General features: G+C 41.2%; 2 protein-coding genes and 1 long non-coding RNA gene across 3 annotated transcripts; all 3 read right to left on the minus strand.

Moving 5' to 3' along the window:
- Positions 1-7,097: 7,097 nt before the first annotated feature.
- LOC126109529 (uncharacterized) lies at positions 7,098-80,796 on the minus strand. Its single transcript, XM_049914548.1, has 4 exons — positions 79,726-80,796; positions 20,401-20,474; positions 7,781-7,890; positions 7,098-7,671 (listed from the first exon to the last, which is right to left on the minus strand). Exons 1-4 carry the CDS (start codon positions 80,561-80,563, stop codon positions 7,098-7,100), a joined length of 1,596 nt encoding a protein of 531 aa, XP_049770505.1. The 5' UTR covers positions 80,564-80,796.
- Positions 35,878-40,121, minus strand: LOC126109728 (uncharacterized). The gene is made up of 3 exons (XR_007523719.1): positions 39,866-40,121; positions 36,092-36,236; positions 35,878-35,983 (listed from the first exon to the last, which is right to left on the minus strand). It is a non-coding gene; the product is annotated as an uncharacterized LOC126109728 (long non-coding RNA).
- On the minus strand, positions 71,515-73,080 carry LOC126109727 (E3 SUMO-protein ligase ZBED1-like). Its single transcript, XM_049914779.1, has 2 exons — positions 72,292-73,080; positions 71,515-72,181 (listed from the first exon to the last, which is right to left on the minus strand). The coding sequence occupies exons 1-2, from the start codon at positions 72,538-72,540 to the stop codon at positions 71,993-71,995; spliced, it is 438 nt and encodes a 145-aa protein (XP_049770736.1). The 5' UTR covers positions 72,541-73,080; the 3' UTR covers positions 71,515-71,992.
- Positions 80,797-144,179: the final 63,383 nt, after the last annotated feature.

Below are 144,179 nucleotides of genomic sequence, written 5' to 3' on the forward strand. Positions count from 1 at the left end.
GGCCCGCACGCGGGAGATCAGACAGTCTTGCTTGACCTTGCGGCGATGATGACACACGCTTTGCCCAACGACTCACCGTGCTTTTGTCCACTGCCAGATCACCGTAGACATTCTGCAAGCGCCTATGAATATCTGAGATGCCCTGGTTTTCCGCCAAAAGAAACTCGATCACTGCCCATTGTTTGCAATGCACATCAGTTACAGACGCCATTTTAACAGCTCCGTACAGCGCTGCCACCTGTCTGAAGTCAATGAAACTATACGAGACGAAGCGGGAATGTTCGAAAATATTCCACAAGAAATTTCCGGTTTTTTCAACCAAAATTGGCCGAGAAAAAAAATGTGTTGCATTACTTATTGAACTGCCCTCGTAGTTATTGAGAAGCCACATCAGCCACTGTAATTTACGACAAGTTAGATAAGTAATTAAAGATAATTGAGGGTGACTGTAGACCATTTTGATAGTTTTCTCTCTTGTGAAACTTAATTCAAACCTAGATTATAGATGTGATATGCCATAGGTCATCCTTCGATCCATTGTAGAACTTGGAAACCCACTCAGGGAATATTCGTTGACATTTCTGTTGAACGCAGTTGGTTTTTATCATCCTGTATTAAAACATTTCCTTTTATCAATAGTGCAATTTATAAACAATGTTTTGTGCGTAGAATAAAATTTCCAGTGGTAAACTTAATAGCTTTTTCGGCGTTATTATACCAGCTAACAAAAATAGGAAAGCCTTGAACCCCTTACACTAAATTTAGTTTGTATTAAGATTCTTTTACAGGGAGTGCAGTGGAGCTGACGCTGAAATCATTAAGTATTTGGTTATATCATTGCTAGTCTCACTGAACTCTTCTGAAATCTACATGTCATGTGTGGTCTGGCGTCTCCTTACCAGCAACAGGTCCCAGGTTCAAACTATTCAATTCTCTAAAAAACACGCTCAGAGCGTCGTTGCGCGAAAGTGGTAGGGAGACACGATATAGAACAGACAGACACCACGCAGAATGTTAGAACGCAGTTGCAGTTATATATGTGCTGTCTGTTCTTTCGGACTTGTTCGAAAGAAGAAACGCATTTCGGTCCCGCAGCCATAATGAACAAAGACTTAAATGAATTGGTGTCATCCAGACACAGCGGTCATGGCAGCTGCACGGAGTATCCTAGCGCGCCTCCCACCAAGCCCAAATTCTCAGCTTATCCACGCACTACCGAGGTAGCGCCCCTCGCCCATTATCCTCATCACTCGCGGCATTTTGCTGATTCCAGCCTGGTGAGCAGCTCCACTGAAGTGATCGACTGTTCATCTCATCTTAAATTCATATGTGATGTCTGTTCTTTCGGACATTTCTGTTACCGTCTCTCTTTGACTGCTTGGTATTTCATACCGGTTCTGAGTGATCAGTGCTGCATTTCTGGTACGTATACAATACTGAACCAAATGAGTGACAGGTAATTTGAACACTCTCTGAAAAGATACGCAAACTCTAACAAAACAGTCGCTAAAATCTTCTCCCCTTCAGCTGTCAAATGTTCTGTCTACCGCCAAATTTTGTTCTTTAGTTCGTTATTAATTTCGTCTTCTTGATGTAATTTTTCAGTACGATTACAAAAATCTGTTTTTGTAATTGGGACATTTGAAACTCCATTTGGTATCTGTATGACATCACTACAGCAACATTTGTTCCTAGTGGCAATACATCATCATCTTTGCTCACGTCTTTCATTTTTATTGGGTTTCTAGCCACGTACTCTCTCACCTTTGCAGCCACACATACATCTCGGGCGCCAAGACAAGGAATTTTGCCCAGGAACTCACATTTATCCGACCATTCGGTCAATAACAGGGTTCCGTCTCTTCATCATGGTGACTTGACTTCGACTTATATTGTTTTCCTGCTCCCTGAGGAATTTTCTGAGATGGTTTGAACTGATGCATCGGTCAACGTAATCAATCCCACGACGTCAGTGTTGCTGCTACTTTGTGTACGAACTGACGAACTATTTCTTAGGTCGTAGTTTCTACGACATAGTCTGATCTTTCTTTCGTTGACAAATATCTCTGTCCCATTAGTGGACACCGTAATAGGCATTTTATTGTTTCAAACTACTTGCACTCTCGCGTGTATTTTTCTTGGCTAAACATAATTGCTTGTCAACATCCACGTGGTGACATAACTTCCTGCCATTTAACCCACAAGCCTTTATCTGTGGCGGTGTTAACTTAACCCTTTCGTCAATGTGACACCACAGTAGTGGGGTCAGTAATTCTGTGTCAATAAGAAGCTTGATTTGTCGTCCACGATATACAGCACCTATTGCGAAGTTATTGTCGATAATATTTTCAGGGGAGCGAACTGGAATCATTGTCTTGGGCAGGGGGCAAATGATATGGTGGCACATATATCCCCATACTCGTTTAATGATCTAAGTTGTCTGTTGCTCGCGTTACATTCTCTTTTATTGCCACTAACTCTCAATATGTGACACTGTATCCCACAATTGTAGCAAATTCGTTTCTCCTTACAGTCTTTACGTTTGTGGCCAGGCTTCTTACATCAGTAACATTCCACATTTGTGATAAACACGCCACACACTGTTTTTCGCCTATCATTCGGCCGTCTTAACCCTTCTACGAAGCCAACAGTTGCTTCTACTTATTCCTTACATCGCGTCAGTACTGTTTTGCTTACGTCCTCGTCATAAAACTCGTGGATGAATGTGTCTCAAGCTCTCTTACAGCTTCAAATAGCTACTGCGACTTTCATTTTCGTCTTCTACCACACTGAGCATCAATGTTCTGAAATCTGTAGTCAAACAGCTAAGTAGATTCGTTCCATAGCATTCGCACTCAATGAAGTTACTCTATGCAGAAAGTGATATTTTTGCGTTTAAATCTCTGAACGACCGTCGCTTTGAATCCGTTCTAGTCTCTTGATTTCATACAAATGAGCTCCGCGCTAATGAAATTTTGTGCGGCTCCCAGAATTCTTAATTTAGCAACTACTAATCTGTCTGAATCAGTCTACGAACCCAACAAGGTAACCCTTTCGAGTTTCCGAAAGAATATTTGTATGTCTTCCTCAGGTTTCCCGCAAAACACTGGTACTGATGGGAATGACGAGAAATTTTTTATAAGGCCAACACTGCACGTCATGTGGAAGGCTGCGCTCACTTCATTCTGTTTTTAAACGATGAATCTCGTTTCACAAATCGTTTAGATTAGATTCTGATTTATGTACGCCAGTAAAATCACGCTAGTATAGAAACACTTTTATAAATCCATCACTGCCTTTCACTCTGTAGCCATATTTGAGTAGACTAACGTGAATTCCAGCGTTGAGTGACGCCGTACTGCTGCTGCTAGTTTGCTGTGGAGATACGGCAGGAATTCGAAAGTTCTCAGATGTCCAGACTCCGCCTCGCCTCCTCAGCACTGTAGGATTTCCAAAATTGATCGCACTTTTGACACTACATCTGTGAGGTGGTTACCGGTTTTGTGTCCTCGACTGAGGGCCTCCCTTGATATTTGTCAGGATGTCGAGCGACTGTACGTGGTGCGAGAGAACCACGCCGATGCCGTGCAAAGACGCATCGACAGCCAAAACCACAGACCGTGAGGGATCAAAAGGAACCAAACATCGATCACTGATCAACGCAGATTAGAGCTGGCGGAAAACAGCGTCACAATCCGTAGACCACACAAAAGGCACATTTTTACGCCGGAGGCGATGCAAAGGCGCTGCTGTCTGAGCGGCGTTAGGAATGAAGCGAATATAATAAGTAATTTTTTCCAACACAGATTGGAGTTCCTTCAAGTTCGTAGCCGCCGGCAAGTCTCTGATCGCACGGAGATGCGACGGGGTGGCCACTATAGTTGAATTCTTTTATCTTGGCGCATGCCCGCCCAGACGCGAGAGATTGCTGCGTTGCCAGTTGCACGCACCAAGAGAAGCAGCGCCATAGTATAGTATAGTTCGCAAACTTACGGTTAGGAGGGAGCGCGCAGTTCATGAAGTAAAGCCACCACGGCTGCATTAACCCTTTCGCTGCTAAAGAGACGTGCTCCCCGCTTTCCGTGCTTGGCCCAAAAATTTGATTTTTACACATCTTCTTGACTGATACCTTCCCTCCATAAATGACTTAATTTTGTTTCGATGTTCAACGCAGTTATCGTGCAGCATTAAATGTAGTAAGCCATTGCACGAAATTTTGAAGAGTTTGCAGAGGTAAAAGTCCGTAGCGTATACTTTCCGTATGGTCGATTTTAGTTGCCACTAGAAATTTCAAATAATTACATTCAAACGAATAAAATTCATGAAGACACTTCGATATTGTTTTTAAATAAAGAAAATATTAAACACCACACAAGGTTTGAACTCAGAACCTTTTGCTTAGCAGCCAAGCACCTTCACCATTACGCTAAAGCAGCTTGTCATTCAACGTAATTCCTGGAGGATTTTAAAGCATCACGCAAAATACCGACAAACAGGAACCACGTGACCGCTATGGTCACAGGTTCGAATCCTGCCTCGGGCATGGATGTGTGTGATGTCCTTAGGTTAGTTCGGTTTAAGTATTTCTAAGTTCTAGGAGACTGATGACCTCAGAAGTTAAGACCCAATGTGCTCAGAGCCATTTGAACCATTTTGAACAATAGAAAATAAACAATTACCGCTGTTCTTTATTGCGAAAAAGCGGTTAGTGAGAATGAATTTCCTTGCTATTGACTGAATTAGGAGGCTTATTGCTTGTTTGGTTTAATTAATTAATAGAATATGAAGCAATTGGTATAAAGAATGCTTTTTCCAAAGTTTCTTTTATAGAAAGTCTGCTATCAAGACATTGCTTCTGTTCAATTACTTCATTTATGACCAAACGTTTCTAAAACTGAACACACTCGTCCGTGCTCTGCACTGCAGTCGAACTCTGGCAACGTCGTTCTCTGTTCGTTGGCTGACTGTGTTTTTTGATGTCAGATGCGCAGAACGAACCTAAACTCGGCCGCCGTCTTTAATGACGTGCACTTTAGTCCTTGCATCGCTGCGAGCAACTGTGTCATCTACTGCGTCTGAAATTGTGAAAGCTCGGGCAGCGAAGGTTGTTTTCTTTGCGAAGCCATGGTGCAACAAACAGGAAGCAAGCAAATCCGTGAAGCGGGTAGCGACTACCGTACCGCAGACGGGGGCAAACCAGAAAAGTGAGCAAGCAAGTGACCGCAGGGCGAAAGCACGTCGCCAACCTAGGCGAAACTAAGTGGACAAACACGGAAGCAAAGAACCAGAATTGCAGCTTTAGGGAACTCGGAAATAAGGGACCAGACTCGTCGCCATTTTATTTATTGTCTCTCACTGTTTAGAGGCACAAAACGCGTGGGTGTTTTCAGCTCGTTACTAAATGCAAATAAGTAGGAGGCCGAGTTGATAGGAGCTGAAGGAATCCAGGTTGCAATAACATGCGGTACAGCACACTGTTAGGATTATAATTCAAGAAACACATAGTACAATGAAATTACTTATCTTCAGCAGAGTGTAGGATTGCAGCTGCGGCTATGAACTGACAGTCTCGTAACATGGAATACCATGGACTAATACAACATATTCGCAGGGACTAAGCCTGATGGGCCCTCCTCAGAGAATCAATGGAAACATTACACAACTGGCTGAGGGCCGATTATGAAGGTGCGTCTGCCTAGGTTGAAATCTAGGTAAGAAGTGAAAGAGGAACACCCCAGTTCCGTCGAGCTGCACAGCCCACTAGAGTCCGCTGTGCTTGACAAATGACGGGCTGCCAACCTTGTGTTGGCGCAGCGTTGTAGTAGTATCTGTGGCAATGATATTACAGAGAAGGGCGATGACATTAAGACTATCCTGCCTCATTATAGAACGAAGATACGTTTTCACCCTCTGCTGACAAGAAAACGATCGCTCAGCGGTGCAGGACGTTACCGGAATCGTCAGCACTACACGTATGAATTTGACTAGTTCAGGCAGTAGGTCAAACAGGTGGTCTTCCTGTTTTAGGTATTTCACTGTGTCATCCAATGAACTAATATTCGCAGAATCACTACTTTGGATAATCTTTGGTGGAGAAGCAAGCACTCTTTGTCTATATCTGATTTGTAGAAAGATAAAATATCGAATGAATGTTTGTTATCACCAAGAAGAAATTGTTCAGTTTGATTCACAAACATGAATGACTGAGTTTTGAACCGTGATTCCAAGAAGCTGGTGGATGTATCCATTGTTTCATAATACAATCTTCTGTATTTGTCACATACTTTAGTGAATGTTTCTACAGATGAATTCATGGAGTCATCGTATTTCTCAGGGACATTTCTTCTACGGCATAATTTTGGGGAATCAACATCCACATCTTGACATTTTGAAGTTACTTCACCCCAGAATGATTCAAAAGTGTTTCTCATAAATTTAATGGAAGTTACAATAGTGGAAATCATCTTATTGGCCTACTCTAAGTGTAGGGATTTCCTCTGTAGTGCTATGTTTACAATATCAATGAGACCAAACAGTTTTACCAAAAGTGATAACATGAAAAAGAAATCATATGTCTGCATATTAATCAAAAAGCCGTTTGCTTTGGCCCCAGTGTCTGAATTGTCATTTCTTGAAACATTTAGAAAAAATTCCTGAAGTTCTGTATAGTTGGACAAAACTGAAGACATTGCCAAGTATCTTACGGCCCACATTGTAGGACGGAGTGGTTTCAAATTTGTAGAGGCATCTGCCTTCAGCTGAGCAAAAAGATCTAATCTTTTAGGTGAATCTCTCACAAAGTGTATTAAGTCCTTCATAACATTCAATGCATTTCGACATTCTGGAACTGCTTTCACAGTGTCTTGTAGCGTTAGATTTAAACAGTGTGCAAGGCAGTGCACAAACATAGCTCTCTTCTTCATTTCCATAAACTTTGCCTGGACAGCATTATATAATTTGGCCATGTTAGCTGAACCGTCAAAGCATTGGCCCCTACAATTAGATGTAGGCAAATCAAATTGTCTTAAAATGTCGATAATAATAACAGACAGAGCATTAGCTGTGGTACTTTGTATTGAGTATAGCCCTAAAAATTATTATTCCATCTCTAGCGAAGCATCAACAAATCTTATACAGATACTAAATTGCTCTTTGGTGGCTATGTCTGTTGTTTCGTCTGCTATTATTGCAAAATACTCTGCAATCTTGATGTCCTCCAATAATTGTCTAAGATGTGTATGACTTAAAATGGCCAAAATTTCGTTTTGCACATCATGGGATGTCCATTTGTAAGTTCTGCGCTGTAGCCATATTAGAAGTAGCTGGTTATCTTCACATCGAAAGCGTAATAAATTGTCGAAGTTACTTGCTTCATCAATATGCCCACGCATTGCAAGCCCCTGCACTGTTAAATAACGGAGGGAAGATATGATTTTTAGTAAACAAACTCGGTTTTCTTTCATTTGTGTCAGTTTATTGTTGTAAATCTGGCTAAATACATTGACATTCGATTTTAAGGATTTTGATTTCAGTACAGCTTCTCTGTGGCAGCCCGATGCTTCATGCGCTTTCAACTTTTCTACCCCTTTCTTCCAGTTCGAAAAACCAGTTTCCATGACAGGTTTTTCCATTTTGCACGAAAACTGAAAACGTTTTTCTTCAAACATTTGTCTGCAAATTTTGCAAAAAATAACATATTTTACCTTATTGTAACGCAAAATGCTGTTTCCAAGAGGGCTGATAACAGCGTTGTTTTTTTCTGAAAGCAGTGTTTTCTGACACCGTCACTATCTGTGTCACAGCACCACTAACACTAGGTCTAGCTTCACCATCGCCAACACTTTCCACATTGTCAAATTTCTTCCTAATTATAAACTTGTCCATTTTTAACTAGACAGTAAGGGACAAAAGATTAATAATTGAACCGAGTCACAGTAAGACTAACTGACCACTGGCGATGCCTAGCTCCGGAATGCTTACGTTCGCTGCCAACATCATCTGCGGCCTGCGTAACAGTACTGTGCGCCTAACAAGAAGTAGCCATGTAACAATAGTGTTGATTATTGTCAGGGCCGGCTCTAGGGCGGGGCAAACCGTGCCATCGCCCAGGGCGGCAGTTTTTTGGGGTCGGCATATCCATCTTGCGTAAATGAAGGAATGTGAGACTAAATTGGAAATACAAAATATTCATAAAATCAAGGGTCTTATTGAAAATTATCTATGGTACAGAAACACTGTGCTCCGATTCACGAAAGAAACGTTCCCTCCAACAAAAATGTCTTAAAATGTATTGCACTGTAAACGTATCACTGACTGCTGCTTTGATCTTAAACGGCATATTCACAACAAAGAGACGAATGAGTGTCATATGTGAAAATAAGGCGTCATGTATGAAATATGTTGTGAGAAAACTTGACTATTCCAAAAAGGGGGTGGGGGGGACGCTTGACATGTTCGCGTGGAGCGGCAAAATACCTGGAGCCGGTGCTGATTTGTGTGATGTTGTACCTAGTGCTTGTCAATAGAATTTACAAAAATGTATGAAGGGTCTTTAACGTTACCTAGTCCTTCTAGCGATCGCCATCAAATTCGGTGTCACTATTGCTCATTTGTTTCTTTTACAAGCTGCCAGCAGGCAGTTGTGGGAGGAAGTGGAGCTCGTCGTAGCAGCCAAAGTGCTGCGAGCTCCAGGTGAGCTTTCGTGCCCCGCATACCTCCGTACAGTAAAAGTCTGCGAATAGTAAAGATGCACGGGACAAACGCTGTCACGACAGTTCGTCATATGCAGAGGTTCAAGGACTAGCAGAAAGGAATACGCAATAGCTCGTAAAATCGGTATTTTTTTCCTGCATAATCATTACATACTATTATGCAAAAATGTATGTGCAAGTTTTAACAAATTTCCCAGTAAAGGATGAGGAAGGGGGGGAGAGAGGGGTGAGAAATGAATGTTTGGTTATTGGGGGGGGGGGGGGGTGAGGCCCCTACTTTTAACTATAGAGGAGGGGGGGCACAAAGTACATTGCCCCACCTAAGTCGGCGCCACTGTCCAAGCCACAAGTGTGCTTCAAAAACTCCGTGAGAGAAGGTACACTGAAGGCCGTGATGTGCATACTGAGCCAGCTGTTGCAAGTATCACTGAGCTTAGCTTATTGTATACAGTGTTTATCTGTTCCAGTGTAGCTCAGTGTTTATTGTCACACTTGAAACTTAAATGAAGCTACTTCTTCCAGTTCTTTCTCACATGAATAACTTTCATGTATTGCTTATTGTTGAAAACCATGCACTTAGTGTTTTTCAGATTAATTAGTAACTCATTTTCCACGAATCATTGGCTGAGTTATTGACTAATGTGAAAGTTTTTTTCTCAAATGCTTCAAAATCGTTGGAAATATTTAGCACAGTGATAACATTAAACATACAAAATCTTATTTTCATTTTCATATGTTTGTTCATCATTCGCAAATAAATTGATGAGGATCAGTCCCCTTACACATCCTTGAGGTACTCCGTAATTAATGCTTCTAATTTCTGATCCGTGTAGCTTCTTGACCTCTGTATATTGCTGAGATATCATGTTATCCAGTCTGCAACTTATCCACAATTACCAGTATTCTCTAGTTTCCTCACTAGGACTGCAAGAGTAATTGTGTCGAACGCCCTGGATAAGTAAAGAAAAACTCGAGACACTGTCGTTACGTTGTCCACGGCGTGTACTATAAATTACGTTAATGTTTCTTTTGCTGCTTCCATTGATTTTCCTTCCTGGAATCTGTGCAGGAGTTACCATATTATGCTTCTCCAATTAAGGAGTTAACCTGTTGAGCATAATCACTTCTAATGTTTTGGACAAGCCTGATCCTGAGAATACTGTCTGTAATTGTCAGGATCATCATCGTTTCTCTCACTGTATACAGGTAGCATTTTAATTACTTTAAGTTGACCAGAAAATACTCCTTGGAATGAGCAGTTGTAATTATTTCTGCTATCACCTACTTGAATAGGTAGCTTGACACTTCATCATGTCCAGCAGATATTCTTACCTTGAACCTTTTTATAGCGTTAGTGACATTCTCGGTAGTTACTGGTCTCAGGAACATGAAGTGGCTTCGTTTATCTGTCACATAGTCTGCTGACTCCCTTAGTTATTACTGTACATGCACTCTTTAGCTTCCTACTATGTATATATAGTTATTGCTCGGGATGTTGGCAACTCCTGTTTTATCTGTAATGATTTTTACTCATTCTCATTTGTTTCAGTGCGTAACTTTTGTTGCTCCTCTGAGTTAATTATATCCTAGCTGTATCCATTTTATTTGTCACTCACTGTACTCGTAGTGCCTTGTTTTCTTGTGTTCACGGTATTATGAGGATTTTATCCTGCTCTTAAGCCCGATCCACACGCAACGATCTGTCTGCGCAGACATCGACGCGGATGTCTTTACATGCAAAAGATCGCTGCAAATGTGGTGTGTTCACACGACCCAAATACCAATCTGCTACTCGCCCGCCATCTGTCGGTGTAGAAAAGAAATATCAGTGGCAAGCGACTACGCTCCCCGTAAATGTCAAAATTTTAATTCAGTTATTTTGAAATACAGAAATGGAGGAAGTTCTGTTGTGGTCTGTGTTCGCAACTTGTGTTGCAAAAAACATTCAGACCAACCGCAGGAAACAGAGAAAATGGTCAAAATGGCGTAGACAGTGGCTGCTAAAGCGAAAGCAGTTTTCTCACGTAAATGTACTGCGAGAGTTGCAGGGCGAACCTAACGACTGGCGAAATTATTTGCGGATGGATGTCGAAACCTATAATTATCTCTTAATGCTTGTAACCCCTCATATTATGAGAAAAAATACTTGTATGAGAAGGGCAATTTCTCCTCATGAACGGCTGGTGGTAAAATTAAGATTCCTAGCAACAGGAAGGAGCTACAAGGATTTGGAATTTTCAACTGCAATATCGAAACAAGCGTTGTGTGAAATAATACCCAACACATGTGAAGCTATTTACATTGTCCTGAAGGATGAGTTCTTTTTATAACAGCATTTAATTTTCTATTATGTTTGCACACAAATATGTTCTTTTGAATAAACTTTTGATAAACATATGTGAAATAAATTGTTTTACATTACCACGTGTTCTCTTTCCTCGCACATTGAAATTCCAATTTCATCTTCAATTGTACTCCTGCTTGGTCTTGGCGTTACTTGATCACTAAGAAAGCCAAGCAGATCAAAATACCATAACGTTGGCTGGTATCTTGATCTATTCACGCAACGAAGTGTCTGCGCAGAGATTTGCGCAGACAGATCGTTGCGTGTGGACGAGCCTTTAGAGGGCGAAACATTCCAGCATCAACATTTTGCGAGGGGCGATACTTTCGAGTTTCAGCAACGTGGTGTTAAATATTCTTTGCTTTGCAGGCAGCGATAGTTCGAATGCGTGCATTTTCCTTTCTTCGGTTCTCTCCAGTTATGCTGAGTTACTGACATATCTGTTCCATTAGATGAACTGTGAAACATCTTTATGCTAATATGATATCAAAAGTTTCTCATATAATTAGTTATCTCTTTACAAGTTGTGTAATTTAGTTTGGCCCTTCGACCATAGATTTTATCTATGGTCGAAGGTTTGGTCACAGTTTGGCGCCGTCGGTTTTCTTCTGTTTACGATGTTCACGTGTTTCACCTCACTGGTTTGACCGCCCTTCTAGCAGCGGTCACGTGGTGGGAACATGAGTATTGTGGTGGTGTGCCCGTCCATTTTGAACTACTTGATTCTGGGCTTTCAGGCACGCTTTCTCCTGGGTAAGTTTAGTAACTATTCTTCATGCTGTTAGGCTTATCCTGATATCACGCTCATTTTATTTTCAGGTTAGTGATTTCTTTACCTTCAGCTGCACTTGAAGGATGCTTTTGTTATGCCATTATGGTAGTGTGCTGTAACCAAATAGCTACAGTTTAATGCTTTATGCCGATTAAATTAAAAATTCCCCGATGTAAGAAGTTACCAGAAGGAACTAGGAGCCGCAATCTTTTTACACACATTCTATCCGGGAGATACCTCAGATTCCGAGGGAGATGGGCCATCCCGTAAATGCAATCATTATTAGCATGTATTCTTGACCAGTCATTTATTGCGTTAATATGCACATGGAAAGGTAATACGAATTTGTCTGTAACATTATTTTCGTGGGACTGAAACGTGTTCGCATGAGACTTGGTTGAATTAAAATGGTCTACTCTAAATTTGCGAGTAAGACTTCACTTACGGCGTCGGCGCTATTTTCGGGAGCTGTAGATGTTGGTGCATATAGTTATTTGCAATACTAGGCTACATTCGAAGTCGTAATGTTTGTCTACCTTGGGGAAACCGTTTATATGTAAATCAGTTGTTTCAACTATATTCGCTGAAATTGCCACGTAGCGTATATTAGTGAATTTTGATTTGCCCAGCAAATATGCCGGCAATTTCTTAATCATAGTTTTTCATGTATTAAAGCTGGAATAGAATGGAATCGTAATATTCGAAGACAAGGGAATGTTTGAGGCCGATATGAAGATGTGAAGCAGTAGATATAGAAAATGATGAATCTAAAGGCACTGCTTTGTGTAAATGAGCTTGCCTTAGACGTAAATCTTGTACAGCTCTAACCTGAGTCTTGTATGCATAATAAGTTAAATTTTGAAAGAAAAGTTATGTTATTGTTAATGTAACCTTTCTTAAAAAGAAATATTGGAAGTAGTTTGTTAGGTGTGTATAAGCTTCACCTCCACAAACTGATGCTAGTGATTACATTAAACACTTGTTGTTCAGACTCATAGTGAGTAGTTCCTTGAGGATGTGGGGGATGACATAATTTTGAAATGTGTAGGAGAGCCCTTACTTTGTCACTGCTAATTTGTCATCCTACTTTCCTCTTCATTTCTGCTGTTTTGACTTTTTCTTTCAGTATTTATTTTTATTTATCTTTATTCGTTCAAGGTTTGTCAGTTATGATTTGTCAAGGTAGTAAATTACAAATCACTAGGCCAAAATATACAACACAGTATGCATAACACGCATTATGGACATAGGACAGATAGTCTATGCAGGTAATAAAGACAATAGATTTTGACCTTAAGGAAGGAAGACTTCTGTGTTCAAATATGACTGTTTCATTGAGGAATGTGTAGTTCTTGTGCAGTGTAAAAACTCGCAGCCGTGTCAATTAGTTGGTTGCTGCTATAAAGATATTGGGTTGTAATAAATTTTATTGCTATGGTTATCTGAATAGATTCAGTTTTTTTGAGTGGATCTAATTTCTCCGTGAAAACCAAAATTGTACATATTTAGTTGCACATAGACACAAGCCAAATGGTTAATAACATAATGTAGCTAGCAATAGATGTAAACAGACCAACAACATTAAGGAGGTGGACTTCATCTACCCCCTTCTTAAGCATAGCCAAGAAATGTAAATTATGTTATCCCCCACCCCATTCAAACTTTCCTTTCTGCGGTTTGGTAGATGATAGTACTGAAAGCACATCTACATTCACATCTTTTTAAATGTTTAAGCTCAAAAGTGTTTGTTACTGGTAGTATTAGATTTCGAAGTTACAAATGTGAAAAAGTTTACTTCTCCTATTTTTATTCACTGTCTTAGGGCATTGTAATAATTTGGGGTAATCGGTGATCGGGGAACAGAAGTGTGTACTGCATATAACGTGTGGTGTCCGCTGTAAAAAATCCTGTTGACAGCTAGTTAAAGATTAGGCATACTAATTAGTCTTAGTTCTTTTATTCATTAATGAAATTTATCAGCAGCTGATCAGTTTTGGAAAGAGGAGTAACATTGACAAATATAACACTAGAAGGAAGTATTTACTCTGTTCAGCACTTGACGCTAGTGTAGCACAATGGAGTGAGGTATCGTGCCCTGCCTGGCCTTGAGTACCACTTGTTTATTATTATCTTTGTTTGCTATCAATGTTGGCAGATTGTTGTTGTGAAACCTTTGTGTGTGTTGTTTTTCTATGTGTTTTCGTCTTTGTGATACGTATGCAACGTTTTTATATCCGCCATATTGGAATTGTCGTTTATGGTCGTTTCTGCCATATTTGTGACGTCATGGGTCAAAGCCGACGGGTTGGATCGGACGCTTCCGTATTTCCCACAATGCATTCAGTTTCACGAAGTTGAGCTTTTTGTCCTTCGAAAACTTACTTTGGATTTTAGAAGCATAGTGGTGACTTACGAGTTTTTGTAAGTTATCAATTAAAGAATTGAAGTACTCTTCTTGAGATGTAACCACTGGTATCATTTCTGCCCTGTCAGTTGTGACTCACTGTTTGAAGGTAATGCTGTCTGGCATTTCCTCATCATATATGTGGAACAACTCAATAATGGTTTCCTTAATGGGGCATTTATTACACAAACTCATTATGCAGTCACAACTGTTAGTGTCACATACCATTAAATCTAGTAACTCTTTGTTGTTAAGATAACTGAGCTTTGCATCCGCTTTTAGATGTCTCTTAACATTTAATTTTTAATTTCTATATTGAGCTCAAATACTCAGTGTCAGATGATGCTGGTTGTAGGTTTTCTTTACAAATAATGTTGGTATCTGTATTATTAAAGCATGATTCCAAGTCTTTCGTAATTTTGTATGAAATTTGTTGTACCTTTTTCAATAGCTGCTTTTATTTTTTGGCTACTTAATTTTGTTATTTTCCAAGTAGGAGATACGTCTAACTTAGAACAAGCAAAATCCAATATGCTAACAGCTTCCTCATTAGGAATATAAATGTCATTAACAAGTTTACATGATTTTGTTTCTAGATTCACAATAAATATTTTTGAGTAACAATTTGAGCACAGGGAATATCCAGGAATCACATTACAGGGTTATTACAAATGATTGAAGCGATTTCACAGCTCTACAATAACTTTATTATTTGAGATATTTTCACAATGCTTTGCACACACATACAAAAACTCAAAGTTTTTTTAGGCATTCACAAATGTTCGATATGTGCCCCTTTAGTGATTCGGCAGACATAAAGCCGATAATAAAGTTCCTCCCACACTTGGCGCAGCATGTCCCCATCAATGAGTTCAAAAGCATCGTTGATGCGAGCTCGCAGTTCTGGCACGTTTCTTGGTAGAGGAGGTTTAAACACTGAATCTTTCACATAACCCCACAGAAAGAAATCGCATGGGGTTAAGTCGAGAGAGCGTGGAGGCCATGGCATGAATTGCTGATCATGATCTCCACCATGACCGATCCATCGGTTTTCCAATCTCCTGTTTAAGAAATGCGGAACATCATGATGGAAGTGTGGTGGAGCACCATCCTGTTGAAAGATGGAGTCGGCGCTGTCGGTCTCCAGTTGTGGCATGAGCCAATTTTCCAGCATGTCCAGATACACGTGTTCAACCGTTTCTTCGCTCACTGCAGGCCGACCCATTGATTTCCCCTTACAGAGGCATCCAGAAGCTTTAAACTGCGCATACAATCGCCGAATGGAGTTAGCAGTTGGTGGATTTTTGTTGAACTTCGTCCTGAAGTGTCATTGCACTGTTATGACTGACCGATGTGAGTGCATTTCAAGCACGACATACGCTTTCTCGGCTCCTGTCGCCATTTTCTCACTGCGCTCTGGTGGCAGAAACCTGAAGTGTGGCTTCAGCCGAACAAAACTAAATGAGTTTTTCTACGTATCTGTAGTGTGTCGTGACCATATGTCAATGAATGGAGCTGCAGTGAATTTATGAAATCGCTTCAATCATTTGTAATAGCCCTGTACGTTTCACTTGGGAAGCTGTTTCACTCAGATCACAAAGACATGTGTTTAGGTTTTATTTCCCTCAAACCCTTAGTAATAGGCATTTTATGAACTGTAAGTGGATCACAGCACTTTCTTCCTAAAATGTAGCTGTAGTTCAGAAAATATTTCTTCTCGTGATACTCAAAACACTCATGTTACAGAACTTACTGGAAATTTAAACAAAGTTTGTCTAACTTCATCAAAGTCAGACATTTTTCAAATTTTTTGAAACTGAACTGTAAACTGTTTTGTGACACGCTTCACTTACTATATATTCAACAGACACTGTTCATCCATGTTACTGGATTCGAATTAGTCTCTCAAAAATACAAATTACACACAGGACAAAGCACCTAACACATTCTACACTCAGTGAAGTATGTACATCCACTCTTAACAGACTCTTCAGAACAGACTGATCACAACAATGCTACACATAGCAATTTTATTGCTGTAGAACAAAAGTGAAATCTATTGTTTAATGTTGCATTATCAAACAAATAAACTAAATGAATATTGGGTGACAGTGTTTACTAAATGTCACAGGTAAATTTTATTGCAGTGAAACAATAAACCATTTAAATAGGCAACAGCCACAAGATCTGTTGTAGAGTAATGTGAATTATCTCCTCATTTTCAAAAAATTCATATCTTTGTTCAGTCGTATCAATGTTGAAATTTTTATGGTACTTTGCTATCATATAGGTGTACAAACTGTGCAAAAATCATATTTTTATATTCAGTCCTACCTGAGAACTAACCACAAACTTTACAAAAAATGAAAATTTTCATATTTCAAAAATTTTTAAAAAATACGGAAACATTTGTAAGTTTTCTTGCTCTATAGGAGTCTAGTAGGCTAGTGTATATATCAAACTATAGGAAAAAATACTCACATAAATCACTTCTTGTTATTTTTGGACCCGAAAAGCAATTTTTTGAATATTTGGATACCAAACTTTGGAAGTCATTTTGACTAGTTATTTTTGAATTCAGGGTAGCTTGTGTAATAGACAATGTTGTAGAGGACACTTTTCTAAAAACGATCATGTCATATGCAATGTTGTAACTTAACCCAGTGCAGAGATATTAAAGTTTGGCTAATGTCTCCAGACTGAAAAATGTTGCTCTGCTGCAAATAAAATGGCATCCATCCAGTAAAGGTGCAAGATAAATTATTTTGAAAAACTGTTTTGAACTTCTCAAATATCGGGCAATCATATATAAAAAATGAAAATATTTAGAAATGGTCAAGCAACCATCACTGAACCACTTAATACAGATTGACCCCTAAGAGCATTGGGACACGTATGGGAATATGTGGGTTTCAGACCAGGTGTCCTTATTAATGCTTCAAGCAATTGGGAGCTTCAAAATTCCAGGCCTGTGGTGAAAAATTTGATTTCATCCCCCCTCCATCGTACTTTCCCCTCAACATTGCAAGATGTGATTTCCTCAGAGCGGCTGGTTCTTTCTGCCTAGTATCTCAGTTTGACGAAGGAAATAGCAGTTCAGTAGCTAATAAGTTTTTTGTTCATGTATCAGTAGTATTTCAAATTATGCTTCCTTAAGGTGAGTAGTGGCAAGTCATTATGTCAGTTTATAATTAAATGTGAGGGGCATTCAGTGGGTAATGTAACATTACCCTTCTTTCTTGGCCAGTTTGTTTAATAAATGTGGAATTAGTTGTGGGACAGCATGGAATATTCCTACCTCAGCCCCTATAGTTTCATGAAGTTCTAATATACATAGCCTTCAAAATAATTTATGTAACAGAGATGCATACCAAGCAGAGAGCTGCCATTGAATTTGTTTTGCTGGAAAACCAGTGTCACTGGTATTTGTAAGAAATTGCAGAATGTTCTTGAGATCTGGCAGTGAACAATACCATGGTGCCTCGGCGGTCGAAGTGTCTGTCATCATTGCAGTGAGGCTGTGCCGGCCAGTCAAACGCACCTGTGACTGCTGCAGATTTCGAATGTCGAGACACTCATTTGAGGTGATCAGTGTATCACCATGACATTGCAAGGTGTGACAAAGTATGTGCACCCAACAGGTGGTCACAAAAGTTCATTGGACTATTCATCCTCATCCACCTTATAGCCCTGGAGTTGCAACTGAACAACGTAGCCCAGAGGTTAGCACACTGGACTTGCATTCTGGAGGATGACTGTTCAAACTTGCAACCGGATATTGTCATTCGGTTTTCCGTGATTTTTCCGAAATCGTTCCAGGCAAATGCTGTGATGGTTCCTTTGAAAAGGCATGGATAATTTTGTTCCCCATCCTTGACACAATCAGAGCTTGCTGTACCTTGGCTAGAGGGAAAAGGTCTCATACAGGGTGTACATGCAATGGGAAATCCAGCAAAACTGGGGTAATTTCTTCACCTACAAAAACTTGGATTTTTCAAAATTCCATGGATTTGTAATTGTTTCAGTTGTTTAAATTTGGCTGGAAAGAACTGATTCTCTTACACAGAATTTTATTTTTGCCCACTTTTACAGTATAGTACTGCAGCAGTAAAATATAAATGCAAGACTATCAAAATTGCCATTTTGTTGTAAATGGCACATTCTCACTGCAACTTAACACAAAGCAGAAGAGTGTCTGCTGACAGCAAAACGTTTTAGTCTTCAGGGCAGAGACTATGCAATATGATACTTCATAAGGAGACTGCTTTCAGTGAGGATGTTTTCACAACTATTTATATTTGTAACAAGTCAAGGGAAAAATGCGAATGGTGGTGTGACAAGTGTTACTTTCGAAGTAATTTTCCTTTATGCGATGTGATTTAGGCTATCTTACATGTGAGAAAGTGCAATGCTTTTCTTAAATCATTGTGCATTTCACTCTGTCATGACATCTGGAAGATCAGGCACTTAGAAAAATTTCAGGACCAGACAACCAACCATTTATGCCATTACTTAAAATTTGACCAGCACATTTGTTTGGTATGTGTTAAGGGTAACACATGCTAATAAAGACCACACTTAAATGTTAATCACATTTATTCTAGTCCTTTCATTGATTACAAACTGTGAAATAATGATGGCAAAAAGTATAATTATTCTTTTAAAAAGTGAGAGGTGAGTTGTTGAGGAATTCACATGCAACTGGCTTTTTTTGTGGAAAAGTCAAACTGCTTGATGGAACTTGTGTTCAGCCAGGTGACTCTCAAAATATTTAGTGCACAGCTGTGAAAATTACAATCATGCTTCTCAGAAATATTGAGCAGCTGCAATTTAAGCAATGTTTTAAGGATCCTGCCTAACCACAGCCTGGTTAAAAAAAGGTAAATAAATATACATTTATTTTTGACAACTAATATTCTATATGAAAGCTTAACTTTTCTTGCAGTTATAGTATGTGTGTATTAATTTAAGCCTGAAGTGCCAAGAAGTTCTATACCAGTGTATAAAACTGTTACAATCAAAAGGACTGAGTTTTACAGCTCTGAGGTCAAGTTTACTGTCACTTTACAAGGGGGAAAATTTAGTTTGACTCGTTCTGTAATGTATCTTCAACTGGGGAAAAATATTTTTTCACTCAGGAAAAAGTGTATTTTTAAAAGAGAAATCTGGGATTTTTTCTTGTCAGCATATAGGCCTATATCCTGTTAAGATTACATTTCTTTAGTTGGCTGAAAGGCCATTTACATCTTTTTTTATCTGAGCTTATTAGCCACTTGGTCATGGTTGTGCTTCTGTGTTACCTGATGAGGGTATTAAGATTTATCAATTTTATGTAATTTGCCTTCATGAAACTTGTTATGCACTGTGTGTTGCAGGTGGGCAACTATTTCTCTGAGCAAGTGATGTCCAGGATTGTGTCTTTGCTGTGATACGCAAACCTCCTTCCCAGCCTGAGCATCACCTGTGCGATGAGGTATTTTTCTGCTTGGACACATGTCAGGTACTGTACACAGAACATGAGTGGCTGCCAGACACCTGCCTATCCACTGCAATTGTGAGTAAACCCTTCAGTTCATAACCCATGTAATCAGTATGTCATCTGTTACCAGCAAATGGAAATCAACCAAACTGCAAAAAAACTATATTTTGTTGAGAGGGACAACAGAGCACAACTTTAAAGGAGTGGTAATTGTTTAACACTCTCTGTACCAGGCCTATTTTATGCACCCGTCCCTAGAAACCGGGCAATTTTACCAATATTAAAAAAATTACTGCATCAAATCTACTGTTTGGATTGTGGCAAATTTGGTACCATCTTGAAGCTGCACATTTCTACTTTAATTCTGAGTGAAAGAAACTACTTTACAATGCACAGCTTTAAGGTACAGTTATAGAAATCACTTAGATGTTTTAAGAATTTAGAAAAAGTCATACGAATAAGGGAATACAATTGTGATTTATTTTTAACCAAAATTGTGGCACTACATTACATGTTTCTGATAGTATACAGTATTACATATAAATTTCACACAGAATCATATTGTTTTTTAGTGTGGAAAATTTTAAAGCAAGGTTCCAGGCAGAGTGCAACGCCACACTGTTCACATTCGTATCGTGTCTCTTTGCGAGAAGCCTTGCCACTCTGTTTCTTGCTCCTGGAACTGCACACGTGACACACACGAGCAGCATACTTCTTAGTAGTTGCAGGTATGTGCTGCAAAAAATGTCTCTTTGTTAGCCGACCTACAGTTCCTTCATTTCTTGGAATGAATTCAAGTGTGTCGTCTTCAACAAGCTGAACTGCAAGCACTGTTATAAAGTCTGTTATTGTAATTTTCTTCCTGTGCACTGCATTGTACAGCCAAAATGCATTTGATACTCCCATAAGCAGCAAATGGAAATATAATTTTCGCCACCATTTCACAGTTCTGTGCTGGAACGGATTGTACTGCAGGCGTTGGTCTCCAATATCCACTCCAATTTTATTGAGGTTGTAATCAAGTACCTGAAGTGGTTTCAATACTACAGACCCATTTCTCTTAGTATGCGTACCAAATGTTGCTTGATGCCTTGTAGACAATGTATACACATCTCTCTTATCTTTCCACTTCATTGCCAATACATTATCTTTACGCCGAAAAGACATTTCGCCCTTTTTCAGCTTAGCAGATACTAAATCTTTAGGCAATCCTTTCCTGGATTTGTTCACAGTACCAACAGCTCCAGTGCCTTTCTCTGCCAGTTGCTGAAATAGCTCTGGACTGGAATAAAATCGATCTAAATACACAGTGTGGCCTTTGTTCAGCAAGCTGCTGTCAGACAACAATCGCAAAATAACCGCAGACGAAGAATTGTCAACAATATGCTTACCAGCATAAACTTCAAAATTTACAACATAGCCACTACTGGCTTCAGCAACAGCATATACTTTCAGTCCATACTTATGAGGCTTATTTTGCATGTAAACACGGAAACTCACACGACCTCGAAATGGGCAAATTCCTTCATCAATTGTCACTTTTTCTGAGGGACGATATGCCTGGATACATCGCTCCTTCAAATTATTATAATATGGCAAAACTTTGTAAAGTGGATGAAATCCATCTTCGCCTGGTTTTTTCTGATTTGAATTGTCAACAAGATGCAAGCATGACAGTATCTGAGTGAAACGCAAACGGCTCATGACATGGGGACAAAAGTTACAACTAAGAACAGGATTAGTGCTCCAATGGTCCGCAATTTTGGGCTTTTTCGAAACACACATGTGGAAAATAATACCCAAGAAACGCCTCATCTCACTTATAGTCACTGGCTTCCACGAACTCAAAACTGAATGGGGCTTCAGATTATTTCCTCTTCTTTTCTTCTGTATTGTCTGTGATGCATACAAATTTGTCTGTCTCTTGAGTTCATTTACGTCACTGTCAGTAAGGAACACTTTACTGCAATCCAGTACAGAACTCGACTCATCAATATCCACTAGTATCTGCCTGGGTGTCGTGTTGACAGGCAGAGGTCGGTAGGTGTCAACTGCAGTCCACTCACTGTCTTTCGGATACGGCACAGCTGCTGGATTTGAAGCAACACCTTCAACATCATTCTCGTCTTCATCTGAAGACAAACTGTCATCAATCTCGTCTTCTAAAAAGAATATCACATTATGTGTAACTACATACATCGTTTACACATGTTCAACAGATATGTGCGTACTGCACAATTACGTGGAAAATTCGGAAATACGTACCTTCAAACACACCATTGCATTCAGAATCGTCTGAATCACTCTCTACATTATCCAGAGTGTCGCTATGATTGATCAAATCCGCAATTTCTGCGTCTGATAAACCGCGCCGAAACATGATGACAAACAACTGAATGATATACAGACTGAGAACGCAAAGATAAGTTTTAACATGAATTACAGCGCTGCCGTGACATCTATGGACGCATTTTGTTAATAAACATCTGAAAAACGTATAGCGCTGGCCAAACCCGTAGAAATAACGTTGCAGTGTTTTGAATGAAATTAAATGTAGCGGCCCGTAAATTTTACGGGCTTGGTGATTTTCGCGCGATCCCAGGCCCGTAAATTTTACGGGCTTGGCGCTTAGAGTGTTAAGTGATAACTATCAACCGGTAAATGTAGCATCTATCTTTGGGAATGATTATATGTAGAAAATTATCTAATTACTCGCATTTTACATCGTGAAGTTGGTAACTGTTGCATTTAAACAATGTAGTTGAGGAATGAAAGGTACCTGCTATTTCACAACAGAAGTATGGAGAGCTGCAGCAAAGCAGTCTTTGGACGGCATACCAGAACAACTCAAAACAAAGTAAACATTTCTGTAGTACTTTCTTTATGGTCACACCTATCAGTTTTAAATGTCTAGCCTGTCCCTTTATAAACAGCATATTCTCTTTCAAAATTGAACATTGCCAGATACTGTAAAATAGAAGTACCCAAAAATATTTTGTATGGATAATAAAGCTACCTGGCCCTGTCACTGATAGTTCATCTGGGTACAGTTCACTTCATAATTGTATTTATTAAATAATTTTGCATTTTCATATTTTGAGCCAGATTCCATCCCTAAATTCCTATTTATTGGTAGTTTTATTTTTTCCAGTCCCTAGAAACAGTAAATAGTAATAAGGCTGTCGGAAGTCCATAACACTCCAGGAGCTTCTAACACCTATTCTGCTATGACAAGGAAGAAGAGGAGGATTGATGCAAATTCAGTACTAAGTACACTGCTGGAGAACTTAAATTCTCAACTCCATCACCACATGTTGGGCTGGGACGTTTCATTCTGTTATGCCAAAAAGTGGGAAAAAGAGGAGTGATGCAAATTCAGTACTATGCAGACTGCTGGAGAGCTTAAATTCCTAGCTCCATCACTACATGGACTGGGACACTTCATTGTCTGAGGATTAGGATAAGATAAAAAAAAATATAGCAGTAAGAGAAGAGATTTTTTCATCACAATATGTATAATTTTATTTTTCACACTACTGGTTTTGGACATTGTCCTTCCTCAAGCATGCCTGGAAACATAGCAGTATGGCACAGCAAAAAAATCATATAATTAGTTGTAATTAGTCAGACATAGCGTTACACAAAGGTAATATTTACCTCTAGTAACATGCGGCTACATTGTCATTACTTTAAAAATCTTGGGAGGGATGGGAAAGATAGTTGGCAGGACATTTCTCTTTTCAGGGCATGACGAGAAGTAGAAGAAACCCTGGTGGAGAATGTAATTCACTTGCTAAAGTCCTGGGTAGTACTGAGTTAAGAGGGAATGCTCCTCTGTGGCTGGACAGTGGGACTTTCGGAAGTGGTGGGAGACTGGCTTGTGTGTAACTTCTGTGTTTTTTTTCTCACAGTAAATGTGTTGTTTTTCCGTATCCAGGGTGTAATTACAAAGCTAATAAAATGTTTTCTTGCCTTTGAATAATATTTTTCATCAATTTACTACTAAATATCCACATAGAAAAATGTGATAAGTTACAATATATTGTAGCACACGGGAGATTTTTGTTCAGTGTTGGGAGGATAATTACAGCCTGTGTAGGCTTTGGTGGGGGTCTACAAATAGAAATGGAATTTTGTGCTCTTCTGAAATAGGCTTTCTGTTAATTTCCATGTAGATCGGTCTCTTGGGTCGAGCTATGCAACTTCGTTTGCCTACTCCTGATACCTGTGGGCTTTAACTTGGGCTTTTATCTGTCTTTGCAGCCCGTTAACCAATTTTTGTGGCTGGTAATCATCTGTAATCTGTGGTTCCTAGTGATAGTGGCTGATTTGGCCATTTGCGGCACAAGTGAGAGATTGATAAGTGCTTGTCCCCAGAGTTTGAGCACTTTTCCCCCTCAGTGTGGCATTGTTGGGCCAAGTGGTGTCACACATTTGCTGCATTTTAGTTAATTGTTGCAATTGTCTGTGGGGTGGTCAGATTCATGATGGCGAGTGCATTGGGTGGGCTGCACTGCTCTCGGTCTTGATGGTTCCACTGTATGTATGTATGTAGTAATTAAATGTGAAGTGGTGTAGGAGCAGGTAGTTATGGATGTACAGATTGTGTGAACACACGGTTCTTACTCGATGGCTTGTTGTCGCTACGACCAATGACTGGTCACTTTGATAACTAAATATCTGTGGAGTTTTACTTCTTCAGATACCTCAGCACGTGTAACATCATCTTCGATGTTTTTGATGACAATAGTTATTATTGCAGACATTGGTTCCATATGTGACCTTGGCAGTTTGAGTCTTTGTGGTAGCAGCAGCCCTATGTGGCTCCCTGGAAAGCTATTTATGATGAAAGTCTCACCAAGGTATTCATTAAGGTGAGCACGGCTGCTTTTTTATAATTGCATCGCCCTTTCGTTTGGTGATGACATGGGAAGCCTAACATACACGTCATAATGGTCCAGAACCACTCGGAAGTGACCTCAAAATGATGTATACGCAAACGTGCTGCACACTTGGTCAAATCAAGTTGGTGTGGCTTTTGGCATCTTTCTTCTCCATTCTTTGAAAGTTGATAGCTCTGCCAATGAGACCACTAACTTCAGGAGTGGTTAATTGCAAATCTTGCACACAGTTGCTGAGTGATCCAAGTACTTTGTCAGTCTTTCACTGTTGCTGTAGTTGTATGTGAGATTATAAATGTGGTTACACAGCTCCCTAGCTACAAACTGCTGCAAAGGAGTATTCTGGGTTTGAACGAGATAATCTCTTTGCTGCCTCGACGGCCTCCTCAGCTGCTTTCACTGCTATTGCCTTCATATGAAATTACTTAAGAGCCACTTCTGAAGCCAACCCCATACATTTCATCAAGACAGATTAATGGGCTAGTCTTAAAACTTTCTGGCATTTTATCAAAACTCCACTGTGGGTAAAAAATAAAGACTGCACAGAAATGTTTGCATGGGTATTAATATCTCCGAAAATCTTCACATGTGCAATCTGGTATATCAAAGTTTACAACATAACTACTGTTTTTGGACTTTGCACTCTCCACACAAAATGAACCATCTGATCTCCTATTCACTGATCTTGCAGTTAACTCTAAATTTGCTGATGCATATCGCTGCATGACATGTTTCACAAACATTTTTTTATGCAGAAACAGTGGAACATCTTTGTTACACAGTTCGATGGCAGAATTCTACAAATGGTACTTTCTAATTATGCATGGAAGAAGCTGGTTTATTAAAACCTTAGTAACCCCTGTTAGTCTTGTCTGCATTGTGTTTAAGGAAAAATGTTTTACAACCTTGCTCATGGCTTCAACTCCATTTCTAGTGTCAATGGTTGCAAATCTGCCCTTGTCCTCAAACGCTTTCACCCATCTTTCACATACCATTAGCTATTGCTGTTTAAAGTATGGCCATGCACGCTTGTTTCTCCAAGAAGCCTCATGCGTTTGCAACTCTTCTACGTGATCTCTAAATTCTCTCTGTTGGTGATTCTGAAATTTCTTGCCACATATCCAGAAATGTCTTCATGTCATTTGGTACACGCAGATATTTTTTTTCCCCAACCAGCTTCGCCATGCCTGTTTCAGATGGAAAAGGCACAAGTAAACTTTTGTCTGAGGGAATGCTTGCTCAATTGCCTTTATCTCCAACTCTGAGAAATCAGTAACCCAATAGAGGGGATTCCAATCCTTGTTCCAGTCCTTGAAAATGTTTAGTGCTTCATGAATGGATCTTGCATATTCAACGTGAAAGAAAAAAAAAAACAACCAAATAGCCGACATTACTCTTCACAGCTATAAAAAATGAAGGAATATCGTATGTTATTTTGTATGTTGCATCTAACAAACAACTATCTCCATACTTCTTCAAAAGATCTCTCCCCCAACAGCTCTGATAGCAAAAAAGTAATGGTTTCACTTCTCCATTGGCTCTTGTACAATGTCTGTAATAAATCATGCGAGTGCTCGCGTCTTTGTGCCACTCATCAACCTGATTCCGCAATCTAGTATCGTCAAACAACACTTTATTTGTACCATACAGGGTCCGATAAACGCGACTGTAAATAGTTATCTCCATGGGGTAAAAGGTAGACTATCTAACACAGCATGATATTACCAAGTGCTCAGGTACACCAGATTCTTTATAATACGAGGGTTATCCACAAAGTACATTACGTTTTGGACTTAAAAATAAAGTATTGGAAATTTTTTTATTATATACAGATGAAAGCCACACCTAAATACTGCTTTTCTACATAGTTGCCATTTAAATTAAGGCACTTATCGTAGCGATGGACGAGCTTGGAAATTCCTTCGTCGTAAAATACGGCCGCCTGCGCCTTCAACTACGTGGTTACCTTTTCTTGAAGCTGTGCGTCGTCATCAAAACGCTGCATAGCCAACCACTTCTTCATTGCTGGGAATAAGTGGAAGTTGCTCGGTGCCAGGTCGGGACTGTACGGCGGATGAGGAAACAACTCCCACTTAAGATTCGAGAACTTCACGAGTGGCATTTGCAGTGTGGGCCCAGGTGTTGTCGTGAATCAGAAAGATATTTGAGCCCAACTTTCCCCTGCGCTTGTTTTGTATTGCTCTTCTGAGGTTGTGCAGAGTTTGGCAATACCTTTGAGAGTTTATTGTAGTGCCTCTTTCCAGGAAATCCACAAAAATCACACCCTTTCTGTCCCAAAAGAGGTAACGACGTGGTTGAAGGTGCAGGCGGCCGAATTTTAAGAGGAAGGAATTTCCAAGCTCGTCCATTGCTACGATAAGTGCCTTAATTTAAATAGCAACTATGTAGAAAAGTAGTATTTAAGTGTGGCTTTCATCTGTATATAATAAAAAAATTTCCAATATTTTATTTATTGCTAATTCCAAAACGTAATGTACTTTGTGGATAGCCCTATGTTGGCCCCAAAACACAGTGCCTCGACCACACACTCTCAACTGCAAATGCAGAACCAAATAAGAGTATAGGGACATGTCCCTGCGTTTGCTTAAAGAAATGCTTCGTTTTACATCGAACTGTTAATGACCTATTTCTTACAGACATACACACATTGTTATTGTTAAATAATTGACATATGTTATTGTTAATTAGCTTAATACAATGTGAGAAAACATTTCATTCATTTCACAGGTATTATCAAAGTTCTGAACTGATGGAAGCAGATTGTCTATATGTTACATAGTGCAGCAGCAAAATTTTACTGGATGTCACACCTATTGTATCTAACAAAGAAATGGAACTGTCTGTCGTGTGCAATGAGGGCAATGAGAATACCATACTGCTTTCGGGCGTAAATGTGGATTTGCAAAAAATAAATTTAAGTAGGAAGGCAATGAAGCTAAAGGTGCCTGTCAATAGGTTCAATAAGCTGACTACTGTTCTACACATCAACACCACAATCATCAAAAACTGTAGAAACTGTTTAAACGTGAACACAGCTGTAGAGCTTCCTTAAAATCACTTGTTAGTTGGCATCTGTCACCTGTTGCTACAGTGTTCGCTCACCGGCTGCTGCTGTATCATAGGCAACAAACAAAGCAGGTCACTCAGCAAGTGCTGTTCAATATAATTTTCATGTTAAAAAAGTAGGTTTAGCTCTGTAGAGGCAGAGCACAGGTTGGGATTATGAAAGGATGGGAGACGTAACACTGTGCAGTGTCAAGTGGCCATTATGAAATGACACGAATGACATGCTCTGCCGACAACTGGTTTTGGGGTGACCAATGGCATAACTGTTGCAGATATGACATTTTATAGCCCTGAATTTAAACTCATTTGATAAATTAGCCACAACATGATGTGCAGTATATCCTAGAAATGGCTGTCAGAATTCTACAGAACTGTTCACAACAATTAATACATTTAATGCCATGTGACCACAGGCAGTCGCAGTAGTCTCACACCTAATGCTGTTCCCTGACCTGGCTTGGCTTGATGGTGATACCAATATCCGAACACTAATGTGGACATTGATTTTAAGAATGCAAGTGGATCAAAGCCGAACGTTAAGATTTAATGTCCGAAAACAAGAAGTGCAGCTGCAGACTGTATTTTAATTTGCGAATTGTAACACACTCATTACTTAAAAGAGGGATTTAAAAGAAAGTGTAATTCGTTAAAACCGAATTTCAGGACCACTGTTTTTATGGTGTTATTGCCGGGACCAACAAAAGTATTCCTTAAAAACGGGTTTGTTAACATGGGGTTTTACTGTAGCTTCAAAAATTGGTATGTCTTCACCTACCTTCGTCTTTCACATAATACAGTACAATTTGTCTTTTAGAAGTAAGTAGCATGCCTCTTTAGTTATACAGCCTTGCCCTTTAATGTTTAGAAATATTGTCTCTTGCATTGTCATCTACAGCTTAACAGTTCAATCACGAATATCAAGTGTAACATATTTTTACCTCTGCGGTGTCATTCGAAAATATATACAGAACTTCTGTATGTCCTTTTCCCTCAATCCCGTGTGAGGGTGACACTACTTTTCACCTCTACTACGGAGTGGGCATATCCAGAATCTGTGCTGGGATTTGTCACTGTGGTATGCTTCCAGTGCTTTGCACAGAATGTAGATGCACCACACTGTTTCATTCTTCTTGTATTTTGCGTGGTAACAGCAGATGAAAGGTCAGTCACAGCTGTTGTAAATGACACACGTGAGGCACGGGCCACAGTATTGTTGTGCACACCATACTGCATATTGTGGTACTCTCACATCAAACCATTCCTGACATTCCTTTTTGTTCCTCTTTCAAACAATTTGAGTTTGGTTAATCATTTTGGAAGGGGTTTATTTCAATAAATGAGGGATCCGAGGTGGGTCCGCCAAATGTCAGGGGTTTTAACAAGAATTCTTTTATTTGTTCACTTTCCCTAATGGATTGGGTTGTTGGCTCTGGCTGAAGGCCTGTTATGAGACCCAACCTGTTAATTAAAACACCCCCTCTACTAATTTTGATTAATATTTAATAACTAAATAGTGATCAGGGAACTGATCACTACTAAACAAACAAGGCTAGTATTGAACACATTTATTGAACAGTAATCTTCCTAACACAAACTGAACAATGACATACATTTATAAGTGATAAAATCAAGCTAGTGATGGCAATGGCCCTTAAATTCCAAAACTAACTCTTAAGGTCGGATAATGCATCTGTACGTGTTATTTTCTACTCTCTCCCCCCTTGTCAGACGGCATAAAATAGGTCTCACAAACCTACTTCAGTTACAAATTCCCAATAAGGGCGTGGCTGGAAAACTGGGCTCTGGTAATCACAGGCGTGCGAAATATCAGATTAAATGCCGAAGCTGAGCATAATGTTACCAAATGCAGCGTCGTGGACAGGTCAGCAAGCTGCCGATGGCGTTTGCGTTGTCCAAGAGCCTCAGTTGTAACAAAAATGAATTTTTCGCGAACAGGCTTCCTGTTTGTAAACTCCCATTCAAAAGCTAATTCTGCTTTCGCACTCGTTAAGACAGGACTCACCAGCCCAAAGGCGGAATCCAGTAACGTCTTTAATAAAGTTTGCCTCAAGGAAATTGCTCTGCTCCTGTCTGCTTTCTGAGACAGTATTCCCAACTGTAATTGGTGGAATCAGCCTGTCTCTTAACAGTAAAAGATGAGTTCCCCTAACTGAATACTAATTTCTGTTGCAGCTGGCAGACTTATTCAAAGGCCTGCACAGCACACTGAAAAGAATTTACTCTCCTACAGCAGAGCCGAAAGCATGAAGTCTGCTCGCTACAGGAGCTAAGACACTTCTCCCTGATAACAGCTCCAAACAGCTGCAAAAATCAGCACCCCCACGCTATTTTTAGAGCTGGCCAATCCTGTGACTAGACCAGCACAGTTCGCTCCCACTATTATTTCCTGGCTTCTTCCAGCCAATCAAAACATTCCGCACCTTACTGCGCCTAGAATGTTCTGGAACAAACTGAAACTCCGTTCAAAATTGAACCTGTAATTCTTGCGTCGCTGTTCGCCCTTGCGTGGGAAAAGGTCACTGCACTAGCTTAACCGCATTTCTTAGAAAGCCCCAGAAAACGTTAAGACTCAAGTGAAGGCTGCCTTAGGCGCCAGTTCGTCTCGACAGTGGCGTCGGCGTAACGCCCAGCGCTAACGAGGCGCTGTCACTTGAAGGCCTGCCTCTGTTGTCCACACAATTGGTGCCTACCTGCTTCGGCTGCGCGTCTCCCCCAGTGGGACGCTTTTGCATGTTGACTCGTAATAGTCGGTTGTAAACTTCCGCACCCCTCTGCCCTGCCTTTGAGCAGTGCCACTTGTCCGCTCCAGCCAAACTCTGTGAAAATATCACCTGAACCCGACTTCATGCAACATTCGAATTTCTTAAAGTTAATACGTTTCTTATGCCATCTGATACTCCCTATATTAATTTCAATAGGCTGATTGCCTGATAAATAACATAACAGATATCTAACTTGTCTTTGCAACAATTATTATATAGGGTGATTCAAAAAGAATACCAAAACTTTAAAAATGTGTATTTAATGAAAGAAACATAATATAACCTTCTGTTATACATCATTACAAAGAGTATTTAAAAAGGTTTTTTCACTCAAAAACAAGTTCAGAGGTGTTCAATATGACCCCCTCCAGACACTCAAGCAATATCAACCCGATACTCCCAACTCATTCCACACTCTGTAGCATATCAGGCATAACAGTTTGGATAGCTGCTGTTATTTCTTGTTTCAAATCATCAATGGTGGCTGGGAGAGGTGGCCGAAACACCATATCCTTAACATACCCCCATAAGAAAAAATCGCAGGGGGTAAGATCATGGCTTCTTGGAGGCCAGTGATGAAGTGCTCTGTCACGGGCTGCCTGGCGGCCGATCCATCGCCTCGGGTAGTTGACGTTCAGGTAGTTACGGACAGATAAGTGCCAATGTGGTGGTGCTCCATCCTGCTGAAACATGAATTGTTGTGCTTCTTGTTCGAGCTGAGGGAACAGCCAATTCTCTAACATCTCCAGATACTGTAGTCCAGTTACAGTAGCACCTTCGAAGAAAAAGGGACCAAAAACTTTATTGGCTGAAATGGCACAGAAAACGTTCACCTTAGGCGAGTCATGTTCATACTGAGTTGTTTCCCGTGTATTCTCAGTGCCCCATATACAGACATTGTGACGGTTGACTTTCTCGTTAGTGTGGAAAGTTGCTTCATCACTAAACACGAATCTTTGAAACGAAAGATTCACCTGTTTGCATTTGAGCAAGGATAAAATCACAGAAATCGATTCTTTTAATCTTATCAGCTGCAGACAGTGCTTGAACAAATTTCAGACGATAAGATTTCATAACTAACCTTTTTCGTAGGACTCTCCATACAGTTGATTGTGGAATTTGCAGCTCTCTGCTAGCTCTGCGAGTCGATTTTCCTGGGCTGCGAACAAATGCTTGCTGGATGCGTGCTACATTTTCACCACTCGTTCTCGGCCGTCCAGAACTTTTCCCTTTGCACAAACACCCATTCTCTGTAAACTGTTTATACCAACGTTTAATACACCACCTATCAGGAGGTTTAATACCATACTTCGTTCGAAATGCACACTGAACAACTGTCGTCGATTCACTTCTGCCGTACTCAATAACACAAAAAGCTTTCTGTTGAGCGGTCGCCATCTTAGCATCAACTGACGCTGATGCCTAGTCAACAGCGCCTCAAGCGAACAAATGTACAACTAAATGAAACTTTATAGCTCCCTTAATTCGCCGACAGATAGTGCTTAGCTCTGCCTTTTGTCGTTGCAGAGTTTTAAATTCCTAAAGTTGTGGTATTATTTTTGAATCACCCTGTATTACAGTAAGGTGCAAAATACTGCTACCTTACAATTTGCATTGCTGTATTTGCAGCAGATTTCATCTTTTCCGGACTGCGTGGACACATTAAAAAGCACTGCAACTGCATATCCCAAGTCGCTGCTACGAGCCATGTTGGCAAATGAACCTGTCTGGAAGATGAAGTTAAAGTGCCTTTCAGTAGGGCCCCTCAGGGCTGGATCTAAGAGTTTTATGAAGGGGAGCAACCTTAAATTTGCCACTCCTTCTTCACCCCCACTCATAAAAATTAAACATTTTTAGAGTAATTTGGGTAATTTATTTTGAAATAGATGTCAGTATCTGGCAACATTAACTTATTTTATTAAATGAATTAAGGTCAAAGAAAACAAACATAAGCAATTTTAAAATTTACAAGAATATACCATAAGTCTCGTACAATAATCAATTTAAAACTTTGCTGGCTTGAAGGATGTGGTTATGAAAACATGCAAAAGAACAAGAAAGACATAATTGTTAAACTGTGGAGGGCAGTTAATTTAGGAAAAACGAGAATTCATAGTGTTTTTGAAGGGAAGGAGTCTGTATCACATTACGTTGAAAAACATTGGGATCCAGGGCATCATAGATGGGTAAAAGCTTTTAAGTACACAGACATGTTTGCCAGTATAAGCGCAACAAATGGTGCTGAAGAAATGAACAGGTTGGTGAAATATTCACACCTTCAGCAAAGTACAAATGCAACATTAACAGGTTTTATTACAGTTTTAGTCCATAGTTACCTCCCAGGTCTTACTGAAAAGTATTTTAAATTAAATTCTGTTGATTTTAGTGCAGTATCAGTAATTATGGTAACTATGGGATTGTTTCATGTAAAATGTGCAGGAACTGAAGACTCATTGTATGGTAAACTTTGAAAAACATGATCTTGTCCAGATTATTGAAAGTTCAACTATCCATGCAAGAACTTCTGTGCCATTTTCCATTTCTCAGAATGTGGATTTCACAAATTGGCACATAAAGCAGTTACAGTACAAAATCCAGCACTCCAACACATGGCTTACAGGATACCAGCAGAAATCACAAAAGAAGCAGCACATTCCTGAAAGAACAAGAGGGGTGTATATGATCTGGTCTGCTTCTCAATAAGTTAAAAAAAAGTTTCATTTCTGTTGATAATGATAACATTTATGTTTCCAGTTGCTTTAGCACTTTTTCTATTGATTAAACCCCTGTGGATTCTTCATTAACTCCATACCTGTAACACAATACAGAGATTTCAATTAGATTAGTTAAAAACAGTTGCTTAAGCAGCATACAAACAATACAACAGCAAAAATGTAAGCACTGAGGTAGAGATGTGTGTGAAGACTTTTAAATGTCAGCTACAGCGAACATGTTTAGATACAGGCAATTTTTAATGCCACAATTTTACTCACTAAAGCTGCCAGATAACAATTGGCTGCAAGTATTTGCAAATAACATCAACAGTAACTACTTATACACAAAATTGAAGTAAATATTTTTAAAGCTGCATTTACTTTGTTACACCTAGTCAACATGCAGCATCAGTATCTATGTGCAGTTTGCTTGCAATTCTTTTGCCAGTGACAGACAATTCAAACGATTTTTCACATACTGTGTGTGTAATTGAATTTACTCACGTTATCACGTAGCTCCATATTGGTGTGTTCTGAAGTAGTAGCATCACAGAACATTCAGACACTTTGCATTCCAGTTTGTGGTTCTTTGTACCTATTGAACAGCTCTGCACAGATTACAGTAAGCGGAATGCAATTTGAATACTTACACCTACTGCTAGCAATGAAAGTTGTAAAAAATGAACATCACCAGTAAAATCTGAATACTAGAAAAAAATGTACCCTTTACAGTTTAATCTTTTAACATAAGGCTCATGCCAAATCTACATTATACATAATGCCAAAAGATTTATGTATAAAGCAAAGCCAACAGCCTTGGCAGAGTGGAAACACCGGTTCCCCTCATATCACTGAAGTTAAGCACCACTGGGTGTGGACAGCACTTGGATGGGCGACCATTAGGTGCCTCACGTTCTGTTGGCTTTTCAGAGTGCACAATTATATTTCCGTCACTTTGAAGTTGATGCTACTGCTAATGGAAGGCCATTGTCTGTAGGGTTTGATGACTCTACATCATGTTGCAAGGTTGTGAGGTGTTCAATCATTTTATTAGCTGTTTCATTACTGCAATTGTATGTCAGATTTATTAAATTCTTACACACTTCCCTTGCCCGTTGATGCACTGCTGAATTACCATTTGATGTTTCAGGAATGTGCTGTTCATTTGTTCCTGCAAGTCATTTGTTTCAGTGCTGGTTTCTGTACTGCAACTGCTTCGCGAGCCAAACCTATATGTTTCATCCAAGCAAATCAATGGACTAGTCGTATAACTGAAATTAAATTTGTGAAATCCCCATTCTGAGAAATGGAAAATGGCACAGAAGTGCTTGCAAGGATACTTGAACTTTTGGAAGTCTGGACAAGAGCAATCAGGTTTTTCGAAGTTTACCGTGTAAAGAGAGCCTTTGTTTCCTGCACATTTTACATGAAACAATCTCGTAGTTACCATTGTTACCGATTCTGCACTAAAATCAACTTCCACTGATTCATATCGCTTCATTACATGCCCTGTGAAGTCAGGTGTCTTCCTATGCAGGAATACAGGGATCATCTTATTGTAAGACTTAATGGCAGAATTTAATTTACAATACTTTTCAATGAGGCTAGGGAGGTAACTATGGACTAAAACTGTAATAACACCTGTTAATGTTGTATCTGTACTTTGATGGTGTGAATATTTCACCAACCTATTCATTGCTTCAGCACCATTTGTTGTGTTTATATTGGCAAAAATGCCTTTGTGCTCAAAAGCTTTCACCCATCTACGATGCACCGGAACTCATTGTTTCTCAAAATATTTTAATGCAGACACCTTCCCTTCAAAAACATAATGATTTTTCATTTTTTCTGAATTATCTTTGTACTGTTGCAAGGACGACGATGCTGCAACTCTTCTCCACTGATTAACTATTGTCTCTCTGTCTTGTTCTCTCGCATGTTTACGTAACCACCTGTTCCAAGCTTGTTCCCTGTGAAATGAACATAGATACACTTTAGAGCAGGGAAATACTGCCTGAATAGCATTTATTTCTGATTCTGACAAATCAGTTACCCAGTATGCAGGACTCATGTCCACATTCCACTCCTTGAAAATATTTAATGCTTCACAAATGGATTGTGTGTCTTCTACCTGAACATAAAAAACCTAAAACTAAATAGCACACATTTGCTTTCACTGTTATGAAAAACAGTGGAATGTCATACTTAGTGGTTTTATATGTCGCATCAAGCAAGCATACTGTCCCATACTTTCTTAATAATTCCATTTGCCGCGCAGTCTGGTAGCAAAACAGTAGTGGCTGTGCCTCTCCATCTACCTCCGCACAAGGTCTAAAATAGATATTGCCACCTGACAACTCTTTCTTCCACTCACTAACTTTCATCTGCAGAGTATCCTGATCAATTATTGTCTTTTTCATTTTCAATATAGCATTATACATATGGTTATAAATCGTTTTATCTGAGGGATAAAACATTACATTCACGATCTGGCATGGTGGTTGCACTGAAATTTGTCTTGACAAAATTGTCAAGATGTAATTTGATTACCGGTACCGATCTTGTTTCTTCTTTAACATTATTTCCTATTTCATTTGCTAGCATAGGGTGTATTTCTGGAGTAACTTTGACACTTTCTGTACTGTGTGTGTGTGTGTGTGTGTGTGTGTGTGTGTGTGTGTGTGTGTGTGTGTGTGTGTGTGTGCCTACTGGTGAAGCAACCACATGAAATCGAAGAAAGCTTGTGGGCTGGTTTGATGACACCAAAGCCTCTCAGGCTTTCCAAAACCTGTAACACAATACTTAATTATAGCAGATAAGTACTAATGGTCTCAAACTGAATGTAGACAACCACTGATTAAAAAATATATTTAAGTATGTTAAAGTTTAAACTCACCTTTTTCTTAATATTAGGATGAGCCCCCTCTGACTCAATTGAATATCCAGGGTATACCTGGATACATTTAACAGAGAATGTAGCTGGGCAACCACTTTTCTTTGTGTCTGTAACACAGTCTCTTCCTGGGGTTCATATGGTCAGTCTTGAAGTAAAAACAAAAACTAATTAAAAACATTTTATTGATTCTGGTCAATGTGGTTTAAATGTTTTTTCCTCCTTACAGTGCTTTCAAAACTAAATGTTCCAGTGTAAACAAACAAAAAACCATCTACGCAGTTAGAAATGACTGGTCTAGGACTTAGCTACAAACTGTGTGAATAAAACTACACAAAAAGAATTTTAAGTTAATTGGCAAAAATGTAATTGACTCCATCATAACAACTAAGGATGAATCTACACTTGCCTCCTTGATGAAACCGATAAAAACAGCAACTCAAAGGTACAAAAAAGCCTACTCAGACTGACTGCTGCTAATCACTGAAGGTATTAAAATAGGTTTAGTGTAGAATATTCATGCAGGATACGTCTCAGATAGTTAGCTTGCAATGCATTGCTTCCACAATAGTTATGGGGTACAGCCACTAACATTTTGGCTAGCACTAAGGTATTACCTAAAGTCATTCCACCCACTTTGACCTGTGGTGTCACCAAGATGACATGACACCCTTACTTACTGTATGCGGCTCAAGTGAATCTCTTGATACCATGAACCCAAATCCAACACCAAAACCAGATATTACAAATTTTGCTTTACTTTCATTGCGTCTAAAATGAAGTCCACAGCACCAAACACCAACACAAACATTGTTAGGTCAGTTGTCAAAACCTTTACTTATCCTATCCAAAATGAACTCCACAGTACAACAAACCAAAACTCAATCACATAACTAATATCAAAATGTTAACAGAATCAATGATGCTAAAGCAATACCTGCAGTACCTAGCACCTGCAATCCAACATTACCAAACACTAACAAGAAAACACAAGAAATTCTTAAAATCCTGCATAATCACCAATTTTAATATACACGAGGGTGGATCAAAAAGTAAGTTCCACTTCCACATTATGGCCATTTATTAAACCACATATACAAATGCTACACGGCTATGACACTAAACTACACCATCAAATGACTAATAAAATACGTAAACAACTCTGAAACATACATCCAACAAGTGTGCACCATCAAATACTGTAACGTGCCAGCTACAAACATAATCCAGCTCAAAAGCTCTGCACCACCATGACATTAAGTGAAAGTTACGCCATTAATCAATGCACTTGGGTCTAATCCCAACTTTTGGTTGACCTCACTTAAGTTAACCACACAGGCCAGCATCTGCTGTGAACTAAGAGAACATTTCAAAGTGAAGCTCTACCCAAATCAACCACAAAATTACATTAGCTTGGACCTCAAATTATCAGATTCATAAGAGTATTTCAGCAACATATTCAACATAATGCAAAATAAGGCAAAGACAGACTAAATAAACACAAAACTACTTTTCCACTGTTGAGGAAATCCACAGGCTTAAAGAAGCCAGGGCCCTATTTACTAAAGGGGTGTCTAGACAGAACATATGATTTCTTGTATTTAACCAACAGGCTTAAACATTTAACTTGAGACTAATTTAACCAGCTACAACTTAACAGGAAAAAACAACGCCATAATGTGAGTCAGCATATTATCAAATGAAGAAAACGGCAATAAATTTTTGTAACAGATGTTAGCTAAAACAAGACCTATATGTTACAGTAATTTTGAAGAATGCATGCACGGGGCTACATATTGATACTCTTGCCAAGGTCACACTTTATCATCAGTGTTTTCAATTTTTAAAAGATCACAGAAGGTAGGGTACACTCCACTTACATCCTAACTTCTCCCATGAAAAATTTTTGTTCCCTCTCCTTAAAAATTAAAAAAATCTGCGACATTTGCTGAATTATTGATATGTAGCCCCACACATGAATTCTTCAAAATTACCTATATTACTGAAGTAATTACACAGTTGAGTAGTCTACTATTTCAATTTATATGCAAATTACAAAAGTATTTGTTGTTAATTACCAGTGTTTAATATTGTTAATTCACCTGTTTTGAAATATGGTACATTTAATTAAGCACAGTATATTGACAGTGATAAGAGCAAGTCAAAAATATCACTGTCTTGTGGTGACATCTTAAGAATATTTGTTTGTGGTGTAGTACACTTCGATTTCATCCATTATATAAAAAAAGATTATTTTATAACAGACCATATTTAATAATAGGACTACCCACAAAAATCAGCTTCCAGCATAATTGCAATCTTAATTCTTGCAACCTAATAATGCAAGATAATAAATGCTACTGGTATGCATACTTTTCTTGGTTTGTACTAAGAGGGTTGTTTTTTAAGGGCCGTTTTTATTTTTTGAAAAAGATACAAATACTTTTGTAAAACTTTTTATTTTCTGATTCTACACATTTACCTATTTTTCTTCATAGTTGCCTTGTTTGTTTAAGCACTTGTCATACTGTACAACTAAGTTTTTAATTGCCTCTTCAAAGAATTTGGCCGCCTGCTCCGACAGCCAAGAGTTCACAGCCGCTTTCACTTCATCGTCGTCATTGAAGCGCTGCCCGCCAAGATGGTGTTTCAGGTACCGGAAATGTGAAAATCGCTAGGAGCAAGGTCGGGGCTGTATGGCGCATGGTCCAAAACTTCCCAGCCAAAAGAATCAATCAAATCCCAAGTCTTTTGAGAGGTGTGAGGCCTAGCGTTATCGTGCAGGAGCAAAACTCCTTTTGCCAGCATGCCGTGCCTTTTGTTTTGAATTGCTCTGTGGATCTTCTTTAGAGTTGCACAGTAGGCATCTGAGTTGATTGTTGTTCCTCGTGGCATAAAGTCCACTATCAAAACAACGCGCCGGTCCCAGAACACAGTCGCCATAATCTTGCGCTTTGACAGCGTCTGTTTGGCTTTGACCTTGACAGGTGAGGTTGTCGCCATTCCATAAATTGTCGCTTGCTTTCGGGAGTCATATGGGATACCCATGTTTCATCTCCAGTGACAATTTGACTCAACATGTCATCCCCTTCTTCCTCGTAACACTTCCTCGTAACGAATCAAAAAGTCCAATGAAGTGGCAAATCTCTTCCCTTTGTGGTCCTCAGTGAGGAGTCTGGGTACCCACCAAGAACACAGTTTCTTAAAGTTTAGGTTTTCAGGCATAATTTTGTACAAAACCGATATTGAAGCTTGTGGAAATTCCAAAGAAAGAGTGGAAATTGTGGATATTCTGTCCTCACGAATCTTTGTTTCGACTGCAGCCACCAAATCATCAGTGATCAGAGGGCTGGCCTGAGTGTTCTTAGTCATGGACGTTTTGACGGCCATTTTTAAACTCTCTAACCCATTGACGCACTTTACCTTCACTCATTGCATTCAAGCCATAAACTTCTGTTAACTGACAATGAATTTTGCAGCTGATGGGCTTCTTGCGGTCAAAAAAACGTACCACTGACCGTATCTCACACACGGCGGGCGATTCAATAATCGTAAACATTATAGTAGCACAGCGATGCGTACACGTCAGCTACAGAGCTGCAACTTGCATCAGTGTGAATGGGAAGGATGCCGGCAAGTGGCGCGGTGGCTTGTTGCGGCTGTGCGAACTACGGGACTATACGCGCGAACGGCCCTTACTTAAAAAACAACCCTCGTATAAGCTATTGGTTAACAGGGTCCACTACTAGGCAGATGAAACAGCATGATGTTACAAACCAGGTGATCTGGAACAGGAACCCCTTTCTTTTCTTTGTAGTACTTCGGGCCAAGAATACATTCCCGGTGACTTCCATTTTCCACTGAGAAAGGATATCTGAAAAATCAGATATCCACGCTCTCACTCTTAAGTCTGAAGAAAAATTTTGGAGAACCTGCAAAATCAGAAATAAGTGGTTGGAAAACTGGACAAAACTATGAATATTTACTGCATTATGGGTAACTAATAAGATTATCTTCGTAAACAAGAAAACATTAAGTATTCAATTTGCATGTTTCCATGACCATATGGTACGATATGAGAACAATAAACTATTTTAACCATATTTCTAAATTGTAACACGGTTCATCAAAACTAAAATAAAATGAGACACTTATTCACTTACTCCTTGGCGCACCTGAAGATTTTGGCTGCTGAGTGCTTCTTCTCACAGAGTACGAATAACCGACGCACTTCAGCTGGGTCAGAAGTACATGAATTTCTGCTTGAGATTCACAATAACCACGCAATTGCCCATCGTCATCGATGCTGAACTCTTTCAGTTTTTCTCTCATTAGTCTCTCGAATGCTGAACACAGCCGAGCAAACGAAAAACAACGCACAGGACACAAACACAGTACAATAGACGATTTAAATGCAAGGAACGCAAAACACATTCAAACGAATGGTGCAGAGCACAGCGCTACCGTGTCACAACCTCTCGAAAGTTCACAAAAGTCGAATAGTCGATATACCGTTTCTATCGTTTCCAATGTAGCATGTATACGTCATAATGTCACATTGTATCAAAGTCCGGTGAACATAGCATCCTCCATTTTCCCACCAAAAGCTGCCATCTTGGATCACGTCCTGTGCCGTTGCCAAGTCTACATGCCGCCATCTTGAATGAAGTCATTGCTGCCATCTTGAATAAATTTAGCAACAATGCAGTGGCCTCGCACTCTGTCCCACTACTACTGGTTCTTTATACAATTTTAGTTTATATTGTTACTATTGAACCTGTGTGACCATCTACTCACATTAACTTGGGAAATTATACTCGACTTTGCGTCCTGGCTGGTAATATACCAGGCCCATAAGAAATGGTGTCTATATTGTGACCCTTATTTGATTAACTTGGTAAACAAATTGATTATTTTAGAAATGTGCCCAATGTAAACTGGTGAGAGTTTCTCTAAGATAACACGTTATGTGGTGGTTGAACTCAAAGCTGTCACTCTAGCAGCTGGTAGCCTTTTGTCGTGTCCCACTGACGTGTCCTGAGAGGGAGTGGAAGGACTGTGTTGGTGCGAGTCAGAAAACTTACTTGGCATGAGGTCTCGGTGGTGTGGGCCGCCAACTCCTCACTGCTCCGTTGTAGAGAAAGCTGCAAGGTGAGCTAGAGTACGGAACTCGGATAGGATCTTAGGGAAGCTTTCATGTATGAGCACTCGATGTATAGAACGATTATACTGGAAGTATCCCTGGCACTTGTGATTTAAATAAGATTCTATATACAGTCTCCAATGCTTGTGTATCTGGCTATGCAAATGAGGTTTAAAAGGATCCGTGAACAAAATTTGAGATGGCCTGAAATTACATCACACGCTTAGAATCCTAAGTAACTCACACGAAACAGACATGTCTCCTACCAGGTTTCACACAGAATCGTCATCTAAATTATTCATCAGCCATTACGACCATGTGTTAACTAGGCGGGGTGAGGCCCCAGGTTACTTTAACATTGCAAAACGCTGCTTCTAAAAGTGAAACTACATGACTCTTTTTATTTAGGGCTACTGCTGCTCTCGTGTGCTAAAGGCACCAAGTGATCGCAGCACTATTGCTAGCCGTCTTTATTCCGTAGAATAATACAATACATAAGTACACTTGTAAAGCACAAAGATGGTGCGTACTCCGCCAGTGTCCACCACCGAAGTGGGGACTTACAGGGCGAACACAAACTTATGTATATAAAGAAGAAAACACAAACAGAAATACAAAAGAACAAAGGAACAAAGACGGGATTTTCCTCCTGTTGACAGACCCCAGGAGTCAAGGCGAAGAGAATATCCAGCAGCCTAGCCGACGCCGACTCGTTCCATCAGCCTAGGTGTCGTCATACGCTCGTAGATTCTGTAACTCTTGCAGCAGCTCTGCAGTACACGGGTGCTCAGTACCGCCAGTTCTCGGGGTCGGAAGCCAAAAGCGGCGAGGTCACTCGCCGACGCTGGAGACCATACACCCCTCCAGTTCAACGTCACGGTGGACACAGTCACCTCCTCAACGTCACGTTGCAGGTTGGAGATGGCACGCCGGATGGACGGCGTGTCGTAGTAGGCCGCCTTCTGGGAGTGACACCAGTCGAGTCGGAGATAGTCTCAGACTACCTGGGCGTCGGTCACGCGGGCGATGCCGTCTTAACTGCCACCATGTCAGGCTTGCAGATGCCCTCAGGTGTACGGAGGTGGGGCTCCACGGAAACGTTAAAGCCCCTCTGCACGAGTCCACGAGCGACATAGCGCACTATTGCGTCGTGTCGTTTAACTCGGGAACCGTGCGTCCTGAAGCAAGCCTGTGGTACGTGGTTGGCGGTCTCCATGGCCTGGCAGCCCGCGCGGCATCTGGTGTCCGCCTCCCGCCGCGACTGCGCCGTGCCTTCATGGGGAAGGCGTTGATGCGGGCGCGGAGGGCGTCGATGTAGTCACGCCCAGATAGCAGGCCACTGGTGTCGGCGACCCACTGATGTTGGGCCTTGATGGCGGCAGAAGATGACAGCGCCGCACCGTAAATGGATAACGGGAGCCCCCATGCTCACGTCTGGAAAAGAAACCCTACCTGAAAACTTTAATTGTACAGGCAAAATTTCTCAAAAAATGAATGAATGGCTGTAACGACCTGCTAACTAATTCCGTTCTGAAAAAGAGCAGATTAATAATAGTGCAACACATAATACCTCAGCCCACAGTGAAATTGGTGGCAAAGACTCTCAATTCAGATGCTACCCCAAGAGTGACTATCATGGCGGCTCTCAACGGCCGTTCTCCTTACATGGAGAGGAGGGGACCTGTTACCAACCGTAAACTACCCACTGGCAAACAGGTGCATCATCACTGTCTTTACTCCAGGCTTAGGTTTGCACTAAGCAGACCTACAAGGTGACCACATCTCTGCCTTGGCACTACCAGCAGACCCAAGGCAACGTAGAGGGATTGAGGAAAGGAAGTGCATTTATGTAATTATGAATTAAATAAACTGGTAGTCCACTTCTTCACCCGAATTAAACTAAAAAAATGTTGAAAGTATATTCAATATATTACAACAAAAAAACTAATTGTAAAGAGATGGAACCAACTCTTCCCACAACGTGCAGGAATATATTCCTCATATGCTACGTCAAGTGATGGAGGACTTAAGGTCTTTAGCTAAGGATTTTCCAAAGGATGAGCATGTGGTTGTGGTGGTTGGTGGGGGTGGGAAACAGTTTGGACAGGACTGGGGCATAAATCATAGGTGGTGACCCTCATGAATGTTAATGTATATTAAACCATGATACCAAATTTAACAAAAATTTAGACACTTCATCTGTGTCATTAAATTGAAATAACAAGTTTATTTAGCCATGCAAGAGAATCTGCTAAAGTATAATAATATTCAAAAACATTTGTAGAGTGGCTGTAAAATATACTGTCTTCTGAGCCAGAACATAAAAGATTCTCCAAACCTTTAGAGTTCTAATTCATTTATAGTTTTTTTGTATAACTCAAGGTCCATGTCAAAAAACGCTTGAATTTAGGATCAATGAAATTAATATAATAATGGTGTCCAGATGGTATTACACTGACTATATTTTCTGGGGGTATGCAATTGTATGACATTAATATGGAAAGTACCTTTTTTGCCGTCATTTCAGGGTTGCAGCTTTGGTAGTCAGAGATTGGCTTGCACTTTGTATGAGGCCATTTACGTGAGCCATCTCTGGTGAGGTCTTGTTGCAACTGATCATTAATTCGAGGGTTTTCCCTTTCCAATACGGAGAGGGATCCCTCGATGAAACTGACCCATTGTATAATTTCTGACTCACCAGGCACTCTCTTATGGGCTTCTCTAATCCAAACTTGTCCCCGACTTGGCCTTTTTTGCAGGAAGAAATATATGAGTATATTGAACCAGTCAAGGTCTGACATGGCTGTGATTGCTCGCCTTCGTCGGGGACATTTCTTAATTCTGCTGGCAATAAAGGAGTCAACCCTAAATCGGCATCTACATAGTCCAGAGGAATAGATGCAATCATGGACGAGGTGGATGTGGTCGTCGTCATGTTTCCATACAATAATTTCTCCAGGGTAGACTGATGCGATAGAAGCAATTCGTCTACTAAATTCATCAACCTTGTCCGGTCCTCTGATGTTAGTGACATCAGTGTAATACCATCTTTCTGAGATTTCAGATACTCGCAAAAGTTCTGGCAACCAAACGATAATTGTGAACAGGAATCTTCGAAGTTCGTCAAACAATTCAAAATGGTGAATATGTATGTCCCTAAGGGTCCATCGGTGGCTCCCAACTGGCAGTGTAATCTCGTAGTGATCCAGATAAAGATTTTCAGTGTTGGACTCGTCACGTGTGCTTGAACCAGGGTGAAGATCGTTTGGAAGATGTCGGCCAGGGTCTCAGAGGTCTGCAAGCAACAAATCAGCGACATCAACATCTTCCTCCTCTGAATCACAGCATCTAAGGCTCCACCACAACATACACTTCTGAATAATGGCGTATTAACACAAAACATACACCAATGCCCATACATACTTACATGCGGTGGGCAAACTACCCCATTTACAAAATGTGGTCTGTTAGTAACTAAATGAATTTTCATGTTTGCAATAATATCAGACAGTTTTGATGTTCTCCATCTAAACATCATTGACGTTAAACAATTTTCACAAATATGAAATATTAAGTGTTTGTATTCTATTTCATAAAAAGAAAACTTTAATTTTAAATCTTGATTGCCAGACATTGTGTTTACCAAAGTTGGCAAGTGTCATTAAGCACAATGTAGACCATGGAATTGGTACACCATTTTTAATTTTACCAGATGCTTGAATAGCAGTGGCTACAATATCAGGTACCATTGGAACATTTATACTACTAGCAAAAATATAACATTCTGGCAATCTGTAATTGGTAAGGATATAATTCATTCTTGATACTCTATATGTTAACAGTATATCATCTTCAACAGTAGATGGCAATTCTAATTTTAAAGCATCTAATGCATTTTCCAGTTGACCACATACTGCTACTTTGGCCAAATTATATAGTGTCTCCATTATTCAGAAATGTACTTACAAATGTGGTGTTGGTGTTGCTGCTGCTGCTCATAGATGTCGACGTTATCGGTTCAGAGGACATGATGTGCTGTGCTCCAAATCACCCTCCTTATATACTAAAATTCGTGTACAACCGGTTAAAACAAATCCTGTTATCAACACGTGTCGGGCAACCTTTTGCTGGCGTGGGTGCTTGCTCAGATAATTGTCCTAAAAGGACAAATTATCTCGGCGGGACAGTGACGCCGCCATCGCGACCGGGGGGGCCCCATTTTTTTATCAATTGCTGACCCTCGAATCGTGAAACGACGCAGTCATGTTTTTGATTCATGAGGGTCAGCAACTGACCCTGGGCAAGACAGTTTCCCTGACTCGTGACAGAAATGCACACTTTGAGCTGTTCCAGTGTCATGATCAGCTTCACCTATATGGAGCTTTGAGGCACATTAATGTGGGTTTACAGAAGGCACTGATGGCAGTCAACTTCACTCATGTTGCTGTCATGCCAGTTGGTACTATCAGTAGATGGTCACTTGACGTGGTCTACATCTAAGCAGGATTAGCAAGAGAAGATTGGTACAGTAGATTCATCAAAGTATATGGGGTGTATCTAGGGCCTAGCATGGTGAAATAGCCTACTTGCTGTCATACATAGAAGTAGATCTTCTTTATGATAAATGCAGATAAGATTCCCCCAACTCTAGAGTAACTTCTGAACTCAAAATTCTGAGAATATCAGGTCCTCTGCTCTTGAAGCAGCCTGAGGGGCCCAATTCGCCATCAGTGTCAAGCTCTGAATGTTTTGGACTTCCTTCATTAGTTCACAAGATGGCATAGTCCGGACTGCAAGTAAACACTGCATTGGAGTTCTACTGTTTAGGAAGAATATAATTAAAACTACTATTCTGCCGACTCCACAACTACCACCTTAGAAACTGTATAAGCCTAATGTCAGTAAATTTGAAATTTTGAATTAGGGTATCTTAACATATTAGACAGGCAGTCATCAGATGAAACACTATTACTTCTACAAATAGGGTTACTTCTTTAAAACAAACTGTTACATACCTGATCTGCTGCTCACTCAGCTTCAAGGGATGTTTATTTTTTGCCCCGAGCTGCTAATATTGCAAATTGACTGTTCCCATTCTGCTGTTGATGCGGTGTAATCTGGCATAATATAGCCACACTACACTGCTGCTTGATAGCAACATTCTAACTATAACCTAATCTGTCATCGTTGCTGAATATTAGGTCATTGGAGCAATACCACAGACATTAGATATGATGGGTCCCATTATGATTAAGTGTTACCTGTGCCGTGCAGCACATTTGATACGGTGTAACCATGCTGCACAGAAACAATGTGGTTCATGTCCAATCCTGTAAATAAATTTTACATTACAGTGCAGACATAGTAAAATAGAACATAAAGGTATCTGTATACGAGGTGCATTCAAGTTCTAAGGCCTCCGATTTTTTTCTAATTAACTACTCACCCAAAATCAATGAAAGTGGTGTTACTTCTCGACGTAATCGCCCTGCAGACGTACACATTTTTCACAACACTGACGCCATGATTCCATGGCAGCAGTGAAGCCTTCTTTAGGAGTCTGTTTTGACCACTGGAAAATCACTGAGGCAATAGCAGCACGGCTGGTGAATGTGCGGCCACGGAGAGTGTCTTTTTGTTGGATAAAGCCAAAAGTCACTAGGAGCCAGGTCAGGCGAGTAGGGAGCATGAGGAATCACTTCAAAGTTATCATGAAGAAACTGTTGCGTAACGTTAGCTCGATGTGCGGGTGCGTTGTCTTGGTGAAACAGCACACGCGCAGCCCTTCCTGGACGTTTGTTGCAGTGCAGGAAGGAATTTGTTCTTCAAAACATTTTCGTAGGATGCACCTGTTACCGTAGTGCCCTTTGGAACGCAGTGGGTAGGGATTACGCCCTCGCTGTCCCAGAACATGGACACCATAATTTTTTCAGCACTGGCGGTTACCCGATATTTTTTTTGGTGGCGTTGAATCTGTGTGCATCCATTGAGCTGGCTGGCGCTTTGTTTCTGGATTGAAAAATGGCATCGGCGTCTCATCCATTGTCACAACCGATGAAAAGGAAGTCCCATTCATGCTGTCGTTGCGCGTCAACATTGCTTGAAACATGCCACACGGGCAGCCATGTCGTCGTCCGTCAGCATTCGTGGCACCCACCTGGATGAAACTTTTCGCATTTTCAGGTGGTCATGCAGGATTGTGTGCACGGAACCCACAGAAATGCCAACTCTGGAGGTGATCTGCTCAACAGTCATTCGGCGATCTCCCAAAACAATTCTCTCCACTTTCTCGATCATGTCGTCAGACCGGCTTGTGCGAGCCCGAGGTTGTTTCGGTTTGTTGTCACACGATGTTCTGCCTTCATTATACTGTCGCACCCACGAACGCACTTTCGACACACCCGTAAGTCCATCACGACATGTCTCCTTCAACTGTCGATGAATTTCAATTGGTTTCACACCACGCAAATTCAGAAAACGAATGATTGCACGCTGTTCAAGTAAGGAAAACGTTGCTATTTTAAGTATTTAAAACAGTTCTCATTCTCGCTGCTGGCGGTAAAATTCCATCTGCCGTACGGTGCAGCCATCTCTGGGATGTATTGACAATGAATGCGGCCTCATTTGAAAACAATGCGCATGTTTCTATCTCTTTCCAGTCCGGAGAAAAAAAAATCGGAGGCCTTAGAACTTGAATGCACCTCGTACATATACAGGGTGATTCAAAAATGCATGTAAATATTTCAAGGGTGTATTTGTGAGGTAAATATAAGACAAAAATGTTCTATACAATTTTTTCCATACTTGGCTTATTACAGAGTTATGAACAAAACAGGATAATACATTCAATACAACGTAAGGTATTTAATTCCCAGAGTTCACAGTTTAATTACAGTGCATTTGGACTAACAACGCAAACTGATAAATAAACGTGACGTAACAAACTGAAACAATTCCTCGCGAACACTGTATTAATTTAGGTCCTGTTGATTGAACTACAGCAATGCACAATAACTAAGGAAAATTGAAGCATTTTACAGACTGTACTGTACTGTACTGTATTTGCACAAATCTTAATGCAATGCATGTTCAAAATGCTGTCCCTGAACTTGCAGACAGACCCGTGCTCGTCGCATCAATGATCTCTGCACATTACACAGTCCGTTCAACTCTCCACGAATAATTTCACAACCACCTTCAATTCTTTGTTGTAGCACTTCTCTGTTCGGTACTGCAGAAGAATACACCAATGTCTTTAGTCGGCCCCATAAATAAAAGTCTAAAGGGTTCAGGTCAGGTGATCTGGCTGGCCAAGCAATTGGTCCTCCGCGACCTATCCATCGATGTGGATACGCAGAATTGAGGTACGCCCTTACGTTGCGGCTGTAATGGGCGGGAGCACCATCGTGCATAAACCACATGGTGGCTCGTGTTGCAAGAGGGACATCCTGTAACAATCCAGGCAATTCTCCCTCCACAAATTCGCAGTACGCGTGCCCATTCAGCCTTGGAGGCAGAACATGAGGTCCGAGTAAGTAATTCCCCACAATACCACACCAAATGTTTATGGAGAATTGATGTTGATATCCACGCACAATTCTCGCGCCAGGATTCTCGACAGCCCACTGGTGCATATTATGCGAATTGATTACACCCGCACGAGTAAACATGGCCTCATCTGTGAATAATATCCGCCGAATGAACATTGGATCATTCAAATGACGCTCTTGTAACCACTGGCAGAATTGCTGACGGCGAGGATAGTCTTCAGGTGTCAATTCGTGCACTTTTTGCAGGTGAAATGGATGCAACTGTTGTCTCCGAAGCAGCCGCCATACAGTAGATTGTGGAAGTCGTACAGCTGCACTAATTTGTCTCGTACTGATAGATGGATCTTGGTCTACCAGGTCCAAAACATGTTCCTCGACGTTCACTGCATGCTCAAGTGGTCGACCTGAATGCGGCCCAGGACGAATGCCATACTCCCGCATACGTCTGTCCACAGATACAAACGTCTGATGACTTGGTAACCGTCTTCCTGGAAACAGCTCACTGTACCTTAGTCTTGCTGCAAGTGCATTTCCATCTGCTGCACCATACACAAGGTGCATATCAGCATACTCACTGTTTGAGTACATCATGTGCACGAAACCTTTGGCCTTCCGACGATGAATGAACGACAGGACATACTTTTCCGTTACCAACAACATCAGCGCCATCTTCCGTACAGTAGGAGTAAACATCACGTGCAAACAAAAACAAACACTATTCGTGCAGTTTCGAATCAACTGTTGGGAGATACGTATGTGAATTACGTACCAGAATATGGCATCCTGCTGCTTGCACTGCCGTCGTTTTGATACGGACATGACTTTCGTATTTAACGATAACTCTGGAATTAAACGTTTATGGAAAAACATTTATAGAACATTTTTGTCTTATATTTACCTCACAAATACACCCTTAAAATATTTACATGCATTTTTGAATCACCCTGTATAAACTTGGAATTTCATTAAACTCAAATAATGTTATTGCCATTAGATTTACTTTACTCACACCTGATGCAACTTGATGAACACCTGACTGCCATGACATAGTGTGTTGTTGTTCCACAATGTGGAGCTGATTGTGGGTATCAAGCCCTGCAAATAATTTTTGTGTTATTATTCACACAAAATGGATAGCTGCTGAAAAGTGGCATATACTGTACTGCAAGTAACTGTTAAATCAGAACCCAAACGCACTACATTGCTACTGAATGGCAACATTCTAAATTTTACTTAATATGACATGTTTATTTGGCGTGAGGACATTATAGTAATATCACACATATTTGGAATGATGGATCTCATAAAGTTTTACCTGTTTTGCTGTGCTGTACATCTGGCATGCAAGACTATGCTCAGCAGGAACGTCATGATTGTTGAGCTCTGCAAATAAGTTTAATATTATAATTTATGCAAAATTGACAGGTACTGAACATAAATTCATATATTAACCATGAATTACATTTTACTCTGCCAAGGTTAAACACACAAATATATCTACGCAATAAGTTGAAAATTGATACATACCATTATTCAAAAGTGATCTTACTATTTCACAGCTTTCTTCAGGATCTGGTCAGCCAGAGAAATATTACGTGCTGTTTTCTTTTTGGTAGAGAACAGCCTCTCCTGTGGCATAAACTTTCTTTTGTGGCCGTTATCTGTTTGTCTGAAGTAACCATTTCGGGCTCGAACCAGCTCCTACATTTGCCTTTAAGGATGCAATTTTTTTGGCTAACTGCAGTTCAGTCTGTCTTCCACTGGCAATAGTGGAAAACTCTGAAATATGCTTTTGTTTCCCTTCTAACAATGATTTTGGTGTTTTTGAAACAGTTTTTGTGCTTACTTCGGCTAACATAGCTTCTCACTGCTGGCTTCAACATCAGTACCCAGTACCTCTGGACTTTCCAGGGGATTTTCACCCACACTGTCATCTCAGCAAATAGTGTGAATGTGCTTACACATACTGAATCTAATACTGTAATCCATACATGTACGATGATACCTATGTATGCACACATAGCAATCACTACATTTTAATTTGCACTCACAGTTGACTCTGTTTTCTTTAACAATGTACACCTCTGAAGATCTGAATGGCACTTCCCAACCACCATCTACCTCAGTGATGAGGTCCTTGTCCATTAACAAACTAGTTTTGTGCTTGTTACGAATGTCCTGAACTTTGCTTGTAACTTTCCCTTTTATATTTGCTATTAGCGAGTCAAACATATTGGCTGTAACTAGGGTCATTGGTGCAGATACACCTTTGTCCAGTCGTTTTATCTGCCTTGGAGTACCATGTATCTTCTTTAATGTACTATGCATACTCTCAACATGCGTGTTGGTATTCAGACCGGCATACATTCTATGACAGTAGGCCCAACACTCAACATTTCCCTCATAGTGTATCTTAAAGTATGAAGCAAATAATGTGTCAGGGTCATTACTCAGCTTGTGCAGTGCTTTTTGCAGTGATTCCTGACACGTACTTGGATTTCTCAAGATTGACACTGATTTAATGAGCCGATACACCTCATTTCGTTTATCCAGATCTGCAGTTTTCCTCTTGACATTAGCTTGCCACACACTGTACACATTCCAAGTACAATAGTGTTTAATCTTAGGAGCACCCATTGCCATGTTACATGCAATACTATATAACTCTGCCATTCAGACATGAATACAGTGGGGCAAACCGCTCAAACCTGTGATTTTAGATACTGTAAAAATACTTAAAACATCGGCGTCCTTCCTGTTCGAAATTAGAAAAGCACATGGAAATCCTTGCCTGAGATCATCCAGTTCTAAGAGTGGTCAGTCCGAAATAATACCCATTAAGCCCATGGGTTCCATCAATACAGATTCAGTCCTCTCCATATTTTGATAACATTTTGCGTTGTGCTCTGTTCATTATCACTAATACGAAATCTTAACTCTTCAGTTCTTGATGTTCACTAGTTGATTCTTGTGGTTTATAGAATAACACACACGGATTCTCAATAACACACACGGATTCTCACTCTTGGTCAATTTTTATCCAAAATTCGACACTGATTGCACCATTTTGATGTCCAACTGACTTGGAGGAGAGGCTATAGCTTGCTGCAAAGTTGTAATATCGCTACCTTGGAAGAAAACCGTCACAACTCAAAAAATGTCGATTTTTCTCTAATGTCATCACCAAAACTAGGAAGTGGAATACTTTTATGTGGAAGAGTAAGTCTTGCATGGTAGTCAAATGGATTCCCTGCAATCTAGAGCTTTGTCGTACGGACGTCCCATTGCAGTATCTGTTGCTAAAGTTTCCTGCTCTTTTTGACTCACAGGCAGGTGCCTTAAAAATTGTTTGTGACCAGCGTGGGTCGATACAAAACGTACTTAGTATGTGCCACCTTTGTGTACAGTTACTTTCATACTTGCAGTGCACTTTCCATTCATTTTGTTGCTGCCTGTCAATTTGATGTCTTGTGCCTTTACCTTTGGAGATGGTTACCTGACCAATGGCAACCATAATGAGTAGAGCTAGTACACGCATGCATTTTAATAAACTTTGAGTGTCTCGTGTGTTCAGTGTCTTCTTTAGAAAGTAAAAACTCATCTTCATTTGAGAATTGCAGATCTTAAGAATTAACTTTAATTTCATGAGCAGTTTGTAAATAATCTATCCAACCCCGTTTTGAACTGCTTTCAAATGGGCACGACGTACACTTGAAGACCCCCCCCCCCCCTTCCTGTAAATCATAAATATTTCGTTGGCTATACAAATTATTTTTAAGAGGAAAAAATTTTGTCATACACATAGCACTGATAAGAAGCTACAGGCGCTTGAGTGGCAACAGGCAGCTCCTGTTGATGGTTTTTGCAAACGTGCTGACTGAGATTCTTTCTGTAATTATACTCTTGCCCACACACTTCGCATTTAAAGGCACTCATTTTTGCAACACAAACGCTACGCTGTAGGCACAACCAGTAGAAATAAGACGCACAAAACGAAGATACCACGCACTCACAAAGGAACCACTGCGAATAAAGCAAGCACGAAAATACCACGTGTACTCCACACTCACAAATCAACTACTGCGAATAAAGAAAACGCCATGCAGGCTCCAAAACACAAATGAAGGTACTGTTTCCGGTGCTTCGTTGTGAGCCAGCTATGGGGGTAGGGTGAGGTCCCGTTCGTGAGCGAGCTATAGGGGGTGGGGTCAGGACCACAGAGCATAGGATATAGAGCGGCCTTCCCCACAGCAGAGGCCCGGCCGGCATGTGCTTGCATGCCTCGCCCCTCTGGGCACCTGCCTGGCCGACTGGGCACAGCCCGCGCTCCTGTTTCCTGCCTAATTTTTTTGCTTACTACCTTCTCACCTGATTTTCTGATCTCTAGTTGTTAGTTATTAACGTATTCATGGAGATGAACAAATAAACTAAATAATAGAGGCAGCGAGATAAAAAAAGTTAACAGATCAAATTGCATGGCATTACTTTCAGTGAAAAACTTACTCTTTTAACACACACTATAATTGCTTGTTAATGGCTAATTGTGAATCTACAGTGCACGTCGGCGCTCGTGCTTTCCGAACTTCATCTCCAGGAAGTGGCACCTCCGGTCTCCAGCACAGTCACACTAGAACTGCCCCTCTGTCCACCACCCATCCACAGAGGGCGGTTGGCGCCCGCGAAAAACGGGCGCGCACCTGAACTGGCCAACCGTAGGACCGGAATTTCACAGGGAGGCGACCTCGCGACATTAAAATTGAGCAGAAATAGTGTTTACAAGGTTGGTAAGGCAAGTTGTGGAACTGAGAACAGGAGAAACTTTGTCCACTACTGAACATTCGAGACATCACGTGCAACCGTGGCGATCGGAAAAAAGATAGGAAATGGGGAGCCGTAATGGCTGCTGGGTCAGGTTTATGACCTGCCTTGCTAATTCCCGTGCATCTTGGTCCTCTGAAGTAGAGCTTCTGGGATTGTCACTGCCTCCTCACTGCTGGTATCCTCTGAACTTTGTAATACAGGGCTGGCAGGTTCAGACCAACTGCTGCTTGAGCCAAACCCAAAGGTCTCATCAAGACGAATTAAAGGGCTGTTCTTGTAACTTTCATTCAACTTACGAAAGCCCCAGCCAGGGTAATAAACGAAAATCGCGCAGAAATGTTTGCATGGATATTTCCACCTATGGAAGTCTTCACATGTGCAATTAGGCTTTGCAAAATTCACCACATAGTAACAATCCTCGCTGTGTGCTTTGTGCGGCTGCCTCGAGTCGAATGAACGTGCTGTTGGCTCACGAGCGATATAAATACTCCCTGACGTCATACTGATAAGCCTGTCAGGGCGTGGCAGCGGACGTAAGCGCGCTCAATAGCGCAATGGCGGCACCGGAAGCTGAATTTTCGTGCGGATCGCACTCTGTTAAAACTAGAGCGCAATCCTGCGCGGCCCTGGTGGCGCCCGAGCGGAGCTCGTCCGAGGTCACCCGCCAAAATGGCGGCGCACACAGCAGTGAATACACAAAATAATCCCTCACCCATTTCTCTCACTGAGCTTTTGGTAAGATTTGTTTGTGCTGAAGAATATCTTTTCATTATGTGATTCACAAATTCGTGTGACTTGTTATGCAAGAAGTGAGGAATCTCTCTCTGCTGTAAGATTTGACAGCTGAATTCTTCAGAGAATATTTTTTAAACCTGCTAGGGAGGAAATCATTTATTAAAACTTTAACACCACCTGTCAATGTTTTATCCACTGAATGTCTAAGAAAAAATGTTTCACTCTTTTATTTAGTGATTCAACACCATCAATAGTAGTTATATTGGCGAAGAAATTCTCCTTGTCCTCGTGGGCCTTCACCCACCTTTCAGATACTGAAAGCCATTGCTTATTAAAATAATAAAGTGCACCAGAATTTCTAGTTAATAATTCATGAGATTGAAGGTTTTGTTTTGCAGTTAAGAATTGTTCTTCAGATGGTGACTCAGCAATTTCTTCCCACAGCTTCAGAATTTGCTCGCTATCTCCCGGTACGTCTAAATTGTTCTTTTTGCTAAGCTACCGTTGCCAGGCTTGCTTTCGGTGTAGTAAACAAAGATAAACCCTTAATATTGGAAATGTTCCTTCAATTGCCCGTATCTCGGGCTCGGAGAAATCTGTAACCCATGAAACTGGATTCCAATCTGGGTTCCTTGCCTTGAAAATTTCTAGAGTGTCTTTGATACAGTGTTTTCTACTTCAAGGAAGAATATCCCAACCACTAAATAGCATACATTAGCTTTCACTACCAAGAAAAATAATGGAATGTCATACTTCGTTGTCTTGTATGTTGCATCAAGCAAACATACCCTACCATACTTTTTCAAAAGTTCCCTTTGCCACTTGTGCTGGTAACAAAGTAATGACTACACTTTTCCATTGTAATCTGTGAATGGTCTAAAAAAATCTCTCATCCTTTTCCCACCCATTAATTTGATTCCTTAATGCTTCTTGGTCAGTAAGTTTTCTTTAAAGCAAACAGAGCCTGATACATACGGCCATAAATTTTACTATCAGTTGGGTAAAGCATTATGTTCATCCGATCTGGTCTGTTTTCCCCAGTGAAATTGTTTTCCACGAATCTTCCCAGTTCTAACTTAATAATCCGAACTGAGTTTGTCCCCTTTGTAACTATATCCCTGATCTCTTTTGAAAGCAAAGGGTGTGTGTGTCCAATTGTTTTCACACATTCAATGCCATGATTATGGCGGCTTGCTTGGGAGGCAGCCACATAATACCGCAGATAACTTTTTGCTGCCTGTGTCGACTCAGTCTCGTTTGTGTCTCAGTAACCTTTAATACAATACAAATTTATCAATGAATTAAAAATATTTATATACAAGAGCTAGCCAAATGACATACATGTAACTTATCAGGCTAATATATCTACACACATTATTCAGTTGGATACTCTTTTTTAACTGCCCGTTGCCGAGTTTATCGCATAATTGGGGAATACCCTGACACACTTAATGTCCAATGTTGCTGGACAGCCTTTCCTGTGTGTGTCCATGATAACTTTTCTCCTCTTTTTTTGGGTTAACATGGTCCACCTTTATGTATAAAATGAACAACATTTAGTAAGTCCCTGTAACTATTCCTTTTTGATTGAAAATATATATAATTGCTACTTAGATCTTTATTTTACTTACCAGATGATCTGCAACAGGAGTCTCCTTTTTATGATATAACGGGCAAAGAGTACACTCTTTTCACTAGGCTTTCAACACAGAAAACTGGGCCAAAAAAACTGTATTGGTATGTTGCCTTTTGTGTTGCTGTAGTAGAAGCCCGTCTCGTGTGGTAAAAACAGAATTTTAATTAAATCTACAATCATGTCACTGCACATATATGGGGTAGGCCACTGATGTACATGGAAACTTATGTAGCAGGCCTATGTAAAATATGAATGATAGCATCATGAAAAAGCAACAGAATTTAGTGCAAAAACCAATTACGTTGTCATGAACTAGTACAATAAAGATCAGTTTATTCATACACGAATGGATATAGTTCACTACTGGATACGAGTAGTTGTCTTTGACCACTGAAGCAAACAGCATGGAAGTGATGTCAGTACTTAGTTGCAGTATTTTCACTCACTAATGGGTAGATAGTTTTGTAAATTAAGCTGTTTCAACTGTACAGGAACAATGACCCAAATGATCAGTAGATAATACAATACAGAGTCGCCTGTAGTCAGTGAGGTTTAGAATACACTGTAAAAAACCTTGCCAGAGTAGAGGCAGGAAGATTGGCGTTTCGTGCGTTGATGCTGTTACAAATACTCTATTAAAGTATCGGTATCTACACTTGACATTTTAATCTCTACATGTCTTAAATGTTTCCAAAATAAAGTTTTTTCATTCCTTCTTCCCACATGCCTTTTGTTCACTGCATTCCATTAATGGGTGCATTTTTGTTTTTTTCTCACTTCTGATGTGTATGGAGAAAACTAATTGTTTCCCTCACACTGCAGTAACAAATTCTATTTGTACATTCTATAAACTTAGACAGTGGTTGTCCTTTTTGAAATTTCATCTGTACACAAAAACTAATTAGGAACATTTTCACTTAAGTTTAGCAGCACCTGAAGGGGGTCTGGTGATAATACGCACTTCTTCTGAGTATGCGTAGCCATGGACACGCAGGTTGCTCAGAAGTTGTGCAACATCCTCTTCTGTCTCGCAAAATCCATGGATGTCACCTCCTCTGTCAATACATACATCTCTCAGCGATGAACCCATTAACCTCTCAAACACATCTACTTCCCGGTCTTCAACACGGCAGTAGACATAGTCGAATAAGTGCCCGAAACGAAAGCTTGCGACATACTGCAGCAGCAGAACCCTACAGCACTGAGCAGTAAACACACGACTCTCCCGCCACTTTTACGTCAGCTCGATTTTCTCCCGCCACGTCCACGTCAGCTCGATTTGTAGTTGCCGATCGATATATCGATATACTTTGCGAATGCTGGGCTGCGTCATCTTGACGTCACTTCCTTAGTTCGTTCGGATGAAACGAAGCTCTCCCGGCTGTGAATGGTCTGCTTTAGCCTGTGCTGCTTGCTGCTCGGCCATCTTGCGTGGAGGGTGGTTACGTGGGTGTGGTGCAGTTTCTTGACCCTCTGCGACGACCTCAGCGGTGACGACTGCTCTTTGTTGTTCCTGCTTCCGGTCCGGCGCCGTTCTGTCTGGCATTTCCCGCCAAAGCAGTGGCTTTGTTTTGCGTCTGTGCTCTGCAGAGATGGGCTTCGAAGTGTTGTGGGCAGCCGCAGTATTTAGCAACAGGTGGGCCATCACACAACTTACTTTGCTGGGAAGATTTTATATGGTTCGCCTTTCTTATCACACGCGTTTGTGGCATGCGGCTGGGCATATCGTATACAAAACTATTTCATTCTGCAGTGACGTTCAACGTGAGTAGTGGGACAAGGTTCATGAGATGCCACTTTGCATTGAACTTTTAGCTAACTAATAAACGAATGTACCACATACGACATAGACTCCGTATAATGACAAAGACTAGTAGATAAAAATGATCTATATTGTACAACTTTATACACACTCATTCTACAATTATATTAATTTTATGTATTAAAATAATTGTATACTAAATTGTTAGTTACAAGGTGATGAAGTCTATGAATGTAGGTGCGAGCTACACGCTTTACTGCAGGGGGGGGTGAATAATAAGCGTCGGGTCGAATGACGTGTGCTATTTGCCCGGTATATAGAGGGTAACGCATTTGACTGCAAGTAAATTTATGCTCAATTAACATATACTAGAATCAGATCACGTTCTGAAGTATATGAATGGATGACTAGGCACGTAATATTAAATTAATTTAATCGTTAATATATAATCATATTATGAAAGATAAATGAAAAATGATCGTACGGCACAGACTAACTTATCACTGATGGCCCCGCATACATTAACTTATCTACTTCAATTAAGATTAAAATAATCTCACCTTCTTCAATTAAAATAAAATATAAATTCATATTTAAAAGGAATATGTACTCACCATGATTTTCATAGATATCATATTGATCTACCTCGTCATCGGAAATCTACATCTCTCCTGCAGATAAATAAAAATAATTAAACTATAAAATTTATTTATATATTGTTAATTACAGATTAATATATTAACTGCATATGAGGTATTGTACTTACTGGCATTCAATTCGACCGTATCCGCAGTCGAGATTGTATCTCCAGCAGCCTCCATGTCTTCTTCCTCCTCCACCACCATTATACTAATATTTAGCGGGAGTAGGACTGCCCCTATGACTGGAATAAAATTTCACAATCAAAGAAATTAATTTATATAATTTATAAATTAATCTTATGAGAATTATTGTGAAATGGATACTCACAGGTAATCTCGATGTCCATGGTCCGAGCACTAGATCACTGACTGAGCCGTGAGGGACGTTGACAAGCCCTGAGGCGAACTGTGGGTAGGGGTCTCGAGTCCTTCCTATTGGAGGATCTGTTTGAGTAACCCCCACTACAGTCATTAAGGGCGGAAATCCTAAATTTTCACCCTGGGTTGTCTATAAGTAGAACAAATTCTGTGAAAGCATGTGTTGGAGGAATGGGCAAGTGGATGACACTACTCATATACGACTGTATCATTAGGACATCTACGTAAATGTTGGATAATCTAAATTGAGGTAATTTTTGTATCATATCTACAGTTTTGGAAGCATTATCCTGTTGGAAGTTGAATTTCGCCACAATTTCTTTTGGAGGGTTGGGTTAGTGGACATAGCCATCTTGGCCTTTTTCCCCGCCAAAATTCAAATTTGTCGCCATTTTTATGGGGGGTTAGGTTAGTGGAGGTAGCCCAATTGGCCTATTTCCCCACTAAAAGCCGCCATTTTGGATGGTGCCATCGCTGCCATCTTGAATAAATTTGGCAACAATGCAGAATGGCGTTGCACGAACCTTGTCCCACTACTAGGGTGTCCTGGCTGGGGGCACCTGAAGCACTGCGCAAGTCCTACATTATGGCGTCTAGGTTTTCGATGGTGATTTCACAAGCATTTAGCATTTTCATTTTGTATAACTCGAGGTTTTTCTCTGTATTGGCCACCGTGACTAGCACTAGAGGGCCGCGCCGGTCCGTTAGGGCAACTTTAGGGTGAAATTCATCGGTTTTTAATTTTTTAACTTCTGTCAGCGTTTTCCTATAGATTGTCATATAAGCTTACATACAGTAAATTGAGGCCCTACCACTCAAAAGTGCAAGTCACACAACGAAACAAAAATATACATCAGCGGTCCATCTCACCTGTAGGTGTATGGGTGAGATTGACCAGTGTAGTGGGAGAGATTGACCACATAAATAATTAGTACATGTGAAGAAAAGAGTGAATGGAAATCATATATTTTTATTGGAATATGTAGTAATGAATACAGTAAGACATTTCAGATCAAAACATTTTATCAGCTTTTTGTAAATAGTAAGCGAACACTGGAGTTTCATTGATTTGTAGATCCTGTGCAAACTTTAGGGCATTTTTCTCCTGCCACAGCTAATACACTTGATAGCAAATGATGAACACCATTCATGTGACAATCGTGAACAGGAAATTCACTGAATCCAATCATCTTTTTTGTTGGTTTCGTAATAATTTCACCACACCCAAAACATTCATCTTCACCCCATTCGTCAAAGCTATTTTGAGTATCTTCTACAAAGTCTTCAGTGTTGCAGCTTTCTGCATCTGATGAACATGGACTGTTTGCAGCATTTTTCTTTTGTCGTTTCTTGGGTCTCCTTTTCTCCTCCCTAGTGCTCTTTTTCGTTGGTAGTTTTTGTTCCCCTTTTTCTGTTGCCTTTCTTTCCTCATCCCACTTTCCCTTTACTCTTTCAATATTTGGAGACAGTTGTTGTGTTCCTTTTAAAATTCAGTGTTCTGTCAATAGAAGGAGCAGGCGATTTTTCTTCCAAAAGCTTTGTCGGTGTTGGTTTAGACATCTGAGTGGTTAGTTTTGATGGGGTAATTGTGGAAGTCTCGGATTTCGTAGGAGTGGTGCTTGAAGTTCTGTCGGCGGAGGAACTCAGCTCTGTTGACATGCTTCGGGTCACTAGGTTTCTTGATGAGCTGTGAACTGGTTGGTTGGCTTGCTTGAGTGCTAGATTTAGCTCCTATATTCGTTTGCACTGACTCAACTTCCAACAAAAAAAAGCATAGTCGGGGATTGCAGACATACGCAGTGGAATTATTCTGCATGCCATGCAGCCACTTGTACCATTTTCTACGGTGGCTGATTTAGTCCATGCTGGATTTAGTAGTTTTCCAAACTAAAGACAGTTTATTTTCCTCCCTGGATTATTTATCAAGAAATTGTTGCAATTTTTGTAAAAATAGTTTTTCAGCGATTTAAAAAATGTTAGATACAATGATTACAACCAGTGGGATGTACGTGGAGGTAGACTCATTAAAATAATCCCTTGTTTCTCTGCAAAGTCGAAAGTTACCAAAGTTTCCTGCTGGTTTCCTGGGAGTGATTGTTTTTTAGCCAATCCAGGAAAATAGAACTGTTTACATATGCAGATTTTTCAGACAATTTTTACAATTGCACCAGGTGGCATTCCATCCATAAATTCCTGCTTTACGTTTTTCCTCTTCATTATGGGAAAGGGTGGAAGAAATGTTCCTTCGCCATTGACACAACACAGAACAGAGATTTCTCTCCTTTCTCGCCAGATGTGACTGACACAACGTTTCTTGAACCTTTAATTGCTAAAACGCTGCCAGGTTTGTTGTTCAGCTGCAGCCCCGTTTCACCCATATTGTAGATGTGCCTGGTTTGCTAAACCATTCGTTTTCGCACATGACAGTTGCAAGAAGCTTGAAATAGTCCTTCAGTGCCTTCATTCATCCCTTTGGCTCGAGCAGCTGACGCACCTTCTGCTATTCTTACAGCTATATTGGAATTATGTCTAAGAAAGGAATGAAGCCAGTCGTAACCAGCCTTTTTTAATTCTTTATTGAAAGTATGTTGTATATTTAGCCTTTCGGCTGATTCAAATGCCATACTCCTTACCGAATCTCTACATGGTGCAAAACTTCGCTCTTGAAGTTTCTTGATGTGAGCGATGACTTTTCGTTCATTCTCAATACCCAGTAAAGGCTGAGGTCCCATACTACCCTTAGAATAATTTTTTGACTGCAGTCTTCTTTTCAGTGTAGTTTTAGGTATACCAAAAGCTTTAGCTGCAGCATTGACACCCATGATGATATGCCGCACAGCATGTATGGCCTTCATCAATCCATCTTCGGTCCATTTGCCTCGCTCACAAGATCCGGTCCTTTTGTAATTAGTTGGCATTTTTCTGAAAGAGAAAAATACTGACTATGCAAAAACATGTTATTCGATCAGTTTTTAAAATATTAATATAATTTCCATGGTCACTTAAGATATATTTAATTGTGGTCCATCTCTCCATAATTAAAAATGCATGGTGCATTACTCACAAATAGAACTGGTCCATCTATCCCGATTGTCTGTGAGAGATGGACTACACCGATTTCAGTCTGTAGTTTTAGAGCTCGGTGGCCATTTTAGGTTAGGTACATGCCAACACATTTGTCAAGCTTTTAGTAATAAAACTGCAGGAATTCTGTGGAAAATGTGCCATAATACGAGGGCAGTTCAATAAGTAATGCAACACATTTTTTTCTGAAACAGGGGTTGTTTTATTCAGCATTGAAATACACCAGGTTATTCCCCAATCTTTTAGCTACACAACACTATTTTTCAACGTAATTTCCATTCAATACTACGGCCTTACGCCACCTTGAAATGAGGGCCTGTATGCCTGCACGGTACCATTCCACTGGTCGATGTCGGAGTCAACGTTGTACTGCATCAATAACTTCATCATCCGCGTAGTGCCTCCCACGGATTGCGTCCGTCATTGGGCCAAACATGTGGAAATCAGACGGTGCGAGATCGGGACTGCAGGGTGCTTGAGGAAGAACAGTCCACTGAAGTTTTGTGAGCTCCTCTCGGGTGCAAAGACTTGTGTGAGGTCTTGCGTTGTCATGAAGAAGAAGTTCGTTCAGATTTTTGTGCCTACGAACACGCTGAAGTCGTTTCCTCAATTTCTGAAGAGTAGCACAATACACTTCAGAGTTGATCTTTTGACCATGGGGAAGGACATCGAACAGAATAACCCCTTCAGCGTCCCAGAAGAGTGTAACCATGATTTTACCGGCTGAGGGTATGGCTTTAAACTTTTTCTTGGTAGAGGAGTGGGTGTGGCGCCACTCCATTGATTGCCGTTTTGTTTCAGGTTCGAAGTGATGAACCCATGTATCATCGCCTGTAACAATCTTTGACAAGAAATTGTCACCCTCAGTCACATGACGAGCAAGCAATTCTGCGTAGATGGTTCTCCTTTGCTCTTTATGGTGTTCGGTTAGACAACGAGGGACGCAGCGGGAACAAACCTTTGAATATCCCAACTGGTGAACAATTGTGACAGCACTACCAACAGAGATGTCAAGTTGAGCACTGAGTTGTTTGGTGATCCGTCGATCATCTCGAACGAGTGTGTTCGCACGCTCCGCCATTACAGGAGTCACAGCTGTGCACAGCCGGCCCGCACGCGGGAGATCAGACAGTCTCGCTTGACCTTGCGGCGATGACACACGCTTTGCCCAACGACTCACCGTGCTTTTGTCCACTGCCAGATCACTGTAGACATTCTGCAAGCGCCTATGAATATCTGAGATGCCCTGGTTTTCCGCGAAAAGAAACTCGATCACTGCCCGTTGTTTGCAACGCGCATCCGTTACAGACGCCATTTTAACAGCTCCGTACAGCGCTGCCACCTGTCGGAAGTTAATGAAACTATACGAGACGAAGCGGGAATGTTTGAAAATATTCCACAAGAAATTTCCGGTTTTTTCAACCAAAATTGGCCGAGAAAAAAATGTGTTGCATTACTTATTGAACTGCCCTCGTATTAAAAGAATGTAACTGCATAATAGAACTTCTCAACTTACCAAAACAGAAAATGTCATTTTCCTCCTGAACTAAGACTACAATGACAATAATACTTTCGCACGTCGTTCATTCAACAAAGAGCTTACTCACAAGTGAACAGTGCTGCTCTCTAGCGGCGCATTCACGAAATACGTTACTAGTCTGTCTAACCCAGTGGTCCAACTCACACCTATGTGAACATTATGGCCTGGGTTTTGTCAGAGTTTATAGTTATTTTCCATCTAAGTGCCCAATTGTGTACTTTCTGCACTTGTTCCATCAGTTTCCTGACAATGTACTTCAAATTAGAGCTTCTTCGGAAGATTGCTGTATCGTCAGCGAGAGGGCTATATTGTGTGGGGCCCATGTGTGGGGTGTGGGGTTGCCTTTGGGTACCCCTGCAGCAATTGGTCTAAGGTTGCTGTTAAATTGCTTATCGCTACGAAGACTTGTCCATTGCTGAGGAAGGAGCTGATTATGAGGACGATGTGGAGGGGACAATCATGGTCTGAGTTTGGCAATGAGTCCTGTGTGCCATACCTTGTCAAACACCTTCTGTATGTCCATGAATATGGCGCCAGGTCTGTGGCAGATTTGGCGGGCATTGCAGATGTGCTCTACCAGCCGCATTGTTTGGTGGATTGTGCTATGGTTTTCTAGATAACCAAATTGATCGGGAATGATAACATTGCGTTCTGAGAGGAAGCGTTTTAGGTGAGAAAGTATTATGCGCTCCAGTATCTTCCCCAGGCTGCTGAGGAGGGAGATACGGTGATAATTTATGGAGAAATGTAGGTCTTTGCCAGGCTTTGGTAAGGAGATAACCCTGGCAATTTTCCAAGGGTTTGGGAAGTAGAAAAGGTGTAGACAGGTGCCATAGATTTTCATTAGGGATTCTATGGAAATTGGAGGAAGGTGTTTGGGATGTGAGAGGGGGATAGTTTGTCGGGACCAGAAGATTTCTTGTTGTGGAGGAGTTTGATATAGCTGCATATATCGTCGGAGTTTATTTCAGGGAAGTGGGTTACTGCAGGGGCCCACAGATACTGGGTTGCACTTCTAATGACTGCCTTCTCATGTTCGTCGGTTTCAGGGTCATCTGTTTCAGGCGTTGTAAACTGCAGCGCCGGTGAGTCGGCCATGCTTCGGATTTGCTCTGATTATCATAAACCAGGCTGTTTGGTCTGTGATGAGGCTTGATTGGTGAGGGGGATTTTCCTAGTTTTTGTGACGTGTCAGAACGTGTATGGCTTTTCCTCAGCCTCATAGTGTTTCCTCCCACCTCCATTTGTTGTGGTCCTGTAGTTCCATTCTAATCTGCTGACGCAGATGTTCCACTCTTAGTCGGTCTGCAGGATCGCGGAAATCTTGCCATCGCTTAAGGAAGTATCACTTGTCGGAGATAAGGTTCTGTAATTGTTGCAGAATGGAGGATTTGGTGGTATGATGGGTGATAATAGTGATGGCTCGTCTATGACTTTCGGGAGGGATATTATTGCCTGATTGACGTTGGCTTTGGAGTTAATGTTGGGGATGTTTGGGGTGTTGTTGGTTAGGAAGGCATTGTAATTGTCCCAGTTAGTGTGAAAAGATTTGGTGCGCCAGGTCTTCTGGTGGTGGCCATTGCCACCTAGGGTGAGGACCATGGGGTTGTGGCCAGAGTCTTTACTAACTGAAAGGGAAATATTCCACGGGATGTTTTTGAGTAGGAAGATGTCGGTCTTGGGGACAGAGGTGATGGTTGACATGGAAATGGGTTGATGTGTCGGGTGCCGCAACAATTACATTCCTCTTGGTTTGCAGGTTTCAGTGTATGATTTGACCTTTCCTGTTTGTTGCCCTGCAGTTCCATGAAGGGTGCTTGGAATTTGTCACCCCCAACTATTACAGTGTGTCCCAGGTTTTGGAGGCCCATAGCTACTTTTCACTTTCCTCTTAGAAGCACTTGCTGTGTTACTGCAATTACCACGGTTACTGTATAGATTTCCATGAAAATACACACGTTTTGTTTAAGATACGTAGTGCTTTCCCATTTGGCAGTGAAAAAGAAGAGTGAGAAATCACTCTGTACAGAAGTGGCCCCTATGTTAAATTTCTCCTTCACCACTTTAGAAATATTTGGGAAAATATATTTATTTTTCACGCCACAGTGCAAGTGGTTCCTCACTTCCGCTAACTACTGGGCTATCCAGGTACCTTTGCACTTCCACAATAGCAGCTGACTGTGGAGTGCCCTGGGGCTGTGTTGATTTTAAAATTGCGTCATAGACACCCCATACTGACGAGGATCAGTGGAGGCTGAAGTAGACACAGTTTCATGGCTCTGGCCTATGTCTGTCAGTCTCCCGTCACCCATCTTTTGTGCTACTGGTTCAATAAGCTGCATTTTCTGCTGCTACCCGGCTTTCAAATACAAGAGTTTTAAAGTGTGGATATAGTAGAGTAGCTACTCCTATAGACTTGCTCATCTCTACATTGTGGAAATGGTCCTTCAGGCCTTTTGTTAATTCTTCGACACTCCTTGTCACATTATTAAATGGCCTCTGCAAAAGTTGTGTGCACACCGACAATAATCCCATTGTCAGAACAATAACCTGAATATAACACAAACGGTAAAATATCACAGAATAGTTTATGCCATAATACCATAGCTAACATTTTAGCAAGAAAAAATCTGCTTAACTTACTTACTTGCCTGTCAGTCGGATATGACTCGGCACTAAGCTGTGTTGAAACCTGCTTCAACACAGAGAAGAGTTCTGAGCAGATCTTCCATTCCTCGTCTGTCAGTTGTTCAAAATTAACAGTGCTTAGTGAAAGTGAAATATTCACTGCATCTTTAACTTCAACTATTCGCTCTAACATACACAGAGTAGCGTTCCAACATTTTGGCACCTCCTGAACCAGTTCTTTAACAGTACTTCCGCCATTATTTCGTTTGTATATCAGCAGTCTTTCGGTTGCCTGGCAGCTTCTCTTGAAGAATGCTACAATAGTTTTGACTTTCTGCTGAACTGACACAATGTTTTAGTGCATTCTACGCAATAAGATTCAGTGTATGTGCATAGCACCCAAAGTGTTTCCACTTTAAAATGGATACTGCATTTTTATTTGGTGCATTATCCGCCACAACCAGCAAAATTTTGTCTCTCTCTGCCTGAAGCTACGTCGTGCCTATTTGAGATGTTGACAGATTCAAAGCAGTTTGTGGACTGGAGAATTGGGAACATCTTAACATCACAGACTGCAAGGTGAAATCTTCAGACACAAAATGCACTGTCACTGCCGTGTAACCTTCATTCGCTGCTGATGTCCAGCAATCCGTGGTCGAACTGTCTTCGCAGCTAAAAGTTTGTCTTCCACTTTCTCCTTTGCTGCTGTGCATGCGGCTGGCAGCATTACATCTGGAACATGCTTCCTGCTTGGTAACTCATAACCAGGATTAAGGGCCCCCACAAAACCACGACTGGAGATGGTTGAAAGTCTTTAGTGAACAGTTGAATAAGTTGCCCATCTATCTTCTTTTTCTGATTCATTCCAATCCTTTTGGAGACGTATGATGGTATTGTACTTTGAACACCTTGCTGCATCGAGGTGGCTGGAGCAGCTCTCTCCTCTTCCACACTACTGGTGCCAAGGATCACCTCCACCTCTACAGGGGGGGGGGGGGGTTTGGCCTAATGAAAAATAGATTTCATATCAGCATAAGCACAATAGAAATGATGCCATATTACTTTTGGTGATATATATTACAATTTAGACCTACATGGTACTTTTGCTTGAATATTTACTTCATACTAGTTGACAATTGACCCTTTTTTAGTAATGACTATAGCTTCTAGTTTCTTCTTTAATCCTAGCAATACCAACACATTTTCAATGTGTACTACCAGGTGGGGGAGGGGAGGATACTGTATTTCCACCCTAAAAAAATCTGTTACTTGTTGTTGACATTAACATGTTATAAACAAATACTGATGTATAAGTGTGGAAAGGCACATGTACTATTATGGTGTCAAATTTTTGGGTTAAGTTTGACCACTAAATTTAAAACACTTATGGAATTCAGTTGAAGACTTCATTAAAAACCATTATCCTTTGCAAAATTTTAAAATATAAAATAGTATCTAATTAATCCATCCCCCCACCCCCACCTGCCGCCGCTGCCAACCCCCTTGGTATTGTGAGGGTTAAAAACAAATGATATGCAGGAACGAGCACCAATGCAAACTGCAATCCGATTAGTTACTAATAATTGCAAGAGGACAGTTACAGAAACTTCCAGGTGCACATATTATACAGACTATTTGTAGTTAGTGCGTCCAAATATCAAATAGCCTCACATACGACATGTATCACAGTGACATTTTATTAGCACTGCCGTTATTACACCTGCAACAATAACTGCAAATTAAATAGTTAAGTATTCCTGGGCACCATATCTAACACAATGGATAATAAACATAATTTAATGTTTAATTTAGAATCCAAAAAGAGAGAACTGAGAAGAGGAATGAAAATGAAAATATCAAGGCAAACAGGTGCGGTGGCATCAACAGCTTAAGTAGTCCTGACAAATGAAAACTTGCGTGTGCATTGTTACAAAGCACAACACTGTATAGCATGCTCTTATTTAAAAAAATATATATTATACATACAATTACGGTTATTTCAGTGCAATAAATATATTTTTCATTACTTACTTAAATCTAGCCCCGAAGGTCTATGTGAAGAGAAATTAACAATTACATGTGATTTCTGAAGATGTTTTTTAAATTCGACGTCGTCGATTTGTACGATAATTTCTTACCGCACAAAGTACATTTCGCAAACTCTTGATCAAGAGTTGCGAAGTAAGACCACATTTCGCTTGTCCTCGACCTCTTCATGCTAGCAACTATTGGTAGTAGTAGCAACAACACAAAGAAAAACAAGAACACGTAACGAAAGTAAATACCCTCTAACGCAACGAAGGGCTTGAAAGAGGGTGGCACCTGTTCCGGAACATCAAGACTTGCAGAGAAGTGAGAGAATAGAATCCCGTTATTTGCCATTCCCCTCACTCCGATGGCCCAGCGTCATTTCCGTAGCAGTACGAAAATATTTGTTCGCTCCAGTAACTATCCTCTCTGGAAAGATCCCCGGGACTACGACCTTTAACTGGAGTCACAGCTGCTATCAGCCACCACTCGGACATCAACTTTAATTGTTTGTGCTAAAAGTAACGAAGGCACACGAAATAGCACACAGTTCTTATCAACAGATGGCATGCAGTCTGTTATCTCCATGGCCTATAGAACGCCTTCGGCATGGTCTATCCCTCTCCTTCGTTCGTAGCCAAATCTCCGATGAATTGACGCGAAAGCGTAGTACGATCTTTGGTCAACAGTTGGTGTGAGGCATTGACACTAGAGCCTGTATAAGGAGTGGCCGACCGGACGATAAGGCGGCCATTTTTCTGCCAAACTGCGAGCGGGACTTTTGAATGGCCGTTATGTCGCAGGAACCGTTACTTCGCAGGAACCGTTGCGAGGTGCTGGGGCTAGCAGTGTATTTAACACTCAATTCTTCTAGAATCTACATATGTACATGATGCTCTAAGCCCCCCCACTATTCTAACTCCAACTTTTGCTGTTGCACAAGGATAAAAAAAAATACGCGAACTGACTCTAATCAACCCTGCCAGTGGAGTAGAAGAGTGTTTGGCACCTGCAATAATTTAATTTGATAAATAAGTTAAATAAACGAACGTTTCATTAACATAGTGAGGAATGATGGGGGGTTGCTCTACCGATTAACAGAATGAAAGTTCTGTCCAAAATAACAATATGATTTATTAAGACTAAACACACAATAATAAACTAAAACACATGAAACATTTATAATACATCAAGTTGGCTCAAATTGGAGACTCAAACAAGCGCTGTGAATGTGAAGTTGTCCCTAAACTAGATTGTGAGGATTATGACGAAGTGGTATGTGCAGCCAATTCCTTGCAACTCAAATCTTAGAGAAAACACATAGCCAACCCAACATTAATTCCTGCTACCCAAGACAGAACAAAGTTAGAAAAAGACAAACAGGCGCGCTCTGCTGAGCTCTGATTATCACCTAGGAAAATCCCTGTCTGCCGGTGCTGCGGACATACCTTACCAAACTGTCTTCTTAACTGCCAGAACACGATCTGGCGTAACGGAGCCGATGGCTGGTTGCTTCGACGTCCTCGACCGAAAGGCGAGAGCCAACTCCCCACAAGAGCACCCATACAAAACCAAACACAGAACATTCCCGCCCCCACGACAGTGGCCGTGGTTAAACGTTCCAATCAGCAACTCGAAAACCGGTGGAAAATTCCACTCCATTGCCGGAACACTACCATTCCACCAATGGAGATTCTTGGTGCCAATTTCTGCGCCGATCTTGCTACATCACAGAGCTATGCCCTGAGCAAGCCAATCACAGTTACTATTTTGCAGAAAGCGTGGGAATTTTCCCGCCACAGCTGCCTGGGTACACAAGTCATTCCCACGCCTCACTGGTAGCCCGCCAGAAAGTGTTTTCGCTGAGTTTCTGCGAAGTAACGGAACCTCTAGCCCAGCCGCTACTTCAGGCCCTGCGGGCGTGCCTCTTGACAATGTCGGCGTCTGGAAAGCATTCAATCGACTCCCTCACACCTGTCGGCTTACCCTTTCAAAGTCAACAGAGCCCGCCTGTCACTGGACCACCCGGGTGACGAGAGACGCTGCGTGGGAAGACCGCGTGTGAAGGAATAGCAACTTTCCCCGCATGCAATTAGAGAGGAGAATCGTAAGATAAAAATGAGAGGGGGCTCATGCCACCTCTCACCGTTACTTCGCAGGAACCGTTTATTTCTATCAGTTGCACTATTTTTTGCCTTTTGTACTATATAGGGAGCGTGTGGCCAATCGGCCTGTGGCCGCCATGTTTTTACCAGATTACACGTGGGACGTGCAATTAGGTAGCGACGCAAGCAGAAAGCTGGCCACTTCGTGACTAAAATAAGGCATGTGTTGGACACATGAGACCAAAGCAGATCTAGCTTAATACTCTGTACATGATTAAAACAATTGCCAATCGCCTGTGTTTATATGGGCCTAGTAAATTTGTGAGCAAATAGAAGTATCGTGAAGCAATGTGTGTGTATGCCGAATTTCAACAGCTGTGTTTTATGAAGATATATAAACGCTGACAACTGTTCAATAAAAAAAAGAAGTTTCATTTAATGTATCTCAAAGTACATGATGCCACTTCAGATTTTCCGTGCCGATATTCATCGCTCAAATGGGTAAACTCTCGTCTCTTTCCGTCCCCACATAATGCATTTTGTGTGTCGATCTTGTATCATTTTCTTATGCTGGCGAAACACGTCATTCTGTACACTCTTTCAGGAACTCTATGCCACAGAACATTGGAAAACTATCAGTACTCAGGTAGGCTAGTCAGGCCTGCAGGATGAGTGGTCTGCCAAGCCAGATTATGAGCTCTGGTACCCACAACTACGAATAAAGTTACGTTGTGCAAGACGCGACAGTTGGCAGCGACTGCGACGCTGCCCCCTCTTTTCCCACCCTGGCAGACGGCGACACGGCTGCAAGACGACTGGAGTCGTCGCTGTTTCCCAAGCTCCAGTCGGTGGCGGCGGATTCAAATACATAAAAAAATAAGAATTCCGATTTTCTTGCTGTAAAAAATACTGTGTTAATGCAACAAAGTTACATCGGCTCCCAGAGTTAGTTTTTCGATACAGATTCTCCTTTTACTTTAAAAAATTGAAAAGTATCTCTTCCGGTTTTGCGTGTTTTTTTCGCTGTATATTACTTCTCTATCAACTGTGAGGAAAGTAAAAGGCACAAAAAATTGATGTTTGTGTATCTTACAGTTCACATCACAGCTTGATAATGAGTACTCTTTTAATGTAGCATAACAAAGATATGCTATGCCCTACAGTTATATCTCCATTTTAAGGGAGAGATCAAATCTGCCAAAAATGTACCCAAACTAGAATTACCTTACTGTTATAATATCCCAAGTATTAAACGGAGACTCATCTGCTGGTGTTGGTGTACCTCTCGAATCCACTACTGAAACAAACATCTAAGATAAGAAAAGCATATTTTGGGACCAGTAATCTCTCATTAAATACAATAAATAACACGTACCCTGTAACAGGAAATTCAGGAGTTAGTACTGTTCATATTTAGAAATATAAGTTTCTCAACTTTGGACACCTTCAGCCGTGTTCGCCTTTCATTTATAATGATACCAGTTTTAGAAAATATTCTTTCGCACGGCACAGAAGTGGCCACTATATTGAATTTTTCCCTCACCACTTTAGCAATATTTGGGAAAATATATTGATTTTCACACCACCATGCCAGTGGATCCTCACTTCTACTAATAACTGGGCTGTCCATGTACCTTTGTACTTCCACAATAGCAGCTGACTGAGGAGTGCCCTGGGGCTGTGTTGATTTTACAATTGCATCATAGACACCCCATACTGACAAGGGATCAGTGGTGGTTGAAGTTGACACAGTTTCATGGCTCTGGCCTGTGTTTGTCAGTCTTCTGTCACCCATCTTTTGTGCTACTAGTTCAATAAGCTGTTTCTTTGCATTATCTGCTGCAACTCGGCTTTCAAACACGAGATTTAAAGCGTGGATCTAGTAGAGTGGCTACTCCTATAGATTTGCTCATCTCTACATTGTGGAAACGGTCCTTCAGGCCTTTTGTTAATTCTTCAATGATAGTCCTTGTCACACTGTTAAATGGCCTTTCCAAAAGTTCTGCACACACTGATAATAATCCCCTTGTCAGAACAATAACCTGAAAATCTGAATAAGTTCAATATAACACAAACAGTACAATATCTCAGAAATGATTATGCCATAATACCACAGCTAACATTTTAGCAAGAAAAAAGCTGCTTAACTTACTTGGCTGCCAGTAGGATATGACTCAGCACTAAGCTGTGTTGAAACCTGTGCAAATGGCTTCAACACAGAGCAGAGTTCTGAGCAGATGTTCCATTCCTCGTCTGTCAGTTGTTCAAAATCAACTGTGAATAGTACAAGTGAAGTCTTCACTGCATCTTTAATTTCAACTATTCGCTCCAACATACACAGAGTAGAGTTCCACCTTGTTGGCACCTCCTGCACCAGTTTTTTTAACATGACCTGCCCCATTATTTTGTTGGTATGTCAGCAGTCTTTCTGTTGCCTTGCAGCTTCTCTTGAAGAATGCTACAATAGTTTTGACTTTCTGCTGAATTGACACAAAATGTTTTAGTGCATTCTGCACAATAAGATTTAGTGTATGTGCATAGCACCCAAAGTGTTACCACCGTAAAGTGGATACTGCATTTTTAATATTTGGTGCATTATCTGTCACAACCAGCAAAACTTTGTCCGTCAGCCTGAAGTTATCTGTCGTGTCTATTAGAGATGCCGACAGATTCGGAGCAGTATGTGCACCAGACAATTGGGAGCATCCTAACAACACCGATTGCAAGGTGAAATCTTCAGACACAAAATGCCCTGTCACCGCCATGTAACCTTCATTTGCTGCCGATGTCCAGCAATCTGTGGTCAAACTAACTGTCTTCGCAGCTGACAGTTTGTCTACCACTTTCTCCTTTGCTGCTGTGTATGCTGCTTGCAGCATTACATCTGAAATATGCTTCCTGCTTGGTAACTCATAACCAGGATTAAGGGCCCGCACAAAACCCCGAATCTTCAATGACTGAAAATGGTTGGAAGTCTTTAGTGAACAGCTGAAGAAGTTGCCCATCTATCTTCGTTTTCTGATTCACTTCGATCCTTTTGGAGAGGTACGATGTCATAGAACTTTGAACACCTTGCTGCATTGAGGGGGCTGGAGCAGCTCGCTCCTCTTCCACACTACTGGTGCCAAGGATCACCTCTACAGGAAGGGTTTCACCTACAGAAAAATAGGTTTCATATCAGCATAAGCACAATAGAAATGATGCCATATTTTTGGTGATATACATTACATTGTTTGCGTACAGTATTCTACATGGTACTTGCAGCTTGAATATTTACTTCATACAAGTTGACAATTGACTCAGTTTTAGTAATGACTATAGCTTCAAGTTTCTTCTTTAACACGTTCACTGCCACTGTAATTGGCCTTGCTTTGCCACGTAACCAATATTTTTCTTAATAGAATCTGAAAATATATTGCTAAAAGTAATATAACATGTATTTAGTTTATAAGTACACAATCAAATTTACTCTCGTGAATCAAAGTTGTTTTGGGGCGCACTAAGGCGTCAGTGGCATATCAGGCCATATTCTGTAGCGGGTGGCCGTGGACGCGCCAATGCGTCTAGTGTATTGTTCCTGGTTAGTGTGACAGTTTAGGTTACTACAATTTCATTTTATATTCATAAATGAAACGAAACATCCTACTGACAAACGACATATTTATTGGACAAAAAATATAGTAGAAACATTCAAATACAAACACAAGATCTCGAAGAAACTTCTGAAATAAAATGTATGTCAAATCTAAGAAAAAAACAATCTAGAGCTTTATCCATTACACTCTCAAACAAATAAAATAAATACAAAGTTTACGAATAGTACCGACACATAACTGTCGAAAAATAAATGAGCAACGAAAGTGCTATCTGCCTTTAGAGGTGGTGAATAACACAACAATTCAAACAATATCCTGCTTTATTTGGGCAATCTAGGCACTCGTAAATCGTGTCTGTTCGTTGTCCACGGCTGGCGCATGATCTGCACTTTTTTCGCGGTGTTTTTGATTTTCCATTTGATTCTCGTTTTACCACAACATCCAGAATGAGATTTTCACTCTGCAGCGGAGTGTGCGCTGATATGAAACTTCCTGGCAGATTAAAACTGTGTGCCCGACCGAGACTCGAACTCGGGACCTTTGCCTTTCGCGGGCAAGTGCTCTACCAACTGAGCTACCGAAGCACGACTCACGCCCGGTACTCACAGCTTTACTTCTGCCAGTACCTCGTCTCCTACCTTCCAAACTTTACAGAAGCTCTCCTGCGAACCTTGCAGAACTAGCACTCCTGAAAGAAAGGATATTGCGGAGACATGGCTTAGCCACAGCCTGGGGGATGTTTCCAGAATGAGATTTTCACTCTGCAGCGGAGTGTGCGCTGATATGAAACTTCCTGGCAGATTAAAACTGTGTGCCCGACCGAGACTCGAACTCGGGACCTTTGCCTTTCGCGGGCAAGTGCTCTACCAACTGAGCTACCGAAGCACGACTCACGCCCGGTACTCACAGCTTTACTTCTGCCAGTACCTCGTCTCCTACCTTCCAAACTTTACAGAAGCTCTCCTGCGAACCTTGCAGAACTAGCACTCCTGAAAGAAAGGATATTGCGGAGACATGGCTTAGCCACAGCCTGGGGGATGTTTCCAGAATGAGATTTTCACTCTGCAGCGGAGTGTGCGCTGATATGAAACTTCCTGGCAGATTAAAACTGTGTGCGCGACCGAGACTCGAACTCGGGACCTTTGCCTTTCGCGGGCAAGTGCTCTACCAACTGAGCTACCGAAGCACGACTCACGCCCGGTACTCACAGCTTTACTTCTGCCAGTACCTCGTCTCCTACCTTCCAAACTTTACAGAAGCTCTCCTGCGAACCTTGCAGAACTAGCACTCCTGAAAGAAAGGATATTGCGGAGACATGGCTTAGCCACAGCCTGGGGGATGTTTCCAGAATGAGATTTTCACTCTGCAGCGGAGTGTGCGCTGATATGAAACTTCCTGGCAGATTAAAACTGTGTGCCCGACCGAGACTCGAACTCGGGACCTTTGCCTTTCGCGGGCAAGTGCTCTACCAACTGAGCTACCGAAGCACGACTCACGCCCGGTACTCACAGCTTTACTTCTGCCAGTACCTCGTCTCCTACCTTCCAAACTTTACAGAAGCTCTCCTGCGAACCTTGCAGAACTAGCACTCCTGAAAGAAAGGATATTGCGGAGACATGGCTTAGCCACAGCCACAGCCAAGTTTCATATCAGCGCACACTCCGCTGCAGAGTGAAAATCTCATTCTGGAAACATCCCCCAGGCTGTGGCTAAGCCATGTCTCCGCAATATCCTTTCTTTCAGGAGTGCTAGTTCTGCAAGGTTCGCAGGAGAGCTTCTGTAAAGTTTGGAAGGTAGGAGACGAGGTACTGGCAGAAGTAAAGCTGTGAGTACCGGGCGTGAGTCGTGCTTCGGTAGCTCAGTTGGTAGAGCACTTGCCCGCGAAAGGCAAAGGTCCCGAGTTCGAGTCTCGGTCGGGCACACAGTTTTAATCTGCCAGGAAGTTTCATATCAGCGCACACTCCGCTGCAGAGTGAAAATCTCATTCTGGAAACATCCCCCAGGCTGTGGCTAAGCCATGTCTCCGCAATATCCTTTCTTTCAGGAGTGCTAGTTCTGCAAGGTTCGCAGGAGAGCTTCTGTAAAGTTTGGAAGGTAGGAGACGAGGTACTGGCAGAAGTAAAGCTGTGAGTACCGGGCGTGAGTCGTGCTTCGGTAGCTCAGTTGGTAGAGCACTTGCCCGCGAAAGGCAAAGGTCCCGAGTTCGAGTCTCGGTCGGGCACACAGTTTTAATCTGCCAGGAAGTTTCATATCAGCGCACACTCCGCTGCAGAGTGAAAATCTCATTCTGGAAACATCCCCCAGGCTGTGGCTAAGCCATGTCTCCGCAATATCCTTTCTTTCAGGAGTGCTAGTTCTGCAAGGTTCGCAGGAGAGCTTCTGTAAAGTTTGGAAGGTAGGAGACGAGGTACTGGCAGAAGTAAAGCTGTGAGTACCGGGCGTGAGTCGTGCTTCGGTAGCTCAGTTGGTAGAGCACTTGCCCGCGAAAGGCAAAGGTCCCGAGTTCGAGTCTCGGTCGGGCACACAGTTTTAATCTGCCAGGAAGTTTCATATCAGCGCACACTCCGCTGCAGAGTGAAAATCTCATTCTGGAAACATCCCCCAGGCTGTGGCTAAGCCATGTCTCCGCAATATCCTTTCTTTCAGGAGTGCTAGTTCTGCAAGGTTCGCAGGAGAGCTTCTGTAAAGTTTGGAAGGTAGGAGACGAGGTACTGGCAGAAGTAAAGCTGTGAGTACCGGGCGTGAGTCGTGCTTCGGTAGCTCAGTTGGTAGAGCACTTGCCCGCGAAAGGCAAAGGTCCCGAGTTCGAGTCTCGGTCGGGCACACAGTTTTAATCTGCCAGGAAGTTTCATATCAGCGCACACTCCGCTGCAGAGTGAAAATCTCATTCTGGAAACATCCCCCAGGCTGTGGCTAAGCCATGTCTCCGCAATATCCTTTCTTTCAGGAGTGCTAGTTCTGCAAGGTTCGCAGGAGAGCTTCTGTAAAGTTTGGAAGGTAGGAGACGAGGTACTGGCAGAAGTAAAGCTGTGAGTACCGGGCGTGAGTCGTGCTTCGGTAGCTCAGTTGGTAGAGCACTTGCCCGCGAAAGGCAAAGGTCCCGAGTTCGAGTCTCGGTCGGGCACACAGTTTTAATCTGCCAGGAAGTTTCATATCAGCGCACACTCCGCTGCAGAGTGAAAATCTCATTCTGGAAACATCCCCCAGGCTGTGGCTAAGCCATGTCTCCGCAATATCCTTTCTTTCAGGAGTGCTAGTTCTGCAAGGTTCGCAGGAGAGCTTCTGTAAAGTTTGGAAGGTAGGAGACGAGGTACTGGCAGAAGTAAAGCTGTGAGTACCGGGCGTGAGTCGTGCTTCGGTAGCTCAGTTGGTAGAGCACTTGCCCGCGAAAGGCAAAGGTCCCGAGTTCGAGTCTCGGTCGGGCACACAGTTTTAATCTGCCAGGAAGTTTCATATCAGCGCACACTCCGCTGCAGAGTGAAAATCTCATTCTGGAAACATCCCCCAGGCTGTGGCTAAGCCATGTCTCCGCAATATCCTTTCTTTCAGGAGTGCTAGTTCTGCAAGGTTCGCAGGAGAGCTTCTGTAAAGTTTGGAAGGTAGGAGACGAGGTACTGGCAGAAGTAAAGCTGTGAGTACCGGGCGTGAGTCGTGCTTCGGTAGCTCAGTTGGTAGAGCACTTGCCCGCGAAAGGCAAAGGTCCCGAGTTCGAGTCTCGGTCGGGCACACAGTTTTAATCTGCCAGGAAGTTTCATATCAGCGCACACTCCGCTGCAGAGTGAAAATCTCATTCTGGAAACATCCCCCAGGCTGTGGCTAAGCCATGTCTCCGCAATATCCTTTCTTTCAGGAGTGCTAGTTCTGCAAGGTTCGCAGGAGAGCTTCTGTAAAGTTTGGAAGGTAGGAGACGAGGTACTGGCAGAAGTAAAGCTGTGAGTACCGGGCGTGAGTCGTGCTTCGGTAGCTCAGTTGGTAGAGCACTTGCCCGCGAAAGGCAAAGGTCCCGAGTTCGAGTCTCGGTCGGGCACACAGTTTTAATCTGCCAGGAAGTTTCATATCAGCGCACACTCCGCTGCAGAGTGAAAATCTCATTCTGGAAACATCCCCCAGGCTGTGGCTAAGCCATGTCTCCGCAATATCCTTTCTTTCAGGAGTGCTAGTTCTGCAAGGTTCGCAGGAGAGCTTCTGTAAAGTTTGGAAGGTAGGAGACGAGGTACTGGCAGAAGTAAAGCTGTGAGTACCGGGCGTGAGTCGTGCTTCGGTAGCTCAGTTGGTAGAGCACTTGCCCGCGAAAGGCAAAGGTCCCGAGTTCGAGTCTCGGTCGGGCACACAGTTTTAATCTGCCAGGAAGTTTCATATCAGCGCACACTCCGCTGCAGAGTGAAAATCTCATTCTGGAAACATCCCCCAGGCTGTGGCTAAGCCATGTCTCCGCAATATCCTTTCTTTCAGGAGTGCTAGTTCTGCAAGGTTCGCAGGAGAGCTTCTGTAAAGTTTGGAAGGTAGGAGACGAGGTACTGGCAGAAGTAAAGCTGTGAGTACCGGGCGTGAGTCGTGCTTCGGTAGCTCAGTTGGTAGAGCACTTGCCCGCGAAAGGCAAAGGTCCCGAGTTCGAGTCTCGGTCGGGCACACAGTTTTAATCTGCCAGGAAGTTTCATATCAGCGCACACTCCGCTGCAGAGAGAAATTCTCATTCTGGAAACATCCCCCAGGCTGTGGCTAAGCCATGTCTCCGCAATATCCTTTCTTTCAGGAGTGCTAGTTCTGCAAGGTTCGCAGGAGAGCTTCTGTAAAGTTTGGAAGGTAGGAGACGAGGTACTGGCAGAAGTAAAGCTGTGAGTACCGGGCGTGAGTCGTGCTTCGGTAGCTCAGTTGGTAGAGCACTTGCCCGCGAAAGGCAAAGGTCCCGAGTTCGAGTCTCGGTCGGGCACACAGTTTTAATCTGCCAGGAAGTTTCATATCAGCGCACACTCCGCTGCAGAGTGAAAATCTCATTCTGGAAACATCCCCCAGGCTGTGGCTAAGCCATGTCTCCGCAATATCCTTTCTTTCAGGAGTGCTAGTTCTGCAAGGTTCGCAGGAGAGCTTCTGTAAAGTTTGGAAGGTAGGAGACGAGGTACTGGCAGAAGTAAAGCTGTGAGTACCGGGCGTGAGTCGTGCTTCGGTAGCTCAGTTGGTAGAGCACTTGCCCGCGAAAGGCAAAGGTCCCGAGTTCGAGTCTCGGTCGGGCACACAGTTTTAATCTGCCAGGAAGTTTCTTACCACAACATGTTGGGGATTTCTGACTGGCCGTTCTACCTGCTTTCGTGGCAATAGTGCTCTTATAATACTGAGTCTAAATTCTTGGAGGGGCATTTTTGTGCCACAATATTTATTGTGTAGGGCATGTGCGTTTGTCAGTATCATTTCCACAACGTGGATAAAAAGTTTCTTGTACCAGCGTATGGTTTTGCGTTCCGAGAGGTAATATGATAACATCTGATCGTGCCGATCAACTCCCGCCATAAATTTATTGTAGTTTACAATGGCCAAGGGCTTAGATTTCTTCTCCTTTCTTTTGGTTTCAACCTCAACCATTTCATTTGTAAATGCATTAGAAATGTAGCAAACCTCCCTCTTATCACGCCACTTACCTATCATAACTCCTTCCGCAAATCTGGCAACGGCTTCACCTTTTCGTAGTTTTGCTTCCTGTATTTCCTTGGGTGTATCCTTCCTATTCGCCCTCAGAGTTCCCGTGCAGTGGGTCTTCTTATCCAGGAGCAGCTTTGCCAATGCGAAGCTGTTATAGTAATTGTCCATGTACACATGGTGACCAGCATGCAACTTTTCATCTAGTAAATGAAGAACAATTTTTTGCGCATGGCCTCTTCCTCCTAAATCGTCCAGCATGCCAGTGTATACCGCGAATTTTAGGACCATTCCAGTGGGAGTTGTCAAAATATATAGCTTTATGCCATATTTGTGCTTTTTGTTTTTGATGTATTGGCGGAAAAGTAATCGTCCACGCCAAAGGATCATTGATTCGTCCAGAGACAGTTCCCATCCAGGGTAGTAAACTTGGCACATCCTTTCATTGAAAAAATTGATAACGGGACGTATTTTATACAACCTGTCGGATGGTGTTGGTTTGCCCTGTTTTGGATTTTCAGAAAAGTGTAATGCACGTAGTATTAGCAGAAAACGATTTCGTGAAATACTATCGGCAATTCCTTTCACGTTGAATAAAGCGTCCTTTTTCCAATAGTCCTGCAAATTCCTCATCTTTACATTTCCCATGTGCAGGAAAACTCCCAAGAACACTAACAATTCGCCAACAGTCACATCTTTCCAACAGTTTATTCGTGATTGTCCTTTGGTTCCCGCAGAAAGGAATAATTCAATCGCGTTTCGATTTGTTTCTTCTACAACTGTCAATAGAAATTCGTCCGTCAGCAAAAGACGAAAATAATCTAAGGGAGTGTTTTCCGTCGGTTGAATAAGCAGTCCCTCATTTTTTATAAATGGGCAATTTATCATTCCAACTGGCTCTCTTTCCCACGCAACAGTTGTATCAGCTGCGTTATCTCTTGTTACCACTCCTTCTGCCATTTCCCTGTCGCTAGGATTCACAGCCATTTCTACAGTCTCATCTAAAACAAACTCGGCTCCGTCAGACTCTTCACTGGATTCCACGCCGTCCTCCTCACTGGCCAGTTCCGTTTCCGAATCGCTTTCTTCTAATATTCGTAATAATTCCGCATCCGTTAGTTTTTGTACGTTTCTTGTGTCCTGTGTTTTACGTTTCTTAGGTTCTGAAGGGCCCGCCGTGTCACGATTGTCTTCCATTTTCAGTCCCACAACAGAGAAAAACTGTAGGGAAAACACACGAACCGCACCCGCAAAAATTGAAAACAATACGTTCTTAGAGTGCCTGCGCAATGAACCACACCGAATGGCTGTGCCCGACTAAACTGTGGCGCTGAGAAACAGCTGAGTGTCTCGCCGCGCAGGCGCGTCGACGGCATATGCACTAGTATCGGCCGGACGCGCTGGTGCGCCGATGGCAGTGAACGTGTTAATCCTAGCAACACCAACACATCTTCATTTTCAATAATGTGTATTGGGGGGAAGGGAGGGTACTGTATTTCCACCCTAAAAAAATATCTTAATTGTTGTGGACATATCATATTTCAAACAAATACTGATGTGTAAGTAGGGCCCTGAACTTCAAAATATTCAATATGACTGTCACTGTGGAAAGTCACATGTACTATTAACGTGTCAAATTTTTGGGTTAAGTTTCACCACAAAATGTAAAACATTTATGGAATTCAGTTGAAGACTCCATTAAAAACAATTATCCTTTTCAAAATTTTAAAATATGAAACAGTATCTAATTCCCTCCCCCCCCCCCCCCCCCCCCCCCCCCCCTCCCCCCCTGGCATCGTCAGGGTTACAAACAAATGATACACAGGAATGAGCACTGATACAATCCGCTATCCGATTAGTTACTTTACTTTAGTTACAATTAGTATAATTGCGAGACGACAGTTCATATATCACATAGTGGCATTTTATTAGCACTATCGTTATTACACCTGTAACAGTAACTTCGAATTAAATAATTAAGTATTCCGGCACCATATGCAACATAATTTAATGTTTGAAAATGTCAAGGCAAACAGGTGCGGTGGTATCGACAGCTTAAGTAGTCACGACAAATGAAAACTTGCGTGTAAAAATGCACAAAGCACCACACTATATAGCATGCTCTTATCTTAAAAAAATTAATAAAATAAAAAAATAAATGATTATGCATGCACTGAAATAACCGTAATTGCAATAAATATATTTTTTTCCATTACTCACCCTAATCTAGCTCCGAAGGTCTTTGTGAAGAGAAATTCACAATTAAATATGATTTCTGGAGATGTTTCTTTAAATTCGTCGTCGTCGATTTGTACGATAATTTCTTACCGCACAAAGTACATTTCGCAAACTCTCGATCAAGAATTTTGAAATATGACCACATTTCGCTTGTCCTCGACCTTTTCATGTTGGCAACTATTGGTAGTAATAGCAACAACACAAAGAAAAACAAGAACGCGAAACGAAAGTCAATACCCTCTAACGCAACCAAAGGCCGGAAAGAGAGTGACGCCTGTTCCGGAACATCAAGAATTGCAGAGAAATGATTAGATAGATTCCCGTTATTTGCCATCCCCTCTCCCCGATGGCCCACCGTCATTTCCGTAGCAGTACGAAAATATTTGTTCGCTCCAGTTACTATCCACTCTGGAAATATCACCTGGAACTACGACCTTTAACTGGAGTCACCGAGTCGTCTAGACATACAGTTATTCTGTTACCAGCTTCCAGGTTACCTGTGGTGGTAGCCCGATAACTGCCAGAGAACTAGAACTAAGAGCCAATAACGATAACTGCCAGAGGAGAATACCGGTCTCTGACAGTTATTTCCATAGTCGCTCGAATTCCTTAGTAACTTTCCTTGTACTACGCGTCCAAGCTAAATTAACACGTAAGGCGGTGGCTCAAGGGATCGACTGTGCTTGTTAATGCCTGTACTGCAGCTCCTATCAGCCACGGCTCGGACATTAACTTTATTTAATTGTTTATGCTAAAAGTAACGAAGGCCCACGAAATAGTACACAGTTCTTAACAGATGGCGCGCAGTCTCATAGTTATTCCCATGGTCTATAGAACGCCTTCCAAATGCGCAGTACGATCTTCGGTCAACAGATGGCGCGAGGCACTCTTGACACTAAACAGGTATTGAAATAACTGCCTGAATCAGAGGAACGGTTATCGCAGTAACCGTTACTTCTCAGTAACCGGTTATTTCTATCAGTTACGTTATTTTTTGCCACCTCTAGTGCGTCACGTCTTGGGCAACGTACCTTAATTCTACTGTTTGAATATTACGCAACGGAAACGGATAACGCACCTCTGACAATTAGGAATTTACACAACTGATTGTTCACTACGCTCTGGCAATACCACATTTTCTTTCTTACTGAACAGCTTTGATCAACACGTGGCCATCGCACTGAATATGAATGGCACTCACAGAAATCTGGATATCATGACTACACACTATTTGAAGAACAAGGCCCACTATCTTTTTCTTTTTACTATCTTTTTTATTCCGATAAATTCTATTATGATTCAAAGATAACCTAAATACACCATTACATTTTATACAACAATTACACATGAGAAACTCCGCCCAGTGGGCATGGCTTTAGATTGGTGATTCTCTATCTTATGGTCTCGTAATTATCTAACTCTATAGTGCACTTCCTGGATAGGATGGTGAATCTTTTGCTTTATCTCACACATAGACGCACACCCATCATCACGAAAATTTACTCCACACCGAGCGGTACAAAAAGGAACATACATAACCCACTGCCTCTGAACCTATCTTGCTACTCTCCCATGCAAACCATACATCCTTAAATTACATGAAATAAATCACACTGGCAACAAAGAATACATCACAAAGAATAGTAACAACGTTAGGAGAATCATTTCACTTTCAGCTTTCCCACTTCAATTGGTATTCACCCCACTTTCACACGACATAGCCCCACTTCGTAACTTTTCTTTCCTACTACGAACTCTGGAGGATATATGCACGTCTTCCTGTGAAATGCAAGCCAAGTGGCGTTGCTGGATAGACGGCTGACTCACCTTGCTTCTCTCTGAGTATTAGAGTTTGAATCTAGCGTCACACGGAAACATAACACGCAAATATTAGGATCATATTCGTCACACACGCGAGTCCTAAACTGATACCTTGGACGAGTACTTCTCTTTATCCTTTCTAATGCACAGATTGAGACTTACACAGTACTCACCACGTGAAAGTGCTTGTCTCTAATTTCAAGTCTTGCACACGCCATTTCTTAAATATTTCCAACTTACAGTACACACGCCAATAATTCAGCTTAACTTCAGCGCTCGCAAGTACTTCAGCTTACTGCTGCACGTGGTTTCATTGTGACGGTAATGCTGCCAGCAGCATGCACGATCCCCGTAATATTACGTGCCTGCCATTTAATTCTTCCCCCAAAAGTTCCCAAAATAGAGAAATAATTATTCCAAACTACTTATTTCACGTGCATACCATTCTCTCCACTCTTTTGTCTTTACAGAGCACACCTAAGACAGGTCTAAGGCTATGTACACATGATAGCGTTGCATCGCGCGTTGCACCTTGCGTAAGAGAAAGTGGCGTGTACACACGTACAGCGTTGACGCCGCGTTGAACTCCAGTTTAGCCATGGAAGTTGAAGAGGCAGCATGTCTTCGGATTATGCACTGCAGGCTTAAAGAAGGGAGACGAAGGCAAAGACAGTACTGGGTACATCCAATTTTACGTGACAAATTAACCCATGGATCTTTTGTTAACTCTGTACCCAAATCTAAGAAAACATGGGTCAAAGTTTTTTAACTGCTTAAGAATGTCGATTGCGTCCTTTGTAAGAATGTCGATTGCGTCCTTTGACGAGTTATTGAACATAGTTCATGATGACCTGGCACCTAGTGGGAACTAAGTTAGGGATAGTATTTCACCAGAAGAGAAACTCGTAATCACATTGAGGTAAGTTTATTTATAAACTGATATTACATGTACGGTATAAATTATTGTATATAAAATAACAAATTGACAAGACTTCAATTTAAAATTGTTATTCTTTTTCAAAGTAAAGAAAATCCTTCAGTTTTAGTACAAATCAGATATTTCAGAACTTTGTAGAGAAGTGCAACTACCTGCTGGTGAGGCGGCCTCTTGTGGTCGTCGTGGGGTCCGAGTTGCATGTGTTGGAGAAGCTCCCGAGTGTGCCTGGCCACACTGTGTATTCGGCAATTGTTGATGTTCAGACCCTGCTTGTGAGGTGACCGGTACTTGTGGAGACTGAGAAGCTTGGCGGAAAAGCACATGGGTATACTTGGCCATGTTGCATACTGGACCAGAAGAAGGGATTGGTCGGTAGGACATGTTCTGAGGCATCAAGGGATCACCAATTTAGTATTGGAGGGCAGCGTGGAGGGTAAAAATCGTAGAGGGGAGATGAAGAGATGAATACACTAAGCAGATTCAGAAGGATGTAGGTTGCAGTAGGTACTGGGAGATGAAGCAGCTTGCACAGGATAGAGTAGCATGGAGAGCTGCATCAAACCAGTCTCAGGACTGAAGACAACAACAACATACTTAGTTCTTTTTCATTTATAAATGTATATCTATCTGTTCCAGGATGTACATTTTCCTGCCACTGGAATGAACACACAGGTTTTTCTGAGTATCTTTAACAATGTGTAGATCATGTTTTCCACAGTGGCTGACTTCGAAAAATGATTTGACTGAATGCCATTTCCTTCTGCAAATGGGTGTCTCTTGACTGTGTGGTGGCAAACACTGCAAACTCAGTTGATGAGAAATAAAGGATATAATGTAAGTAACTAATTCATTTTTCACCAAATTAAATCTCTTCTCATTTTCAGGTGGAAAGCCTTAATCTGTTTCCCAGTAAAAGGTGCGACCCCTGGGGATACCAGATGATCTAGCGTAATTGTGAGGTGGTTGAGATCTGCAGCAGTCCAAATATTGTAGGCCTGATTGGAACTCAACAGCTGGTATAATGAGTGAACGTGCGAAATCTGTGGCTATTACTCTCTATAAAGGTGCCCAGGAGGTAGACAAAAGAAAAGATGGAAGGAGGAATCAAAGAGTCTTGCTTCAGATCTGCATGGAGGATAATTGGTGACAAAAGTTAGGAAATACAATCTGGAGGGAGAGGAACCTTGTACCTGCATATGATCCTCTGGACCTGTCACGTAAACCTTAAAGTATTTAAGTAAATAACTCTTCACCACTAGTTAAGGAGGCACTCACTGAAGGATGTTAAGTAGCTCACTGTGGTGATATCATGTAGTTACTTGCAAGCAATTATGGAGAACACGAACAAAGCCCCCGTCCTAAACATACTTGTGACCAAAAAATAATGGGAATTTTTTGTTTTCTTAAAGAGTTTTATTTATTCATCTCCACTACCTCTGTTCCGTTGAAAGCAATCCCCTTCAGAAATAATATGCCTGTGCCAGCACTTTTTCCAATGTTAGAATCTCTTCTCGAACTCACTTTTCGTTATGGCGTTCTGCTCCTTCACTGATTCTGTTTATCAGGTGTGGCAAAACGACGTCCTTTCACGGTTCTCTTCAGCCTTGGGAACATGGTGGCTGAGACAACGTAAGGGGTTTTTTTTTTTTTCAAAAGATCATGATGTATTAAGGGGTAAGTGGGAGCATTACCATGATGCAGCTTCCAACAGAGGTTTTGCCACAATTCTGGTCGTTTTCTTTGGATTAACTCGCAAGTAGTATTCTTTGTTGACCATATGGCCATTAAGCAGAAACTGATGCACTATCCCATTGTAATTAAAATTCTTGCTAGAGGTACTTTCACATGTGATCGACTTGTCGATTGTTTTTTTGATCTTGGTTTTTCATGCGGTTTCCATTGTGACGGTTGGACCTCAATTTTGACATCATACCCTTATACCCATGTTTTGTCACCTGTTATAACCTTCTTTAGAAGCTCTGGATCGTTGTTCACTTCATAATTCCGCAAGTGCTGAGCGAAGTCTATGGCAGACGTCATATTTGGTGTAAATTCAGCAATTTCGGAACAAATTTTGGTGCTTAACATTTCATTCCCAAACATCCTAAAACTTGTTTGACAAGAGCCAGATGATATGCTATCATAATCAGCAACCTCTCGGATGGTGATTGTGTGATTTTCCAGAAAAATTTATTTCACTCCTACCACATTGTCGTCAATAATTGCGGTAGTCGTATTCAACATCTTCTTAACCATCTCTGAAACATTTGTACCACTTGTAAACTCTTGTACTCGTAGTAGTCGCCAAAAGCCACACCCAATGTTTTGAATGAGATACTTTACTTTGTTCCATTTTCAAGCGAAATTTAATGCAGATTCTTTGATTCATCTTTTTTGAAAGTAAAAATTCACTGAGCACTGAAACGTGCACATCCTTTTCCACTGTCGACAATGAACTAAATATTGAAAATAAATGTAAATATATGTACATCAAGAAAACATGTACTGACAAGATAAGAAAAAAAATGTATACACCCCACAAAATTAAATTCCTGGTACTTTTTGATCACACTTCCTATGCAGTGTCTGAAAAAAGAAAATAAAGCACCCATAACAGTGGGTTTTTTTTTTACAAGTACAAACTATTAGCAGGCATGTAAACAGTTAAAGCTGCAATTCCCAATTAAGGTAGAAAGCCCACCAGTATTGATGGTGTTTAGTGTTAACGAGACATGGGGGTCTATAAGGGGTGTGAGCACCATCGGATAGACTACTAAGTCACTTTGTGTTCAGTGTTGAATCACGGTTCTGCACAATCCCGGATGACTGTCGGCACGGTAGCGTTCTCGCTTCCCACGCCCGGGTTCCCGGGTTCGATTCCCGGCGGGGTCAGAGATTTTCTCTGCCTCGTGATGGCTGGGTGTTGTGTGCTGTCCTTAGGTTAGTTAGGTTTAAGTAGTTCTAAGTTCTAGGGGACTTATGACCACAGCAGTTGAGTCCCATAGTGCTCAGAGCCATTTGACTGTCGGCACGTATGGTGGCGGCTTGGGGAGACGTTGCATTCTTTCAGTGTTTTGGAAAGGCACGGTATGGACAGCCAGTGGTTATGACTATAGGTTGCAGTTAATAGTGATTGAGGGAACTGTGATGGCACAACAATCCTTCAGGTATCCATTGTCCTCTTGTTACCTCTCGTGCGACAGTATCGTGATGTTATTTCCATCAGAACAGTGCTCATTCACACAATGGCATGTGTATGTATCAACTGTATGCACGGTGTTAGGTGCTCCCATGGTCAGCAGAATCTGTAGATATGTTCCCTACAGATCATACGTGGCACCAGCTTTGACATAAACTCTGCCGCAGTGTCAGTATCCAGAATATTGTGAGCCATTGCAACAGTTGGAGGCCAGCTTTCCCGAGAAAGGAATGCAGTGGCTTTGACACCCTTCCAACCGAACGATTGCATGCAAGCAGGGCAATTGGGTGCATGTCATATTGATAAGTGAGCTCATACTGCCATGTTCTTTGTAAATTTGACTCGATTTTGTAAGCACTGAAGTAATATCACATACCCTCTCAACCCATGGCCTTTCATTTCCTTCCTTTCGGTGAATTTAACTTTCTTAGTTGGGCAGTGTTTATGAACATCTTGGACTGAAAGAAAATTAACATGATATAGAGAAGTAAAACTATTAGAGATGTAATTAAACGTGAAAGTGTCACTAAAAACACATTTAAAGGGAAAAGCCTGGAAAAAAATACAAAGTTGTGTGTCTGGAAAATCTGTATTACAAAGGGTTAACAGTGGGATAAGCTGCAGCAACTGCAACCAAATGGGAAAAATATTTTCTTCCAGCCCAGGATGTTGTGGCAGCTCTTCTGCAACTTCACATTCCTAATGCTTCTATATATTTTTTTCCTGTTTCTCCAAAGTCCATTCTTGGCAACTATAATTTAAAATGATCCAAGTCACTGTCTTTGTGAATATCTTTCTTCTTTGTATACTGTGTCTGTAAATAATTTACTCTTATTTCTGAAGGCTTGATCATTGCAATTCTTCTCTTAATATCCACTAGCTTTTGCCCTCTACTATGTTGGCATGGATCTTGAACATGCTTGAATTTTGAGTAGTCCTGAAGCTTATTATCCGTGGGAAAAAAGTTGTCAAAAGGACGCAATGGTAAAGAATTGATACGTTTGTAAGCACAGGTACCGATATTTGAAGTATGAAATACCAAAAAGTCTGGATAGGGGAACAAGCTAGAGGCGTATTTAAAGAAATTACAAAAATTAAAGAATCTGTAGTTAGAAATAAATCAGTTGTGCCCTTTTGACAGTGTCACCTTCAGTTTTTTATATCTGTTTTTCTTGCTGATAATAAGCTTCAGGATTTATTTTTGAAAATTCATGTGGATGAAGTCGTCCTGATGTTTTTTCTTCCAGCATAATGAAATGATGCTTAGATGAAACTGAGTCGATCCATGTAAAGCATTTGCAGTCTCTTGCAGGCCTGCATACAATACAAAAATGTAATAATAAATACTTTTTTAATCAGTTCAACATGCAACTCAGTATACATAACCTTTCAGTAGCTTCCCACAGAGTTATTTTCAAGTTTTTCTGTAAATAAATAATATAAAACATGATAAATAGATGTCAAAACATCTTACATTATGCATAATTACTGTATACTATTATTATTTGCATTATGTAGATAACCACAGGATATGTGGTGCATTCCCTTATGAATCTTGAGTTACTGGGCACACAGTTTAGTTTCCATACTATTTAGGCCTACATGTACAGTTCAGTTTATCATGTTTTATGGACAAACTCACTTCAAAATTTCTCTGAGGGTTGAAATGTTTTTATAAATATGTCGGACCATTGGCTGTTTCACTTCAAAATTTCTCTGAGGGTTGAAATGTTTTTATAAATATGTCGGACCATTGGCTGTTTTCAGCTTAGCATATAATTTTAGTGTTCTTTTATCCATGTTGGATCTTGCTGAACTCAACAGCTGTGAACAAAAGATGTTTAAGAATGCAACCAGCCACAAATACTTCTAAAAGGCTTTATTTAAATGCCATTACCAGTCTCAAGCTATCATGCCCATCTGCTGATTTTTATTTTATTTTTTTTTTAAATATTAGCAACAACGTGGTAATATACATGCATTTGATAAAATATAAAATGAAATACATACCATAGGTTTTTTGTGGATATTGTTTAGGCTTTCTTTGATCCTTAAGCATTTTCAGGATGACACACGACGTATTGAACAGCATGGACAAATGCACTTATTCTAAACAAACGACTGTGTTGTGTGCACACATTTCACAGTATTTCTCATCAGTTGCAGCCTTTGACGAGTACTTCACACGTAATGATTTTGTTTACAGTGAAAAGTCCATCCACTGAGCAAAGATATCACTCATTTCACAAGAAGGAAAGATCTCATCTACTGTACATTAAGTAAAGAATGTGTGGGTGATGCAAATCTAAATAAGAGAAAAATTCTTTGTCTGGAAAAGTGCACTTCTTACCAATGAGGAACTCTAATTGTAGCATGTCATAGGAGAAATTAACAAGGACATTTATTAGGCTACTCTCGAGAGGCAGCGGCATGTGTTTTGATTTTGGTCTCTGACCATTTTCTTTAATGGATGTTAAGTTGTACAGCTATTGGAATAAAGATACCCTTGTTCGGAGTCCTAACCCAGACCAATCGTGTTTAATCTTCTGTGAAAAACCCAAGGAACATGTTCAGGATTGTTTGTTAGCCTGCTGTAGTTGCTCATTTAGAATTTATTGAGATGAATTGAAGGTGTGAATGTGTATTTATAGTGATTTTGAGAGACCTATTTTTTCCCCCATAAGCTAGTTGTATATTTTGTTTATAGATTGTTTAGTGCTTGAAATGGTGTATCTATACTGAGCCATGTGAGTGGCAGTTGCAGATTTACATAATATTTTTTTTTTTAGTTTAAAAGCATCCATGTATTTATGGTATCTTAAAGTAATTGCCAGTCTGGCCAAGATAAAATCTGATGCAATTGTCACAATGAGTACTGTGTATTCCTCATTTTTTCGAGACCCAGCCCAGTGGTTTTGGTTTTATGTACTATGTTATGTTGTAGAGTTTAGTGTGTACATATGAGCTTAAAGTTGACATTGTCATTTTGGCAGCAATGTGCAGAAAATATTAAGTTATTTTATTCAACCATAGATTATTTATGAAAAGATATGTCATGTTCAATAGAAACAGTTTTTTAATTGACTAATCCATGCATACAGTAATAATATCTTGTATAGTTGTAGATGATGATGATGATGATGATGATTATTATTTTGTTGTATTGTGTGCAGTTTTGTACATACATATTGCCAAACAAATTTACAATTAATGTAAAAAAATTAGTTTATGTTCCATAACTACGCACTGGGTGAGTAAATGTTTGTAGTTGGGGCACTGCCTTTCAGCTGTCTTAAGTACCTTGACAGTACTTTCAGCACCCCATTAAATTCTTTGTGTTGTCTCTTTAGCCCATTTGAAAAAGCAGGCATCAGCTCACCACAATGTTAAGGTGACTAAAATGGATCAAGTATGGAAATTATCCATCAGACACTGGGTGTTGGATTTCACATTATTTCTAATTAAATTATAATATTTTTTTCAGTGCCTGCTCGATGTTACATATATAATCTTTGACTTTCTGGTATGAATTATGAGAGGTATGCTTCATTTTTTAATATCAGGGTTTTAATGTATTCAAAAAATTTATGGTGCAGTTTTATTCCTTTGTAGAAAATACTGTTTGTTGTTTTGTTTATCTTGGAACATGAGTTGGACAAAACTGACATTTACCCAGATCATGTGAATACTGCCGTTTGAGAGATAACTGCTTATGTTCTGTATAAGCCAAAAAGAAAAAAAATTATTCCATCTGATGATATGTAATTGCCCAAACTATGAGTTTGTGACAGGATTATTTGGGACAGAGATGCTACTGATCAGTATGTTGTGCAAACAATAATGTAAAATGAAGGACTTCAGGGGATGGTGTGAAGTCTGCACTTTGTGCAGATTTAGTTAGATTGCTCAGCTATAACTGAACTTGCGATCACAATTTGCACTGTATATAAAGCTGATGACCTGTAACTGTTTTATGACTTCTTTCAAACTTTATAATTTAACTGAAATTTTTCATGTACTTACCAAATGTTGAAAATTGATCTTTTACCTTAAACTTAAAATGGCCTTTGATGATATATGTTCTGTATGTAGTAAACATCATTATTGAAATCTAAAATTGGACTGTAAAAGTTATAAATGTTAGATAGTAATTTGTCATGTGAGATAATGATTATTCCTTAATCTGGAATGTTTCTGGTTACATAAGTAGTTTATTCATGTTATATAGTAACCTGTTTATACATTATGTATATAAATGTTTGTTCTTCGCCAGGAAACTTCCATTGTTGGGGTCAACGGAATTCTCAGTTCTGATAGTGATTAAAATAGTTTGTGCACAATTAGCGTAAAAATATTCGAAATTAAATGTAAACTTAGTAACAATCAGAGTAATGCTTAGACATTCTTCCCTTTCTTACTGGACACTCATTTTTGCAGGTATTTTTATGTGTAAAGGTGCCTTACTGGTACTTAATGCTGTAAATGTTAGCTCTGTTAGCTTCAGTTTTGCTTGGTTACTTTATATTTGTATGCATCATATGGGGCAAGTCAGAACAATACTATTTTTGTGTAAAACAAATGAGCTCTGTATTCGCATGTTAACAATACTATCAAAACTAAATAAACTTACAGATTTTAATCACATTGTTATAGTAAAAGGCATCAGTTGCAAATAAATTTTTTTTGCACTGTACGGGTTTCGACAAATTAATTTTTTGTACTCAGCAGCTTAGTTTAGAACAGTCAGTGTCGCCTTCATATAATGATAATGCCATGGTATGTTCAGAAATGTACTTATTGTGTGTGATTATTTCAAACATTGTTTGAAATTTACAGTAACTGAATCATATCTATGTATCTGTTCAGTATTTGCCAATGTAAATATGTAACTTTCCTTTGTTGTGTAAGCTCTAATATGACTTGCTCATTTTACTGCCAACATCCCTTGGGCACCATCATCACATGTTCTGTCAGTTCGATGGTAAACTTTGTTGTGACCCTCTTGCAAATATGGATCTTCTTATTAAGCTATTTCTAGTTTGTGTTCAGTTCCTAATGATATAACTGAAGTTTGGCGGTAGGCATTTATTTCCAGTTTGATAGAACCTGTTAGTGATTCATTTATTTACATTTTGTTTTGATGGAGTCATAAACTTTTTTACTATCAGATGTATATATCTTAGTGTTAAAAGTAGTAATATATACTGAAATTTAGTGGAGTCTTTACACACATTAGTATTGCAAGTATTGTTAATTTACCTAAAACCATAAATGCCATCATATTTGTTACAGCACTTGAAACATTGTTAGCTTGTGTATAATTTGCTATAGTGTATTAGTAGGTTCCTATTGTTTCCTCCTTTAAAATTTATTGAGTGAATACAGACATCTCAGTTGAAAAAAGTGTAAAAAACTTTGCTTTGATCACTCTATGGTTTGTGCTCTCATATTGTTGCTCTATATATTCGTAGTGAGTCACATTTGAAATAGTGTCTGTTTTTGCAATTTCTGTGTGGAAATTGACATTTTCATAGTGTTGTTGTCTCTTATTGTGATGTGTTGTTTCCAATGAAACCAAGTTTTGGAACAATATTTGTTGTTGTTGTTGTTGTTGTTGTTGTTGTTGTTGTTGTTGTTGTTAATGATGTACGGATAATGTTCTTGCAAACATATAGGTGTATTTATGAACAAAGGAGTCAATGGAATGGAGTAGCAAGCAGAGCACTAGCATGTTTATCTATCAGCAATAGTCACAACAGCCAATTTGAGCAATTATCTGTGCCACAAAGAACTCATCTCGAGTGCCTGCAATCTGCTGTACTACTACTGCTAACGAAACTAGTATGTATACCAAGAGTATGTGAGTCAGTGTATGTGACACTAACACTGGAGTGTTACAGAATTTTCAGTGGGAACCATTAATATCGGAACTGCAGTGAACCATTGGAAGATGCCACTGAGCCTCGCCTTTTTAGGATACAACGTGACAGTCAAGGACTGGAATTCACCGGACAGGAGCTCTACTGACACTTCTACAAGGACATCGCCAGAAGATGTGGTCGTGATAGTGGGAACTACTTTACCGTGTCATTATTACGAGATCTGTCTGCATTGCTGGAGACAACTGAACTAGTGTCAGATGACTGACCAGTGGTTTGCTGTGGGAACCAAATGGAGAAATGTTGTAGCCCTCAGCATCCCTTCACAGCTTCCAGAGCCATCGAGGACCTGAGCTGATGACATCCTGTGATAGACAGAAAAGTCATTTCTTTCATTTTTATGATGTTTCTGGATGTAACAGTGTAAATAGTGCTACGATGGGACTGGTGCCCTTGCAGGTGCAGTGGGTAATATGATACTAGTGAACACAGTTCAGTTTTCTTGCCAAGAGAAAATTGGTGCTACACAGACCTATCCTGACTCCACCTATAAAGTACAGTTCTCAAATTTTGGATTTGACGTCAGGTTTATAGGGGAAAAAACATTCCGCAAAAAGCTAAAACTTAGGACTTCGGAACCAGTGCATATGAATCGGGATGTGCATCAAAGCCTTCTTGTGAGGCACGAGACATGGGTAACCGACGTATGTTTGTGGCACTGTGAACTGCGACTCGACAGCTTACCAATACCTTATCCAAGACTGCCTCTAAACTAGTGGCGACACAGGCTGTGCATAAGTGGAGTGGACTTCAGTGTGAGAACATCCATCAGAGTTTCAGAATATATAATTCCACAGTATGGAATGTCACAAAGTGCTCTGTGGCCTAGTTACATAATATTATATGAAAACACACAGCATAGTGAACTGTGTTAATAATAATGACGACAACAGCAACAATTACAATAGTCTATTAATTGGACAAGAAATTTGTAACTATTTATGTTTTCTATTAGATGAGTTCATTGTTAACCAGTGCAGCAATGATTGCATTACCATCTGAAGCAAGATTTAATATAGCAGAAATTTGTATTAAGCAATCAATTTTTGATGTGCACATACGTTGCTGCAACAATAAAGTAAAATTAAATGATAGGATTGAATTGTTCATTTGATAGAATTCTGTATTCATTTGAATCTTTAGTACACCAGTGTATCATTTCTTTAATATCTCATCAGAATCCTTGTCAGTTTAGCACTTTTTATCTCGAATTTACGCAGAGCATTGCCTAACACTTGTTTGTAATTTAGTTGTCAAAGCTAAAATTGTAAAAAAAATCACAGGTTTTTCTGTTTAATATGTTGTTTAAGTTTAATATGTTGTTTCACTGTTAGTATGTTCTGGACATTAATAATGTAATTTCTAGACAGTTGGTAATATTTTTTAAAGTTGTCTCCTGTCGTTGTTTGCAGGTGTTTTGCAAGTCTTTGTAATATGTAGGTATTGATTTACACTTTTATGCACCACTTACCTTTATTTTGTTACTGATCTCTTACAAAAGCAAGTTATTGATTTATATACTTCATCAATTTTATATCTTTATTGCCAGTTGCTGGAAGTGGATGTTAACAATGTTGTTCAATTATAGTGTAAGCAGCTATGCCTTCATTCAGAAAGAAATAAAAAACACGTTTGACATGCATAGAAGTTTTAATACGTGTCCCTAACGATATCTCTCACTTTAAACTTGTTTCATTTAATTTGATGTGGCAGTCAGGAAGCAACCTCAAGATGTAAAACAAACTCTTGCAGTATTTTTGTCCATAAAATTCAGAAGAAAGATACTGGTGGTAAGTGCTCTTCTCAAATACACCACACTGAAATGGTTGCATTTGCATGGTTATACACTACATTAAAACAGAAATTTCCAGTAATCAAAATTTCTTTTGTGACAGCTTTATGGAATAAGTTTCTCCTATTCCTACGTGCGGGTGCACAGGGGGCAAGTAAACCTGAAAAACGTATCTATAAATTTCCTTATCTTGTTATGACCTGTGTAGAAACAGTTGTTGCTCCTAAGTAATACCAGACCCAATACAGGATCCTTGTTGTGGTAAGTAGACTCTCAATTTAGGGTGTGCTAATTATCACACTCATGTAGGAAGTGACTCTTTAAGCTGTATGTAAAATCTTGTGGTTTTTGAAAAAAAGTGTCACTTGCAGTCTTATTTCATGCCTTCTGCTGTAGGACTGTGAAGGCCTAATGATGTAAACAGAAAGGTTTACCAGGGTTTAACCTCCCATTGTTAATGCTGCTTTCTCAGTGCTCTCCCAGAAAGTGGATGATCACAAGTGCATGGCATACTGTCTCATACGTTCCAAAACATGAATGTTAGGGTATGAGATTGATAACCATTTACCATTCATTGTTCTGCAGTTAGAAAGATTTATTGGATTTTTGACATTGGTGCAACAGGTAAATCAAACATACTGCTGCCCGTTGCAACTTATAGCTTCAAAATACTTTGAGAAACAGAAGTACAGAGAGATGACAAATCAAAGATTGTCATTAAACTGTAAATAAAAATGTAATTCTGTGTGAGAGCTCCCACAATTGTCTGGTTTAGGCAGCATACTACCCACAGCTCCATTCAACAACCTGTAGTAGTATTCAAAGCACTGTAGGAAACCCAGTGTTCCATAATGACCCTCTAGTCTCTCGTGTGTTGCGAACAGATCTTTAAAATTTGCTGCTGCACTTTTGTACTTTCTTGATGCAGTGGACCTGCTATGCAGTTCCACTACTTCTGGCTCTGCCATGCTCTGGCGGTTTCCGGTGATTAAAGGTGTCAGTGGTGTGCAAGACTCAAATTCCCTATTGGCTATCGAACTTACTTGCAGTTGCTTCGCCGATCTTTTTGTGATAGCCGGCTGTGATGCCCTGCACAACCTCTCTGAAGATAAGATGCTACTTTCGAGGAAGTTTTTTTAATACTTCTATAATAAATCCGTACACTCGAGACTACTTTGAACTCAGTCTCACTATTTTCATCAGTTTTCATACAACTAACACATGTTTCGTAAGCTCGGAACCTTCTGGTCCGTCAGAAACTATCACATTCATTTTTCCATAAATATAGTCAACAAATCTCTCCAAGTTTAATAAGACAACCGTCCGGACCTTATGAAAGTTGGATGTTGCACGGAGTACGGCGCGTCTATTCCTTGAGCTGGACGTGTAACTCAGGCGGGCTCGGCGACTACCTGCCCGCGCTGATCATCCGTCCTGTACGCACATAATTGTGGTGCAGTAGACACAGTTCTGCTTCACCACACTCATTTCTAAAATAACGTGTGTTCGAGACGGTGGAAATTCGAGGATCTCTAGAATTTATCCCGAAATTCACTAGGCACTACAAAGCTTTCCAGAATGCTGGAAGTTAGCAAAGTGTAATTATTAAATTGTCATTACTTCAACACCCCCATCGATTCCTTAAGTACCTATAATTTCACTATCCCCAGCTTTGACACAGTCTACTGCAATGTGCACTCATAGCTCCTTATTTTACATCCATATGTTTCAAGTCATCTATGTTCCCACTTCCGTAATTTACAAATTCTTCAGGAAGACGGAGTTCGAGTCTGTCTGGCACACAGTTTAATGTGCCAGGAAGTTTCTTATGAGCGCACACTTCGCTGCAGAGTGAAAATCTCATTCTTCAAGAAGATGCTTAAGCCACGGGGTGTCTTTCATAGCTGTCACCGAAGCTGGATATGCTGCTTGTGTTGAAGATAGTGAAACACATCTGTCTTCTTGTCGCCAGAAACAGTAGTTCCAAACAAAATAACCTATGTATTATGTTGTAGATCTTCTGTCTTCTTCACTTTCCCAGTCAGAATCGACATAGCAGTGAAGAGCATTTAAAATTCCCCTTTTGTAACACAGGGCAACATTAAGTGTTCCTTTAATATACTGAAAAATTCATTTCAGACCTTTCTATTAGAATGCTGTTGGTTGATTTTGCCGTCTTCTAAAATAGTTAAGTGATGCTCTTTGTCTGGTGTTGTAGCTGTAATTACGTACATCGAAGAACACATTAATTGTCCAAAGAGTTTTTCATCCGTTTCACCACAAGCATCACTACTGGATTTGACTTCCATCGGTGTTTAACGGAGTTTAGTCTTTCATGTTCAATCTTTTCAATAAGTTTTCAATATAAACATATAGACAAAGAAACCAAGTTCTCACATTTGACATTTTAACTACTTCTTAATATGGGTGACGTTTTTTAGGATTACTGCCAGTTGGAATATTGTCTATGTATGGAAGCAAAATAAGTATTATGACCATCAGTGCTTTCAGCATAGACATCTGTCAATTTTGGGTTGTCAAAACATGATTTCCTTCATAAAACTGTCAAGTTCTTGGTGCCGTCTTCAGTCTACCTAAAGCTTTGAGTTCGCATACTAGACTTTTCTTAATCTTCACACCAGATCTCAATGCAGGAATACATGTTGTTCATATGTTTGTTCCATAAATGAAATATGTTCATTCACCACACTAAGGAACGTTCTTAGTGTTGTGAATTGAGCAAGTGGAGCATGTCTCCTCGGTCATATCTCTTTCAATATTTCCAGACATGTCTATTTTTACTGTGAACATCCTCTTTTATTTGCTGTAAGTGGTGCATAAGTCAAAGTTCCATTAAATGACAGATAGCCCAATTTTTTCTTTACCTGTATTGCTTTTTTCCATTCTTCTTCTTCATGCCAACCCTGCACGTCTTCAGACTTGAGGTAAGTTTTCCCACAAGTGTTACTGTATTTAAGGTGAACACTGCATAATCCTTGAAATACCTAAGTTTTCTTGTTATTCTATTGCTTTTCCACAGTTTCTGCTTGCTTCCACTTCTTTTGACATCGTGGGCCTTGAGTTTCCTTCAACAGTTCGTTCAAGTTCCTCAAAGTTAGTTCTGTTTTGAAGTCCTTGATTTTCTGCGATGTTCTGCATTACGTTGTTCACATGAATGGTCTTAAAGATCCACTCATCACTATTTTCACCTTCAAATAGAAATTTATCTTTTGCAAAAATTACATCTCTTCCAAATACAACTTCGTGTCTTTTGGGGCACCATATTCTGTAGCTACTTGGACAGTTCATTTTAATGCCCTAGTGCCTTTTCAATACTTTATTTGGAATGTGCCAGTATGCAACACACCCAAAGTCATGTTTGTTCAAATTTGGCTTTCTTCCATCCTATAGCATTGCTAGAAATTGTGCATCTAAAACTGAAGTATAGCTATGGTTAATGACAAAAGCATCTGCCAGTAACTTTATTGTGTCAACACTTCTTCCGTTGTAAAACCGAGGGCACCCGTGGCGGAAATCACACGGAACATAAAGGATGAAAAATTCTTCAGTTAGTCAGTACGCAGTCATAATTGGGGGTGCTAATAATGTGTACATGAACGAGTTATCCAAAGCTACTAAAAATTTGAAAAAAAAACTTACAAAAACACCAGCAATTATTGTTGTTGGAATTCCACATAGGGACAACCTTTTGAACGCTTCTATCGTGAATAGAGAGATCACTAAGGCCAGTCGACAGTTTGGGAAGATCTGCAAAGCATTCGACCAGAATTCACATTTCCTGTCTATAGATACCCTGGAGAGAGAACATTTCACACAGCATGGTCTACATCTTAACAGCAAGGGAAAAACACTACTAGGACAAAAAATTCAAAACTTACTTCACTTATTTAACTGAACCTTTTGCTGTTCTGCCTCTGATAGACCAGTCCATAGTATCTCCTGCAACACAAAAATGGTCATCAGAAACGGAACAGGCTATACCAGCAGTATCGGCGACGACAGTATCTACTGCACCTCCAGAAGCTTTAGAAACCACTTGTCCCTTGAGCAAAAGGAGTCTCCACCAGGCCATCTGCAGGATTTTTATTCAAGACAAGCAGCAACCAAACGAGGTGAGCAGTGTGAGGGATTTGAGAGACAAATCATATTATATCAAAATGTCCAGGGTCTAATTAGTAAGATTGCTGAACTAGTGCTTTTGATGGATAAATCGGATATTTCAGTTTTATGTATAAGTGAGCACTGGCTAAAAGAAAACCAAACTTGTACACCCAGAATAACAGGATTTGAAATGATCAGTAGCTCATGTAGAGAGAACTTTAAACGGGGAGGAACATGTATATATGTGAAGCGAGGAATTGAATGTAAAGAAATTAAACTCAGTAAGATAAAACACATTGAAAAAGAGTTCGAATACAGTATGTGCAAACTTGTAGAGCCCAAAATAATTGTGTGCATAAATCATTCCCCATCACGGAACTTTATGGCGTTTTTAGACAGAGACTTTTACAGAGAGTATTATTGTACTTGGTGATTTCAATGTTGACTTTAAAATGAACTGTCCAAAAGTATCAAAACTGAACAATTTGTTATATTCACAAAATTCATGAATGAATGCACTAGATATGGAAAACACTCTGAAACGATAATAGATCAAATATTTTTTTAATTGCAAAAGCTGGATCGTATTATTGAAGTAACTGACACATGGTTCTCAGACCAGAAAGCAATAAAACTCTATATAAATAAGGTACTGGGCACAAATTCTAGAATATGTGAGAAATATAACTACAGAAGATGTATCAGTGAGGACAATATCATGGTTTTTAATAATTTATTAAACTCGGACTGGGATTTAGACAAACTCAACACTGTAGATATGAAATTAGTCATTTTTAACTTGTTATAAACATAACAAATTGCATTCCCTCTTAAGAAAATAAAATGCAAGCCTAATACTTGGGTAACACAGGGGATACGGAAATGAGAGGAACTTAGAAAGGTAAGTAAATCAGCCAGGCTAAATCCAGCTCTGAAACAGTATGTCACCTGTTACAGAAAATTGTACAGGAAAGTCATTACTGCAGTAAAAAAGTTACATAATGACTCATTCATCAGGAGAAGCAAGGGTAACGAGAAAATGAAATCAGTTTTAAATGTGATAAATACAACTGTAGGCAGTGATCCTTTACGTATTGCCAATATATTCAACCTCCATTATGCAAGTATTGTACAAAGCCTCATAAAAGCACAGATTAAACATAACATCTCCACAAATCCTTAAACTGTGTTCTTATACCCTGCAAGTGTACAAGAAATACAGAATGCAATCAACAAACTAAAAAAGTCTTGTAGCACTGATGGCATTCCAGGTAAAGTACTTAAACACAGCATAAATATTGCTCATCCCCTTGTAGACATAATTAATGCCTCTTTCAGCACCGGCACTTTCCCTAAAGAACTAAAGCTGTCAATAATAAATCATTATATAAAAATGGTGAGTGTCATGATGTAAAAAACTTCAGACCAATATACTTGATATCCTCCTCAAAAGTTATTGAAAGAATAATGCATGAAAGACTCTCCGCTTTCCTGAACACGAGTAGAATATTAGTCAGTGAGCAAATGGCTTCAGAAAAAATAGCTGTATATAACTTGCTGAAACTTTTCCTGATCTCTATAGATCATAATGAAGTAAACTGTAGGATGTTTTTAGATTTATCAAAGGCATTTGATGTTATTGATGATGAATTATTGCTTGAGAAACTACATTGATATGGTGTACGTGGTACTGTTCACAGCTGGTTTAAATCCTACCTGTCAGACGGGTACCAGAAAGTAGAAATAGTTCACGAAGGAACCTCTTACTTTTCAGAATATAAGAAAGTTAGTAATGGAGTGCCACAAGGATCTGTTCTTGATTTTCGTAAATGACCTACCAAATTGTTTAACACTAGCTAATGCTGTATTGTATGCGGACGATACAAGTCTCTTTCTTAAAGCTCAAAAGGAGACTGACTTGCAACACAAAGTAGAAATAACAAAAGAAGAAGCAGGAAAATGGTTGAGAGATAACTGTTTATTTGTAAATGAGAAAAAAAACAGTAGGGATGAATTTGAGCCATGTATCGAATAAAGTAAAGCCCAATATAGTTTTGAAACTTGGTGAACAGAAGATTTTACAAACTTCAAACACAACATTTTTAGGTACCTGGTTGGACGAGCATCTAAAGTGGGATAAACATATTGAAATGCTCAATAAAAAGCTGAGTAAATGCTACTATGTACTCAGAATGCCGAAAAACTTCTGCAGTGAAAAGACAGTAATATGTACTTATTATGCTCTTATGCATAGTCTATGGCGGTATGGCGTCCTATTTTGGGGTAATTCAAGTATGGCAAACCGATCATTCATTATTCAAAAAATGAGCATTATGAATAATGAAAGGGGCTGCACCAAGAGAGCACTGCAGGGAAATTTTCAAAGAACTTCAAATAATGTCACTTCCAGCTTTATATATCTACAAAAGTATCTGCTTTTCCAAATCTCTCACCCAATTTTCTTCTTTAAATAGTGAGTGCCAAGACTACTACTTCCACAGAGAAACACACAAAACAGACTGATATCACAAAAGTGCAATATATCACCCAAAATCCATTTTAGTGTTCTTCCCTTAAGCATCAAAAGTTTTACATTTTTAAAAATGCGCTTAAAAATATTAAGAGAATGTAACACTGTCAAAACAGAGTACATAGATTTTCAGAACATAGTGATATAGTGGTCAATGATAACGATAATTCATATTTGAACAAATGTATGAAAATGGTTTGCCTGTGCACACTATAATTAATTAATTATTTAATTAATTATTGTTTGTCCTGTTATTCTCTGCTAGAGTGGTCAATGATGACAAGTCTTATCTGAAAAACAAATGTATGATATAGTATGCACTATAAATAATAATAAATAAATTAATGTTTGTTTTGTTATTATGCTGCATGAGATATACAGGGTGGTCCATTGATCGTGACCGGGCCAAATATCTCACGAAATAAGCATTAAACGAAAAAACTATTAAGAACGAAATTTGTCTAGCTTGAAGGGGGAAACCAGATGGCGCTATGGCTGACCCGCTAGATGGCGCTGCCATAGGTCATACGGATATAAACTGCGTTTTTTAAATTGGAACCCCCATTTTTTATTACATATTCTTGTAGTACTTATAGAAATATGAATGTTTTAGTTGGACCACTTTTTTCGCTTTGTGATAGATGCGGCTGTAAGAGTCACAAACATATGGCTCACAATTTTAGACGAATTGTTGGTAACAGGTAGTTTTTTTTTTAATTAGAATACAGAACGTAGGTACGTTTGAACAATTTATTTCGGTTGTTCCAATGTGATACATGTACCGTTGTGAACTTATCATTTCTGAGAACGCATGCTGTTACAGTGTGATTACCTGTAAATACCACATTAATGCAATAAATGCTCAAAATGATGTCCGTCGACCTCAATGCATTTGGCAATACGTGTAACGACAATCCTCTCAACAGCGAGTAGTTCGTCTTCCGTAATGTTCGCGCATGCATTGACCATGCGCTGACGCATGTTGTCAGGCATTGTCGGTGGATCACGGTAGCAAATATCCTTCAACTTTCCCCACAGAAGGAAATCCTGGGACGTCAGATCCGGTGAACGTGCGGGCCACGGTATGGTGCTTCGACGACCAATCCACCTGTCATGAAATATGCTATTCGGTACCGCTTCAACCACACGCGAGCTATGTGCCGGACATCCATCATGTTGGAAGTACAGCGCCATTCTGTCATGTACTTCTTGTAGTAACATCGGTACAGCATTGCCGGCCGGAGTGGCCGCGCGGTTCTAGGCGCTACAGTCTGGAACCGCGAGACCGCTACTGTCGCAGGATCGAATCCTGTCTCGGGCATGGATGTGTGTGTCGTCCTTAGGTTGGTTAGGTTTAAGTAGTTCTAAGTTCTAGGGGACTGATGACCTCAGAAGTTGAGTCCCATAGTGTTCCGAGCCATTTGAACCATTTTTTATTTTATTTTTTTTGTACAGCATTACGTAGGAAATCAGCATACATTCCACCATTTAGATTGCCATCGATAAAATAGGGGCCAATTATCCTTCCTCCCATAATGCCGCATCATACATTAACACGCCAAGGTCGCTCATGTTCCACTTGTCGCAGCCATTTTCAGTTGCCCAATAGTGCATATTATGCCGGTTTACGTTACCGCTGTTGGTGAATGAGTTCGTCGCTAAATAGAACTCGTGCGAAGAATCTGTCATCGTCCCGTAATTTCTCTTGTGTCCAATGGCAGAACTGTACACGACGTTCAATGTCGTCGCCATGCAATTTCTGGTGCATAGAAACATGGTACGGGTGCAATCGATGTTGATTTAGCATTCTCAAAACCGACGTTTTTAAGATTCCCGATTCTCGCACAATTTGTGTACTACCGATGTGCGGATTAGCCGCGACAGCAGCTAAAACACCTACTTGGGCATCATCATTTGTTGTAGGTCGTGGTTGACGTTTCACATGTGGCTGAACACTTCCTGTTTCCTTAAATAACTTAACTATTCGGCGATCGGTCCGAACACTTGGGTGATGTCGTCCAGGATACCGAGCACCATACATAGCATACACCGGTTGGGCATTTTGATCACAATAGCCATACATCAACACGATATCGACCTTTTCCGCAATTAGTAAACGGTCCATTTTAACATGGGTAATCTATCACGAATCAAATACCGTCCGCACTGGCGGAATGTTACCTGATACCACGTACTTATATGTTAGTGACTATTACAGCGCCACCTATCACAAAGCGAAAAAAGTGGTCCAACTTAAACATCCATATTTCTTTACGTACTACACGAATATGCAATAAAAAATGGGGGTTCCTATTTAAAAAAACGCAGTTGATATCCGTTTGACCTATGGCAACGCCGTCTAGCGGGTCAACCATAGCGCCATCTGGTTTCCCCCTTCAAGCTAGACAAGTTTCGTTCATTGTAGTTTTTTCGTTTGACGCTTATTTCGTGAGATATTTGGCTCGGTCACGATCAATGGACCACCCTGTATATTTATATATGTTTTACCACCGTAGGCCTATGTTATTAATTTACTGTATAATTACAAACTCATATAATGTAACATGACAACTCCTATATCATTGTATATGATAAAATGGATGCTCAATGAATGAATGAATGAATGAATGGGTATAATCATCAGTGAAGTAACTAGTTTTTCCATCAAAAGAAACAGTTTTTACAGGACCAACCACATCACTGTATCAGTTAAAGTTGTCACAAGACTGAATATGTGGTGATCGTGTTTGTTCATCCGTTATGCAGATCTGACATTCATTTACAGTTCCCGAAAACTTTACTTTGCCCAGTCCATCTGTTAGATAATGAAGTTTCTTTATATTCTGGGTTCAGAAATGCTAAGTGTTTATGTCAGAAGTCTACATCACTGTACATCTTAGTGTGTATACACACGATTGAATTGTTCTGTGAGCTGCAGGTATAGCTATCACCCTCTCGAATTGAACCCGCTGAATTTTTTAAAAACAAGCAGCATCCAGCCATTTATAGTTCACACACTGACAATTAATTATTTAGTAAACCTGACACTAGAAGAGCACCTTTTATTTTTAATTTGAAATTCCAGTCCACAAACTATGCTTTCAGCATAAATTTCTCCAACCTTTATTCTTATTTGATTCTCCAGTTCGTTCACATTCATGAAAGAACAGATCAATTAACTAAATATCCCGTTACCCTCAAATCTAGAAACCATTCCACTTTGCCACCTGAAAAACTTCCAGTAAAAAAAATTATTTTCGTTTCTATTTATTTTTTGGAGAGATTTAGCTAAATCTGCAGAACTAGACTTCATGCTTTTGTGACAATGTAACTTCGTATTTAGCCCTAATCATGGCATTGTTTCCCACATCTGGAACACATATATTGGGTTGGTACTTAAGTTTGTTGCGTTTTTCTGTATGTTTAATAAACGCAACAGATACACACACACACACACACACACACACACACACACACACACACACACCCCCTACTCATCCATAATATATTCTCCTTCACTATTTACAACAGTCTGTCAATGCTGATACAACTTTTCGATCCCGTGACTGTAGAAATCTAGTGGTTTTGAGGAGAAGAACTCGTCGAGCAATGTTAGGAGCAACTTTTGCATCCACGAAGAATTTGCTTGAAGTTTGTTCGATAGAGAGCAGGAAAGGTGAAAACAGAGGGTGCAAAATCAGTTGAATAAGGTGAGTGCAGAACGACCTCCCAACTCTATACTAGAGTTTTTGGTCAGTCTAGCAGAATGTGCGAGAGCGTTATCGTGGAGTAGCATCACTTTACGCAGTCTTCCTGCTCGTTGTTCTCGAATTGCGTCCACAAGATGCCTCAGTTAAGGCCTGGCCAGACAGAATCCGGCCTGCCGCGGCGACGGACGGCGCAGCGGTGGGCCGGACCCGTCAGCGGCCAGGGACGCCACACAGGCAACGGCCGGCCGCAGCAGTGACTTGATGCGTCAGCTGTTACACTGTGGAAGGGGCCGAAATCCGTTATTAAGCTTGCTTGCATAGCGCGATTGTCTTGCGTTAGACGATTTAAGAGATGTTGGGTGTACGACATTGATAGCATGAAAGAAAGCTTAGGAGAATACCATCGTCTGTGTATTGATCTAGAGTCTGACGAAGATGGGTTCTTCAAATCTTTTCGTATGTCGCGAGAATGTTTCGAGGAAATGCATCGGCTGATAAAAAGGTAGCACCGAGAAGTGCACAACGAACTGGAGAAAGCCAATTGATACAAGGCACAGACAAGCCGTTTGTTTGAGGTAAGTTTTACCGTTTGTGGCCTCTTTGTGCTTGAAATAGAAGTCATATAAATTATACCATTTCAGTTTTGCTGTATCATATGAAAGGTTCGGCGGAAGAAAGTGCTATCCCACAACGTAGTTACGAGTGGAGTGATAAATTTATCTGCAGTGTTTACGAATACAGTAAACGATAGTTAACATCTAGTTCCGTATGTCCCGCTAGAGAGAACTTTCTACTTAATAGATTGTTTTGTTTCATTGTATTCATAACATTGTCATTGAATTTAAACAAACATATCTTTGGTCGTTAACTTATCTATTCGTTCTATCGGCATAATTGATTTTACTCTTTTGCAGATAGTTGACTACAGGCGACAGTCACCAGACCATACCCTTTTCTTTTCGGTTAGGACGTTCAACAGTATCAGATATTGTGAAACAAGTGTGCCAGGCAATATGGACTGTTCTACAGCCAAAGTATTTACCTACTCCTGAACAGAGATGTGGAAGAAATCTGAAGAAGGATTTATAGAACTGGGGGTTTCCGAACTGCGTTGGAAGCATAGACGGAAAGGCTATCAGCTTAAAATGCGCGAAGGATAGTGGATCCCAGTTCTTTCGCTAGTACTCCCGGCGATCGTTGATCCATACTACCGAGTTCACAGTAGTTGATATTGGAAGTTATGGACGTCACAGTGACAACACTATTCAGCTTTCTATCAAGATTATATCGAGGACAAAAGTATTCTACCTCCAAATCAGGATCGCGTGTATCATACAAAAAGTTGTATTCTCTCACCTCCTCTAAAAGTCTTTCTGTGTCCATGATGATGCATTCAATACGAGCTGCACGACAACGAGCTGCAAGACAAAAACCGCCTCACGCCGCTGCTTCTAGTGTGACAGCAGAGCAGTTGAATGCGCCAACAGGCAAGCAGCCGCTCCGGCTTGCGGCGAATCTGTAATCTGTGACAACCCGGCGGCAGCCGGTGCGGCAGGCCGCATGCCGGTGCGTCAAAGCCGCACTGTGTGTGACCGCCGCCATACAGTAACGAGCGATTCAACAGTGCGGCCTGCCGGCTGCGGTTCAAGGCCACAGGCCGGACGGCCAGGCCGCATTCTGTCTGGCCAGGCCTTTACTGACAATAAATATCAGCAGTGATGGTTACATCTCGGGGAAGCAATTTGTAGTACACCACACCATCGCTGTTCAACTAGATGCATAATATTATGGATGCATGCTGGCTTTTATATGGCGAGTTGCTGCTTTGTTTGGGGGCAACCATTATTTTCTTTTCCTTATGATGTTATCATAAAGACACCATTTCTCGTCACCTATAACGATACAAGTTATGAATGGTCAAAGTTGCTTACGAGCAAATTGATCACAAGCAACCAGAAAAGCACATACGGCCACCAGCTGATGTTTGTGTTTTTGGCTTGGAGCATGTGGTTTTGAACCTTCCCCATTGTATGCAAACGTCGCAAGATGGTAGAATGATCACAGTTAATAACATTTGCCAGTTCTCGAGTATGCTGACGTCGATTATTGTAGATTAATGTGTTTAAACAATCTTTATCGAACCTTGACTGTCTTCCTGAATGTGCTGAATCACTAATGTGAAAATGATCCTTCTTAACACGAGAGAAACATATTCTTGCCGTGATCTGGCTGATGGCATTATCCCCACATGTTGCGCAAATGTTTCCGAGTGCCTCCGCAGCTGTCATTCCTCTTGAACTCGAATAGAAGAATACATCAGAAATGTTTACATTTCTCCACTAGGCACTCCATTTTCTAGTGTCCACACCTCCACTCATTATCTCTATATAACAAAATGACAATATGTGAGCAACAGTGAACTACAAAGTAAAAAACGACAACTCCTAGCATCCGCAATATCAACACGCAAAACAGAAGCATTATTTTTAGACAAAGCTTTGGCTGCATCATACATACCTTGAGACTTGGTCGTTTCTGAATACTTGCTTTTGCTTTGCTGTCAGATACTGTCGACGATGGCAATTCATTTACTGTCCCGTTGTTATCTTTAGAATTATCAAGTTTTGCTTCTTCGTCTGGTAATCTACCCTTAAAAATTCAGTTTCAGTTGTTCATTTGAGGTTTCCAGAGCAGTAACAACTACTTCGGATTCTGGTGGAATTGTTAGTAAGAAACCGCATACTATATCAGTTTCTCCAATATTATCGTCCAATCCTGTAACTTATGAAACTTCAAAAAATGCATTAAACTTTTAAGGTCTTTCTTAATAAAAGCCATACCTTTCGGCGCAAAAGTTTGAATTGATGAATTCCCTATCCTTGGTATACTCCAAGCAACTTTATGAAATTCTTTGGACTACTTGACTTACACTTGTTATCGGTTTTGCTAAATTCTACCAGAAGAGTTTACTTCTGTGCACACTATTCAGCTGTGTTGGCCATGTCCATGTATGGCTTTCCAGCTCACTTAGAAGTGTTTCAGTCCTAAATTTTCAGTTGCTTAAGTTCTTCCCATTAAACAACAGTAGGCTTGTATTTCTTCTCCTCTTGAGCCATGACTCTAAATTAGGTTCTGGATTAGTTTTTCCCACCTTTCTTTGTTGTACTGTAACACCTGGCACCTGGGCCCATAACCAGTTGTTAAGAAATTTCCAGTTATTTAGGATAAGTAATATCAACTTATTACTTCACACAATTTACTATTACAAACAAAGGACAACAATGAAGACAAAATACAGACCGAGCGAAGAAACACAGAAAAAACACAAAAACGCAAAGAGAAAATAACTCAGAGCATTATTATTACATTCTCATAATTTCAACACACTTGGATGTCCCATTATGGTATTAGATAGGAAACTCCATGTCCAAACAACAAAAAATGGCACCATTTAACCAAGATATTCGACTATTGAACAGCCTGCCACCACAAATAAAAAACATAGCCTTTCTTTTAGAAACCTGTAATCTTTAACTGGTCATTGCTTTTGGGCTGTGTGAATTTTTGGTCCATATGTGTACAGTGAAATATGAAACCAACTGCAGGTGCATGAATGATTTTTATAAAACTAATAATCAATATGAATGAGACTTTTATACGATCTGTAGCTATCTCCATATTGTTGTCTGTGTCTGTGTTTGTAATGTATAGTAACACTCTTTTGGACTCCTTCAGCTATGATTTAGTTACTTGTCAATTCAGCTTATACAATCTGGGGGCCCCAAAAATTGTCATTTTAACAACCCTGGACATTTGCTGCCGTTTAGATTACGGAATCCCCGTCTGGCTACAGTTATGAAGTGTAGCGGTATTACTGAGAGGAAATTTTTCACTTGATATGGCTAGTAACTATATGACATTGTTTGTCATCTAGCTTGATATATGTAGAAGGCTGTAAAGAAATGAATTTTACGTCATGGTCTACATTAGAGGTGGCAAAAATAACGTAACTGATAGAAATAACTGGTTATTGAGAAGTAGCAGTTACTGTGATAACCGCTCATCTGATACTATTTATTTTTTTTAGCAGTTACTTAAATAACAGTGCTTCGCGCCACCTGTTTACAGAAGATCATACTACGCTTTCACGCCAACTAATCAGAGATCTGGCTATGATGGAGAGGGATAGGTCATCTGGAAATAACTGAGACTATGCACCATCTGGTGATACAGTTATGTATTACTGTGTGCACACTCACTACTTTCAGCACAAAAATTAAATAAAGTTAATGTCAGAGTGGTTGCTGATAGGAGCAACGTTGACGGTATTTCACATGTACTAGAGTTCCCTTGAGTCATTAGTTTGGTAGTACAAATAGTTACCATAAGGAATTGGAGTGACTATGGAAATAACTGTCAGAGGTTGTTATTTTTCTCTAGCCGTTATCGTTATTCTCTCACCGTTCTCGTTCTCTGACAGTTAACAGGCTACCACTACAGGTAACCCGGTGATATTTCCAGAGAGAATAGTTACTGGAGTGAACAAAATATGTTTGTACCGCTACGGAAATAACTGCTTGCCAGCGGGGGTTCCAGAGAGTTGACAAATAACGGGATTCTATTCTCGCCATTTCTTGTAGTTTCTGAAACAGTTGACACTCTCTTTCTGGCCTTCGGTTGTGTTAGAGGGTATTGTTAATGTTTTTTAGGGTTTTACAAGTATTGAAATATTTGAGTATTGTAGGTGATCTAAAAATGGAAAATAGTTGAGTAGCTTCTCAAAGTATACAATATCTCCAATGCCTAGCGGCACCATTATGATAACAAACGTCGGTGCTGTATGTAATTAGTGTATCTTATCAACTTGAGTAGAAAAAAAAATTGTGTAATTTCATAAAACTTGTCTTTGTGCCTCTCCTAAGAGAAAAATGAGTTTTCTCAATTTGTAGATATCCATCACAAATGGACTTTTTTATTTAATTAATTTTTGGATACGGACTTTGAATCATTTTCCACATAGTATTGAGCATATCAGTTTTATACAGGGAAATTGTACAATAGAATATTTACACTTGACACACAAGTATGGCAAATTAACCATTTGTTCGCAGCATAGATGGAATGAATACAGGTATGCTTACAACAATAGTTAGATTAGATACTTTGTCAGGAGTATTCAAATAAAAGTATAGCTTTACTTATATTAGGGCCGGCCTTTGTCAAAACACACACACACACACACACACACACACACACACACACGTATGCACGCCTGCATCTCAGGTAACTGAAACCACACTGCAAGCAGCAGCACCAGTGCGTGATGGGAGTGGCGACTGGTTGGGGGTATGGAGGATACTGGGGCAGGGAGGGAGGTTGGGGAGAGGGAGAGAAGTATCATAAATGGAGAGAAATAAAAAGATCGGGTGTGTTGGTGGAATAACAGCTGTTTAGTGTTGAACGGGAGCAGTGAAGGGGCAGGATGGGTGAGGACAGTGACTAATGAAGGCTGAGTCCAGGATGGTTATGGGAATGTAGGATGTATTGCGGGGAAAGTTCACACCTGTGCAATTCTGAAAAGCTGGTGTTAGTGGGCAGGATCTATATGGCACAGGTTGTGAAGCAGTCATTGAAACGAGGAATCTCATATTTGGGAGTGTGTTCAGCAACAGGATGGTCCACTTGTTGCTTGGTCACAGTTTGTCGGGGGCCATTCATGTGGACAGACAGCTTGTTGCTTCTCATGCCTACATAGAATGCAGCACAGTGGTTGCAGTTTAGCTTGTAAATCACATGACTGGTTTCACGGGTAGCCCTGCCTTTGATGGGATAGATGGTGATGGTGACCAAACTGGAGTAGGTGGTGGCAGGAGAATGTATGGGACATGTAGGTGTATTACAGAGCTATGAGCCATGAGGTAAGGGACTGGGAGCAGGGGTTATGTAAGGACAAGTACATTGTGTAGGTTTGGTGGATGGTGGAATACCACTCTGAGAGAGGTAGGAACGATAGTGGGCAGGATATTTCTCATTTCAGGCCATGACAAGAGGTAATCGAAACCATGGCAGAGAATCTAATTCAGTTTCTCCAGTCCTGGGTGGTACTGAGTTATGAGGGGCACGGTCCTCTATGGCCGAACAGTGGGAGGTGGTGGGAGACTGGAAAGATAAGGCACGAGAGATTTGTTTTTGTACAAGTTTGGGAAGATAATTACGGTCAGTGAAGGCTTCAGTGAGATATTTTGAGGAGGACTGCTCGTAACTGCAGATGAGACGACCACGTGGGGCTGGGCTATACGGAAGGGACTTGTTGGTATGGAATGGGTGGCAGCTGTTGGAGGTATTGCGGGTGATTAGCAGTTTTGATATGGACAGAGGTACTGGTGTAACCATCTTTGAGGTGGAGGTCAACATCTAGGAAGGTGGCTTGTTCAGTTGAGAAGGACCAGGTGAAGCAAATGGGGGAGAAGTAATTGAGGTTCTGTAGGAATGTGGACAGGGTGTCCCCATCTTTGATCCAGATAGCAAAGATGTCATCAATGAATCTGAACCAGGAGAGGGGTTTAGGATTCTCCATTTTTTGGAAGGGTTCCTTTATATGGCCCATGAATAGGTTGGCATTAGACGGTGCTATGTCGGTGCCCATAGCCGACCCCAAATTTGTTTCTAGGTAATGCCTTCAAGGGAGAAGTAGTAGTGGGTGAGGGTATAGTTGGTCATGGCAACTAGGAAGGAGATTGTTGGTTTGGAATCTGTCGATCTTTGGGAAAGGTAGCGTTTGATAGCAGTAAGGCCATGGGCATTAGGAACGTTGGTGTACAAGGAGGTGGCATCAATAGTGACGAGCAGGGCACTTTGTGGTAAAGAGTCAGGAACTGTGGAGAGTCGGTGGAGGAAATAGTTGGTATCTTTTATATAGGAAGGTAGGTTAGCGGTAATAGATTGAAGGTGTTGGTCTACAAGAGCAGCGATTCTCTCAGTAACTGGCCACAATGGGGCGTCTTGGGTGGTTAGGTTTATGGACTTTAGGGATCATGTAGAAGGTAGGATTTACTGGAGTGGGAGTGGTGAGCAGAGAGATAGGCTCCAGGGAGGGGTTCTGAGGTGGGCCTAAGGATTTGAGTAGTGACTGGAGATACTGCTGGATTACTAGAATGAGGTCACTGTGGGAAGGTTTGTATGTAGAAGTATCTGACAGCTGGCAGAGTCCTATTGCCAGGTAATCCTTACGGTTAAAAACAACAGTGGTGGAGCTTTTGTACACAGGTAGGACTATAAGGTCAGGATCAGTTTTTAGGTGGTCGACTGTAGCTCTTTCTGCAGATGTAAAGTTAGGATGCATGGTGAGAAATTTGGGGAATGATGGTGAGGTAACTGTTATGCCATGCTTTGGCAGTTTTCGGTGATTAGGGGTGTCAGTGTGGTACTGGTGTGCAAGACTCGCACTCCCTCTTGGCTATCAAACTTACTTGGAGTTTCTTTGCCGATCTTCTTTTCAGGGTAGCCGGCTGTGATGTCCTGCACAACTTCTTCTACGAAGACAAGATGCTACTTTGGAGGAAATTTTTTATACTTTTAAAATAACTCTGTACACTCGAGAATATTTTGAACTCAAGTTCACTGTATTTTCATCACACACAACATTTCCATACAACTAAAACATTTTTCGTAAGCTCCGAACCTTCCGGTCCGTCAGAAACTATCACATTCATTTTTCCACAAATACAGTCTACAAATCTCTCTTAGTTTAACAAGAAAACCGTCAGGACCTTACGAAAGTAAGAGAAAGAATGAATAAGTAATTGTCCCTTCTCTTCTTTCAACAACATTCAAATGTTCACAGTTTTGCTTCACCACACTCATCTCTAAAAATGCGTGTTCGAGACGATGGAAATATGAGGGTCTCTAGAATTTACACCAAAATTCTCGAGGCACTACAAAGCGATCCAGAATGTTGGAGGTTAGTAAAGTATAATTATTAAATTGTCCTTACTTCAACACCCCCATCAATTTAATAATTTCCTTAACCACCCCTAAAATTCACTATCCCCAGCTTTTGATACAGTATATTGAAATGTGCACTCATAGCTGCTGTTGGTAAACTATCTGCCACTTGTTCCTCAGAGTTAATGCATTGAACATTCAGATGGCCTCACCCTGTATAAGCAACAACAACTGTCCTATCACACTTCGTGGTCTCTGATGAACACTCACATATCTGTGAACTTATTCGATATGCTCGTAGTTTCGTTAACAGTCTACATTGGGGCACGTTGTCAAATGCTTTCTAGGAATATGGAATCTGCCTGTTGCCCCCTTATACATAGTATGTCACGTGAGGAAAGGGCAAGCTGTGTTTCGTACTAACGATGCATCCTAAAACCATGTTGCTTCGTCGACATCAGCTGCTCAGCCTCAAGTAAGTCTATTACAATCGAACTGAGAATGTGTTCAGGGAGCCTGCAGCAAACAGAAGTTTGGGACATTGGTCTGTAATTTTGCGGGTCCGTTTCTTTACCTTTATATCTACTGGAGTCATCTGCGGTTTTTTCCAGTCACCTGGGACTTTGCGTTGGGCGAGGGATTTATGACAAATGCAGGTAAGGGGCTAATGACGTAGAACACTTTTTGTAAAATCCAAAACCTGTAGCAATATTAACATACAGAAGAAAAACGCAGCGATCTTATGCACCATCCTAATACTTTGCGATCTCTGAATTTGCGGCTTGAGGCACCGTCACACGTCGCGAGGGCCAGGGAAGACCACCCTCCCTTCGAAAAAGCACTCGCATTATCGTGCCTGTAGACTGGACTTGCTGTCCTTACGACACCATCTTACTTCGTGGCGCTCACATTCCGCCAGTAGCAGGGTTATCGGCTGCTAGTTAGACAGCCAGCTACACACGGCAGCTCCTATCTACCTCAGCGCCACCTGTCTGTCAAAGCAGCAAGCATCTAGCCGCGCCCGTCTCTCATCCTCTCTGCGAGCAAACTCAACATTTCTTCTTTTAAAATATGTAAAATTAAATCAATACTTTTTTAATTTACTGCGAATATTACTTTTTGAAGCACTGTAAACATTTTCTCTGTTTAATTAGAAAGAGTGGGGATAATATGAAAAATGTTCTCAAACATAATTTTGAACGTGGAATGTGGAGTATATATACGAGATTTGGAAGGCTTCCAAATACCAAACGCTGACTGGAAGTATCTTGCACGATGAGGGGCCCTGTAGTCTGCAGGATGACAGAAACTGTTCCGTCAGTGGAGGCACGCCTATTTGGTAAAACATCCACACCCCGCCTCCGTACGACTCATCGCCTGCCCCAGGTGGGTCCTGAACCCGTCCTAGAGAGAGGAGGCGTGTTTCAGCCCGAATCAATGGAGCGCTCTATTAGTTCAGAGACAGGTCTCCGTGCCGGCGCTGACGTACGGCGGGGTAGGAGGTCCACAAAACCTCAGGCGTGGTGGGGATGTTTTGCACCTTGCGAGGGCAATAAGGAATCAACTTTTACACTAGTATGGCCAGTGTAGCGGGCTGTGTGTAGCCTTCTTACCTTGAGAAACTGAAACTCAATTGGAATTTTCGTAAGAATCCTTAGATACTTCTGCAGAACTGATATTTTCGTGTTTATTAGTAAAGGACTGCGCTGCTGTTATTACGCAAGCGGGCGCGCGACGTACTTTGTACGGATGTAAAGAACAGCTGAGTTATGTTACTAAGGCAACCATGTATGTGCAAAATCGCAGTTTAATCTCAGCTTCATCAAACAACAAAAAAATGAACCTATGTTATATGAGCTAAATCACTGTTTAATTAAACAGTAATAAAGTACCCAGTATCATTCTGGAAATATTCCCCAGGCTGTGGCTAAGCCATGTCTCTGCAATATCCTTTCTTCCAGGCGTGCCTTTTCTGCAAGGCTCGCAGAAGAGCGTCTATGAAGTTTGGAAAGTAGTAGACGAGGTACTGGCGGAATTAAAGCTGTGAGGACGAGTCGTGAGTCGTGCTTGGGTAGCTCAGATGGCAGAGCACGCCGTCAGGCAAAGATGCCGAGTTCGAGTCTCGGTCCGGCACACAGTTTTAATCTGCCAGGAAGTGCCAGTAATAAAGTAAACTTCCATTACATCAGATTGTTGCTGCATACAAGTGTTACTCCATAGCAATGGCCCATTCGAAGAAATAAACACCACAGCTGCAACAGATCCCAGCCACCAGCTTATTCGATTGCTAATTATCTCATGATAGCTGCCTCATTGTGGGATTGTGCTTCTGGCTCGAAAGCTGGGTCATTTTCTTGCAGGTACTGCAAGTTTTTTCTCATCCAGTTCGTTGCCCGGGTCAGAATGTTTGGCATGGGACCAGCCATGTGTACCGTTCTAGATATGAAATGCACACACACGTGTATCTCATTAAGGATATTATGAGTGCAGTTATCCTGTTAGTTTGGTCGCGGTACGAGGTAGTGGCTGAGTGAGGTAGGCAAAATCCGCGTAATATGGAGCAATAAGTACTCTTAGGTAATACTAATTAATATGCACCGAAGCGCCAAAGAGACTGGTATAAGCATGCCTATTCAAATACAGGTTGAATACGGCGCTGCAGGCGGCAACGCCTATACAACGCTCAGTTGTTAGATCGGTTACTGCTGCTACAATGACAGGTTATCAAGATTTAAGTGAGTTTGAACGTGGTGCTATTGTAGGCGCGCACGAGCTGTGGGACACAGCATCCCCGAAGTAGCGACGCAGTGAGGATGTTCCTGTACGACCATTTCACTAGAGTACCGTGAATATCAGGAATCCGACATCGCTGCGTTCGAGCCATGTAACGAAAGATCATCGATATGGGCTTTCGGAGCTGAAAGCCCACTCGTGTATCCTTTATGACTGAACTCAACAAAGATTTACACCTCGCCTGGGCCCTTCAACTCTGTCATTGGACTGTTGGTGACTGGAAACATGTTGTCTGGTAGGACGAGTCTCGTTTCAAATGGTATTGCGCCGGTGGACGTGTACAGGTATGGAGACAACCTCATGAATACATACATGGAACTGTATACTTATATGGACATGTCCGAAAGAACAGACACCATTGATGACCTGCAGACGTCCAGAACAAAATTAGAATTGTATTAATACCTTGAGCTGCTGACGAGCGTCCTCCATGTAAGCAGGAGATCCCAGGTTCAAGTCCCGATCGGGGCACACATTTTCACCTGTCCCCATTGATATATATCAAAGACCGTCAGCAGCTGAAGGTATTAATATAACTAATTTCGTTCTAGACGGCTGCACATCATCAATGGTGTCTGTTCTTTCGGACAACATCAACGCCCGTCAGCAGCTGAATGTACACTACTGGCCATTAAAATTGCTATACAAAGAAGAAATGCAGATGATAAACGGGTATTCATTGGACAAATATATTATGCTAGAACTGACATGTGATTACATTTTCACGCAATTTGGGTGCACAGATCCTGAGAAATCAGTACCCAGAACAACCAGGCCTTGATACGCCAGGGCATTGGGTCAAACAGAGCTTGGATGACGTGTACAGGTACAGCGGCCCGTGCAGCTTCAATACGATACCACAGTTCATCAAGAGTAGTGACTGGCGTATTGTGACGAGCCAGTTGCTCGGCCACCATTGACCAGACGTTTTCAGTTGGTGAGAGATCTGGAGAATGTGCTGGCCAGGGCAGCAGTCGAACATTTTCTGTATCCAGAAAGGCCCGTACAGGACCTGTAACATGCGGTCGTGCATTATCCTTCTGAAATGTAGGGTTGCGCAGGGATCGAATGGAGGGTAGAGCCACGGGTCGTAACACATCTGAAATGTAACGTCCACTGTTCAGAGTGCCGTCAATGCGAACGAGAGGTGAACGAAACGTGTAACCAATGGCACCCCATACCATCACTCCGGGTGATACGCCAGTATGGCAATGACGAATACACGCTTCCAATGTGCGTTCACCGCGTTGTCGCCAAACGTGGGTGCGACCGTCATGATGCTGGAAACAGAACCTGGATTCATCCGAAAAAATGACGTTTTGCCATTCGTGCACCCAGGTTCGTCGTTGAGTACACCATCGCAGGCGCTCCAGTCTGTGATGCAGCGTCAAGGGTAACCACAGCCACGGTCTGCGAGCTGATAGTCCGTGCTGCTGCAAACGTCGTCGAACTGTTCGTGCAGATGGTTCTTGTCTTGCAAATGTCCCCATCTGTTGACTCAGAGATCGAGACGTGGCTGCACGATCCGTTACAGCCATGCGGCTAAGATGCCTGTCATCTCGACTGCTAGTGATACGAGGCCGTTGGGTTCCAGCACGGCGTTCCGTAATATCCTCCTGAACCCACCGATTCCATATTCTGCTAACAGTCATTGGATCTCGACCAACGCGAGCAGCAATGTCGCGATACGATAAACCGCAATCGCGATAGGCTACAATCCTACCTTTATCAAAGTCGGAAACGTGATGGTACGCATTTGTCCTCCTTACACGAGGAATCACAGCAATGTTTCACCAGGCAATGCCGGTCAACTGCTGTATGTGTATGAGAAATCGGTTGGAAACTTTCCTCCTGTCAGCACGTTGTAGATGTTGCCACCGGCGCCAACCTTGTGTGAATGCTCTGAAAAGCTAATAATTTGCATATCACAGCATCTTCTTCCTGTCGGTTAAATTTCGCGTCTGTAGCACGTCATCTTCGTGGTGCAGCAATATTAATGGCCAGTAGTGTATTAATATATTTCTAACTTCAGACGTTAGTCGAGTCCATGCCACGTCGAGTTGCGGTACTTCCGCGTGCTCACGGGGGCTTCACACGTTGTTAGGGATGTGTACCAGTTTCTTTGCCCCTTTAGTGTAGATGACTTACGAACATTACCATATATATGAAAATTGTTTTGATTGTGTCACTTATGATGCAATTTATTGGTGATAGTCTTCAACGTGTTTCATCAGTGCTGTGGTGGATCGAGGTAAGTGATTGTAGTTGGCAGATACCTCAGTGTACTGCGGGACGTAGAACACAGTTCTCTTAGAAAAGGCTCTATCACCTTTGAACTTCAACGTATTACTGAATATACTCGCTTATGCAATTCTCAGCCTGTTCCATCCGTACTGGCATTGACGTTGCGTTTCGCGTCATATTTAACCGCAGTAATACTCTCTTAACATAATGCTATTTAAATTAAGCTCGAAATGCGTGGAAGTTGCTTTATTTCATTAGGCATGTACTTTTCATTGCATATACGTAATATATTGTTTTCACAATACTTGCTTACAGACTATATTTGCAGTTACTGACGAAAACGCGCTAAATCGTAAAAGGAATAGACGTACGAAGAATAAGCGAGTTGCTTATGCGGCATCACTGTAGAGAACCGTTCGGTTACTCATTTGTTAATTAAGAGTGGTTTTACCTTGTAGTGTATCTGGATTTTTTTTCTGTGTGTCTCTGTTGATTGTCGGAAAGTGTGACTAACGAAAACGCACTGGGACATTAAAAACTGATATATTTATTAAAGTGTGAAAGACGAAACTGCGCAAGCATTGTATGGTGTCGGACGAATGAAACAATAAACGCATTTTCACATGTACGGTAAAGTCCGTCAATCACAGAGTATGTAGCTTTTCCTAAGAGTATTTGTTGCTCCGTATTTCGCCACTCTTCAACACTGTCACGCACCAAGACAAAAGTCCCTTACTTACAGCGTGAGACCAAGCGACATCCACGAACACAACAACGAGTGGTGGCAGTCAGTCACGCAGGAAAGTCCGTCAGTAACAGAAAACATGCCTATGGCCTACCCAAACCATTCGTCGTAGATGGCGCTGTAATCGACAAATATCAAGTGTGCCTGTTTTTGCATTTAAGACACAAAGCATTTGATTCTACATTTCATTTACGATGTAAATGTAAACCTTTGTATTCAAAAGGTACATATTGATCTTCAGACGTTACTTGAGTGTGTTGTAAATGTGTATGGTGCAAATAAGACATTTCTGGCAAATAAGCTACTTGTATGGTAACGTAGTTTTCTGTTTCCTACGGGGTAGACTGTGATAAGTGCCCAAACCACGTGGATGCTTCAGCGGCCGCTGTAGCCGAGCGGTTCTAGGCGCTTCAGTCTGGAACCGCGCGACCACCACACTTACAGGCTAGAATCCTGCCTCGGGCATGGATGTGTGTGATGTCCTTAGGTTAGTTAGGTTTAAGTAATTCCAAGTTCTAGGGGACTGATGACCTCAGATGTTAAGTCCGATAGTGCTCAGAGCCATTTGAACCCGAATGCTCCACTTCGGTCGCCTCCCTGGAACCCCTCCAACAGGGTGACTGATTTAGATGTGCGTTTCAGCCCAACCGCTGTAAATCTCACGCTGGCCGCTACGCGGAGTACAAACCATAACCACTGCAATAAGTTGAGAGGGGTAGGACGTCAAACGGGCCGACTTGGAGCAGGAGAGGCACCAGGAAGGATGCAGAATTCACACTCATAGCAGTGGAAGTTCTAAAACATAACGAAGTAACTTTTTACGTGCGAAATTTCATAATTTTTTTCACTTACTATTGGCAGCATTTGTTGCTATAGGTACACATTTCTTCATAAGTTACAGAGATTCTTCGATGAATTTTGCACAGCATACAAACCATACTTAAAGGAGTATAAAACTCTAGAATTTTCCAAATATATTAAAAACTGTGGTAAAAATTGAGGTAATTCGTTTTTTCATAAATTAAATAAATTCTAGAGTTTCGTACACCTGTGAGTATGGTATGTATGCTGTGCAAAATTCATCGAAGAATCTCTGTAACTTATGACAAAAAGTGTACGTATAGCAATAAATGCAGCCATTAGTAAGTGAAAAAATGATGAAATTTCGCACGTAAAAATGATTTATTTTGTTATATTTTCAAACTTACACTGCAATGAGTGTGAATCCTGAATCCTTCCTGGTGATGCTGACAAAGTTTTATGAATTTATTTGTAAAAGTATAGACACTGGAAATTAAAATGTCCTGAGGTTCCTCTCCTGCTCCAAGTCGGCCCGTTTGACGTTCTACCCCTCTTAAAATGCCCATGAGGCGGTAATGACAGGCTCACCTACCACGGTTACTCAACGAAATCGGGCATTCCAATGGTGAGCGGCACGGGTGCTCACCGATAGTAAGCATCCCCATGAGAACAAAATACACTCCTGGAAATTGAAATAAGAACACCGTGAATTCATTGTCCCAGGAAGGGGAAACTTTATTGACACATTCCTGGGGTCAGATACATCACATGATCACACTGACAGAACCACAGGCACATAGACACAGGCAACAGAGCATGCACAATGTCGGCACTAGTACAGTGTATATCCACCTTTCGCAGCAATGCAGGCTGCTATTCTCCCATGGAGACGATCGTAGAGACGCTGGATGTAGTCCTGTGGAACGGCTTGCCATGCCATTTCCACCTGGCGCCTCAGTTGGACCAGCGTTCGTGCTGGACGTGCAGACCGCGTGAGACGACGCTTCATCCAGTCCCAAACATGCTCAATGGGGGACAGATCCGGAGATCCTGCTGGCCAGGGTAGTTGACTTACACCTTCTAGAGCACGTTGGGTGGCACGGGATACATGCGGACGTGCATTGTCCTGTTGGAACAGCAAGTTCCCTTGCCGGTCTAGGAATGGTAGAACGATGGGTTCGATGACGGTTTGGATGTACCGTGCACTATTCAGTGTCCCCTCGACGATCACCAGTGGTGTACGGCCAGTGTAGGAGATCGCTCCCCACACCATGATGCCGGGTGTTGGCCCTGTGTGACTCGGTCGTATGCAGTCCTGATTGTGGCGCTCACCTGCACGGCGTCAAACACGCATACGACCATCATTGGCACCAAGGCAGAAGCGACTCTCATCGCTGAAGACGACACGTCTCCATTCGTCCCTCCATTCACGCCTGTCGCGACACCACTGGAGGCGGGCTGCACGATGTTGGGGCGTGAGCGGAAGACGGCCTAACGGTGTGCGGGACCGTAGCCCAGCTTCATGGAGACGGTTGCGAATGGTCCTCGCCGATACCCCAGGAGCAACAGTGTCCCTAATTTGCTGGGAAGTGGCGGTGCGGTCCCCTACGGCACTGCGTAGGATCCTACGGTCTTGGCGTGCATCCGTGCGTCGCTGCGGTCCGGTCCCAGGTCGACGGGCACGTGCACCTTCCGCCGACCACTGGCGACAACATCGATGTACTGTGGAGACCTCACGCCCCACGTGTTGAGCAATTCGGCGGTACGTCCACCCGGCCTCCCGCATGCCCACTATACGCCCTCGCTCAAAGTCCGTCAACTGCACATACGGTTCACGTCCACGCTGTCGCGGCATGCTACCAGTGTTAAAGACTGCGATGGAGCTCCGTATGCCACGGCAAACTGGCTGACACTGACGGCGGCGGTGCACAAATGCTGCGCAGCTAGCGCCATTCGACGGCCAACACCGCGGTTCCTGGTGTGTCCGCTGTGCCGTGCGTGTGATCATTGCTTGTACAGCCCTCTCGCAGTGTCCGGAGCAAGTATGGTGGGTCTGACACACCGGTGTCAATGTGTTCTTTTTTCCATTTCCAGGAGTGTACTATTACATCAAAGATCTCGTTCCTGGATCACGTTAAACGTCGATTCTAACCAGACACTGAAACCGCTAACCATGTTACACTCTACAATCCAATTTGGAACAGTCACGTTGGTATCCAACTGCTGTCCAGGGCGCCTCCAGACGCACCTTCGCTAAGCGTTGGGGCTCAGTTCGAAGCGGGACTCGAGACTGAAGACAGCTGTACCCCAGCCGATGAGATTCCAGACCGAAGGCGTTTGTGGAGACGTCACGGACAGTGGTGGTATACCAGCCTGTATGTCGCCCACCATATGACCCGACAACCAGGAGTGATGCTCTGGGGTGCCATTACTTTTCACAGTAAGGCCCCGTTGGTTGTCAGCCGCGGTACCCTTACAGCACAGTGGTACGTTCGAGACATTGCACGTGCTGTTTTTTGTCCTTCATGAGAAGCCATTCCGCTCGGCCATTTCAGCAAGATAACGCCTGCCAGCATACGGCGAGAGTTCCTACTGCGTGTCTTTGTCCTTGCCCAACCCTACCTCGGCCGGCAAGGTCGCCTGGTCTCTCCCCAACTGAGAACGTTCGGAGCATCATGGGCACTACCTCATCTACATGGAAAAAAGGAAAAATAGATATCTAAGTAGTAGATTTGCAGCAAGTGGGGGGCCTAGGGGTGGCGGTTAGAGCTGAAACAGATACCCAGTTTTCGGTTATATAGTTTTTTCTTTTTTTCTAGTGCCAGTTAAACCTGGGAATAAGAAAGGCTCAAAATAACCGGTTTCTGAAATAAGCGAATTTCTGTTTTTGTTCCTATTATCTCCTGTAATAATCGTAGAAATCGGAGTAAGTTTGTAAAAATCTTGACTCAATTTCAAGATACATAGAATCAACATTAAATAACCAAATAAAGGAAAACTTTGTCAGTCCACCGTTCGCTGCTTTTCACGAAAATTTGTAAGTGGTTGAAAACTACAAAAAAAGAGTGTACTCCTACTGATTCTAATTATTTGAAAATCTACTCAAAAATCATGTTGTAATCAAGGGTCATACCACTATTTGGACATTAGGTATGTCAGTGTTAAAGGGTGAAAAGTGAGGTTCAAGAAACCTATTTTTGTGTAAATTTGAACATTTTCAAGGGCTACAAGCAAACAATGGGATATTATGTAGACACACGAATAAATTAATTTATAAGTTTTTTGTGAGTGTCTGGCGACGAATGCGAGGAACTAGCGTACAGATGAGGTGGGGCAACTCTTCGACACTGCACCTACTCGCGTACCGTAAGGCAGGACACACGGCAACAACGACGTTATTGTCTCAGAAATGTTGTAGCAATTATTGCTTGTTGCTGTCGTCATTGTTGTTAAAGTAACACTGATCGGTTTTCCCATTTTATAAAATAACGCAAAATATTAAAGAAATGGAAATTTTAGGAGTAAGAATTACTGTTTTTTTTTTTTTTTTTATGTGTATTTGAGATCCAAAAATGTTAGCACTGCTGCTATGGCTGATTGATATTTAATTTTTTGTCTGCTTGTTTGTAAGAAATTAAAAAAAAGCTGTTATAACGGAGATCAAACAAATATCGAAAAATACCGGTTATTCGGAACTATACCTGGAGTCACGAACGATGGCGGTCAAGTTAGGCTTCATCTACATCTACATGGATACTCTGCAAATCACATTTAAGTGCCTGGCAGAGGGTTCAAATGGCTCTGAGCACTATGGGACTTAACATCTGAGGTCATCAGTCCCCTAGAACTTGGACTTACTTAAACCTAACTAACCTATGGACATCACACACATCCATGCCGAGGCAGGATTGGAACCTGCGACTGTAGCAGCAGCGCGGTTCCAGACTCAAGCGCCTAGAACCGCACGGTCACAACGGGCGGCCTGGAAGAGGGTTCATCGAACCACTGTCACAATTCTCTATTATTCCAATCTCGTATAGCTCGCGGAAAGAATGAACACCTGTGTCTTTCCGTACGAGTTCGGATTTCCCTTATGTTATCTTGGTGATCGTTTCTCCCTATGTAGGTCGGAGTCAACAAAATATTTTCGCATTCGGAGGAGAAAGTTGGTGATTGGAATTTCGTGAGAAGATTCCGTCGCAACGAACAACGCCTTTCTTTTAATGATTTCTAGCCCAAATCCTGTATCATTTCTCTGACACTCTCTCCCATATTTCGCGATAATACAATACGTGCTGCCTTTCTTTGAGCTTTTTCGATGTACTCAGTCAGTCCTATTTGGTAAGGATCCCACACCGCACAGCAGTATTCTGAAAGAGGACGGGCAAGCGTAGTGTAGGCATTCTCCTTAGCAGGTCTGTTATATTTACTAAGGGACCTGCCAATAAAACGCAGTCTTTGGTTAGTCTTCCAAGCAACATTTTCTATGTTTTCCTTCCAATTTAAATTGTTCATAATTGTAATTCCGAGGTATTTAGTTGAATTTGTGGCCTTTAGATATGACTGATTTATCGTGTAACCGAAGTTTAACGGATTCCTTTTAGCACTCATGTGGATGACCTCACACTTTTCGTTGTTTAAGGTCAACTGCCACTTTTCGCACCATACATATATATTTTCTAAATCGTTTTGCAATTTGTTTTGATCTTCTGACGACTTTACCGGTCGATAAACGACAGCGGCATCTGCAAACAATGTAAGACGGCTACTCAGATTGTCTTCCAAATCGTTTATAAATGTAAGGAACAGAAAGAGGGCTGTAACACTACCTTGGGAACGCCAGAAGTCACTTCTGTTTTACTCGATGACTTTCCGCCGCTACGAACTGTGACCTCTCTGACAGGAAATCACAAATCCAGTCACACAACTGAGACGATATTCCAAAGCACTCAATTTCACTATAAGCCACTCATGTGGCACAGATTCAAAAGCCTTCTGGAAATACAGAAATACGGTTTCGATCCGGAATCCCTTGTCAATAACAGTCAACACTTCATGGGAACAAACAGCTAGCTGTGTTTCATAAGAACGATGTTTTCTAAACCCATATTGACTATGTGTCAATAAACTGTTTACTTCGAGGTAATTCATAATGTTCGAACACAATATATGTTCCAAAATCCTGCTGGATATCGGCGTTAACGATATGGGCCTGTAATTTAGTGGATTGCTCCTACTACCTACCTTGAATATTGGTGTGACCTGTGAATCTTTCCAATCTTCGGGTACGGATCTTTCGTCGGGATGTCGACGATCTAACGCGCAACTTCGACAGAATTTTGGCACTATATCCCTCAGAAGAACATCCAACAACTGTATTTATCAATGCCGAATCGGATAAATGATGCATAAGCACCAAAGGTGGATCAACACGTTACTTACCTGCTCGATTTCTGAAGCTCTTTCTGTTGGATAAATCATCCAGATTGTTCTGTACATGTACTACACATCGGCCGATTTTCGTGTTATTCGCATTATTCCTTCATGGCGTATAGTTTTTTTGTGTGTTAGAGTGGATATCCATATTTCCAGAATGACTACGGAAGATGCTTTATAAATAAAAACGAAACACGTCTGGTGAAAATACTCTAATTATTTACAGTATCCTTAATATGGGAAAACCATTAACAATTATTCAACAACAGATTGCAAAAAAGTGATGACAGCCCTTTTTGAACAGCAAAGCATTTTCAGAAGAGAACGCTTCTGCTCAGATAATGTGTTTACCTTCAATCAGTTTCAGTAGATGGTTCAAATGGCTCTAAGCTCTACGGGGTTTAAGATCTGAGGTTATCAGTCCCCTAGAGCTGGAACTACTTATGCCTAACCAACCTAAGGACATCACACACAACCATGCCGAGGCAGGATTCGAACCTGCGACCGTATCAGCAGCGCTGTTCCGGACTGAAGATCCTAGAACCGCTCGGTCACAGCGGCCGGCCAATTTCAATAGATCATCGAACATTGAGAACAGCTACAATCTCTCAATTTGAATTAAGCTTCATGGCACGACCGAATCCCTTAACACGCTGCATGGTATTTGCGGCTGCGTTAGCACTCCTTTTAACTATAATCCATCTTTCATCCCACGAACGAAAAGCCCTTCCCAGCAGATGGAAGAAATCACAGATCGCACCCGTCTACAAGAAGGGCAGTACAAGTGATCTTCAAAACAACCGACCAGTATCCTTGATATCGATTTGTTATAGAATCTTCGAATATATTTTAAATTAAAAAATAATGAGGTATCTCGAACAGAACGACCTCCTCCATGGCAACCAGTGTGGATTCCGAAAACATTGTTCGTGTGAAACCCAACTCGCAATTTTCTCAGATGACTGCTAAAAGTAATGGATGAAGGCAGATAATTGCGGTATTTTAGGATTTTCGAAAAGTATTTGACTCAGTACCACGGCTATACTATTATTAAAAGTAAGACAGTATGGGGTATCAATGGAAATTTGTATCAGTTGAGGATAATTGATAAGGAGAATGTAGATTGTAATATTTGATGGAGAGTCATCATTCTACATCTACATCTACATTTATACTCCGCAAGCCACCCAACGGTGTGTGGCGGAGGGCACTTTACGTGCCACTGTCATTACCTCCCTTTCCTGTTCCAATCGCGTATGGTTCGCGGGAAGAACGACTGTCTGAAGGCCTCTGTGCGCGCTCTAATCTCTCTAATTTTACATTCGTGATCTCCTCGGGAGGTATAAGTAGGGGGAAGCAATATATTCGATACCTCATCCAGAAACGCACCCTCTCTAAACCTGGTGAGCAAGCTACACCGCGATGCAGAGCGCCTCTCTTGCAGAGTCTGCCACTTGAGTTTGTTAAACATCTCCGTAACGCTATCACGGTTACCAAATAACCCTGTGACGAAACGCGCCGCTCTTCTTTGGATCTTCTCTATCTCCTCCGTCAACCCGATCTGGTACGCATCCCACACTGATGAGCAATACTCAAGTATAGGTCGAACGAGTGTTTTGTAAGCCACGTCCTTTGTTGATGGACTACATTTTCTAAGGACTCTCCCAATGAATCTCAACCTGGTACCCGCCTTACCAACAATTAATTTTATATGATCATTCCACTTCAAATCGTTCCGCACGCATACTCCCAGATATTTTACAGAAGTAACTGCTACCAGTGTTTGTTCCGCTATCATATAATCATACAATAAAGGATCCTTCTTTACATCTACATCTATACTCCGCGAGCCACCTTACGGTGTGTGGCGGAGGGTACTTATTGTACCACTATCTGATCCCCCCTTCCCTGTTCCATTCACGAATTGTGCGTGGGAAGAACGACTGCTTGTAAGTCTCCGTATTTGCTCTAATTTCTCGGATCTTTTCGTTGTGATCATTACGCGAGATATATGTGGGCGGTAGTAATATGTTGTCCATCTCTTCCCGGAATGTGCTCTCTCGTAATTTCGATAATAAACCTCTCCGTATTGCGTAACGCCTGTCTTGAAGTGTCCGCCACTGGAGCTTGTTCAGCATCTCCGTAACGCTCTCGCGCTGACTAAATGTCCCCATGACGAATCGCGCTGCTTTTCGCTGGATCATGTCTATCTCTTCTATTAATCCAACCTGGTAAGGGTCCCATACTGATGAGCAATACTCAAGAATCGGACGAACAAGCGTTTTGTAAGCTACTTCTTTCGTCGATGAGTCACATTTTCTTAGAATTCTTCCTATGAATCTCAACCTGGCGCCTGCTTTTCCCACTATTTGTTTTATGTGATCATTCCACTTCAGATCGCTCCGGATAGTAACTCCTAAGTATTTTACGGTCGTTACCGCTTCCAATGATTTACCACCTATGGCATAATCGTACTGGAATGGATTTCTGCCCCTATGTATGCGCATTATATTACATTTATCTACGTTTAGGGAAAGCTGCCAGCTGTCGCACCATGCATTAATCCTCTGCAGGTCTTCCTGGAGTACGTACGAGTCTTCTGATGTTGCTACTTTCTTGTAGACAACCGTGTCATCTGCAAATAGCCTCACGGAGCTACCGATGTTGTCAACTAAGTCATTTATGTATATTGTAAACAATAAAGGTCCTATCACGCTTCCTTGCGGTACTCCCGAAATTACCTCTACATCTGCAGATTTTGAACCGTTAAGAATGACATGTTGAGTTCTTTCTTCTAGGAAATCCTGAATCCAATCACAAACCTGGTCCGATATTCCGTAAGCTCGTATTTTTTTCATTAAACGTAAGTGCGGAACCGTATCAAATGCCTTCCTGAAGTCCAGGAATACGGCATCAATCTGCTCGCCAGTGTCTACGGCACTGTGAATTTCTTGGGCAAATAGGGCGAGCTGAGTTTCACATGATCTCTGTTTGCGGAATCCATGTTGGTTATGATGAAGGAGATTTGTATTATCTAAGAACGTCATAATACGAGAACACAAAACATGTTCCATTATTCTACAACAGATTGACGTAAGCGAAATAGGCCTATAATTATTCGCATCTGATTTATGACCCTTCTTGAAAATGGGAACGACCTGCGCTTTCTTCCAGTCGCTAGGTACTTTACGTTCTTCCAGCGATCTACGATAAATTGCTGATAGAAAGGGGGCAAGTTCTTTAGCATAATCACTGTAGAATCTTAAGGGTATCTCGTCTGGTCCGGATGCTTTTCCGCTACTAAGTGATAGCAGTTGTTTTTCAATTCCGATATCGTTTATTTCAATATTTTCCATTTTGGCGTCCGTGCGACGGCTGAAGTCAGGGACCGTGTTACGATTTTCCTCAGTGAAACAGTTTCGGAACACTGAATTCAGTATTTCTGCCTTTCTTCGGTCGTCCTCTGTTTCGGTGCCATCGTGGTCAACGAGTGACTGAATAGGGGATTTAGATCCGCTTACCGATTTTACATATGACCAAAACTTTTTAGGGTTCTTGTTTAGATTGTTTGCCAATGTTTTATGTTCGAATTCGTTGAATGCTTCTCTCATTGCTCCCTTTACGCTCTTTTTCGCTTCGTTCAGCTTTTCCTTATCAGCTATGATTCGACTACTCTTCTATGTATTCGCAATACATTACATTTGTCTATGTTAAGGGTCAGTTGCCACTCCCTGCACCAAGTGCCTATCCGCTGCAGATCTTCCGGCATTTCGCTACAATTTTCTAATGCTGCAACTTCTCTGTATACTACAGCATCATCCGCGAAAAGCCGCATGGAACTTCCGACACTATCTACTAGGTCATTTATATATATTGTGAAAAGCAATGGTCCCATAACACTCCCCTGTGGCACGCCAGAGATTACTTTAACGTCTGTAGACGTCTCTCTATTGATAACAACATGCTGTGTTCTGTTTGCTAAAAACTCTTCAATCCAGCCACACAGATGGTCTGATATTCCGTAGGCTCTTACTTTGTTTATCAGGCGACAGTGCGGAACTGTATCGAACGCCTTCCGGAAGTCAAGAAAAATAGCATCTACCTGGGAGCCTGTATCTAATATTTTCTGGGTCTCATGAACAAATAAAGCGAGTTGGGTCTCACACGATCGCTGTTTCCGGAACCCATGTTGATTCCTAAATAGTAGATTCTGGGTTTCCAAAAACGACATAATACTCGAGCAAAAAACATGTTCTAAAATTCTACAACAGATCGACGTCAGAGATATAGGTCTATAGCTTTGCGCATCTGCTCGACGACCCTTCTTGAAGACTGGGACTACCTGTGCTCTTTTCCAATCATTTGGAACCTTCCTTTCCTCTAGAGACTTGCGGTACACAGCTGTTAGAAGGGGGGCAAGTTCTTTCGCGTACTGTGTGTAGAATCGAATTGGTATCCCGTCAGGTCCAGTGGACTTTCCTCTGTTGAGTGATTCCAGTTGCTTTTCTATTCCTTGGACACTTATTTCGATGTCAGCCATTTTTTGGTTTGTGCGAGGATTTAGAGAGGGAACTGCAGTGCGGTCTTCCTCTGTGAAACAGCTTTGGAAAAAGGTGTTTAGTATTTCAGCTTTACGCGTGTCATCCTCTGTTTCAATGCCATCATCATCCCGGAGTGTCTGGATATGCTGTTTCGAGCCACTTACTGATTTAACGTAAGACCAGAACTTCCTAGGATTTTCTGTCAAGTCGGTATATAGAAGTTTACTTTCGAATTCACTGCACGCTTCACGCATAGCCCTCCTTACGCTAACTTTGACATCGTTTAGCTTCCGTTTGTCTGAGAGGTTTTGGCTGCGTTTAAACTTGGAGTGAAGCTCTCTTTGCTGTCGCAGTAGTTTCCTAACTTTGTTGTTGTACCACGGTGGGTTTTTCCCGTCCCTCACAGTTTTACTCGGCACGTAACTGTCTAAAACGCATTTTACGATTGCCTTGAACTTTTTCCATAAACACTCAACATTGTCAGTGTCGGAACAGAAATTTCATTACGTGTCAAAGTAACTTAGAGTGTGCCCCAGGGAAGTATCTTGGGAGCATTGCTTTTCAAATTGTGCAGGCTGATGCAAAAGTCCGTATTATTTGAAAAGTCAATACTTCACGGAATAATAGAGGTAGAGAGAGCCGCACGGGGTAGCCGCGCTGTCCTGGGCGCCTTGCCACGGTTTCTCGCGGCTAGCCTCGTTGGAGGTTCGAGTCCTCCCACGGGCAGGTGTGTGTGTGTGTGTGTGTGTGTGTGTGTGTGTGTGTGTGTGTGTGTGTGTGTGTGTGTGTGTGTTGTCCTTTGTGTAAGTTAGGGGCCGATGATCTCAGCGGTTTCGTCCCATAGGAACTTACCACAAATTTCCAAAATGTAGGTTTTTACTGAAACTAAAGAAAGTACAAATGACAATCCTGAGTTAATAACGAGCATCAAAACCGATATAGGGATTAGTGAACACAGAGTTGTCGTAGCGAGACTGTATATTGTAATCCCCAAATCCTCGAAAAATATACCTATTCAAAAAAGCAAATAAAAATTCACTTCACGCCTTCCTGAGAGACAATCTCCACTCATTCCAAATTAATAATATAAGTGTAGACCAGATGTGGCTTGCATTCAAAGAAATAGTATCGGCAGCAGTTGAGAGATTTATACCAAATAAACTAACAAACGACGGAGCTGATCCTCCTTGGTACACAAAACGGGTTAGAACACTGTTGAAGAAACAACGAGACAAACATGCCAAATTTAAACAGACGCAAAATCCCCAAGATTGGCGATCCTTTACAGAAGCTCGAAATTTAGCGCGGAGTTCAATGCGAGACGCCTGTAACAGTTTCCACAACGAACCTTTGTCTCGAAACCTGGCAGACAAACCAAAGAGATTCTTGTCGTATGTGAAGTATATTAGCGGCAAGAAACAATCAATGCCTTCTCTGTGCGATAACAATGGAGATACTATCGAAGACAGTGCTACCAAAGTAGAGTTACTAAACACAGCCTTCCGAAATGCCTTCACAAAAGAAGACGAAGTAAACATTCCAGAATTCGAATCGAGAAAAGCTGCCAGTACGAGTAACGTAGAAGTAAACACCCTCAGAGTAGGGAAGCAATTCAAATCACTTAATAAAAGCAAGTCTTCTGGTCCAGACTGTATATCAATTAGGTTCCTTTCCGAGTATGCTGATCCATTAGCTCCATACTTAACAATCATATACAACCGTTTGCTCGACGAAAGATCCGTACCCAAAGACTGGAAGGTTGCACAGGTCACTCCAATATTCAGTAAAGGTAGTAGGAGTAATCCACTAAATTACAGGCCCATATCGTTAACGTCGATATGCAGCAGCATTTTAGAACATATATTGAGTTCGAACATTATGAATTACCTCGAAGAAAACTGTCTATTGACACACAGTCAACATGGATTTAGAAAACATCGTTCCTGTGAAACACAACTAGCTCTTAATTCACATGAAGTGCTGAGTGTTACTGACAAGGGCTCTCAGATCATTCCGTATTCCTGGATTTGCAGAAGGCTTTTGTCACTGTACCACACAAGCGGCTCGTAGTGAAATTGCGTGCTTGTGGAATATCGTCTCAGTTATGTGACTGGATTTGCGATTTCCTGTCAGAGAGGTCACAGTTCGTAGTAACTGACGGAAAGTCATCGAGTAAAACAGAAGTGATCAGGCGTTCGCCAAGGTAGTGTTATAGGCCCTTTTCTGTGTCTTATCTATATAAACGATGTGGGAGACAAATTTGAGCAGCCGTCTTCGGTTTTTTGTAGATGACGCTTTCGTTTATCGAATAATAAAGTCGTCAGAAGATCACATCAAACTGCAAAACGATTTAGAAAAACTATCTGAACAGTGCGAAAAGTGGCAGTTGACACTAAATAACGAAAAGTCTGAGGTCATCCACACGAGTGCTAAAAGGAATCCGTTAAACTTCGGTTACACGATAAATCAGTCGTATCTAAAGGCCATAAATTCAACTAAATACCTGGGAATTACAATTATGAACAACTTAAATTGGAAGGAAAACATAGAAAATGTTGCGGGGAAGACTAACCAAAGACTGCGTTTTATTGGCAGGTCGCTTAGAAAATGTAACAGATCTACTAAGGAGACTGCCTACACTACGCTTCTCCGTCCTCTTTCAGAATACTGCTGTGCGGTGTGGGATCCTTACCAGATAGGACTGACGCAGGACATCCAAAAAGTTAAAAGAGGGGCAGCACATTTTGTATTATCGCGAAATATGGGAGAGTGTGTCACGGAAATGATACATTATTTGGGCTGGAAATCATTAAAAGAAAGGTGTTTTTCGTTCCGACGGAATCTTGTCACGAAATTCCAGTCACCAACTTTCTCCTACGAATGCGAAAATTTTTGTTCACACCGACCTACATAGGGAGGAACGATCACCACGATAAAATAAGGGAAATCAGAGCTCGTACGGAAGGATATAGGTGTTCATTCTTTCCGCGCGCTATACGAGATTGGAATAATAGAGAATTGTGAAGGTGGTTCGATGAACCCTCTGCCAGACACTTAAATCTACAGTATCCATGTAGATGTAGACCACCAGATGGCTCTTTATATGATAGAGAAGCAATATTTAGCATAGCAATTGATTTTTAGCGAAGACGATGTTCCTTATAACAAATGCTCGGTATGTCGTCCATCATTTACCAACAGTGTCTGTAGTCAGACGCCAGTGTTGTGAAAAGCACTGTACAACATACCAGTAGGCACGGTGAGAAAATGCCGTCGAGTGTTGTCTTTCAGCATCGCCAATGTGGTCGGACGATGGCGGTAGACTCGAGACTTCGGGTAAGCCCACAACACGTTGCGAGGTCTGGGGACCCGGGAGTGGCTGCTCAGCATGCGATCCTCACTAAACAATGTGCGCCAGAGATCTTCCACACGTGTAGCAGTGTGGGGCGGAGCGCCATCCTGGATAAAAGTCGTACCTGACGGCGAGTGTTTATCAGCCAGCTTTGGGAGGATGCGGCTTTGTAACATCGCTATACCTCGCAGCCGTCACGCTGACAGTTTGAAACGCAGAACCCCGCGTCTGTTGCCCAGTTTTACTGTCGTTTTCCGTTTCAATAAAAGCCGATTTCACTTTTTACCATTCGACCTAAAGTGTTCCGTGAATTAGGCTACAGGAAAATAAAAGAGGTCTTCGGGGAAAAAGAGAAGCCGCTGTACGAATATAAGGAGCTCAGATGGAGAACCAGTCTTCAGCAAAGAAGGGAAATGTGGAAGGTCGATAGAGTACGTAGAGGGTGTGGGGCGGCGAGTTAATAGTAATAATTGCAATCAGCCATGGGAGGAAATATTTGAAATATTAGAATATTGTTGAATTTCTGTAAATATTGTTCGCCGTCTTTTACGAGAGCCTGGAAACTATTTCTGTAGTCAGCCAGAAAGAACATACCGACCATAGTTCCCAGTCTGCAAGCCCACGTTCTTGTCCAGCCCACTGAAAGATATGTTCCTATTCTCTGTTTGCTCGGCGGGGTCAGGACTATGATTATTAATGAAGATTTTGAGTTCTAATTGATACACATATTTGGTAAAGTTTCACACATGTTGTTGTTGTGTTCTTCAGTCACGAGACTGGTTTGATGCAGCTCTCCATGCTACTCTATCCTGTGCAAGCTTCTTCATCTCCCACTACCTACTGCGACCTACATCCTTCTGAATCTGCTTAGTGTATTCATCTCTTGGTCTCACTCTACGATTTTTACCCTCCACGCTGCCCTCCAATACTAAATTGGTGATCCCTTGATGCCTCAGAACATGTCCTACCAACCGATCCCTTCTTCTGGTCAAGTTGTGCCACAAACTTCTCTTCTCCCCAGTCCTATTCAATACTTCACACATACAACATTGTAATATTGATGTTCATACTGACAGTAAATTTCTCTGTCCTAAACAGCACTATGAGCGGTTCAGAGGCGACCTCTACACTGTAAGTTACTATGAAATTGTCTTTCGCCCCGACTTTTGCTAATCAAAATAATTGCCCGCCACAAAAGCAACCTTATGGGCGGCACCTTAACAGTTACTTCTGCGACATCTAAGCGATCCAGGACGGTGTACAGTCCTCACGAGTTCACTTTCTACTATTACTGAAAATATACGTTCAGTAGCAGCCTGTCTGTGACGTCATCCCAGGCAGCGCCCACTCCGGCGTTTGACTGACGCGGATCGTACAGTCGCTGGGCGCGAAGTGAAACTTAGTCTTGCCACTCGGACTGTATTTATACAGGGTGGTCCATTGATAGAGACCGGGCCAAATATCTCACGAAATAAGCGTCAAACGAAAGAACTACAAAGAACGAAACTCGTCTAGCTTGAAGGGGGAAACCAGATGGTGCTATGGTTGGCCCTCTAGATGGCGCTGCCATAGGTCAAACGGATATCAACTGCGTTTTTTAAAATAGGAACCGCCATTTTGTATTACATATTCGTGTAGTACGTAAAGAAATATGAATGTTTTAGTTGGACCACTTTTTTCGCTTTCTAATAGTCACAAACGTATAAGTACGTGGTGTCACGTAACATTCCGCCAGTGCGGACGGTATTTGCTTCGTGATACATTACCCGTGATAAAATGTAGCGTTTACCAATTGCGTAAAAGGTCTATATCGTGTTGATGTATGGTTTTTGTAATTACAATGCCCAACTGGCATGTGCTACGTATGCTGCTCGGTATCCTGGACGACATCATCCAAGTGTCCGGACCGTTCGCCGAATAGACGTTATTTAAGGAAACAGGAAGTGTTCAGGCACATGTGAAACGTCAACCACGACCTGCAACAAATGGTGATGCCCTAGTAGGTGTTTTAGCTGCTGTCGCGGCTAATCCGCACATCAGTAGCAGACAAATTGCGCGAGAATCGGGAATCTCAAAAACGTCGGTGTTGAGAACGCTACATCAACATCAATTGCACCCGTACCATATTTCTATGCACCAGGAATTGCATGGCGACGACTTTGAACGTCGTGTACAGTTCTGTCACTGGGCACAAGAGACATTACGCGCTGATGACCACGCTGTTTAGCGCCCGAAAACCTCAAACCACACACACACACACACACACACACACACACACACACGGGACGATGACAGATTTTTTGCACGCGTTCTATTTAGCGAAAAAGTGTCATTCACCAACAGCGGTAACGTAAACCGGTATAATAGTGCTATTGGGCAACAAAAAATCCACGATGGCTCCGACAAGTGGAACATAAGCGACCTTGGCGGGTTAATGTATGGTGCGGCATTATGGGAGGAAGGATAATTGGCCCCCATTTTATCGATGGCAATCTAAATGGTGCAATGTATGCTGATTTCCTACGTAATCTTCTACCGGTGTTACTACGTTTCACTGAATGACAGAATGGCATACTGTAATTATATGATCAGTCTGTCAGTGTTGTTTAAGAATTGCCAGCTCGTCAGTGCTGCCATTTTATTAGTTAAATAAGTATCATTGCAAATCTGTTTTATTGCAACAGCAATTCAAACTACATTATTGCATGTGATTTAAGCTGCTTATACACATTTCTAAAATTATTCGAAGTTACCTTTTTTGCAACAGTTTCTGTCTCTGTTAACATGTTACAGCAAAACCAGTATAGCAACAATTTTAAAAATAAATGGCTCCTTTTGGTTTACCAGCATTCAGCAGTCCACTATAAGGCACGCAACTGTAGTGGAATATTAAATCTTGATCCATTTACAGAGTTTCAGCTGAGATGTAATCAGTATCGAGAGTTATAATTGCCTACCAATATATCAGTTTCGTACATCCTGTAGAAAGAGAACAGTTATATTACTGATACTGTCACTGTCTTCATAACTCTCTGAATTGTTGTCATGCTCTTCATCTGCATCATGGGGGCATGCATTCCCTTCATTTTCTTCCTCTGCATTACTTTCATAACCCTCTGCTTCACAAGCTGGTCCCTCTGGTAGTATCCTGGCATGGATTTTAAGATCAGCCATCTGTTCAGTTCACCAATGGCTTTAGGGTCACACAAATCGATATTCAGCACCCTGTGATGAGAATGGAATCACAGCTGTTAGTGCGGCAAGTTGACTATCCAACTGAGGTACCCCTATATGGGAAAGGTTTGTACAATAGTATCACTGAAATTTTGATATTATGTACATGCTGGCTATTATCTACCCACAAAACAGGCATAGAAAATAATTTGAAGAAAGGTGACAAAAAACAGAAAGAAAAGTGGAGGGCAAGGGGAGTGGGTAGTGGGAGCAGCAGCAGGAAGGGAGAGTTGGTGGGTGGGGAGGGGGGGGGCAGTAGGGTCTGCAGGTGGGGTGTGGTATGCCAATTTTCAGCACGATTGTGTTCCGACCCCGAGTGTTAAGGTTGATATTGGCCTTGCCAGAGATACTGGGCCGCCACATTGGCAGCGAGTGGCCCTCTGGCGACGAGAAGTGGAGGGTTAGAGAGTACCGAGTGAGGAGGACAGAACGGCAGAGTGTTGGGGTCTGGATGGTCCGAACTGTGCATTAATAATTTTGGCACTCTGTGGTAATGAACTGATGGTGAAATCGAGAGGCTTGGGAATTTAACGCTGCTGTGGAAAAATGAGCTGTGGGTTCTGCAATTGTATGGACGCAATTTACAGCAAGCTGTGGCCGATGTCGTTTGTGAGTGTTTTGCCACGGCGGATAAACGAGGCAGCGTGGGCCCATCCTGAACACGCTGTACTGTAGCATGTTTGCCCACAATGAGGATGTCACGGTATTGGAGAAGAAAGCAGTGGAACATGGTATGTGTATTAACCTTCAGTGACTTCTGCAGTGTTACTTTACTTAACTGTGTGGATACTGAGCAGTAACTGTCACTTTTCAACGGACTTTATGATTGTGTAAAAGTGAGGCCAATGCCGGATGGCCATTGTCATAAAGTTACGATATTTCTCACTTGTGAACATAATTTTCTGTTATCAGGATTACTGATTGGACAGATTTGACAAATATGCTGACTGCATTTTGGATATGTTTTTATATCTGTGTGTTAAATGAAAGTGAATTTTGAAGTTTGTAAGGTACCTTTCTACCATTATGATTCAGTAAGTTTTTATTTGGAAGTCATGTTGTTAGCTACTTTTATTGGTTGAGAATTTATTACCCAATTAATCAAAGGAAAATTTATTTAACCAGTCTTTCTATGATGAATAAATTACATAAATCAGTAATGTAGTTTAAGCAGTTATTGAAGGCACCCACCTCCATTAGGCAATCAACCACGGCCAGTCAGGAATGGGCATTGATGTTACATTAGGGGGACTAGAGGCTAGTTGTTAAGTTTTGGCAACGCTAATCCTGCTGTTTGTTGTTCTTGTTGAAGTGTAGGAAATTAGCAATAATTGATTATTTTCATTATTATAGTATGAATGGAGACACCCTTAGGAAGGTGTCAAGTGAATTTTTATTAATATTTTTAAAATGATGTATTTTGCTTTTATTTTTGGTCACTTTGGATTTGACTGTCCTCAATCCCTCTATCCACCGTGATACACACTATTTGCTTGGGATTTTTGGTCACCAAGAGACCTAGTATGCTATTGCAATGATTTACACTTTATGTGGGCTCTGGAACCAATTACTGAAAATCACTTCCAGACAAAGCACTTAGTATAATTTTGGACCACATTTTACACTTCCTACCAACTCTAAAAATATATTGTTGCCAAAATATAGAGTGCAAACTGATTTCACCCCCAACTATAATTTATTGTGTAAGTTAGATCTCTATTGAAAATGAAATAAATTTTCCTTGAACCTTTCAAGAACTATATCATTACAGTCCATAGTCAAGAGGTGAGGAGACTGGAGTAAATGGAGTCACATGTTAATTCATTTCAGTATTCAATTCAAGTGTAACTACTTACTTCAATTTTATAAAAAGATAAACTATCTTTTAACAGCAATAACCACACTACCACCAACTGAATTTATTCTATCTGTTCCGCACACCATCATATCCTCGATAATAACTTTGAACTATTCTCGACTTTAGCCAGCTTTCAGTACCTATAATGGTTTCTGCTTCAGTGCTTTCTGTGAAAGCTTTAAGCACTGGTTCTCTCCCAACAAGACTGCAATTGTTTACAACTGTAAAGCAGATGCTTTTCTTGCCCACCCTCACCCTGTGTTAGACCTGTTCCCCTTAAGACTGTTGCCCTGTCTGTACTTTCTGAGAGTTTCTAACCTACAAAACTGTCCACCCCTTCAATACCTGTGTAGCCAATTCCTGTGTGTAGTGGACCACAACCAAATATGTGGTTCCCAACATCTCTCCATTGTATTGTGCAAGCAGAGAAACCTGCACCCTATACGGTCGTAGAATCGTCTGGACTTTTGCTTCAGATCCCCCACTTTCCTCTGCACCGTGGCCTCAGTCGGTCCTGTGAACTGTGCTGCAGATGGTGGGCTCCAACTTCATCTTGCAAGCAAGACTGGCTGTCTTCACCAGACAGCCACTGGAAATCTTCTGGTTCAAAGTGAGAAACACTGTCGGTATCAACACGAATGACAACCCACAGTCGGCTACATTAAGGAGATAGTTAATTGGCAGATTTTACGCACTGCAGTGACAAAAGTCGTGGGATACCTCCTAATATCGTGTCAGACCTCTTACCCATCATGGCACGGACTCCACAAGTCATTCAAAGCCACTGCAGAAATATCGAGCCACACTTTCTCTACAGTCGTCCACAATTGCGAAAGTGTTGTCGGTGCAGGATTTTGTGCACGAACTGATGTCTCGATTACGTCCCATAAATGTTTGACGGAATCCGTATTGAGCCTTCCGAACGATCGAATCCTTTACTCGAATTGTCCAAAATCTTCTTCAAACCGATAGCAAACAATTGCGCCTCGATGATGTGGCGCACTGTCGTCCGTAAAAATTCCATTGTTGTTAGGCAACATTAAGTACGTGAAGGGATAGAAGTAGCTGAGCATAACAATTTCCAGTGAATGAACAGTTCCGTTGGACCACAGTACCCAGCCAACCCCCTGTTAACGTGGCCCACACCACTGTGCTTGTTCATTACCCTGTTGATAACTTGGGTCCACGGCTTTGTGGAGTCTGTGGCACACCCGAACCCTACCATTAGCTCTTACCGACTGAAAACAGGACCCATTCTGACGTGGCCATGGTTTTTCCAGCTGTCTAGGATCCAACCAATATTGTTGTCGTATATTGTGAAAGATAATGCCTGATATCTGGTATTCTTGGCAGACTCTAGACACTGTGGATCTCAGAATATTGAATTACCCAACAATTTCTGAAATACAATGTCAGATATGTCTAGCTCCACCTACCATTCCACGTTCATAGTTGTTAGTTCTTGTTGTGTGACCATAATAACATCAGAAAACATTCCACATGAATCACTCGAGTGCAAATGACACCTCCACCAACCTAGTACCCCTTTATACCCACAGTACATGACACTACTGCCATCTGGGTATGTGCACATGGCTATCCGTTGACTTTTGTCACCTCAATGTAGATTGTAGAATGATTCTTTGTTTCATCCTTTCATGTACTGGCAGGCGTGGGTGTGGGTGTGGATGTGCACACGTTTCTGCATGTTAAAGTATACCTGGATTTGTTCCACATATCTGAAGGCTCTCCCTCACGATGAAATACACAAATCACTGTGTGCAGAGGAGTACACCAATGATTAAACCTTTATGGACTCTGCATTTAATTTTACTCTTGTTGCATCATTTGTCATGCAGCACAGGAGCATCAAGTTTTAGTTTCCATTACATAACAGTTTCTATAACAATAACACCAGGACAATATCATGGAAATGGAAGAGGATGAAGGTGAAATGGGAGATATAATAATGTGTGAAGAGTTTGACAGAGCAAAGACCTAAGTTGAAACGAGGCCTCGGGACTAGACAACATTCCATTATGACTACTGATAGCCTTGGGAGAGCCAGCCTTGACAAAACTCTACCATCCGGTGAGCAAGATGTACGAAACAGGCGAAATACCCTCAGACTTTGAGAAGAATAATAATTCCAACCCCAAAGAAAGCAGGTGTTGACAGATGTGAAAATTACCGAACTATCAGATTAATAAGTCATGGCTGCATAATACTAACATGAACACAGATGAACCTCAAGGAAATCAGTTTGGATTCCATAGAAATGTTTTAACACGTGAGGCAATACTGACCCTATGACTTATCTTAGAAGACAGATTAAGTAACGGCAAATCTATGCTTCTAGCATTTGTAGACTTAGAGAAATCTCTTGACAATGTTGACTGGAATACACTCTCAAATTCTGAAGGTGGCAGGGGTAAAATACAGGGAGCAAAAGGCTATTTATAACTTTTACAGAAACCTGATGGCAGTTATAAGAGTCAAGGGGCAGGAAGGAAAGTAGAGGTTGGGAACAGGTTGTAGCCTATCCCTGATGTTATTCAATATGTATATTGAGCAAGCAGTAAAGGAAACAAAAGAAAAATTTGGATTAGGAATTAAAATCCATGGAGAAGAAATAAAAACTCTCAGGTTTGCCAATGACATTGTAATTCTGTCAGAGACAGCAAAGGGCCTGGAGGAGCAGCTGAACAGAATGGACAGTGTCTTAAAAGGAAGATATACGATGAACATCAACAAAAGCAAAACGAGGATAATGGAATGTAGTCTAATGAAATCGGGTGATTCTGAGGGAATTAGATTAGGAAATGAGACACTTAAAGCAGTAAAGGAGTTTTGCTATTTGGGGAGCAAAATAACTGATGATGGTCAAAGTAGAGAGGAGATAAAATGTAGACTGGCAATGGCAAGGAAAGCATTTCTGAAGAAGAGAAATTTGTTAACATCGTGTATACCGTAGTATGGAGTGTAGTGAAACATGGATGATAACTAGTTTAGACAAGAAGAGAATAGAAGCTTTCGAAATGTGGTGCTACAGAAGAATGCTGAAGATTAGATGGGTAGATCACATAACTAATAAGGAGGTACTGAATAGAATATTGGAGAAGAGAAATTTGTGGCACAACTTGACTAGAAGAAGGGATCAGTTGGTAGGGCATGTTGTGAGGCATCAAGGGATCACGAATTTAGTATTGGAGGGCAACGTGGAGGGTAAAAATCGTAGAGGGAGACAGAGATGAGTACACTAAACAGATTCAGAAGGATGTAGGTTGCATTAAGTACTGGGAGATGACGAAGCCTGCACAGGATAGAGTAGCATGGAGAGCTGCATCAAACCAGTCTCAGGACTGAAGACACAACAACAACATTCTCATGGTCTTCACAGTGGAAGATATTGCAGAAAAAAACCAAAAGAATAATTTTTCTTGCCTAGTTCAACCAGAGTTGAGATCAAATATTGCTGTCTTTGTAGAGAACCCATTACATACAGTAAGGTACGAACTATCCCACAACTCTGACAAAATCTTTCTAGAATATGATATTGCAGTGCCCGTGTTATTCAGAACTACGATGCAAAGTTCCTTCGGGCATGCATATATGTGTCTCTGAAGGAACTTTGCATTGTATTTCTGAATAGTCTTATTTATTCACTGAGACTGGGCAAGCAACTTTCAAGTAAAATGTCTCCCCTGTAAGGGAATGTACGTACCGAATGTACAAGTACAGGATATAGACACACGATTGATGACATATGGAAGTTGGGTCTTGCTGTGTGTCATGTTCGTGTAGCCAAATGATAAGGCAACTGCTTGCGATAAGTGAGAAATCTGAATTCAAGTCCCAGTCTGGCAAAAATTTTCAGTCATCATTCCATTGAAATGACAGTTGTCCTTAATCACAACTGCGAATACATATAATGTCTTTCTATAAAATGTCTCAGAAATCCTCTCAGATATTACAAAGCAATGAAAACTCTGATCTCTGTAACATGCTTTTTTAGTACTCCTTTCCCTAGAAAAGTCACCTGAACTTCACTGATGTACATATTAGTGTTGCAATGATGGGCATTATATTTTCATCCAAAAATAACTTTGTAATATTTATTTCTGTCTTTGTGACATGGGCTTCATTTCTGGGTCCTGATAAATGCGTAATAATGGTACAAGATGTTGTTCTGACATTAGAAGGATATTTACTTTTCCTCCACTTAGCTATTCCATCTTTTCCTAAAAGAAATGTATCTTCTTGAATTACCTGTTTCTGTAATTCACAGTCACCATTTTATGACTCTTTTTGTTCTGCCCCTGAACCATGATCACTTTCATATGTCAGGATCTTAATTACTCAGCTCACGAAACCATTCCAGCCATACATCAGGATATCTGCTAAACTCTTCTTGTGGGCTTTTTTTTTGTTGTTTTTTTTTAGCCTTTGACACTTATTCCACAAACTAAAAGTATTCAGAATATTTACTTTTCATAGGTAAGTTTCCTAGGTAAAAAACAAATTAACTGTAATTAGTTCCAATACAGCTAAAATTATGCACATGAAAGTTGGACTGAATATAGGAAAACATTAAAGTAACATACACTTACTGTGTTTCAGATTGTAGCAGCAGTGCTCATGCTCATTACCGGTGTCCTCCAAACTACAATAATGTTTAAGTAACAGTGGAACCCTGTGTAAATGAAAGCCAAAGATGGAAAGGTACTCAAAGTGGCGAACCTGGCCAGACCAGTCAGACAAATTAAGCGGCAGAAATCCTGAGGATGACGAGTGTTATCTGCGTGAGCAACGGAGGGTTGAAAGGTTATCAAAATTGTGGTTTGGTACTCTTAATAATTGAGCTCTTCTCAAAAATTTCTGAGGGCAGGGAGGGGGAGATGGTCTGCAGTTAGAGATCGTGGCTTATCTCAACTTCAATAGAACTTACGTTACTAATGCATAAGGTAACTATCAGTTTCTGTTAAATAGTGGAAGTATATCTCAGCACAGCGAGGAATAACAGGGATCAAAATGGGTTGTGATAGGAGGACAAAAGAGAAGATAAACTCATCTTTTTAAGAAAATATGTATTATAAAAAGTGCGTAAACAATAACAATTAAATTCAAAAATATGAAAATATTCTTCCATAAATAAAATATATATTTTAATAAACTTCAATAACAATATAGTACTGTATACTGAATTAACCAACAGGTAAATCACAATTTAAATATTAACAACGGCAAACAACCTGCAACGAAGGTAAAGCAATCTCAGTCACTACATAGTATGCCTTAACCAGTTCATTGCTGTAACATGACCTTGCCTCATGTGGGCCTTTCCTCTGCATACAGAATAGCATACTATAAAGAGATGCAGATTAATGTCACTACAAATTTGTAAAAATAAAAATGAGAGAGAGAGAAATGAACTTAGCAGTACTTGCATTCAGGATGCAGAATTCCGAGAACTGACAATATGAATACATATCACTGCATGTGGTGGGGGAGAGGTGGGGGGGGGGGGGGTGCAGGGCAGGTACCTTGTGGAAGGAATGAGCAGTTAGTGGGGGCTGA

This window comes from Schistocerca cancellata, chromosome 12 (assembly GCF_023864275.1).
Source record: "Schistocerca cancellata isolate TAMUIC-IGC-003103 chromosome 12, iqSchCanc2.1, whole genome shotgun sequence".
Classification (NCBI taxonomy): Eukaryota; Metazoa; Arthropoda; class Insecta; order Orthoptera; family Acrididae; genus Schistocerca; species Schistocerca cancellata.

Coding starts and splice junctions, on each gene's coding strand:
- LOC126109727 (XM_049914779.1), bottom strand. CDS start 72,540: ATGGGGCAGGTCATGTTAAAAAAACTGGTGCAGGAGGTGCCAACAAGG. Junction 72,182..72,291: donor CATATCCTACTGGCAGCCAA/GTAAGTTAAGCA, acceptor TCAGATTTTCAG/GTTATTGTTCTGACAAGGGG.
- LOC126109529 (XM_049914548.1), bottom strand. CDS start 80,563: ATGGAAGACAATCGTGACACGGCGGGCCCTTCAGAACCTAAGAAACGT. Junction 20,475..79,725: donor GCGTGGACGATTACTTTTCC/GCCAATACATCA, acceptor AAGGAACTGTAG/GTCGGCTAACAAAGAGACAT. Junction 7,672..7,780: donor GTGACACAGATAGTGACGGT/GTCAGAAAACAC, acceptor CAAAATTTGCAG/ACAAATGTTTGAAGAAAAAC.